The sequence below is a fragment of the Xenopus laevis genome, chromosome 1S, assembly GCF_017654675.1.
Source record: "Xenopus laevis strain J_2021 chromosome 1S, Xenopus_laevis_v10.1, whole genome shotgun sequence".
Lineage (NCBI taxonomy): Eukaryota > Metazoa > Chordata > Amphibia > Anura > Pipidae > Xenopus > Xenopus laevis.
This window is the reverse complement of record NC_054372.1, coordinates 198,514,587-198,654,828: the sequence shown is the minus strand read 5'-3', so window position 1 is coordinate 198,654,828 and position 140,242 is coordinate 198,514,587. Positions and strand designations below refer to the sequence as shown.

The following is a 140,242-nucleotide window of genomic DNA, read 5'->3' as shown; positions in this document are numbered from 1 at the left end:
GAAATCACTAACAGGCAGCAGCTCTCTCCCTACACTATCTCTTCAGCACACACAGGCAGAGTGAAAAAACGCTGCAGGGCTTCGGTTTTTATAGGGAAGGGGAGTGGTCCAGGGGAGAGCTTCCTGATTGGCTGCCATGTACCTGCTGGTCTGGGGTGAGAGGGCAAAAAAAAGCGCCAACAATGGCGAACCCAAAATGGCGAACGTCGCGCGACGTTCGCGAACTTCCGGCGAGCGCGAACACCCGATGTTCGCGCGAACAAGTTCGCCGGCGAACAGTTCGCGACATCTCTACTCACCTGCCCCCAGTCTGGAGCCCCAGTGCAGCAGAGAGAAGATTTCTTATTTCTTATGAGCAGAAGCCTCTCACAATCACAAAGCTGTTGCCTCTCAATAAAATCACATTATTTCTTTCTGACACATCAGGGACAAAAACATTGGGGAATAGGAGGAGGGTTTGTTCTGTGTGTTAGTGTTTTATTTGAGAGTGTGGGAAAGGTTTGTACAGTGGATTGAAACCAACACAAGGTCATTTTAATGCCGCAGTTTTTATTAGCACAGACAGATCCTCTGCAGGTCACAGTACCACATACAGGCAGTTTTCAGTAACCCAGACAGAAACTTGCCAGTTCTCGGTGCCACAGACTCAATAGTTATTAGTACCACAGGCAGTTCCTCCTAGATTGTTGGCAGCTCTCGGTACAACAGATGGCTCAGTTTATAGTTCTGAGGACCATAGAGAGCAGATGTTACAGTTTTAAGAACCACAGACAGCTCCTTGTCTTCCTCTCAGTAGCAGCAACTAGTGATGGGCGAATCTGTCCCTTTTTTGCTTCACTGAAAATTTGTGAAACAGTGAAAAAATTAGCAAAATGGAGAAAAATCTGCGAAAACCAATTGAAGTCAATGGGCATCAAAATAATATTGACACGCAACAATTTTGATGTGGGACAATTTTTTTTGTTGCAGCAAATTTCCTCCGCAGTTCTCAGTACCACAAACAAGTCCTTTGTAGTTCCCAGTTCCACAAACAGCTCTTTCTCAGTTACCAATACCCCAGAGAGCTCCTTGGCAGTTCTCCAGACCACAGACCGTTCCTTGAGGTAATCAGGACCCCAGACAGTTCCTTGAGGTAATCAGGACCACAGTCAGTTCATTGAGGTTATCAGGACCACAGAAAGTTCCTTGAGGTTATCAGGACCACAGTCAGTTCCTTGAGGTTATCGGGACCACAGATAGTTCCTTGAGGTTATCAGGACCACAGTCAGTTCCTTGAAGTTATCGGGACCACAGACAGTTCCTTGAGGTTATCGGGACCACAGATAGTTCCTTGAGGTTATCAGGACCACAGACAGTTCATTGAGGTTATCAGGACCACAGTCAGTTCCTTGAGGTTATCGGGACCACAGACAGTTCCTTGAGGTTACCAGGACCACAGACAGTTCATTGAGGTAATCAGGACCACAGACAGTTCATTGAGGTTATCAGGACCACAGACAGTTCCTTGAGGTTATCAGTAGATAGTTCCTTGAGGTTATCAGTACCATAGAGAGTTTCTTGTCAGTTCAGCAGTGCGGGCTGCCCACTGCTTATGAGCCAGTTGTCAGCACAACGCCCCTCTGATCCCCAGACATAGTTGTGACAAACCACCCCAGCTCCCCACCACTTCAGTAAAGTCCTGCATTAGGTTAGCTTCCAAGGGATAGATTAAAGGGTGGTTCACCTTCAAGTTTTAGTATGTTATATAATGGGCAATTCATTTTCAATTAGTCTTAATTAGTCTTTATTATTTTTATTGTATTTGAAATATTTGCCACTCTTACCAGCTTTACACCGACCCCATCTAAAAAAAACTAATGCTCTGTAAGGCTACAAATGTATTGTTATTGTTACTTTGTATCACTCCCCTTTCTATTCAGGCTTCTCCTATTACTATTCTAGCCTCTTATTTAAATCCAAGCATCAGTGCTTGGCCCTAACAACCAGATTGCTGAAATTGCAACATGAAGTGCTGCTTTTTAAAAAGCTAAAAAACTTGGGGGGGGGAATCACACAAATAATAAAACGTGAAAACCAATTGCAAATTCCTCTGCTGTTATCCAACAATATCTTTCTATAATTTAACTGAAGTCATGTCATTTCCATTATATTCTTAGTTGCATGTCAGGGGTGGGTAGGTAGGACAGCCGTTATTATTACCCCCTATGATCTCCAAAAACGATGTCAGCTAGGTAAGGTCGGCTGTAGTCAACTGGATGCCCAATCAGAGGAGCTGTATGGATTCAACCCAACATGTTAATCATATTGTCCAATGTATCCAAGCAACAAGCCATTAATGTCCAACTTATTGCATCCGCTTTGATGAATAAGCCTCATTTCCTTCTTCGGGTTATATTCTGTTACCTGTGAAAGAGAAAACAGCACTCGTTTCCATCTCAACAACGATTATTATGGTCTGTGAAATAGATGCCAGTGACTGATTTAGCACATGCAATACATTCCAGGCCATTACCTTTGTTATCGGGAAGGAGAGATTTAGCAACTCTGCTCCCCAGAGTGATACATTCATTGGCTCAAAAGAGACGCACACGGTTTTATTTGGTTTTTACCTAAGGCTCAGTGTAATCAGCAGGGCTAATGTTTAATACCCTGATCATTGCGTCTATAATACAGTCCTATGGCCCACCCACTGGTGCCCACACAACTAGCAGTCTACTTTACTCATGCCTGTAAACCCCATAGCAAGTCAATATGTATATATATATATATATATATTGCATTTCTTTAACAGACAGGACTATTATGATGCATGAATTTTAGAGAGCTCTTTTAAAAATGAGAAAAAACAAGACAGAGGTACAAAGAGAGACGTTCTGTCCTGAGGCTCACACTCTAATGTACACAGGAGGCACCGCTTACAGATGGATAGATGAGGAATTAAGACATCAAGCTTGACAGATGCTTCAGTTTTGTTCTCTCTGCAACCGCTGCGAGAGGGATATAAAAAACAATGAATGCCCGGACCATTTATACATTTTTGCTTGTAATTTAGAGACTTTCTGGGGTGAGATTCCTAGTTGACAACATTGGCTTTACACAGCTATTAAGACATATGCGGGGTGCTCGCAGTGTTAACATGAGTAAAGGGAAGAGAATAAATAAGAGATCCAAGATCTATCCAAGAGAAGGAGAAACTGTTGGGTGGCCATTGTTGTCCTTCTCCAGTAATATCCCACTATGACCTGTAAATGTGCAGTAAAGGGGAATATGAGTATAAGGGACAGTATTGTTTATTTATGAGATGGGCCCTAAGCTGCCGGTAGTACTTATGGCAAAGCTTCTATAGCCAGAAGCCAACCAATGGCTGAATGTTCCTTACAGAGAGCTGAGATTGCTCAGCCCCGTACCAAGAAGTAGAGCAGGTGGGGGGGAGGGGAAGCAGGTAAGTACTGCAGGCAGCTCTGTATCCTTTATCTACTAGGGTTTTATAAGGGGGCCTATTAAAAAAGCATTTTTATTTATTTGATAGATTATGCTTAACCCTTCCTATAGGATAGTCTTCATAGTCTATAAGCCTAAAGGGTTAGTGAATTTCCAAGGTCCATGTGCTGAGTCTGCACTAACTGCCTACCAGCCACTGTCAGACGGCACGGGCCATTTCAGTTTCCTTCCAGTCCATCTGGCAGAATAGATATGGCAGCTACGAGCAGCCGCATGAAAAGGGCACAACAGAGGGAACATTTCATACACATGCTGTTACTATGGTTATGAGGACACATATCTCTCGGCGTAAAGAAGAGAATTCCCTTCCCTGGGCTTTATTGGGATGAATAAAGAAATGGAACCATCCTCCTGCTCTATGTTTTATTCCTGACACTAACAGCCACTGGGAGAAGCTTGACATACCAATAGAGTTAGGGAAGAAGGGGCCCCTGGAAATTCAGGAAAGTGGGGCCCCATCTAACTTATTATTATGTAAGTCAAGGATCTGTAACCTGCAAACCTCCAGCTGTTGTTTAGTTGTGGCTCCCAGTGTGACAATAGAGAATAAGGTGTCCTCTATGTATTTAACACTTTTCTGTATATAGGGGCCTCTCAGACTCAACTGCTCTTTCTGTCCCAACCTTAAACAAGCCGTCTACAGTATATACAGCCTTATATCTATTGTTTGTCCACCAAATCTGCCCAAAGCCCCACCACCCTATAACTACCCTAATTCTTTCCAGTTCTGTCCTGCTTTGTTCATGAGCCTCAAAAAGCACCTTGGTGGAGGAAGAGGCTTCATTTTTATTTTGGTCAATAAAGGGACTTGATGTGTCATAAATGGGAAGGTTGTCTCTAGCAAGTTGCAATTCTGCAGACACTTTCCATTTTCTTGACACCACTCTGTAAGCCGGACTGGTTTCTGCATACAAGCAAGCATACAGGTCCCTCCATTTAGGATACTTCATGCATTCTGCAACATGTTCTGTCCTGCTGAATTCACAGACTTATGTGCCCTTGTTGTCCATCAGCAAAGGAGATTTATGGGTCCATTACCGTGAGCACAATGTCAAACTATTGCCGTTCTTGCTTTGCATCAGATGCAATAGACTGCTGGTCCTCCTGGCTTTTTGGAGCTTCCAAGCGATTTTGCGTTGTATTTGGAAAAAGTATCCTTATTGTTATGATAGAGTGCATTTATTCATTGGATTTATAGACACGCCATTCATCTGCATCCAGATCCTCTATCTGCTGCCGATACTAAATGTAGTATCTATAGTATATATCTGGATATAGGCATTATGCTCTCGGCAGTGTGACCTTCAGGAAGTAAAAACCACAGCCATGGCACAGTTTTCAGCACAGAAATGGAGACTGAGACCACCTTTATAGGAGAATTCAACCCTTAACTAAAAAAAAACCCTACACCCCTACCCTACGTAGACCCCCCCTCCTTCCTCCCCTCAGCCTGGCTGCTCCACGGGGAAATGCCCCTAACTTTTTACTTACCCCTCGTGCATATTCAGGGATCGCAGTTCACGGCAGCCATCTTCCGGGTCTTTGTGTCTTCTTCCGGCACTTTGTCAATTTCGGTCTATTTCGGCACATGCGCAGTTGTCGAAAAACCGAGAAATTGCTCCAACTGCCCATGCGTCGCTTGGCCGGTCTCAGTCTCAGGTTACCGAAGACCCGGAAGATGGCTGCCGTGAACTGAGATCCCTGAATAGGCACCAAGGGGTAAGTACAAAGTTAGGGGCATTTGCCTGGGGAGCAGCCAGGCTGGGGTGGAGGAGGGAGGGGGGTCTATGTAGGGTAGGGGGTAGGGGTTTTTTAGTTAAGGGTTGAATTCTCATTAAGGGTTCCAATGCAGCTTGGCTGGCTTTTATTTTACACAAAACAATCCTTCAGCGCACTTGCCTCACATATGGAATAACAGTCCCGCTTTAAGATCCTCACTGGTGTTCACACAACTCATGTTTTCCAGCCCTGACCGGCGTGGATTTACACAACTCCCACAATCCTCTCTGGGACTCACTCTAGACACTCTTCCTCTCTCCAGTCCTTTTGGAGCTCTCTCCAACACTTTGCATAGTGGGAATCACACTCTCTCTCTCAGCCACACACAACTCTTCCTACACATGGAGGTTTCCACTGGGCTCTCACCCTGCTCCATTCAATGAGGTCTCTAGGGGGAAGCACTGAGGTGTAGTCTCACGCCTTCTTTTAACTACAGCTTAATTACCCTACTGCCTCTAGCTTGCCTACTGGAGCAATGAATGGAGGCCCACCCTGCTCTCTTCCATTCACTCCAGGGACCCATTATCCTGCTATTCCTAAACCGGTACACAATTACTGCCATGCTTGCTGCAACAATACATATTTTCCCTGGAGTTTTATATTCACCAGCCTAACACTGGTGATATATACACAAGATTAGGGTTAGGTGCCCTTTTGAAACACATTTCTTGCAGCTTGTACTGGGTGCCCAGCCTGTGTCTGTAGTGGGGTCGGCACAAAGCAGTGGATCAGGGGGTCTGAAGGAAAAAGAAAGAGGCTGATGTTCTTCTGCTTAGGAATAAAATTAGAAACCTTTCTCACATCTTTCCTAAGCAGAAGAACATCAGCCTCTTTCTTTCTCCTGACAACTTCCTTGACTACTTGCTGGTCAGACTGGTGGGAAACTGACCAGCAGGTGGCGCTGTTGTAACAAAATTCATTCATATTAACAGTACATGTATCCCTTAATATCTTGGAATTAAAACAAAAGAAATAATGATTGTAAATTACAAAAGTGCTAAGAATAGCCTCATTATCAGTTTTACATTCAATTATTATAACGGTTGTGCAAAGATATGGTGGATTGCCCCTGTTGTTACACTTTGCACCCTGCCTTCCACATTGTAAATAAATCCTAGAAGGAAAAGTTCCCTAAACGATGAATAAGTGACCTAGTGGGAACCCAGGATCTGTCACTGTATGAATAGCTCCGTATATTTTGCATGGAGCCTGGGCATTCCCTAAGGAACAATTAGATAATAAAACTCTTTGTGTCATTAAGCAATAAGTCAAAGATCGAAAAACACGGGGTCATTCTGTTTAATGATAACAATGTCATTGTCAATGTCAGCACAGGGTTGCCTTGTCACATGAGTATTCCCAGTAATAAATTGGCCAGGATTCAGCACAGCTCATATAGAGGATCTTGTTCTGATGATTATTACAGGGGCCTGAGGATTCCCAGGAGATGTTTCTTTCAAATGTCATTCATTCCATTTGTGATCTGCCGCACTAGTTGGATGGTGGCGCTGTTCTATGGTAACCCTATGAGAAGACTAGGCCGCTGGTTGAAAGTGGTAAGAACTGGTACTGCAAGGGCACAGCTATCAAACCAACCTCTCTGCGGCTAAAATAAGTATTTCGGATCAATTTGCACTCATTGCACAGAGATATTGAAACCAGTAGTGGGTAGGGACTGAGCTCCATGTAGGAAAGACGCCGGAACATTAATAGACTGATCTCAGGCAGTTCAGCAACAGGGGGGCCATGATAGCTGTTGCCCATATACATACAATGTATTCCTGAGCCAAGACACAGTATAATGTTTATATCCTGGGGGAGCAGAGAGAGAGCAGCTCAGTGTGTGGCTGATAATGGCATCTAATTAGTGGCCGTGCCACGCTGGGTTTTATTGCTCGTGGCCCCTCTCTGCCGTTCAGCCCTTTGATCCCTTATCTCAAACTCTATGAATTTCAGCCTTGGATCAAGTCCCCCTGCAATTCCCCATCAAAGCTTATACCCCTGCTTTGCTGTACCCCTACTGTTCACTGACCCTCGGAATCTTCCCCTCCCCACTGCAGGAGGGACACACAGAGAGTGAGCACACAGCAGCCGCTTCATTAACTGTCACCCCACTATTATTTAGATTGCACCCTCCCCAGCAGCAGTCACAGAGATTAAGTACCTCCCAATAATATTAACATTTAGATGAGAAGGGGGAATTTAAATAAGGTGCAGTGATATGGGAAAGGTTTGCTGCACAAAAGGCCCTTATCCAGGTTCATGACTATTGTCACTGTTTCTTTATTCCCCAGGCCTTGATGATATTTCTCTCTTCTGAATTTCTGATGCTCATTTTTATAACCACCGACCCCCTACACTGCTGCTCCCAGGCCCAGAGACGGCTAATTACGTTACTGTTCATTTCTACAGTTTGTCTAAATATTCACTCATTTCTTCTCACCAAGTCAGTCACATTAAAGGGGTTGTTCACCTTAGAGTTAACTGTCAGTACGATGTACAGAGGGATATTCGGAGACAATTTTCAATTGGTCTTCATTTTTTATTATTTGTGGATTTCGAGTTATTTAGCTTTTTATTCAGAGCTCTCCAGTTTGTAATTTCAGCCATCTGGTTGCTAGGGTCCAAATTCCCCTAGCAACCATGCATTGATTTGAATAAGAGACTGGAATATGAATAGGAGAGGCCTGAATAGAAAGATGAGGAATAAAAAGTAGCAATAACAATACATTTGTAGCCTTACAGAGCATTTGTATTTTAGATGGGGTCAGTGACCCCCATATGAAAGCTGCAAAGAGTCAGAAGAAAAAAGGTGAATCATTCATAAAGTATAAAAAAGAAAAAATGAAGGCCAATTGAAAAGTTGTTTAAAATTAGCCGTTCTATAACATATGGCTTTAAATGGTGGGTTTTGGGAGAATAGAGCTCCCAGTGCCAATCAGTCTCTGCAAAAGCCATTAATGTATAGAGTTTTTATGTTTTTTATTGAAAACTTTACAAGAGAAAATTAACATAATTTAAACTAACATGTCAGCCAATAACATAACACTAATACAGAACCAAATTCCCCCTCCAAGTCTACTGGCCAAATGTGTTAGTGGATAAGGCAACGTTATTACCACGTTATTCCCCGGCACTGGGCGACATTCATTTAAATCATTTTTGGAAACAGTCTGGGATTTCTCTCTTGTTTAACCTGAATGGTTTTCTACTGATTCCTTATGTTCCATATATGATACCAATGACCATGTTATTTCCATGCAGCCTGTGAACAGACGACTCAGTCCTGAGGAAATAATTATTAATGATGTCCCCCCCCAGGCGTATGGCAGAATTGGCCGCTGTGATTAATGTAAAACAGTCAGTGGTTCATCCAACATTAAATGTTTCCCATGGATAACAAATCCCATTCCTTCTGTGGAATAAGAGAATCCAGTAGCGCTGACATAGGGGAGCTATAGGAGAAGTGTAATTATAAAGAGCAATATCTCTGCCCTGGTTGTAACTACAAGCCTGAGGGTAAATACCGGCTTTTCTTTAGTTACTCGTGCCTGGAACGAAATAAAATTCCTTTAAATCCCTTGTGTCTTGTATTTAGATTAAACTCTAATCCTTTGATTCCCCGAGTGCTCCAGTTCTGTGATTGGTTGATGTGTACCCCTAAAATCCCTCGATGTGCTTGTACATAATATGTGAGATTTAACTGTACTTAAGGAAATGACATTTTTGCTGCTGATCTACCATAGCCTGTATCTGTGGCATGCTGGGAGTTGTAGTTCATCAGTATTTAAAACTGTCTGTGGGAGGTAGGGCAACACTGAGTTAATCAGGCTCAGAATAATCTGCCAAATACAAATGCTAAGGGCACAGAACTTTCTGGCTGGTTCCCAAATCCCATGTTCTCATATAGAGAAGTGAGCGGCTTCTTTGGAAAGTCATAAGAATCACTAAGCCATTGGAATCAATTTTTTCTTGAGTTTCTCGTGATTCTCATGCGACCCACGATCCAGTTTCAAAGCACAGGAATCTAATATGTAAACTGGAAGTATTTGCTCAACTATATTCCCTGATGTAATTGGGACCCTCTGACTTACTGACCACCATTGTCCATATCAACTTGCAACTGGAAATGGGGGTTAGGGAGAAAAGGAAAGGAGAGGGGATGAGAGACAGAAGAAGAGAAGGGAAAGGGGTTTAGGGAGTAGAGAGACAAATGGGGGAGAGGAGAAATATAGAAGGGGAGAGAAGAGGGAGGGTGGGGGAGAGTAAGGTCAAACAGTTGGGGAGAAAAGGAAAGGAGAGGGGATGAGAGACAGAAGGAGAGAAGGAAAGGGGGTTAGGGAGTAGAGAGACAAATGGGGGAGAGGAGAAATATAGAAGGGGAGAGAAGAGGGAGAGGATGGGGGAGAGTAAGGCCAAACAGTTGGGGGAGAAAAGGAAAGGAGAGGGGATGAGAGACAGAAGGAGAGAAGGGAAAGGGGTTAGGGAGTAGAGAGACAAATGGGGGAGAGGAGAAATATAGAAGGGGAGAGAAGAGGGAGGATGGGGGAGGGTAAGGTCAAACAGTTGGGGAGAAAAGGAAAGGAGAGGGGATGAGAGACAGATGGAGAGAAGGGAAAGGGGGTTAGGGAGTAGAGAGGCGCAGGGGAGCGCAGGAATAGACGCATTACATTTTTTCCAATGGGGCTGTACTCACACAGGCGCATGTAGGCGCCGAACGCAGGTTGAGACGCAACATGCTGCATTTTTCCTGCGTTCGGCGCCAACACGCATTGGAAAAAATGTAATGCGTCTATTCCTGCGCGAAAAACGGAACGCAGGGGAGCGCAGGTAAAAAGGCTCGTCTGTAAGAGCCCTAAAGGAAAAGACTGGTCCCAATTAGCAGAGACAAATTAACAGAGTCTTTGTGTGAGTAAATGAAATCTCTAAATTGCAATTTAATCTCGGTTGTGTCTGAGCAAGTAAATGATTAATTACCATTAGGCACTCGACTGTAGGAAAACCCCGGGCCAGCCAGGGCATGTAGTGTTACTGCAACTCCCACCATCCATAGTAGAAGTGCAATGCCCAGAATTCTGGGGGTTCCCCTTTAAGGTGAAATTTTATGAATAATAGAAGAAAGAAAGAAATGAGGCCGCGCATTTAGAAGACTTGTATGTCACGTTGTTATTTAATGTCAAGGGGAACTTCCAGCTCAAGGGCAGTGCTAATGGGATTGTGGGAATTGGCAGAGAGACTGAGCAAGTGCCGGTGCCAGTGAAGGGGTTAATGAGCCGGTGAGAAGGAATAAGACGCTTTTCCTGCGGTTCTGGAGTGGCTCTTGTCCATAGCACAATCATTTTGCTCAGAGGATAATTAGATAAAGAGGTTAATGTGCCCTTTTCCGGCCACTTCAGGCCACTTGTGCTGGTCGCTGGGAGTGACTGTCACTCAGACATTAGGTTTAATGGCACAGAAGCTGCACGGGGAGCACAACTGCCACATCTGTTCTCTGCTACACAACCTGTTTCATACAATGTCCATTCCAGGAACAGCTTTGAGGCAAAACATTAGCTGCATCCCCCCCCCCCTCCACCGTGTCGCAGAAAACAATATTATAATAATAATAGTAATAATAGTAGTAGTAATAATAATAGTAATAATAATAATAATAACATATTGGACACATGGCACAAACAGCCAGTACAGGGCAGGTCTCGGTAGGAAATAAATGACTTAGTGAATGTAGAGCAACAACAGTAGCAAAGGCATTTAGTCTTGATGTGACCCCCTCCCCCAGAAGATTAAAGGAATGTGATACACTGATTGTATAAGGGAAGAACTACTGGACGATTTTCATCGCTGCATAAAAATGAAGGTGTCACGTTGGATGCGACAGAAATAAGGTACCGTAAGTAATGGCATTGTCTGATGGCGTAGCAGTGTTGATCCAACGTGATTGGATGCAGACACTGCTTGTTGCGTCTGCATCTGACAGTCGTGACGCGTCGGATCAACGCTGCAACACCATCTGACAATGCCATTACTTACCTTAACTCTGTTGCATCCGATTTGACGCCTGCGTTTTTGCGCAGCATGTCGGATCGCTCAAAAATGTAGCCCTACCTAATGATTAGGCCTTTATTCTTCATTTTATTAGATGGTAAAGGTGACTTCAATGGACGAGTCAACCCCAAAATAAAAATTTGCCTAATAAAAAAAAGCACGATTCTACGCAACTTTGCACTATACTGTACATTCATTACAATTTTCTGTTATTTTTCTGGCCACGTCATTCTGGCAGCATCAAAACAACGTGGCCAGATCATTTTAGGAGACTGACTCCTTTAAGGGCTCTTACTGACGAGCTGCGTTCCCCTGCGTTTCGTTTTTCTGCGTTCAGCCACAGGGGAGCGCAGGAATAGACGCATTACATTTTTTCCAATGGGGCTGTACTCACACAGGCACGTGTAGGCGCCGAACGCAGGTTGAGACGCAACATGCTGCATTTTTCCTGCGTTCGGCGCCTACACGCGCCTGTGTGAGTACAGCCCCATTGGAAAAAATGTAATGCGTCTATTCCTGCGCTCCCCTGTGGCTGAACGCAGAAAAACGGAACGCAGGGGAGCGCAGGTAAAAACACTCGTCAGTAAGAGCCCTAAGGCGAGTGATTGAGGTGTGAGTTCACTCCAGGAATGTAAGATAAGTCAGCGAGAAAGGACAGAATGGGTAGAGCCCCTGAGGCGTTTGTGTAGCAAGTAGGGAAATGAAGTGTTTAGGAGCAAGTTAGAGGAGAACGTACAGGAAAAAACTGGGGCACTGTATATTTGTGAGTAGAGGTCTCTGTATGCAGGACCACCATCAGAAATGGCAGGGCCCCATATGACAAAATTTCCTGTGTCCACCGCAAGCCCCACCTACAGGTCCGACCTCCCCACCACACAGTAAAAAAACAAAAAAAATATTGGTGGCTAGGGTTCCCACATGTTAATAAAAAATAAAAAGATATTGGTGGTCAGGGCCCCCGATTAAAAACATTTTTGGCCAGGGCCCCCCATTAAAAAATATTGGTGGCTAGGACCCCACATGAGAAAAAAAATTGGTGGCAAGCCCCCCCCCCCCACATTATAAGAAAATTGGTGGCCAGGGCCCCTTCAACGTCCATGCCTTCCCGAATTCAGCAGCTCTCAGAAAGATGGGGGGCCCAGCTAATCAAGTAAGTGTGGTGTGGTAGGGCCCCCCTTACCCTCGGGGCCCCCTACAACTCTCCCCCCTGTCCCCCTGTCCCCCTGATGGCTGCCCTGCCTGTATGTCTAATGGCACCCTGGCTATGCTTCCTACTTGATAGAGGTCCCGGAGGAGAGAAACACTGAGAGTGGGTGTAAGAAGAGAAGAAGATGGCGCCTGTGAACTCCGCTGGACAGAATCAGCATGGAGGGGTAAGTATAGAGTTAGGTGCATTTACCTGGGGGGCAGCTAGGCTGGGGGGTGGTCTATGTAGGGTAGGGTTTTTTTTTTATTAGAGGTTTGTTTCTCCTTTAAAGTTATGCCCCCTGCAGTTCTACCAGTGCCCAGTAGGCATTGTTCTAAAGTATAAAGTCCGGGGCAGCCATGTGCTCAAGTTCCATTTTTGTGTAATCCTTGGCCTAAGCAGGGAGGCAGGGCTCCAGTGGAAGCTAGGCAGGTGAGCTCTAGTGAGGATAGGCTACTCACCTTAAGGATCCTGTCATGGGAAAACAGGTTTTTTTCAAAAAACACCAGTTAATTCTGCAGAATTCTGCACTGAAATCCATTTCTCAAAAGAGCAAACAGATTTTTTTATATTCAATTTTAAAATCTGACATGGGTTAGACATTTTGTCAATTTCCCAGCTGCCCCTGGTCATGTGACTTGTGCCAGCACTTTAGGAGAGAAATGCTTTCTGGCAGGCTGCTGTTTTTCCTTCTCAATGTAACTGAATGTGTCTCAGTGGGACCTGGATTTTACTATTGAGTGTTGTTCTTAGATCTACCAGGCAGCTGTTATCTTGTGTTAGGGAGCTGCTATCTGGTTACCTTACCATTGTTCTTTTGTTAGGCTGCTGGGGGGGAAAGGGAGGGGGTGATATCACTCTAACTTGCAGTAAAGCAGTAAAGAGTGACTGAAGTTTATCAGAGCACAAGTCACATGACTGGGGGCAGCTGGGAGACTGACAACATGTCTAGCTCCATGTCAGATTTCAAAATGGAATTTAAAAAAATCTGTTTGCTCTTTTGAGAAATGGATTTCAGTGCAGAATTCTGCTGGAGCAGCACTATTAACTGATTCATTTTGAAAAAAAAAAAATTCCCCATGACAGTATCCCTTTAAGAGGTTACTCTAGGAGTGACAGGTAAAACTTAGTCCCTGTGTAAAATGTATAATGAAGCAATATAATTCTTAATGAATCAGATGAAAATTGAGCATAGGACTGGCCAGATATGGGATGACTTTGACGTAGTTGTTCAGCTTAAATATATTGCAATATATGGACAAACAATCCCTGTTTTGTTTAAAGGGGAAGGCATTTTTCAGTAGCAGTAGCACAAAATGTCTCTGTCTTAAATATATTGATAATGGGTTGAGTGCAGAGGACTCTTGTATTTTTAACTTTGTGAGTATGGCTGTTCCACAGTAAAGGCTGTGCTTATACGCCCCACAGTAATGGGTGCCCATCAGTCACGGGTGGCCCCTTTACACGTGTGCATAATAATGGGCTGACTACATCAAATTGGAAGCACTGGAATCAATAGGAAATGTACATTTGTATAAACCCGCATTGCTATGCTCTGATGCTATGGAGCTGCTCCCGGGTTGGGTTATCCGGATCTTACTGACACCAGCCCATCTCTCTCTCTGCCTTTGTGCTGCTTTGTGACTGATAATTGTGTCTCTGCTCAATTTGTGCAGCTACCAATTAACCGCAATTCACTCTCTCCTCCTTAATGCTGAGGCTGTCACCAGTGAGATAGTGGAGGATGCAGGCTGCAGTGCAGGAAATAATGTGCCATTCAGTTATCTCTAGCAATTAGTTACAAGAGCAGGAGTGAAGCGTTAGAGTTTGGGGGGCAATATCTGCTTGCACCATGGCTTTCCTTGCTAATAAAGGAATATTCTACTGTCTGACAGATGCCCAGATCAAAAGCAGAGTTGCAGGTGGGGGGGTACTGTTGTGGGTCCCACGCATTATAGGGCTTTACAGATTAGCAATCATTGGCGACAGTCAATGAGAAACCTACCCAAAATGTCTTATTGCCAGTGCAGAGGGTAACTATTGCACTTGAATATAGTTTATATGGTCCAAAGAGTAGTGACTGGTTTGGGCCCTAAACATAGAGGGGCCCCACATGGCAGATTGAAGTAACAGGAATAGTAGGTCAATATGGCACCCGTAGGCAAGATAGTGACAGTAGGCCAAGAAATGAGTGTAGGATGGTGACCTCAGGGAAATATGGAGACAGTAGAGCAAGGTTTGGGACAGTAGGACAATATTCTGACAGTTTGGGGGCAAGATGGAGACTGTAGGGCAAGTTGTGAAGATTAGGACACAATGGCAACACTAGGGTAAGATGGGGGCATTAGTACAAGGTGAAGACAGTTGTTTACCAGGCAAGATGGAAACAGAGGGGCAAAATGGGGCTACTTGTAAATCAAGACAATGACAGTAGTACAAGATTAAGTCTTTATGGCAGAGGTAGGACAAGATGGCGAGAGTCAGGTGAGAGACAGACTGCAACACAATAAATAGAGACAGAGCAGAGTAAAGATAGAAGACAAGATAGGGTAAGAGACAGCTGGGAAAGATGAGACATACTGATAAATAGTGTTGACTCAACATGCAATTATACAATGTTATACAATGTCAGTGAGCAAATTCTGTGCATGAGAAATATAAATATATAAATGTATAACAGTGATGGTGGGGTCATTAAAATGCAGAGCGTCACATTTGTCAATGAGGCAGACTCTCGGCATGTAGACAGACAATAGGGATGTAGCGAACTGCCGATTTGGTGTTCGCGAACGCCGTTCGCGAACACCAGCAAAAAATGCGAATGTTCGCGAAGTTTGAACACCCGCTAAAATCGAAATCGAAGGATTTTAATCGTTTGATCGAAGGATTTTCATTCGAATCGAACGATCGAAGCCATTCGATCGAATGCTTTTCATTGGATCGAATGCTTACAATCGTTCGAACGAATGGAAATCGTTCGATTTTTAGTGGTCGAAGGAATTCGAATGGTCGAATGGGCGAACGATCGAACGCGAACTCAAAATGCGAACGTCGCGCGACGTTCGCGAACATTCGGCGGACGCGAACGGTCGAAGTTCACGCGAACAAGTTCGCCGGCGAACAGTTCGCTACATCCCTAACAGACAATCTATCTGGCAGCCCCCGTCTCCAACGATTACATTATTGTAAGGATAAAAGCTCAGGAGTTTCTGCTTAATCTGTTGGGGCTGTGGGATTAGTGGAAGTGTTACAATTACTGATCTCACATCAACAACAACAAATTAATGCGAAGAACCTGTCAATGGGGATTTGTATTCACGTTAGGACTCCGAGCACCAAACTGGAGATGTCTGTGATGATTTCATGACTCCCACCAGCTAAACACCCACACCAGGGGCCACATGTCCTGTCTAACAACAATTCATTATAGAATATACTGTATATATATATATATATATATATATATATATATATATATATACAAATACAAAAAATGCAGCTCATCCATGTGTTGCAATAAAATCAGTCTGGTGCATGGGTGTGTGGCTTATATCATATACTGAACTAAACAAAGAAAATACCCTTTTTCATTTAGGTAGGACTGATGCATGGACACTGCCTTGGCGGGCGCATCATCTTATGCATACTTTGTACAAACCATGTAACCAAAAGTGTCTCTTTTTGCCAAATTCAGATAAATTCTCTTTAATCCAATTGTTCCTTAAAGTTGTATAATGATAGTGCTGGGTTAATTTGTTTAGTTCAGTATATATATATATACACACATATCGAGAGAGAGAGTAAAATATACGTATGCTTTGTAAAGCAGCTGCTGGATATTGAAGTTGTCATTATTTATTTTGTTTTGATTCCAAGATATTAAGGGATACATGTACTGTTAATATGAATGAATTTTGTTACAACAGCGCCACCTGCTGGTCAGTTTCCCACCAGTCTGACCAGCAAGTAGTCAAGGAAGTTGTCAGGAGAAAGAAAGAGGCTGATGTTCTTCTGCTTAGGAAAGATGTGAGAAAGGTTTCTAATTTTATTCCTAAGCAGAAGAACATCAGCCTCTTTCTTTCTCCTGACAACTTCCTTGACTACTTGCTGGTCAGACTGGTGGGAAACTGACCAGCAGGTGGCGCTGTTGTAACAAAATTCATTCATATTTATATCCCCCCCCCCCCCCCCCGGTACAAAGGCTTTAAGTAAAGTGAATCCCTAGAGATGCAACTGAAAGCAACATAGTTCCACGCAGTCGTTTTTGAGGCTGACCAAAGTCGCATCCATCAAGTTCAACTCTTCCACTTCTGAGTCAATCAATGGCTGATTCTGACACATTTACTTCTACGTCTGATTTATCTGCAGCAGGAATCGCTGGCATAAGCAGTGGGGCTAAGGGAAGTAGTTACAGTATGAAGCCCTTTCCTCTCGTGGGATTTGTGGGAAATCAAGGCTGCCATTAGAGGTATGGTGGGATTGTGGGTACAGCATAAAGGGGGCTGTACAGCTGCTCAGTTAAAGGAAAAGAAAAGCACCATTGGGAGAGAGAGCTTGAAAGGGTCTGGATCTCACATGGTGGAGACGTCTTTCGACTAACATAAATATGGGGCTTTATCTGATTTCCTATTATGACTTGGAAGCCTTTTGGCTATTGGTACAAGGGACAATCTCACAAAGGCTCTCATTGGCTTTCCAGAGTGGTGGTCCACTTGCCACAGCCAGGTGGCTTACGTAGAGAGCCCCCCACACATTTCAATGGGAAGCAGCATGGGTTTCCTGGAGGATCTGACCACCCCAGGAGGTGCAATTGGCCTTACTCCTGTTGTTTAATTGCCCCAGGAGGGAGGCTGAAAATGAAGTGTTTATTGAGGTCAACCTTTTGCAAACCCTCTCTAAGTTCTCCACAACAGAATCCTCATGCCTTCAGCCCACTAAATACCTTGTTGCCTTACACTCAGTTTCTTACATCTGAAGCCCAATTAGAGGCCAGTGTGGTTCCTCCAAACACTATGAGATGCATTGGGTGCTTGGTCGGGTCTTTCCACTCCAACAAAATCTGAATTGTTCTTCTCCCTGAATGATGAATGATCCTTTGCCTCCAGGTACAAATAAATGGCAAGGACAGGGCTATCAAAGCCAACCATGTGGCTCTCAAAGATTTGTTTCCTATCCCATTGTCGCCCACAAAAGACATACATGGTGATCATTATAGTAAATGCCTGAAGGAAAGGCAAGATTTTCCTTTGGGAGACTGTAATTAATGAGATTTCTCTATCCAATTTATTTCTCCTTATCTCCTGCCTACTGTGTTCCATGAAGATCAGTCTGGGCCCCAAGTCCTGCATGCTGGTGTTTCTCTTTCATTATCTGGGTTGAGCTGCGTCTGACAAAATATGCTGCCACAGCAATTTGTCCCCCGTTCTCTGGATATCAGCAATATCTATTCTTTAGGAGGACCTCAAATGATACTGCAGTACTTACCTGCATTCCATCCCTCCCTACCTGCTCCACTTCCTGGTTCTGCAATGAGCCAATCTCAGCTCTTGGGAAGGGCTCATCCTTCAGTGATTGGCGGAGCTATATTATGGCAGTGACATCACATGATGATATGTATGTATGTGTATATATATATATATATATATATATATATATATATATATATATATATATATATATATATATAAAATGACCAAGAATCACACACATCTACTGTATTAAAGGGGTTGTTCACCTTTAACTGTTAGTATGATGTAGAGAGTGATATTCTAAGACATTGGTTTTCATTTTTATTATTATCTGTGGTTTGTGAATTATTTAGTTTTATATTCAGCAGCTCTCCAGTTTGCAATTTCAGCAGTCTGGTTGCTAGGGTCCAAATTACCCTAGCAACCATGCACTGATATAAATAAGAGACTGGAATATAAATAGGCTGAATAGAAAGATGAGTAATAAAAAGTAGCAATAATGCATTTGTAGCCTTACAGAGCATTTGTTTTTTAGATGGGGTCAGTGACCCTCATTTGAAAGCTGGAAAGAGTCAGAAGAAGAAGAAGGCAAATAATTCAAAAAATACAAAAAAGAAAAAAATGAAGACCAATTGAAAAGTTGCTTACAATTAGCTTTTCTATAATATATTGAACGTTAACCTAAAGGTGAACTACCCCTTTAATGATTTCAGCTTGACAAACTAAATACACTCAGCCAAAGGCAACACTAAACTTCCATAAAGATCAGTGTGGGAAAAAGTATATCTACGAGAAACCTGAAAACGAGGAATAATGTAGTAATAAGTAGTTTATATAAACACTGAAAAGGAAGTCTCTCTGAACATGACATTTCATAGCCCATAATTCAGGCAGTTATTTTGTGTTACCCATCACTGTTTCCGCAGGGGGAAATAAAAGCTTTTTTCAAGCGTCGCTCAGTAGTATATAATGCCAACTGACACGGAGCATGTGTACAATATATATACAATATAACAGTCGCAATACAAGGCTGATTAGTAGTCTGTTCATGTTCTTCTCATTGCATGGTATCATAGAAATCAGGACAGTCTGCAGCAGAATTGATTCATAATCAGCCCAGTCATGTCAGCTTCTACGACAAATAAACCTCACTATCTACTGCAAGATTTCCCATGATCCCCAAGCTTAGCTTCTAACAACAGCCCAGAGCCCACTGAGCATGTGCAGTGCCAGTGACACACAGAAGAAGAATAACAGGATCACAAGATCTCACACTGGTCTAAGCACTGGAAACTGTTCTGCCTCGGGAGGGGGGGCACCAAGCAGCAGTTGTAGGTTGTGAGATCAGAGCCACCTTCAGAACTTGCGGGGCCCCGTCCAACAAAAATATCTGCCCCCCCACAAGTTAAAAAACATTGTTGGCCACCCCCTCCCCTAAGTTAAAAAAAACATCAGCAGCCAGGGCCCCCCAAGTTAAAAAACAAAACATTAGTGTTCAGTGCCCCCCCCAAGTTTAAAAATAAATTAGTGCCAAAAGGTTTAGAAAAAAAATTGATGTTGAACGTGGCTCAGCTCCTACTTCGGCTCAACTCAACTCCTTCTTCGGCTCAATTCGGCTCCTACTTCTGCAGTTCAAGGGGGGCCTGGCTAATTCAGGAAAAGCAGCCGGGCCCCCCTTAACATATAGAAGCTGTCGGGCCTGGGACAATTGTCCCCCTAGTGGCCCCCTGATGGCGGCCCCCAGTGAGAAGGTCAGAGCAAGTATATATATATATATATATATATATACTAAACAAGTTAGCCCCAGCAGTCTCAATATATAACCCCCTGAAAAGATATTCTTGCACAACTGAACTGTAACTTTCTTAAAAAAGACACTTTTAGTTACAAAGTTTGTACAAAGTCTGCATAAGCGGACGCGCCCCATGTCCAAGCATCAGTCCTATCTAAATGAAAAAAAGAAAGTGTTACCTTTGGGGGGAGACAGACCATACTGGCTTTTCTCTTTAGCATCATCTCTTACAAATACACCATTAGGTGGGGGTTGGGAGAGCGAGAATTTAAGGAGAGAGCCACCTCCCCAAAATATGAGAGAAAAGCAGGTATGGTCTGTCTCCCCCCAAAGATAACACTTTTTTCACTTAAATAGGACTTTTTAAGAAAGTTACAGTTCAGTTGTGCAAGAATATCTTTTCAGGGGGTTATATATTGAGACTGCTGGGGCTAACTTGTTTAGTATGTAAATTAAGCCTTGTCCACGTGCACCCAATAAAAAAGTTGATTAGCGGCATTTCAGATTGTTTGTTTAAATTTTTTATATATATGAAGAGAGAGACTCTACTTCGGAACTCGGCTTCTGCTTTGGCGCAACTTGGCTCCTAGTTCAGCTCATTTTGGCTCCTACTTTGGCGCAATTCGCTTCCTATTTTGGCGCAACTCGGCTCCTAGTTCGGCTCAATTTGGCTCCTACTTTGGTGCAACTCGGCTTCTACTTCGGCGCAACTCGGCTCCTAATTTGGCTCAATTCGGTTTACACTTTGGCGCAACTCAGCTTCTGCTTTGGTGCTACTCGGCTCCTAGTTCGGCTCAATTTGGCTCCTACTTTGGCACAACTTGGCTTCTACTTCGGTGTAACTCGGCTCCTAATTCACTAAATTTGGCTCCTACTTCGGCGCAACTCGGTTCCTACTTTGACACAACTCAACTCCTAATTTGGCTCAATTCGGCTCCTACTTTGGCAGTTCAAGGGGGGCCTGGCTAATCCAGAAAAAACAGCTGGGCCCCCCTTAACATATAGAAGCCGTCAGGTCTGAGACAATTCTCGGCTTCTGCTTTTGCGCAATTCGGCTCCTAGTTCGGCTCAATTTGGCTCCTACTTTGGCGCAACTCAGCTTCTACTTCGGCACAACTCGGCTCCTAATTCAGCTCGGTTCAGCTCTTACTTCAGCGCAACTCGGCTCCTACTTTGGCGCAACTCGGTTCCTACTTCGGCACAGCACGGCTTCTAATTCGGCAGGTCAAGGGGGGCCTGGCTAATCCAGGAAAAGCACTACGGCCGGGCTCCCCTTAACATATAGAAGCCATGGGGCCTGGGACAATTGTCCACCTAGTGGCCCCCTGACGGCAGCCCGAGTGAGATGGTCAGAGCAAGTATATACTGTATAGATATAAATATATATCTCAAATATATTTCTGTGTTGGCCTATAGAGCTATGGATCCCCCACTTGCCTGCCTGAGTCTCATTAAAAAGCTTCTTTATTGACTGTTACTAAGCTGCATTATTCTTTCTCTTGTACGGCAGCCGTCCCAGGTGCACTGCTGACTTCCTACAAAAGCTTTTGTGTTGGATGAGTGGCACAGCAGTGCAGGGTCGTTGGGTTCTCCCGGCAGCACATTTATTTCATCAGGAGAGTTGCATTGACAGACTTCTGCACAAAAGCTGCTCTGGGAGTCCTGTGCATGGGCTATTGTGCTGCCATTCTCCATAGAGAGGTTGGAAATGGAGCTGATTGATCTGAACATTACTATTCCAGCACAATTCAGTACAATTCAGTACAATTCAGTACAGAGCGACTACAAAGCAGCCAGCAGTCGTATCACAAGCACAAAGCTACAAATGCACAGTCGGAATCTGCAATGTACATCTGCTATTATGGACCTCAAAGCAATGTGAGAGGAGAGTTTTTGGAGATATTTACAGACTAAATGTGTAACCCTTCATTAAATGCCAGACTGGCTGCTAAGGCAATACTCCTAGAGGGTTACTGACAGTTGGGGAGATACACACTAGTGCTGAACAGGTCAGAAAAAACTCAACACACACCCAACCCTAACCCACAAAGTCTTTATCCGTACCCAACCCTAATCCAAAAAATGTTGCCATTGTATGACCAGCACCCAACTCATACATGTCTTCTCGCTCTACACTACGTCTGTTTGCTCCTCTGGTTCCATAACAGGGAACTTTGAGGGAAGTGGAAGAGGGCACTTCCTTAGTCTGACCAGCACCTAAACCGACAATGGTTGGGAACTTCAACCCAAACCTTTCCAACTGGTGGTCAGCCGTGCTATTCAGGTCCACCCAAACGCCCCTAATACACAGGTATGGGTACTGGGCCCATTGGGTACATTGAAAGTAAACAGTTCAAACATTATTTTTGCTTTTCAGTCCCCTGCTAGGGCACTTCAACTACAACCCAAGGTGACAGTTTGGACAACAAATAAAAAGTATCTCTCATTATTGTTGTACTGTCTCCATTTCCCTATTTTCCAGTCTTCTTGTCATGCTGTCTCCATCATGTACTACTGTCTTCTTTTTGTCCCATCTTGCTCTACTATCTTCATCGTCCCCACCCCCCTCCAGTGAGCGTAAGCAACATTGTACATCGGAGGCCACGGTGACAGATGGAAGGGAAGACTGCCAGTGGGGAGCAAACACAGACTAGGGGTGGACACCTCCCCCATCATTGCACCCTAGGCCGGTAACTCTTCTGCCTACCCCTAGTTCCAGCCCTGATCTTGCCCTACTGTCTTCATCTTGCCCTATTGTTGACATCTTGCCCTACTGTCTCCATCTTGCCTTACTGTCTCCATCTTGTCCTAATGTCACCATCTTGTCCTACTGTCTCCATCTTGTCCTACTGTCTCCATCTTGTCCTACTGTCTCAATCTTGCCTTACTGTCTCCATCTTTTCCTAACCTTACCATCTTGTCCTAACCTTACCATCTTGTCCGACTGTCTCCATCTTGCCTTACTGTCTCCATCTTGTCCTAATGTCTCCATCTTGTCCTACTGTCTTCATCTTGCCCTACTGTCTCCATCTTTGTCAGGGCCCAAAGGCACAGTTTGGAGTGCGGACCAAGGAGGAAGCAACTAGGCAAACACAGTTCTTGGTACAAAATGGTTTAGGCAGAAGAATCGTCAGTTCAGGCAAAGGTCGGTCCAGGCAGCAAGATAACGTGGTCGATATTCCAGGCAGAGGTCGGTCCAGGCAGCAAGATATCAAAGTCGAGGTTTCAGGCAAGGTCAAAGATCAAGGAATCAATAATAGTAAACACCCAGGAACTCAGGATAGAAGAACCTATACTCGGGCACTGAGAGAACCTTCTGGCGACTTTAAATAGGTGGATTTTCGCGCCAAAACACGCTAGATGACGTCACAGGATGTGTGTCAGAATATGCGCCAGAATATGCGCCAGCGTCTAAGGACGCACCAGCGTAAATACGCTGCGTGAAAACGCCAGCGCTACGCTAGCGTCTGACGGCCGCATGGCCACTTCTGGGCGCCGCCATCTTGGACGCGCCGAGGACGCCTTACAATCTTGTCCTAATGTTACCATCTTGTCCTACTGTCTCCATCTTGCTTTACTGTCTCCATCTTGTCCTACTGTCTCCATCTTGCCTTACTGTCTCCATCTTGTCCTTATGTCTCCATTTTGTCCTACTGTCTCCATCTTGTCCTACTGTCTCCATCTTGTCCTACTGTCTCCATCTTGTCCTACTGTCTCCATCTCACTCTACTGTCTCCATCTTACTCTAATGTCATCTATGCCAAAGGGTCAGTTGTCCTACATTATATAAACATTATACTACATTATATGATCCCATATTTTTTGTTTTTGTTGGGTACAAGCCTGTTACCAAATTCTACTGTCTCCATGTTTCTCTACTGTTGCCTTTTTGTGCCACTGTGTCCATATTTTAAGTCTCCATCTTGCCCTACTGATTTTGTTATGTTATACTGTCTCCATCTTGTCCTTCTATTACTATATTCTTTTCTCTTTCACCATCTTGTCCTAATGGCTTGAGGGGTATTGGTTATCCTACTTAATATTAATGATGGGGACTCACTGTATATTTGGTTTGCCCAGGGATTCTACCAGATATAAAGGTGGACATGTTTATAGAATGATATCCTGGATGGTCTGTGTTTAACTGGAGACCAGAGATAGAATGATGAGTAAGTGGGGCATATTTTGCCTTTGCTGTTCTACAGGTTTTACCTCTGTATCTTTAAATACACTAAGATAAAGACTTGAGATTCCAACTTCCTGACCAACATGTTAGACATTTGAAGGCCGGCATTATCTAAGGGCTTTAATGTTTCATATCTAATAGAACCCCTGGCTTCTACAAGAGGTTGCTTGTGGCTTGTTAAAAGGCTCCGTGAGCCAAATTAGTGACTTAAAATGCCTCTGTTTGATGCCTTGGGGTTAAAGTTGCACAATGCAGCAGAAAAGTAATGTAAAACGTCTGACGGATTTCTCTGGCTAAACAATACTCAGGCCGCCACTGCTGCAAGCAGACATTAGCCATGAGGTGAGCCAATCAAGAAAACAAATCTATCAGCCCCCCAGAAAATAAGTGCAGTAAGTGTCATTACCTAAAGTGCCCCAAGCTGTGTTTTATTGACAGTTGGTTGAGTTCTTACTGAGCTGGTTTAGAGGAGTGTATAATTATCTAATGAGCTTGTCATTAATAACACCATCCCTACTGTCAGCAATTGCACAATCCCCAACTAGACAATGAAAAAGTCTGTTTTCTCTTAATCTTACTTCCCTTTTGTTCCCTCTTAATATTTTCATACCGTCTCCATCTTGCTCTACTGCTTCCTTCTTGTCCTACTGTTTTCATTTTGTAATTCTCCCACCATTTTGCCTTACTGTTCTCAGTCCTACAGTCTCCATCTTTCTCTACTGTCTTCATCTTGTCCTATTGTCTCCATCTTTCTCTACTCTCTTCATCTTGCCCTACTGTCTCCACCTTGCTCTACAATCACTTCCTTTCCATGCACTCTCTATTTTACCCTACTGTCTCCATTTTGCTCTACAGTTTCCATCTTGCATTACTGTCTCTATCTTGCCTTACAGTCACTTCCTTTCCATACACTCTCGATCTTGCTCTACTCTCTCCATCTTATGCTGCTGTCTCCATCTTATCCTACTGTCTCCATCTTGCCCTTACTTTCTTCATATTGTCTTACAGTCACTTCCTTTGCATATACTTTCAATATTGCCCTGCTGTCTCCATCTTGCCCTGTCTCCATTTTTGCCGTACAATCTCCATTGTGCCCTACTGTCTCCATATTGCCCTACTGTCTCCATCTTACCCTACTGTCTCTATCTTGCCCTTCTATCTCCATCTTGTCCTACTGTCTCCATCTTGCCCTACTGTCTCCATCTTGTTCTACTGTCTCCATCTTGCCCTACTGTCTCCATCTTGTCCTACTGTCTCCATTTTGCTGTACAATATCCATCTTGCCCTACTGTCTCTACTGGTACTTTTCCACCTGGCGAGGCATTTTCAGGCGACTGTTGAAAAGCGCATCGCCTCGTGTGGTTAGCACAGGCGTTTTTACATAGGCGCCCATACAAAACTGTCGCCTGCGCCGGTCGCGGCGACTGTCGCGGCGCTTTGTCGCCGCGACCGCAAACGCGTCGCTATCTCCCCGTGTGGAATAGCCCTTAGTTTGTAGACTATTGTGAGTAGGTCCCTCTACTGCCATTGTATCTGTAAACCCTTGTATGTTATCACATCCACAATCTACCAAAACCCCTCAGCTAATTTCCAGTCTGGCAGCATTGCACATAATTATGATTCTTCCCCTGCCGACGAGCCCCCCTATACCCTGGTGGCAGATGTTAATGTCAAGCTGTTTGTTTTTTCTGTTGGACTCAGTGATCAAATTCCACAGGCACTGAAACATGGCTCCACTGTTTCTAAAAAGCTCACGGATTTGAGCAGGAAAATAAGGTGAAATCAGAATATTGGGGGGTATAAATGGTTAAACATGAGCAGGAGAAAGAGTGAGATTTGCATTTCTGCATTTTCTTTTATTTTTTTAACTCAAATTGTTATGAGAGATTTGATTGACGGAGCGCAGAGACACCAGCTGGTACCGACCCAATAAAGGCTGGTTATACTGTCAGCAGGGAATGGATGGGCAGTTATTTCGCAGCAATACACAGCACAGATGGGCACTGCCAATGAGCAGCACGGCAGGGGAAGGAAAAAGGCAGAACTCAGTGTTTATTTTTCAGTCGTTAATATAAAAACGCTGATTAAACAGCAGTAGCCATAAAACGTAGCTCAACCATATCAGAGCGGTAACCTCTCTAACAAGCTGTGCAGGCGCCATTGCCCTCAGTCATTGAGGTTGGCATCGCACTCGTACCCCATCTTGCCTTACTACACACTAGGGCTCTCTCCTTGCAAAGTTCAAATGCACAAATTACCATAAGACTCATCATTAACTGGTACAGGTCTCGGCCCTCTGCTTCCGCTGCTGCTGCTGCTGCTGGCCCTATGGATACAGTGTTACCTGCATTCAACAGCTCTGCATTCATGAGGGACAGGAGAAACTCATAGGGGTCTGTCCCAGAAGCATCCAAGCTCCGATGCTTCCCCCCCACTTACCTTTCTGGTATGTACAGCCCTAATGTTGGAACAGGTTTATGAGGGGCCACGTCACTAGTGCAGAGAGCACAGTTGTGGAATTTCAGCTCTTAAAGGTACCAGAGGCTCCTTATTTGCCCCCCTGCCCAATAACTTGCCACATATTAACACCGGAGGAAATTGTAAAAGTCAAAATGAAGTGCCACACTCACACTAATCCGCTGTTTGAATCGTCGGGTGCACGCTGTGATCCTCTCTGCAGAGGTTGAATCCACACGACAATAATTGTTGCAGCAGCAGCACTACGAACCTTGATTTAAACTTTTATTTGTGCAAAAAACATGGAGGAAAGGGTAACATCTTGCTTCATTGTGAGAGAGGCCCCTGCAAATAAATCTTCTGAGGGGCCCGGTACATGGCAGTCCCTACACTGCTACCCTGCCCGCCTCCTCTTCTCCATGTCCTTCACTAACCAGCTTACCCTGCTATGCCCGCCTTGTCCTACTGTTTCCATCTTGCCCTAGTCTCTTTCTTTTCTGCTCTACTGTCTCCATCTTATAGTACTATCTCTATCTTGACATCCATCTCCATCTTGCCTTTACTAATCTTTCCACTCTTCTAATTTAATTTTAGCTGTTCTGAGTGACCCATATGTGTGAGCTCTCTGCTTGGCCTTTCCCCAAAAATTCAGCTCTACTTAAGATACAATTTGCATTAAGCATGTCAGCCTTAAATGAGAAATAAACTGAATTTATAATGTTCCAGTCAGAAGTACAGCATCTATTTAACAGTAGTGATCCAGGCCCTCAAAGCTGTCACAGGAGTTTCCCATCTTGGATTAAGTCAGGAGTGTCAGTGGCACTGCACATGCTCAGTGTTCTCTGGGCTGCTGGTGTCAAACTTGGGGGCGCCACTAATTATTTAGGTTCATCTGTCATAGAAGCTGGTGCTACAGAAGATGGGGAGCTACTGGGGCATCTTCAGAGGCACCGATCTTCCCTGCTTAAGGGCTGTGGGGGGCTTGGGCTGATACAGAACCCCATAACATAATGTGTAGCATTTCTACCCTACTTCTTTGTTAAGTTTTAGTTCTCCTTTATGTGAAGAAGTATTGAATACTCATTGTTTAACTTGGTCTTCTAAACCTGCCAAGGGACCTGCTTAACTGTAGCTCCCACCAGCATCTAGAAACCAAAGTGTTATTGGCACAAACACGTGACCTAACTGCCGAGGATACTGGGAATAGTAGTTCATAATAAAGAGACTTTTTGATTTATACAATATAAGGGAGACTCATATAACCTGCAATGCACATTTTTTCTTTCAAAGCTTGGTGGGTGATTTAATCAAAATGGCGAGTATATATGTGATATGTAATATATGTATATCATCTGTTGTGAACTACCTCTCCCAGCATCCTCTACAAATCTCTCAACAGCTGCAGGGCTGCCAGTCAGATAGGGTTTTGGTTAAAGAGCTGACAGAATCTGGATGAATTGGTTCAGGGCAGAGAGTTTGGTGCAGGTTCCTGTGGTGCTAAATGGGATAAGAAACCAAATAGAATATAACTGACTGGGGTATCTGTATAACTAGTTGTTATCATATGACAGCCAACTGCATTGCATCACATGGTGTGTGAATTATTAATGAGCCAAGTAAGAGCAGTGCAGAGTCTACACACAAGGACCTTTATTATAGCGGCCACTGGAATGGGACATTTCTACAGCTCTCCTTTACTAGAGCCACAGCCACCCCTAGGGATTAAATATGGGTATTGCAGTCACTTATTCAAGATATACAAGAAATGTAAAAAACACAACATTTACGTAGACTATTTCAAAAATACCTTTATTTTTTCCAATACTGAATTTGCTCCAAATATCCATGCCTATATGCGATACATGGACGATACATTCTTCTTATGGTCCGGTACATTGGATAGGTTGAATGAGGTCCTGGTCTATTTGAGCAATGTCCACTCTATAATTAAGTTCACCCTTGAGGTCAGTCGCATGGAGTTGCATTTTTTAGAAGTAAACATTAAATACACAGGGCACAAATTTACAACCTCAGTTTACACCAAGTCCACGGATAGAAACAATCTATTGAAACCCACATCATACCATCCACCAGGTCTGTTCAAGGGTCTGCCCCGAAAGTCAGTTGTTACGTGTTAGTGTTAGGCATTGAGCATCTGCAGATGAATTGTAAGACACCAACTCTACACAGATGGTAGAAACATTTCTGGCAAAAGGATATGATGAGAGAAACCTCCAATGTCATAGGGAGGAGGTGCGGTCTATTCCCAGGCAATAATTGCTTGATAAATTATATATTCTGTATAATATGTCATTGTATTAATCTTCTTATTCTGTATACTATTTGTTATCATATTGATTTCTATGGTTTATTGTGAAAACCAAATAAAATATTTCAAACCCCTAAAAAAAAAAAAACAATTGCTTGGAAAAAGGGTTATGAACCCCAATAAGGAATAACTTTTATTTCTTCCTTTGATTCAATTTCTAAGGTTTGCAGAAAAATCATTCTGAAATATTGGGGTCTTTTGAGCACAGATATTAAGTATGACCAGGTTTTTCAAACTCCCCCACTTTTCTCTTACAGACGGGGAAAAAATGTCGGTGATCTAGTTAAAACTCGGCCAAAACACCAATTGGATAGTCAATTGCTCCCTAAATCACACGGCACTTTTCCATGCAGGAACTGCGGGCACAGCAACATCTCTGGTGAACCTGTTACACACCCACTACAAGGTCCGAATCATCCTAATAAAGGGTTTTTTACCTGTGACACTAGTAGGGTTGCCACCTGGCCTGGCCGGAAAAATCATGGTTGATCCCAATGTCATACCTCCCAACTGTCCCTTTTTTGGAGGGACAGTCCCTCTTTTGACAGCTCATTTGTACTGGAAAGTCCCTCTTTTCTCTGCACTGAACAGCCAGAAAAAGAAACAAAGTTTCTCACTTAATTGGCTTTTTGCCCAGAACAGCTAACAGGTGCAAATAAGATACTTTGTAACAATTTTGAGACACAAAAACACAGTTTAGATAAGGAGAAATATTTTCAAACTTTCATAACCTGCCAAATTTTGTAAAACGAACATGGTAATTAGGGGGTGTGGTCACAGAAAGGGGTGTGGTCAAAAATTGCTGTGCTACGTGTGGAAAAAAAATTTTTTGTCCCTCTTTTTACTTCCAAAATGTTGGGAGGTATGCAATGTTATTAAAGTGGACCCGTCACCCAGACATAAAAATCTGTATAATAAAAGTCCTTCTTAAATTAAACATGAAATCCAATTTCTATATTTTATTAAAGCATTCATAGCTGTTGTAAACTCATTTAAACATCTCAGCTGTCAATCAAATAGTGTCTGCCCCTCCTCTATGCCTTAGGCAATTACTTTCACTTTCCATTCAGCACTTCCTACAGTCACTGCTCTCCCCACATTCCCCCGTTCTCTTCACCATTTAATTGTGTAACCAGGACATGGGGATGGACATCAGGTCCCCCATTCTGGTGCACAAACAAGACTCTGAGATGATACAAGTCTTGTCTTAATAACAGTGTCCACAAAATGGCTCCTGCCTGCTTGTTATAATTATGAATTCCCAGACTGATGGAAACAAATCATTTATACAGTGTAATTAAAGTTAATTTTGCTTGACTAACATGATAAAATAGGATTTGGAATAATTTTGTTTGGGTGACGGGTCCCCTTTAATAGGCAATAAAGATAAATATATAGGAAGGCCAGTGTTTTTTTCCAAAAAAAGGTGGCAACCCTAGACACCAGTAATGTTATTTATTGTTTAAAATGTCCTTGAGGTCTGGCTTATGTAGGCCACCCAGGGCACCCAGGCCACCCATCTTCATCAGTGAGCGCAAACAATTGACAAATATGCATTGTTTATGTAACAGTGCCAAGAAGGCTGATCCTCTTCAGAGACGGACCTGGGGCTTTGCATCCAGAGTGAGCTTCGCTTTTTATTAGAAATCGTTAAATACTTAAATATTCAGATAGAGCCGCGGGTTTTTCTTCTTATTTGTGAAACACTTTTTCACACACAGCCACCGGGTGGCGCAACTCCGTTGGCAGGTTCTACAAAGAGTAGCAACCAAACAAGGACGAGATACTACAAGGTTACTTTTACTGAGGGAGTGTCTACTGGATCTGGTTACTACTAACCAGATCCCCCAAGGGTCTTAATGAGGAGAACAACATGTCCTGTTTTATATGAAACAATAGAATATACTAAGTATTTGCTCATTTTATTCCTCTTCTTTCAGATAATAAGCTTTGTCTGATTACCCTCAAGGGACAGGTAATGTTTCCCTTTTCCCTTCCCTTTATATTCAGGGTTATCACATGTCTAAGTACTTGATACCTTATTTTAACATTTATCTATTTAGGTTGATATGTTTTAATGCCAATTTGTTTCTTGGTATTTTGTTTATTTCCTTCCTTAGGTATTTTGTTTCAAATTTAAAATGATCACACTACACAAATCTACCACAATGGATATGTGACTGTTAAGTTAATCTGACTAATTTCAATTGGTCTTTATGGACTACAGTTTTGTCACTACAATTATTGTTAATGACATGCTAATTTTGGCTTCATTGAACACTCTATAAATCACGTCTGCACCATGTTTGCACTATGCTTGACAAAGGGGCGTGTCGGTGCAACGTTGCACCAGTGCATTAATAAAATTGCGAGACTCGCCCAGCTATTGCAGTTGCCGGTGAATCTCTTTGGATGTGAGGTGGCCGATTCCTCTATCACTGAGCACCAGGATAAGACTTCTGAGTGTGTGCGGTTTCTCTAACCTTCCTCGGAACACATCAGTTTTTACACACGAGTGGATCACAGAGCGATGGCTGATTTTTCGTCTTCGAGTGAATTATTAGCAGTGTAAACAGTGTTTTTTAGAAATAAAAAGGACACCATAAAAATCATGACAGAATCCCTTTAAATGAGTTGGAACTGATTTACAGACTTTCAATTTCAGTAACTACAAGGAATCTCTCCTAATACTCTGCTGCCCCCACTTGTACCCAAATATCCCAGGACAGTACAGGCTCTAATGAGTGAGTGCTGGGTGTTAGGAATACATGAGCTGCCAGGCGTTAGAGTCTGCACCGTGTGTGGTCAGTGACAAGGAGTCTTGCCCCCAACTGCCCATTACAGCCCAACTGTCAGTGCACAGAGCAGCAGCAGGCAGTTGTGTGAGTGGCAGTTGTGTGAGTGGCAGTTGTGTGAGTGGCAGTTGTGTGAGTGGCAGTTGTGTGAGTGGCACTTGTGTGAGTGGCACTTGTGTGAGTGGCAGTTGTGTGAGTGGCAGTTGGGTATCACAGCATAACTATGGAAGACAGATTATTGATTTAAACTGGGGTTTTGTTTCATATCTGGGCTCAGAGTCAGGGGAGATGCTTTGACAATAAACTTGAGTTGTTGAGTTTGCCCAGCTCACCTATAGACTGAGTGAACGTTGACTTATTAATCCCTGTGTGTGACCAGCCCTGAGCTCAGTCACTGATCCTTGTCACTGTCACGTGAGCTGACATCACTGAGCCCGAGGGAGAGCCCGGGAATAACAATCACATGAGAGGGACTCACAGTGGATCCCCCACCCCAAGTGTCTTTCTATAAATCTCACCTTTATTGTATTGGGACCCCCACACCAACACCGCTCACACGTAACAGGAATATTTCAGTGCGGCTCTTGTATTTGTAATGGGTGAGGGTTTGTCCATGATATTGAAAGACAAGAAATGAGCCTGACCTACCTACCTACTTACTTACCTACCTGCCTACCTACTTACTTACCTACCTACTTACTTACCTACCTAATTACCTTACTTACCTACCTACTTACCTACCTACCTACTTACCTACCTACTTACTTACCTACCTAATTACCTTACTTACCTACCTACCTACTTACCTACAGCCCATGCACCATTCTAATAATAATAAACATTTATTGCACATTCCAGGGATTTTAAAGCTACATGTAAGAAGCGTCTGTCAGGACCAGTCTGATCTTGCAACTGTCTGTTCTGACTTCTGAAGGAAACTGATTAACAGACCCGGAAGAGAACCGTCTTCTATTGCGTTTTGTGAAATGTCAGAACCAGGGACTTTACTGTAAGTGTTGAAGCCTCATAGCCGGACTAACACACTGGGGCTCATTTATCAACACTGGACAGTTACCTATAGCAACCAATCAGTGATTAGCTTTTTAAAGGCAGCTGCAAGTAGAACTATGAATGCAGCAATTTGATTGGTTGCCATGGGTTACTGCCCATGAGCAAATTTGCCCAGTGTTGATAAATGAGCCCCTGAGACTCTCCGGTGGTGCTGGCAGTTGTAGTTCCCAAGTGTCACCAGGAAGTGCAGAGAAATGGATGTGAATAGCAGTTGTAGAAGTGAATGTAGGTAGGGAAGTGGTGTCAGTGACATATTAAACATTATAAATCACTCCCATTGGCCCTGCACAAACTGTCACATTCATGATGGTCCTGTCTGTGTTTGGGGTGTGGGAGGAGCCCAGACTAACTGTCAGTTCAGTGTTTTTGTTTATTTTGCTTAATATTAATGTGACACTCTCCAATTCTGACTCTAAACTGGTCATTATTCCTTAGCAACCAGCTGAAATGCTGCCACAGAGCTGCTGAATGAAACAAATAAATATTCCAATGAAAACACCACATGATTCCACAACTGAAGTCACTGTGTGTCGGACTCTGTGGGAACATCTAAGTGAGAGGATTATTGGGGTAACAACACAGTGTATGTGACTGAGGCAATCACTTGCTGAAAGGATCTGACTGTGTCTGAGCTCACTGAACTTTCAGTCACAACTTTCACGTGATAAGCCCCACCCACATCCTCATGACTCACTAGCGTCCTGCGTCAGCTTGAGGTGGGCGGGGCCGGATACCCGGAAGTAAAGTGTTTCTAACTGGCGTCGTTCAGGGCGAAAACCCCCCGCCACCGGCGAACTGGAGGCAGACGCGGCACAGGGGGCTTCAGACAAGTTCTAACTCCACGTGAGTGACGTTCATTTATTCCTCTCACCCGCTGGAACGCGTTTACCCTCCCGCAGCAGTGAATGGTATGGCCCAGTGTGAAGGGTGGGCTTGAGCGGCTGCTGCTACTTCCTGTTTCCTCTGAGATAAGTTACCGGGGCTTCACTGTAAGTGCTGAAGCCTCAGAGCTGAGCAACTCTGTGACTCTCCTGGCAGTTCCCAAGTGTCACCAGGAAGTGGAGTATCGTGAATATTGTGAGGAGCTGAGAAGCACAACACTAACTGGGCTGCACCTTCCATAGCTCCTCATACAACTGCCCCCTGTGTGTCTTAGACTGTAAGCTCCTCGGGACAGGAACTGCTGGGAATGTCATAGGGACCTTAAATAGACAGCTCCTAATGATAGGGACCTTGGATTGTAAGCTCCCTGGGCCAGGGACTGATAGGAATATGATAGAGACCTTGGATTGTAAGCTCCCTGCGCAAGGAATTGATGGGAATGAGATAGGGACCTTAGATTGTAAACTATCTGGGCCAGGGACTGATAGGAATATGATAGAGACCTTGGATTGTAAGCTCCCTGCGCAAGGAATTGATGGGAATGAGATAGGGACCTTAGATTGTAAGCTACCTGGGCCAGGGACTGATAGGAATATGAGGGGGACCTTGGATTGTAAAGTTCCCGGAGCAGGGACTGATGGGAATAAGTTAAGGACCTTAGAAATAAAAAAGTAGAATAAATGGGCACTAGTTTATGTGGTGTGTGTCTGATTACGGCTTCTTCTTGTCATTTATCCACTGCCAGTGTGAGTTGTCTGTCTGTCTGTCTGTCTGTGCCAGGAGGTGAGTAGAGGATCTACTGATTCATTGTGCACTGACCAAGCGCAAGGCTGCCTTTATTCTTGCTCCTACTTCTTCCTGTGCTCTCAGTTATGGCTGCCACTCATCATAGGACTGATATACAGAGCCCAGGGGTGCCAGTCTGATTGTGCCCCTCAAACCTGCACAGATAACAGGGGGCTCTACTCCTTCTTTTGTAAGAAAAGCCCCTCCCCCAACGCCTGCTCAACTGAATGTAGATCTAATGAGCAGAGCTCTCAGCATTGTATAAAGGGGATCCTCGGGGGCCGTCCCCTGGGTGTAATGGGCACATTGGGGCATAGGGTGATGTAGACAGGGCTGATTATTAAATTCTGATGCTAATTGCACTGGTTTCTGTGCTGCCATGTAGTAATTATGTGTATTAATTACTAATCAGCCTTATATTGTGACATTTCTATTCTATGTGTACTGTATATTGTGAGTGGCTCCCTAAGCTCAGTAAGTGACAGCAGCACAGAGCATGTGAATCAGTGAATCAGCAGAAAAGAAGATGGGGAGCTACTGGGGCATCTTTGGAGACACAGATCTTTACTGCTAAAGGGCTGTGGTTGCCTTGGGCTGGTACAGAAGCACAAAACATCATGTACAACATTTCTACCTACTTCTTTAGTTAAGCTTTAGTTCTTTAAATTAACTTAGTATCAAGCAGGGAGGGATATGCTGAGACAATTTGCAATTGGTTTTCATTTTTTATTATATTTGGTTTTTGAGTTATTTAGCTTTTTATTCAGCAGCTCTCCAGTTTGTAATTTTAGAAATCCGGTTGCTAGGGTCCAAACTACCATAGCAACCATGCTCTGATTTGAATAGGAGAGGCCTGAATAGAAAGATGAGAAATAAAAAGTAACAATCACAGTAAATGTGTTGCTTTACTGAGCTTTTGTTTTCAGTGACCCCCTTATTTGAAAGCTGGAAAGAGTCAGAAGTAAATAATTAAAAATAGAATATAAAAATATAACTAAAATACTATATAAAATAATTAATGAAGACCAATTGAACATTTGCTTAGACCTAGCCATTCTATAACATAGTAAAAGTTAAATTAAAGGTGAATCAGCCCTTTAATGATGGGAAGGTTACGCTGGGGATAATGACTGGGTGATATAACTGCCAAACAGATGATCCCATAGTCAAAGTAACAGGGTTCAGAGCAAATGCAGATGCAGAACTACAAGCAGAGGTTACTGGGGTGATATAGGATTGCTTGGGTGGGTATTTCAGGGTGCAGAAGGGTGAGGGGTGTACAGGGGGAATCCTGGAGGGCATGTTATCTCTTGTGTTTAGTGCATACCAGTAAACCCCCGATTCTCTAAAGAATCGTTAATGAAAGAATGGTAACAACAGTGAGGCAGCAAAATGCGATGGGTGCTGATTCACTCTGCATCCCCAGGCAGCAACTGGCGACGCTAATTTGTGGGGATGTAGAGTGAATCTGTGCCTATTGCTTGTTATTACCTATCTGCTATTAGAATTCTTAAATTTTGAGTTTATTGGTAGTAAAGTGTTACTGAAAAATTTCTTTATAAACAACATTTTTTGTGAAAATGTTCTCCTGTCCTTGAATGAGTTCTCCCTGGTGAGCTGTACTTAAAATCTTGACTTTAACATCAGATGAACGCTGCACTCTTGAAAATGCAACATAAAGTTGACCATGACCAAACACAGGCTCAGATAGGTAAATGCCGACTTTATCCAATGTTTGTCCTTGTGATTTGTTGATTGTCATGGCAAATGCAGCCTTAATGGGGAATTGTCGTCGTTTAAGTTTAAAAGGTAATTCCTGGTCAGAACTGGTAAGGTCAATTCTGGGAATCAAAACAGTATCACCGCTATGGGATCCTGTAAGCACTTCTGCCTTGATAACATTTTGTCTCATGCTCTTCACAACCAACCGTGTACCGTTACATAAACCTTGCTTAGTGTTAAGGTTTCTTAACAGCATGACTATTGTTCCTACTTTGAGTATAAGATTGTGTTGTGGTAATCCAGCAGGGTTGATAGTGTTTAAATATTCTAATGGGAAATTAAGTTTCTCACTTTCGTCTTCAGAATCAATACAGTCAGTACTCAGAAAGACACAGCTTTGTCCAGGAAGTAATGCAATCACTTGGTTGTTTATCATGTCAACATCAATATTTTTTGGAGATAATATAGCCCGTTTTGCTAAAAATGGCCACCCACGCAGGTACGCAACCGGTTCCCCTCCTAGAGTGACGCTAGCGCCGCCATTAGACAAACTTGCAAAGGAGTAGCAAGATGGCCGACGCTTATACAGACTTTAGTGGGCGGATGACAAACTCGCAGAGGAGTAGCAAGATGGCCGACACTTATACAGACTTTAGTGGGCGGATGACAAAGTCGCAGAGGAGTAGCAAGATGGCCGACGCTTATACAGACTTTAGTGGGCGGATTTGGCAGTGGGCGGATGACAAAGTCGCAGAGGAGTAGCAAGATGGCCGACGCTTATACAGACTTTCGTGCAGGTACGCAACCGGTTCCCCTAGTGTGACGGTGAGCGCATCTGCCTCCCTAGATCCTAACCTTCCAGCGGTCGCCGCCTGAGTGAGCAGGAAAGAAGAGGCGGCGGGAGGCAGAAGGAGACGGTGAGCGCATCTGCCTCCCTAGATCCTAATCTTCCAGCGCATCTGCCTCCCCGATCCTAACCTGTTCTGATCCTAACCTTCCAGCACATCTGCTAATCGAAGGCCGCATCTATGTCTTTCGGCTGAAGTTGCGCGCGCATCTCATAGATCCTAACCGAAGTTGCGTGCGCATCTGCCTCCCCTCCACTCGGGACATAGATAGGCCTTCGATTAGTATATAGGATTCTTGGCTGGGCCCAAGAGACCTACAAACTGAAAGGAAAGGGATTTCTCCATAGAAAACTAAATCATGTTGTCTCTTTCATGTTCTCTTTTACTTGCCCTTAACGGGGTGATTCACCTTTAAATGAACAGTTCAGTGTAAAAATAACAACTAGGTAAATAGATTGTACAAAATAAAAAATGTATCTAATATAGTTAGTTAGGCAAAAATGTAATGTATAAAGGCTGGAGTGAGTGGATGTGTAACATAATAGCCAGAACACTACTTCCTGCTTTTCATCTCTTGCTTTCCACTGATTGGTTACCAGGCAGAACCAATCAGACACTTGAGGGGGCGCCACATGGGTCATATCTGTTGCTTTTGAATCTGAGCTGAATGCTGAGGATCAATTACAAACTCACTGAACAGTTATGTCCCATGTGGCCCCCCTTATAGTCACTGACTAACTCAGAGTTAGAGAGCTGAAAAGCAGGAAGTAGTGTTCTGGCTATTATGTTACACATCCACTCACTCCAGTCTTTATACATTACATTTTTGCCTAACTAACTATGTTAGAAATATTTTTTATTTTGCACAGCCTATTTATTTACCCAGTTTTTATTTTTATACTGAACTGTTCCTTTAAGTTGACTTTTAGTATATTATAGAATGACTAAAGCATAGACGATCTCATTGTACGAATCAAGGATTCGTATGATTTTCGGACCGTGTGTAGAGAGTCCCGACATTTCGTCCGGCGGAGATCAGTCGTTTGGTCGATGGGACAGGTTAAAAGATTTCTGTCGGCTGCTGATAATCTCTCTGCGTGTATTGCCGATCGTACAATTTTCAGTGGGAGACTGTCACCAGCTTTAACTATCGTACGATTACTGTCAGGGGCAGAACATTGTCTGATCTGTTCTTTTCTACTTTATTTCATCTGAATGGTTAGTGGCAGGTCGGGAGATGGGGAAGTCCGATCGTACGTTGATTCATACGATTGGATCTTTGTGTCTGTGGCCAACTTAATTCCAAGCAAGTTTTCAACCAGTCTTCATCAATCTTTCCAGCAAATGCTCTGTAAGGCTACAAATGTATTGTTTTTGCTACTTTTTATTCCTCATCTTTCTATTCAGGCCTCTCCTATTCATATCCCAGTCTCTTATTTAAATCAATGCTTGGTTGCTAAGCTAATTTGGACCCTAGCAACCAGATGGCTGAAACTGCAAACTGCAGAGCTGCTGAATAAAAACCCAAAATACTCAAACACCACAAATAATAAAAAATGAAAACCAATTGCAAATTGTATCAACATATCCCTCTCTGCTTCGTATTAACCGTTAATTTAAAGAACTAAAGCCTAACTAAAGAAGTAGGTAGAAATGTTGTACATGATGTTTTGTGCTTCTGTACCAGCCCAAGGCAACCACAGCCCTTTAGCAGTAAAGATCTGTGTCTCCAAAGATGCCCCAGTAGCTCCCCATCTTCTTTTCTGCTGATTCACTGCACATGCTCTGTGCTGCTGTCACTTACTGAGCTTAGGGAGCCACTCACAATATACAGTACACATAGAATAGAAATGTCACAATATAAGGCTGATTAGTAATTAATACACATAATTACTACATGGCAGCACAGAAACCAGTGCAATTAGCATCAGAATTGAATAATCAGCAAACCTGTAGCATCAGCTTATATTACAGCCAGGGAAGCTCATTTTCTGCTGGATAATTAGTGACGAGCCCTAAGCTTAGCTTCTCAACAGCCAATCAGAGCCCACTGAGCATGTGAGTGTCACAGACACTTTCCAAGATGGTGACCCCCTGTGACAAGTTTGAAGTCCTGGATCATTGCTGCTATTGACAAGCTCAAACTTTAGCCTCGTGCAATAAGTTCACTATAGAAAATAGGACATTTTTAGCCACATTCATTTCATTTCTAGGGTTTAGTTCTCCTTTAAGGGTGAACAACCCCTTTTAAGACAGACTTGGTGCATGGGCGGTGGCAGGGACTTTGTGGATATCACTGATAGAACTTCTGATAAGAAATGATTTAGTGAAATAGAAACTTGAGGCTCCAGAGCAGCTGATCCACGTGGGTCTCGCTTTGACTTCTCACCTGAAATGCTGCTAAATTCACACTGTTCTCTCCTTATCTGAGTGTCTGACAATGTGACTAATCATTAGCTAAATGCCATGTTCCCTGACAGCTCCAGACTGACATTCAGTTACACAGAGACCCAAACAGCCCCCCAATCGAACAAGAAATAGTGACTGTCTATGGCAATTTATAGCAGCCCCTCTGTCAGACCCTAGAGATTTCCCTCCTGGGCCTAAACCCTTCCACACTGAGCCCAGTGCTCTCAGCTCGGGACTTTCCTTTCAGTGAATAATCAATACAATACAATATAAGAGGTGTGTTTGTGCATCACGTGTTCTGTACCAGCCCATTACTCATATTTTCTCTTTCTTTCTTCCAGACTCTAAATGGCTTCTAGGAAGTCGACTTCAGACTTGCAAGGTACGTATGCCACTCTCTGTGCCAATAAACTTGCCCATAGGTTGGGCTAATGGCTACTGTTTGTCCATGGTCTGGAGACACCCAGAGACTCCTGTATCAGTGGAGGAGAGAGAGGGGGGTCCTTCCTATTCTTGTTACCCACATGGGCGAGTGAGACCAGGGAATGCTGATTATTACATTGAATATCCTGCACATACACTTTGGCCTTGTTACCCCAGGCATCTTGGCAAAGGAGATTTCATTGTAAAATAACAGCAGTGCCCTGTCACATCCAGACATTTTATTGGTTCATTTATAGGTAAATATTATTACAAATGCTGAACAAACACAATGTAGCGCCTCTAGTCTGAGAGATCTGGGGGTTCTATGCACTGGGGTGATTGGAAGAGCTGAACACAAATTACCTTTATAAAATAACCCCACGGGTTCCATGTGTCTCACAAACAACACACACCGGGGCATATTTCTTATCATTGGAGACAAACATGACCTGTGATGTCATCCATAGCAACCTATCAGATCTTGGCTTTTGTTCTGACCTGTAGATGAATTTTAAGATCTGATTGCTGACCAGTTGCTACGGCTCCAGTCATAAGAAACATGCCCCTGTGTGTTTGTTTAGTGTTTGTGATCCCGTGCGGTTATTTTCTTTATTACTATTTATTACCTGTATGAGAAGCTGATGACTTTCTTCTTGTTACTCTTTAAGGGCCCTTTAGCCATTTAGAAGACGTCCCATTTAAGATCGGAGACAAATTTCGGGTGCCAGATAAAGTTGGACTGCCGATTGGCTTCTGTGTGCCTGATATTTCCCAGCTTGTAAGGGAAGCTCAGGTGGGTATTGTTTCACTTCCAACAATAAAGATTGTACAGTATGATTTATATATATTTCTGTACCGGCCCAAGGCAACCACAACCCTTAAGCAGGAAGATCTGTGCCAATGAAGATGCCCCAGTAGCTCCCAATCTTTTCTTTCATGGATCAGTACAGGGACTTTCATAGGGGAAGTTTTGCTTTATTGCCTTGTTTTTACTCCTCATTCTGCACTTGTATCCTCTTGCTCATCACAGAGAGAGAGGCCGGCAATTGCGTAAAGAGAGAGAGGCCAGCCGTTGCATAAAGAGAGAGAGGACGGCCATTGCGTAAAGAGAGAGAAGGCGGCCATTGCGTAAAGAGAGAGAGGGGCCGGCCATTGCATAGAGGGAGATTGAGAGACTGGCCATTGTGTAGAGAGAGAATCCAGCCATTGCGTAGAGAGAGAGGCCGGCCATTTCGTAAAGAGAGTGAGAGAGGCCAGCCATTGCGGAGAGAGAGAGAGAGGCCAGCCATTGCGTAGAGAGAGAGAGAATCCAGTCATTGCATAGAGAAAGAAAGGCCAGCCATTGCGTAAAGAGAGAGGCTGGCCATTGTGTAGAGAGAGAGGCTGGCCATTGCATAGAAAGAGGCCGACCATTGCGTAGAGAGAGAGAGAGAGAATCCAGCCATTGCATAGAGAAAGAAAGGCCAGCCATTGCGTAGAGAGAGAGAGAGAATCCGGCCATTGCGTAGGGAGAGAGGCCGGCCATTGCGTAGGGAGAGAGGCCGGCCATTGCGTAGGGAGAGAGGCCGGCCATTGCGTAGGGAGAGAGGCCGGCCATTGCGTAGGGAGAGAGGCCGGCCATTGCGTAGGGAGAGAGGTGGCCCGTTGCGTAGTGTATAGAGAGAGGCTGACCATTGCGTAGAGCGAGAGAAAGAGGTCGGCCATTTAGTAGAGAGAGAGAGAGAGGCCGGCCATTGCGTAGAGAGAGAGGCCGGCCATTGCGTAGGGAGAGAGGCCGGCCATTGCGTAGGGAGAGAGGCCGGCCATTGCGTAGGGAGAGAGGCCGGCCATTGCGTAGGGAGAGAGGCCGGCCATTGCGTAGGGAGAGAGGCCGGCCATTGCGTAGGGAGAGAGGCCGGCCATTGCGTAGGGAGAGAGGCCGGCCATTGCGTAGAGAGAGAGGCCGGCCGTTGCGTAGAGAGAGACTGAGAGGCCGGCCGTTGCATAGAGAGAGAGGTGGCCCGTTGCGTAGTGTATAGAGAGAGGCTGACCATTGTGTAGAGCGAGAGAAAGAGGTCGGCCATTGAGTATAGAGAGAGAGAGGCCGACAGTGCAAAGTCGAGAGTGACCAAATGACCATGTTTCTATATTTCTATGTGTGTATAATATGTACCAGACCGCAGGATGATCAGACCCCCAACCTGTCATACACACCCAGAGAGTTGCAGGGTTTGGTAGGTAATGGCTCCTATACTTGTTCCCTTTAATATTAATGATTATTAGATTAATGATATTAATGCTGCACACTTTTGTTTCTCACTAATCTGTCCCGTTTCCCCTGTCCATGCGCAGTATGATTTCTTACTGGAGAAGAAGAGCATCGAGTGGGCAGAAGAAATGAAACAGATCAAAGCTGCACAGAAGGAGGCCGAGCTGAAGGCCAGAGCAGCCGGCGGCAAGAACAAAAGTGCCACTTCAGCAATTAACTCCTTCCTTGCCACCCTGCAGCACAATATTATCCTCACCCCGACTCCAGCCAGCGACAATGCCATCAAGTATCCAGTCACGAGCCCCCCTCATTTCAAAGCAGACTTCAACCCCGCAGACTTTGAATGTGAAGAGGATCCGTTTGATAAACTAGAGTTAAAAACCATCGACGACAGAGAGGAGCTAAAGAACATTCTCAATATTCACATCAGGCCCGTGCCAGCGAGTGATCTCTCTGAGGAAGGCAAGATCTTTAACTCCTCAGACAAAGAAGAGGAGATCTCTGCTCCCCTTAAAGCAGAAGACTTGGACCTTAAGCTCCTTCCCAAGCCCAATGGTTTGATCAATCTGCCACATTTAGAAAACTGTGAAATTATCCCCACGTCTTCCAAAGTGTCCCTCGCCCCTATCGGCACAGTCAGCAATATCAAGTCCCTCTTCTTCCCCAAATTAGACTGTGACGAGGGGGAGCAGAACAGAGCAAAATTCACAAGCACTTTTCATAGCACTTCTTGTCTACCCAACAGCACCTTCCTTGATTCCTTATCCGCTGGTTCTCCCCATAAACCCAGTGAAATCAATGGACACCATATGCCAGGCCTATCTTCTTCACAAGCTGACATTTTGGCACAAACTGCCATGTCTCCTCCCTCAGCCACACAAATACTTCCAATGGGCACTGTAGAAAAAGCAAGGACGTCTCCAAATACTGATGCCAAGGTAAGACCAATCGGCACATGTCGTTAGCATGATACGTCCCTCTCCAGAGGCCCAACTAAGTCCAAACATCTCACCTGAAACCATGACACCTGTAGTCTTAAAGGAGCAGTAAGAAATAAATTTTTTATGACCTATTATCACTTATTATATTGAAAATTAAATATATTGAATATTCTGCATTGTTTCTGAAACATTCCTCTCTCAGCATCTGTGTCTCTTCATTCTCTCTTCATGCAGCAGTTGGGTGTCAGATATTCACTGACAGTTACATCCAATATATCTTATAGGGGGGGCTATAAGAATTAGAGCTCACTGAAATAACGGATTCTTGTACAAACTAAATCAAACAAAATAACTGCCTTTTGCACAAATTCTGCATGTAGAGAGACATGATGTCTGGTGATTATCTGACACCCAACTGCTGCATGAAGAGAGAATGAAGAGAAACAGATGCTGAGAGAGAAATAGTAATAATACTATATACTATAATAATGCACTGAATCCACTATTGGGCCGAACCCCTGAATCCTTCGCAAAAGATTCGGCTAAATACTGAACCGGTATGCAAATTAGGAGTGGGAAGGGGAAAACATTTTTTACTTCCTTGTTTTGTGACAAAAAGTCACGCAATTTCACTCCCTGTCCCTAATTTGCTTATGCAGATTTGGATTCAGTTCGGACGGGCAGAAGGATTCCGCCGAAATTGAATCCTGCTGAATTCCGAATCGAATCCTGGTTTCGGTGCATCCCTAATTTCAGAAACAATGCAGAATATTTAATTGATTTAGAAAGTTTCTTTTTTCAGTGTGCTGAAGCTTATATTTAATTTTCGCGATAGTTCCCCTTTAAATCGTTTACAAGTTGATACGTGTGTCCAGTATCCATTGCTGATGTCATTGTGTCTCCTTTGCTACCAGATAACAACTCCGCATGTGACTGTATTAAAGGTGCCCAACAGCATGGCCTGCAGCGAGCGTGGGGGGGCGCCATCTTATGAGGAGCTGCTGCGGGCGCTTTCCAGCAGTGAGAGACAGTGTGTAGAGACCATTGTGGGTATGGGATACTCGTACGAGCAGGTGATGAGAGCGATGCAGAAACGTGGACAGAATGTGGAGCAGGTATGGATCAATCGTCAGGGTGGATTGTTAATCATTAGGACTCACACCAGTCCAGCACTTACTGTTTGTTTGGGGAAGATTAAATCAGGAAAAATGTTCTGTGGACGAAATATTCTTATGTGTAAATATGGGTGGAATCTGCCAGATTTATTTCATGTCCATTGTGGTTGAGGAATTCCTCCAAAATGTTGTTGCCGGTTCCAACAACAGTTGGAACAATATGTGATGAGGATTATGGGCCCCACATAGCAGTTGTATCATTAGTGTTGTACCTCTTGGGTTGGGAAGATACAGGGAGTTAATAAGTGGATACTAGTCTCGCATTGGTCAATGCCATAGTAACCGGAGTTCTCTACCTGTACAGGTGCTGGAGTATCTCTTCATCCAGGCACGGCTCTGTGAGAAGGGATTTTATCCGGCCCTGGTGGAAGAAGCAATGGAAATGTATCAGTGGTCTGAGGAGAAGGTGAGAATTCAACATGCCGTGTAAATTGCCCCAGTAGTAATAATAGTACTCTCCCTCGTTAGAGGTGCTGTAGCTTCAGCCTCTCTAAAAGCACAATTACAGAACACTATAAAGAGATGGAAAATAAAGGCCATACACGGGCTGGTGCTCATAGGGGAGCGGTGGTCGTAGGGGGGGACGGTGGTCATTGGAGGCAGGTGGTCGTAGGTATCCTAAAGGTCAGATACCATCTAGAGACTGCCTTGCTATTGTCCTAATCTTGGATACACACAGCCCAAACAAGTGGAATAAAAGGAAGTGAAATGGAAGCTCCATACAGATAATTCCCCAGCTGAATTCAGACCTAGGACCCCCCCAGCCATGTAAATATTCACTTTATCAGCTGCCCTATAAATGCCACTGAAGCAGGTTAGTCTGACTGACCCTAATAATTCTCTTCTCTTGCAGACGACGGAATTCCTCCAGTTAATGAGCAAGTTCAAAGAAATGGGGTTTGATCAGAAGGACATTAAAGAGGTTCTCCTGTTGCACAATAATGACCAGGACAAAGCCCTGGAGGAGTTAATGACTCGGGCCGGAGCCAGATGAATCCCCTCGGGCAGAACATTTGACATAAGGATATGAGCAACGCTGTTGGATATTTACCTGGAAACCAGGTGTCTCTGAGCAAATCCACAAGCCCTGACTATTGAGGAACATGAGATACATAAACCCCTCCCAATGAAGCTCCAGCTGGAAAATACATGGAAGAAGAGCCCTTTTGTCCCCAAACCCGTCAGGCGGGGCAGAGAGAGGGGGTTCATTTTCGGAACGTAATATGCACGACACAAGGTGCGGCGTCTCCTGTTTTGCTTTGCAGTGGATCATAGGAAACCACAAGCTGGAAGCCTCGAGGGCCTATTGAGTGAAGCTGCTTTTTGTGCCGGAACACTGGCTGTTGTGATGGGGCGGCCTTTAGTGCAATCGATTTGTATTCTTCTTTAGGTATTAGTGCAACACTGGTTATTAAAGTTATAGAGTCAAACAACTCTACCCTCCTCTTCATTTGCTTCCCAATACCCTGTTACTCAACAGTGGGGGGAGGGGGACTTTTGTGGAGCCTTTAAATATTTGCTAAGTTATTTGTTAAAGAGCTTTATCTGTTCACTACATTATTCCCCTTTATTTAAGGAGATATCCAAATAAATATGTATATCGGCCTTTTGCCTGAAACTGTCCGGCCAATCGTATTTCTCCAAACACTTTCTTTTTGCTTTACTATTTGACCCTATTCTGGGTTACTCCGAGGTGTCTCTATCTAGTATTACACTCAATGGTTGTTTGCACTAGTAGTAGAGAGTGTAATATGTTGTACATTGGTGCAAATCCCTTCAATGTACTAAATACTTTGATTTGCTTACGTTGGGTCCTAATAAACTGCTCGGACTTCCCTTCTCTTGTAATGCCCCCCCCCCCTTAATACTGTAACGCTCTCCTTGCCAGTGATAATAACTCAGTGTGATTCCCGATCAGCTGCTGGCAGATACGGGGTTAAAGGATAAGTAAACCTTTAAAATGAGTGAATGTAAAACTGATGAGGGGGCTATTCTAAGCACTTTTGTCATTTACATTCATTATTTATTTTGTTTTAATTCCAAGATATTAAGGGATACATGTACTGTTAATATGAATGAATTTTGTTACAACAGCGCCACCTGCTGGTCAGTTTCCCACCAGTCTGACCAGCAAGTAGTCAAGGAAGTTGTCAGGAGAAAAAAAGAGGCTGATGTTCTTCTGTTTAGGAAAGATGTGAGAAAGGTTTCTAATTTTATTCCTAATTCTAATTTTATTCCTAAGCAGAAGAACATCAGCCTCTTTCTTTCTCCTGACAAATAGCCTGAGGGTTTAATACAGGCCCATATTAGAAATGAGCATGGTAATTCTGGGAGTGGGCCCAGCTGGAGATACTCTAGTAGTCTAGTCTGACATTGGAGGTTTGTGACCTAATTCTAGTGATGGAAACAAAAGAGAAAAAAGCCAACAAATGAAGGCTCAGCAGAATGAGAAGGGAAAGGGTAAAAGAGGAGAGTGAATAGAGAGAGGACATGGATAGGTGGGGGATACAATGGAGCAGCAGGACAAGGAACAAGGAGAGAATGGTTGAAGGCAAAACCCACAGACAAGCTGTACGTATGAGATTGAACAATGAATGTAGTTACACAGCTATACACACTCATTATAGTCTCTCTTACTCACACACATGGTCTGTCAGACCTTCTTACACACAGTTGCCCTTACACACATTAACACTTCATTTCTCCACGTCAACTTGGGGGACACTGGGACCATGGGTATAGCTAGTACCACTAGTAGGCAGGACACGACCAAGAAAAAACTGACTCCTCCTCAACTGGCTATACCCCCAGCAGGCGGAGCTAAGGTCAGTTTGAGTTGTGTCCTCAGGAGGTCAGGACGTTTTTTATTTTTCTCTCTACATACTATGTCAGCTAAGCTGACACCAAGGGGAAAGGCAGGTCCTTTACACAGAGTAAGGGTCCATTTGCTATCCTCCACCGTGGGAGCCTGTCTCCGGGGTTATTCCTTGCATAAACCATCCAGCCCAAGTGACGTCTCCTTCCCTTACAGGAGGAGACGGAGCTGGCCGGCAGACAAGGGGAGAACTTTCCATTGGCAAAGGGTAAGTGAATGTTCCCACAGCCTGCGGATTCCCCTTGCACCTCTCCCTCACACAATTGCCATCATTTTGTTAATCAGGAGCGGCACCGCCGCAACACCGCCATTACTCCCTAGGTTCCTGCCGTAAACGTTTGACCGTAAATGTTCGCTCGGCAAACAGCGGTGGCCTAGATCAGCATGCACTTAACACAGAGAGGCATAGAGGCGGGGCACTACCTCAAGGCAGGGTGCACTGTATTTCCACCATTCGCCGATAAGCAGCTCTTACGCTGCACTCCCAATAGCACGGCAAGGAGGCGGGGCACGTACCTCCTTTCAGCGCGGCCGCCATTTGGTAACGTTTGGCACGCTTGTCCTTCACACACTTTCTCCCGTCTAATCGAGACTGCCGCAACAGACTCACTGTCAGTGCGTCAGGGGCTCAGGGATCGAGTGGGCTCCACATTGGCCACTATCGGGATCAGACTACTCCTCCTTCCCTGCCTATCAGCAGGTTAGTGTGTAGTTCACTACCCCATCTCTTGGTGGGTGAGGTCCATTCCCTATATTTGCGCACAGTCCATTTATGGCGCTTACTACCAGGCAACATGTCTTAGGGGCAAAGTGAGGGCCTTTTCACCAGGGCATCAGTCAAATATTTGGCCTGTGCCAAATGCCGTAAACGTTTGACCACTGGGCACAATGACCCTTTATGTCTCAAATGCAGACCGAACCCCCAGTACCTACTCCACCTCAGGTGAACCAGGCCTATCAGGGGGAACCTTCAGCTCACAGTAGACAAGCTTCCCCACCCACTGGGCACTCCCGAGTGGGCTTCCCAATTAGCCACTGGAATTCTGAAGTTGGCCATGTCATTAGACAAGCTGCATTCCGTTTAGACAACCCAAAAAAAAACCCCTCTAAACGCAGGGCTCCCTCGCCCTCACAGGAAGAGAGTGACACCCCTCCTAGGCACCATTCACCCATTCCACCAGATTCTGGGGAAGAGCATGACCGCTCTGAGGGTGAACTGTCATCGGGATCAGACCTTGATGAGGACGGGTCCCCCAGACTTGCTTCAGAATCAGTAGATTCCCTGATTTCCTCAGTACTGGAGACTCTCCACCTCCATGAACCGGAAGCCTCAGCTGAGTCTTCCAAATCGCTATTTAAACGGCACAGTAAGACCTCACCGATCATACAGCAAGAATGGGATAAACCAGAGAGACGGTTCCAAACAAACCGTCGATTTCTGAAACAATGCGCTCCTGTTTCTTGACTTTACAAAAATACAGCCTTACCAGTCCCTGATGCCTCTTCTTTCAAGGACTCTATGGACAAGAAATTGGAGAGCTTACTCCACTCTGTATTTGCAGCATCAGGCTCATCCCTTCGCCCTGTCATAGCCATGGCATGGGTTAGCCGAGCCATTCAATCCTGGGCTGACACTCTCATTAATGCCATTGAAGATGGAACAACTCATCTCGAATTTTCTCAATGGGCTTCTCAAATTAAAAAAGCCAATGACTATATATGTTAGATGCCACTCAAATCATCAGCAAGTGATCAGCCGGTCATCAGCCCTCGCAGTGGCGGCACGAAGGTCATTATGGATGAAGTTATGGTCAGCCGACCTTTACTAAAAGAAGTCACTCACTTACATACCCTTCAAGGGTAAGCTTCTCTTCGTCCCCGACCTTGAGAAAATCATAAGTCAGGCTACGGGAGGGAAGAGCCCCTTATTACCTCAGCCAAAGGCACGCTCCTCCTTTTGCAGGGGTGTTGATAATTTTATTGCTATGACCTCGTTATATGGAAGGCAAAACATCGAGATAAGGCTATTTCAAATAAAATGAGGTTTATTGAGTTTAACAAAGAATTTTTAATGGTTTTGCCTTGGGAAAATGATCATGTTACACCGAAGTGTCCCACGAGCATTTTGCCAGACACTCCACTTTTCACAAGCTTTTATAGATTAAAATGGGAGTACACATACACACGTTATATAACTTGAACCCTCCCAAAATGTTGGAAGAGGAATGATGTTCTTAGCTACAGATATTGCACTGAAAATAGTTTCCCGCTTACAACTGTCCCTCAGCCTTGCAGTTCTTTATCTGTTAAAAGCAGACACAGGGAGGAATCAGCAAATGAAGAAAACACTTCTGTAAAAAGGGGCCTCATCTAGTATCTGCTGACAAAGTAACTTACAAAGTGACCTCTCATCACTGGGTGTCATTAATAAGAGAATAAATAAATGGGGGAACATCACCCCTCCCTTCACCTTTCCTGCCTTGGGCATGTGGTTATTGCTGCGTCAGAATGATAGGGGCATTTGTTATTAGACTTTATTATTCTTACACTCTGACACATAACCATTTGTCCGTCATTGGAATAGGCTGTTCTCATATAAATGTGTTCATATAAAAAATATATTATCAGGGGCAAGTTTTTTTTGTGGCTCTCAAACTCCAGGTATCCATAGACAAGCTGCAAGAACTAGGCTGGGGTCGGTCCAAGTCCTCCCTAACCCCAGCCAATCTATGAACTTTCTAGGCATGAAGTTTGACACACAAACTCAATCTCTCTCCCTTCGAAGTAGATCCTCCATCTTCAAGCCCTTGTAAAGACTGCTTCAGAAGCCACGTCATACTGAGAGATTCTGCATGAAAGTGCTGGGAGTCATGGTATCCACTATAGAAGCAGTACCATTAGCCCAATTCCATCTCAGAGATCTCCAGTGGAACATACTTACCATTTGGAAATGGAAATCCCTACTACAGGAGATCTGTCTGTCCCAACAAACACGGACCTCTCTTCTTTGGTGGTTGAAAACCAATCACCTCTCCGGGGGGAAACCTCTCGGGGAACCTTGCTGGTGCATTCTCACAACAGATGCGAGTCTCTTCGGTTGGGGAGCAGTCCTTGAGGGAAAGTCAGCACAAGGAAGATGGCAGCAAAAGGAAAGACTGTTGCAGATAAACCTACTCGAGATCCGGGCAATCTGACTGGGGCTAATCCACTGGCAACAAGAACTCAAGGGTCAGGCTGTGAAGATCCAGTCTGATAACTCAACAGCGGTGGCTTACATCAACCACCAGGGAGGAACAAGAAGCAGAGGAGCACTAAACGAGATAAAGCTCATCTTCCAATGGGCCGAAGCTCAGCAAGTCCACCTGTCAGCCATCTACATTCCAGGCTTGCTAAACTGGGAAGCAGACTTCCTAAACCGCCAGTCCCTGGACCCAGGAGAGTGGTTATTGAAAGACGAAATCTTTCAAGAGATAACACTGCGGTGGGGTACCCCAGAAGTAGATCTCATGGCAACCAGGCACAACAGAAAGGTTCCTGCCTTCATAGCTCGCTACAGGGACCATCTGGCTCCTTGGCCCTTTTGTCTGGCCTACGCCTTTCCTCCTCTACCGCTCATCCCCAGAATCCGGAAGATGCAGCGAGAATAAACAGCTCTCATATTGATAGCACCAAGGTGTCCCCGACAAGCTTGGTTCATGGACATTCTAAATTGCTCAGTGGCAACACCATGGACCTTGCCTCTAGTTCCAGACCTTCTCACTCAGTGTCCCATTCAACATCCCAACCTAACCAACCTCAATTTAACGGCGTGGCTCTTGAGACCCAGATACTAACACAGAAGGGTTTCTTCAAGGCAGTGGCACACACAATGTGTGCAGCCCGAAAACCGGTTTCTCTGCCAGGGCTTATCACAGAGTTTGGTCCATCTGCTTAGAAAAAAAATTAGAAACATTTCTCACATCTTTCTTATGGTGGTCGGGCTGCGGGCTGCGGGCTGCTAGAAGTGTATTTATGACTTATTGTGAGAACCCTTTTAGGCGCCAGGCTTGGGTTTCAATAGCCAAGCAGTTAGATGCAAATTGTGAACGTCTGGGAACCACATTAATCATTGTGTAAAGAGGTCTGGTTGAAGTGGCAGAGTGATTGGGCCGTCTGCTGTCATGGTCCCAATGTCCGGAAACCATGTGCACCTGGGCCAAGCAGGCGCCACTAGGAAAGTGGGGACCTGTTCATTGCGGATCTTCATAAGAATTTTGGGTAACATGGGAATCGGTGGAAAGGCATAAGCCAGACTGCATGCACAGGGAGTAGTTAAGGAGTCAACAGCCCTGTCCTGGACCCTGGAGAAGAATCATGGAGTCTGTGCATTGGCTCTGGACAGGAATGTTCTTGGAGCGAATTATATCTGAGTCAGGAATCCTGCAGTTTCACAGGGCCTGCCCCTTTGGTGGTCTTAGGGTGAGATTGCCATGGTTTGGTCTTCTGTTGGAGGACTGGGAAGTCGATGGTCAATTTCTGAATCACGATCTCTGAGACGAGTTCCAGGATCTATGGTGACGGTTCCTCTTGTGGAACTCTGTTTTGGGTCAGTGTCCTTGAGGGCGGAAAGCTCCTTTCCAGTCAGTGATGTCTGATGTTATCTTTTTGAGTTCAGAGCCGAATAGGTAGGTTCCTTCAAATTTGAGAGAAGTGAGCTTCTGTTTAGAAGCTGTATCACTTGCCCATTATCTGAGCCAGAGTGACCATCTTGCCGTGACTGATGCGGAGGATGCTTTTGCTGCTAACTATGCTATTTCCAGAGATGCTTCGCTGAGGAAAGTAAAAGTGGTACTGAGCTTGTCCAACTCGTGTGCTTGGGGATATTTTTTCTTAATATCTTGGCACCGCAGTCTGGCTGTTTTAGCCATTGAAAGTGGCAAAACACCTACCAAGGCCAGTATTACTAAGGAGCACTCTGGTTGAGGGGCTCAACAAGGGAGCACACCATCTGCTGAATAGTCCTTCTAGATGTTGTATAACGTAATTTATTTATATTTGTGAGTAGGATAAAAAGTATGTCTGCTTTCAAGTAGGACAAACAAAACACTGAGGAAAGGAATGGAGAGGAGAAGAGGAGGAGCTCCTACTCAAGACACTGTTTGTCCAGCCTCCAGATGGGAGAACATTAACCCTAGACCTTCTAAATGAGTCCTTGTTTTGCCCCTTGTACAAGTAAAAAGATGTAAAGAATTCAACCCTAATGTTAAAAAAACCCTACCCTACATAGGCTGGGGGAGGAGGGTCTAAGTGTTAAACCAGGCAAATGCCCCTAACGTTATACTTACCCCTCGGTGCAGATTCAGGCATTGTGGTGCACGGGCGCCATCTTCTCTTCGGAATGAGACTGGTGTGGCGGGTCATGCGCAGTTGGAGCAACTTTTGTGACAACTGCGCATGCACCAAAACTTACAAAAATTGCAGAAGCGCCGCTCTCATTCCGAAGTGGCTGAAGATGGCGGCCGTGAACTCCGATGCCTGAATCTGCAACGGGGGGTAAGTAAAGAGTTAAGGGCATTTGCCCAGGGTAACCAGGGCCGGAACTAGGGGTAGGCAGAGTAGGCGCCCGCATAGGGCGCCATCATGGGGGGTGCACTTTTAAGGGAATTGTTTTGGTTTGCTTGACTTTTAATAGTTTTTAAATTTTATAAACTGCCTGTTCTTGCACGTGATTCATACTGTGGGCAGAAGCACTTCCCATCTCCCTCTTGGCAGCTGCTGGCACAGGTACATATTTGTGGGCAATTTTGTAGATATTTTGGCTGCTACTTGCACAGGTAAACAGATGATATGGGGCAATGTGATGGATTTTTGGCAGCTGATGGCTCAAGTACATATTTGTGGGTAAATTGTGTGGATATTTTGGCTGCTGCCAAGTACTGATCAGGGGCAATATGGGAAGGGATTGGATGTTGCTGGCTCAGGTATGTGGGGCAATATGGTGGCAAAAAAGTTGTTGCACATAGCGTGCTGAAATGTTTTTGACCACGCCCATTTATGTGGCCACACCCCCTAATTACTGTGTTCATTTTACAAAGTTTCGCAGGTTATAAAAGTTGAACATATTTCAGTTTTTTTTTCTGTTATAACAGTTTTGTTAATGAAGGTGAATTGCCCTTTAAGCTGTGAGTCTATAGACGTCCCCATAGATGCAAAGATTTTTCTTTGCCGAACGACCGATTTTAGCGAAATCCGACCAATCTGTCAAATTATCGTGAAGTTAGTGGGATTCGAACGATCGATTTTTCATCCGACATCTGTCAGAAAATTGATTGGCCAAGTTAAAACAAAATGTATAGGTCCCAGTGCAATCTATCTTTTTAGTTGATGGACACATCATACATTTAACCAGTGATCCCCAACCAGTAGCTCGTGAGTAACATGTTGCTCTCCAACCCCTTGGATGTTGCTCCCAGTGGCCTCAAAGCAGCTGCTTATTTTTGAATTCCAGACTTGGAGGCAAGTTTTGGTTGTATAAAACCAGTTGTACTGCCAAACAGAGTCTCAATGTAGGAGGTTGACAATCCACATAGGGGCTACTAAATGGCCAATCACAGCCCTTATTTGGCACCCCAAGAACATTTTTCATGCTAGTGTTGCTCCCCAACTCCTTTTACTTCTGAATGTTGCTCACTGGTTCTAAAGGCTGGGGATCCCTGATTTAAACAATCGTTTCGAGATAATCGTGGTCTCACTATAAAGAAAAGATCTTTTAAAGATCTTTACATCTATGACCAGCTTTACTTTTCCCAAGGGACCCGTTATCTTATATTGTTACAATTACTTATTTGCTTATCTCAAAATTGTTACAAAAGTATCTGATTTACAGCTATGGATGTTCTGGTCTCTCTGCCAAAAGCCAATTAAGTTAGAAACTTTGTTTCTTTTTCTGTCTCAGGGCCGGGCCGAGGGGTAGGCAGAGCAGGCGCGTGCCTAGGGCGCAAAACTTGGGGGGGCGCCAGGCATGTACCTCCTCTGTCGCCTACCCCCAGTCTGGTGCCCGACTCACTGTGGCTTTTACGTGTACTTGAGCGCGGACGCATGTTCTCGGCAATTCCCGCATGCGCACGTTCGAGGAGAAGCGCAAAAGAAGTAAAAAGCACCGCCTTTTTTGCGTCTCGGCCTAAGCCGGTGCAGTGTCCGCTGGTTTGCCTTGGGCACCTGTTCTGACTGTTCAGAGAAAAACGGGACTTTCCAGTACAAATGAGGGTCGAGCTGAAGAGGGACTGTCCCACTAACAACAGGACAGAGTTTGTGTAAAACAATTCTCTTTTTGTTTGTGAACTTGTGAGAAATGTCCGTGAGGAGACGCAGACAGTGGGTCTTTTATTCGGCTCTGGGCCACAACTGTCACCTCTGAGGTGAAATATTCAATGAGTTTGTTCTGAGGAAATATCTGCAGCTGAGGTGGCGGCAAACTGACATCAACCAACGCTTTTTGTTCTCCTCTCACAAACGTAAGAGCCGCGACCAGAGGTAAATGCGACCGCCGCTCCCACTTCAGAGCCAAGACTGTGGCCGTTACCCTCGCCGGGAAAGAAATAAGGACAAACAGGCGGCAAGTGACGTACGGGGTGGGGTTAACGTCTGTTGCGTGCTGTGACGTGTGGTTGTGCGCGTCATCGAGTGTGCGCCGCGTCATCATCAGGAAGTGAAGGGAGGCGGGACCGGGACGGACCGGGTTGTGAGAGCGGCGTGAAGCGGGTTGCCTGGGAGACGGCGGTGACTCCTGCGCTGGTTGAGTCGTATGTGCGGTCCGGCGGCCTCTCCATGCGGGACAGTGCGGGGGTTAGAGCATGACCCGGAGACCTGTGAGCCGGAAGCGGAGGGCGACTCATGGGACAGGCCCCGGGGAGCAGGTAAATATTAGGAGTTGTAACAGCACCGGGGCCTTTACATCTCCTCCCTCCCCCGCCTAAACCGAGTCTCCTACTGATCTGACTGACTCTGTTACTTCTCTGTATCTCCAGCTTCTGCCCCGCCTCCTCCACTCCCACAATCCCCTGCGCTCACTCCTCTATAAGTAATACTAATATTTCCCCTAATACTACTGCCCCTAATACTACTGCCCCTAATACTACTGCCCCTAATACTACTGCCCCTAATACTACTGCCCCTAATACTACTGCTCCTGATACTGCCCCTGATACTACTACTAATACTGCCCCAATACTACTCCTAATACTGCCCCTGATACTACTCCTAATACTGCCCCTAATACCACTTCTAGTATTGCCCCTAATACTTCTTCTAATACTGCCCCTAATACTGCCCCTAATACTACTCCTGATACTGCCCCTAATACCACTTCTAGTACTGCCCCTAATACTACTTCTAATACTACTCCTAATACTGCCCCTAATACTACTCCTGATACTGCTCCTGATACTGCCCCTGATACTACTTCTAATACTGCCCCAATACTACTCCTAATACTGCCCCTATACTACTCCTAATACTGCCCCTGATACTACTCCTAATACTGCCCCTAATACCACTTCTAGTATTGCCCCTAATACTTCTTCTAATACTGCCCCTAATACTGCCCCTAATACTACTCCTGATACTGCCCCTAATACCACTTCTAGTACTGCCCCTAATACTACTTCTAATACTACTCCTAATACTGCCCCTAATACTACTCCTAATACTGCCCCTAATACCACTTCTAGTATTGCCCCTAATACTTCTTCTAATACTGCCCCTAATACTTCTTCTAATACTACTCCTAATACTGCCCCTAATACCACTTCTAGTATTGCCCCTAATACTTCTTCTAATACTACTCCTGATACTGCCCCTAATACCACTTCTAGTACTGCCCCTAATACTACTTCTAATACTACTCCTAATACTGCCCCTAATACTACTCCTAATACTGCCCCTAATACCACTTCTAGTATTGCCCCTAATACTTCTTCTAATACTGCCCCTAATACTGCCCCTAATACTACTCCTGATACTGCCCCTAATACCACTTCTAGTACTGCCCCTAATACTACTTCTAATACTACTCCTAATACTGCCCCTAATACCACTTCTAGTATTGCCCCTAATACTTCTTCTAATACTGCCCCTAATATTGCCCCTAATACTTCTTCTAATACTACTCCTAATACTGCCCCTAATACCACTTCTAGTATTGCCCCTAATACTTCTTCTAATACTACTCCTGATACTGCCCCTAATACCACTTCTAGTACTGCCCCTAATACTACTCCTAATACTGCCCCTAATACTACTCCTAATACTGCCCCTAATACCACTTCTAGTACTGCCCCTAATACTTCTTCTAATACTGCCCCTAATACTGCCCCTAATACCACTTCTAGTACTGCCCCTAATACTACTTCTAATACTACTCCTAAAACTGCCCCTAATACTGCCCCTGATACTGCTCCTGATACTGCCCCTAATACCACTTCTAGTACTGCCCCTAGTACTGCCCCTAGTACTGCCCCTAGTACTGCCCCTAGTACTGCCCCTAGTACTGCCCCTAGTACTGCCCCTAATACTGCCCCTAATACTGCCCCTAATACTGCCCCTAATACTGCCCCTAATACTACTCCTAATACTACTTCTATTACTGCCCCTAATACTACTTCTATTACTGCTCCTAATACTGCCCCTAATACTGCCCCTAATACTACTTCTATTACTGCCCCTAATACTACTTCTAGTACTGCCCCTAATACTACTAATACTTTACTGCCCCTAATACTGCCCCTAGTGCTTCCCCTAATACCGCTCTCTGCCCCCCCCCTGCTCCTTTCACTCATTAAATCTTGGTTTCTGTCCCATTAGTCTGACTGGGATCACTCGGCCCATAAGCGCAAGAGGCTCCAACCTGAGAAGAAGTCGCTTGTGTTCTACCTGAAGTCCAGAGAGCTGAAGCCTCACAATGACTCCACTTACCTTCATCTGTTACGCGGCCACGCAGCTTGCACTCTACCCGGCATTCTCTCCGAGAGGGAGTTCCACCTGGGCAACCTCAACAAAGTCTTTGCCTCTCAGTGGTTAAACCACCGGCAAGTTGTGTGCGGCACCAAATGCAACACCGTGAGTTTGATTCTTGTTACATATACAAATATTGGGGTAACAGGCACACTATTACTATTACTATTAGGCACACTCTCCCCAAATCTCCCCCTAACTGACCTTCAGACTGGGCCCCCTTAGCTCATAACAAGGTTACAGATATATAGAAACATTGGGGTGTCACCCTGCTATAGTTCCAGGGGTACCCAGGGTACAAATAATCACTCACCCCAAATCTCCCCCTAACTGACCTTCAGACTGGGTCCCCTTAGCTCATAACAAGGTTACAGATATATAGAAACATTGGGGTGTCACCCTGCTATAGTTCCAGGGGTACCCAGGGTACAAATAATCACTCACCCCAAATCTCCCCCTAACTGACCTTCAGACTGGGTCCCCTTAGCTCATAACAAGGTTACAGATATATAGAAACATTGGGGTGTCACCCTGCTATAGTTCCAGGGGTACCCAGGGTACAAATAAGCACTCACCCCAAATCTCCCCCTAACTGACCTTCAGACTGGGCCCCCTTAGCTCATAACAAGGTTACAGATATATAGAAACATTGGGGTGTCACCCTGCTATAGTTGGGGGGTGCCAGGGCAGACTATACACATGATTAAGGCAAATAGTGGGTTCTCGTTGCAGTTGTTCGTGGTGGACATACAAACAGGACAAATAACAAAGATCCCCATATTGAAAGACCGGGAGCCAATCAGCGGGAGCCATCAGAGCTGTGGAATCCACGCCATTGAGATTAACCCTTCGAGGACGTTGCTGGCCACAGGAGGGGAGAACCCCAACAGTATTGCCGTGTATAGACTCCCGACACTGGACCCTGTGTGTGTGGGGGATGTAAGTGTCTCATTGGGGGTTTGTTCATTTCCTGCTGAATCCGATGACTTTTTATAAAGACCCTTGTGCTGTTTAGCTTTGGGGGGCAGCACAGACTGCTCAGACTGGCACAGCAGGGCGTAGGAATGTGGGGAACCCCCTGCAAGTTCATTACATCAACTCTAATATTTCAGGGGGTGTCAACATAAATCTGGCAAGGTCCCCTGTATCCTCACGCCCTGCTGCGCCCGTCTTCTTCCTACTTCATACGTCGACTTTTATTTGCCCGAGTGGCACCCCTAAAGCTCCAGCGCCCGGGCAACACATTATGGCTAATGACATTTCTGTGTTTGTGATCTTCTCAGGGGGGCCACAATGACTGGATCTTCTCTATTGCCTGGATCAGTGACACCATGGCAGTGTCGGGTAAGCTGGGCTGAGGTGGGAAACATTTAAAGGATAAGTAAACCTTTAAAATAAGTGAATGTAAAACTGATGAGGGGGCTATTCTAAGCACTTTTGTCATTTACATTCATTATTTATCGTGTTTTTATTCCAAGATATTAAGGGATACATGTACTGTTAATATGAATGAATTGTGTTACAACAGCGCCACCTGCTGGTCAGTTTCCCACCAGTCTGACCAACAAGTAGTCAAGGAAGTTGTCAGGAGAAAGAAAGAGGCTGATGTTCTTCTGCTTAGGAATAAAATTAGAAACCTTTCTCACATCTTTCCTATAGTCTAATGGAAACCCTCCCTTTATTTCTCTCACAATGTAAAGGAAAATACCAGTCCTGGCCAAAAGGGAGGACAATATCTCTTTAAATGGTCTCTCTGTGCCCCTGCTCTATATACATAGTAACATAGTAAGTTAGGTTGAAAAAAAAACACAGAAGTCCATCAAGTTCAACCTTAAGTCTATATATAACCTGCCTAACCGCCAGTTGATCCAGAGGAAGCAAAAAAACCCATCTGAAGCCTCTCCAATTTGCCTCAGAGGGGGAAAAATTCCTTCCTGACTCCAAAATGGCAATGGGACCAGTCCCTGGATCAACTTGTACTATGAGCTATCTCCCATATCCCTGTATTCCCTCACTTGCTAAACACCATCCAACCCCTTCTTATACCTATCTAATGTATCAGCCTGTACCCCTGATTCACTTCCCAGCTCTCCCTGTAACACCCCTTTCCCTCCTCTAATCTCATTGGCTCCCTCCTGTCTGCTGGGAGGAGCCACTGGTGAATAAAGCATCCGACCCTTCCTTGTACCTATCTAATGTATCAGCCTGTACCACTGATTCACTTCCCAGCTCTCCCTGTAACACCCCTTTCCCTCCTCTAATCTCATTGGCTCCCTCCTGTCTGCTGGGAGGAGCTACTGGTGAATAAAGCATCCGACCCTTCCTTGTACCTATCTAATGTATCAGCCTGTACCCCTGATTTACTTCCCAGCTCTCCCTGTAACACCCCTTTCCCTCCTCTAATCTCATTGGCTCCCTCCTTTCTGCTGGGAGGAGCTACTGGTGAATAAAGCATCCGACCCTTCCTTGTACCTATCTAATGTATCAGCCTGTACCACTGATTCACTTCCCAGCTCTCCCTGTAACACCCCTTTCCCTCCTCTAATCTCATTGGCTCCCTCCTTTCTGCTGGGAGGAGCTACTGGTGAATAAAGCATCCGAACCTTTCTTATACCTATCTAATGTATCAGCCTGTACCCCTGATTCACTTCCCAGCTCTCCCTGTAACACCCCTTTCCCTCCTCTAATCTCATTGGCTCCCTCCTGTCTGCTGGGAGGAGCTACTGGTGAATAAAGCATCCGACCCTTCCTTGTACCTATCTAATGTATCAGCCTGTACCCCTGATTCACTTCCCAGCTCTCCCTGTAACACCCCTTTCCCTCCTCTAATCTCATTGGCTCCCTCCTGTCTGCTGGGAGGAGCTACTGGTGAATAAAGCATCCGACCCTTCCTTGTACCTATCTAATGTATCAGCCTGTACCCCTGATTCACTTCCCAGCTCTCCCTGTAACACCCCTTTCCCTCCTCTAATCTCATTGGCTCCCTCCTGTCTGCTGGGAGGAGCCACTGGTGAATAAAGCATCCGACCCTTCCTTGTACCTATCTAATGTATCAGCCTGTACCCCTGATTCACTTCCCAGCTCTCCCTGTAACACCCCTTTCCCTCCTCTAATCTCATTGGCTCCCTCCTGTCTGCTGGGAGGAGCTACTGGTGAATAAAGCATCCGACCCTTCCTTGTACCTATCTAATGTATCAGCCTGTACCCCTGATTTACTTCCCAGCTCTCCCTGTAACACCCCTTTCCCTCCTCTAATCTCATTGGCTCCCTCCTTTCTGCTGGGAGGAGCTACTGGTGAATAAAGCATCCGACCCTTCCTTGTACCTATCTAATGTATCAGCCTGTACCACTGATTCACTTCCCAGCTCTCCCTGTAACACCCCTTTCCCTCCTCTAATCTCATTGGCTCCCTCCTTTCTGCTGGGAGGAGCTACTGGTGAATAAAGCATCCAAACCTTTCTTATACCTATCTAATGTATCAGCCTGTACCCCTGATTCACTTCCCAGCTCTCCCTGTAACACCCCTTTCCCTCCTCTAATCTCATTGGCTCCCTCCTGTCTGCTGGGAGGAGCTACTGGTGAATAAAGCATCCGACCCTTCCTTGTACCTATCTAATGTATCAGCCTGTACCCCTGATTCACTTCCCAGCTCTCCCTGTAACACCCCTTTCCCTCCTCTAATCTCATTGGCTCCCTCCTGTCTGCTGGGAGGAGCTACTGGTGAATAAAGCATCCGACCCTTCCTTGTACCTATCTAATGTATCAGCCTGTACCCCTGATTCACTTCCCAGCTCTCCCTGTAACACCCCTTTCCCTCCTCTAATCTCATTGGCTCCCTCCTGTCTGCTGGGAGGAGCTACTGGTGAATAAAGCATCCGACCCTTCCTTGTACCTATCTAATGTATCAGCCTGTACCCCTGATTCACTTCCCAGCTCTCCCTGTAACACCCCTTTCCCTCCTCTAATCTCATTGGCTCCCTCCTGTCTGCTGGGAGGAGCTACTGGTGAATAAAGCATCCGACCCTTCCTTGTACCTATCTAATGTATCAGCCTGTACCCCTGATTTACTTCCCAGCTCTCCCTGTAACACCCCTTTCCCTCCTCTAATCTCATTGGCTCCCTCCTTTCTGCTGGGAGGAGCTACTGGTGAATAAAGCATCCGACCCTTCCTTGTACCTATCTAATGTATCAGCCTGTACCACTGATTCACTTCCCAGCTCTCCCTGTAACACCCCTTTCCCTCCTCTAATCTCATTGGCTCCCTCCTTTCTGCTGGGAGGAGCTACTGGTGAATAAAGCATCCGAACCTTTCTTATACCTATCTAATGTATCAGCCTGTACCCCTGATTCACTTCCCAGCTCTCCCTGTAACACCCCTTTCCCTCCTCTAATCTCATTGGCTCCCTCCTGTCTGCTGGGAGGAGCTACTGGTGAATAAAGCATCCGACCCTTCCTTGTACCTATCTAATGTATCAGCCTGTACCCCTGATTCACTTCCCAGCTCTCCCTGTAACACCCCTTTCCCTCCTCTAATCTCATTGGCTCCCTCCTGTCTGCTGGGAGGAGCTACTGGTGAATAAAGCATCCGACCCTTCCTTGTACCTATCTAATGTATCAGCCTGTACCCCTGATTCACTTCCCAGCTCTCCCTGTAACACCCCTTTCCCTCCTCTAATCTCATTGGCTCCCTCCTGTCTGCTGGGAGGAGCTACTGGTGAATAAAGCATCCGACCCTTCCTTGTACCTATCTAATGTATCAGCCTGTACCCCTGATTCACTTCCCAGCTCTCCCTGTAACACCCCTTTCCCTCCTCTATTCTCATTGGCTCCCTTCTGTCTCCTGGGAGGAGCTACTGGTGAATAAAGCACCCGATCCTTCCTTACCAGCTTAGTTGCCCTTCTCTGTCCCCTCTCTAATACAATAATGTCCTGTTTGAGTGATGGAGACCAAAACTGTAGGGCATATTCTAGATGGGGCCTTACCAGTGCTCTATACAGTGGGACCCCCTCCTCCCGTGACTCTCTGCCCCATTTAATACAAGTCAAGACCTTATTTGCCCTTGATGCTGCTGACTGGCATTACTTGCTACAGACAAGTTTATTATCTACAAGGACTCCAAGCTCCGTCTCCATTATGGATTTGCCTAGTGCAGTCCCATTAAGGGTATAAGTGGATATTGTTACATCCCAGGTGCAGGACTTTACATTTATCAACATTGAATCTCATTTGCCACTTAGCTGCCCAGATTGCCAGTTAGTCAAGATCCTGTTGCAAGTGCCACATCCTGGATGGAATTAATTGGGCTGATAGTTTTGTCTCATCTACAAACACTGATACATTACTTACAACACCCTCCCCTAAGTCATTAATGAACAAGTTAAATAAAAGTGGCCCCAATACTGAGCCCTGAGGGACCCCACTAAGAACCTTACTCCAAGTAGAGAATGTCCCATTAACAACCACCCTCTGTACCCGATCCTGTAGCCAGTTTCCTATCCACGTGCAAACGCCTTCATTAAAGGAGAAGGAAAGCTACCGAGGCAGTTTATTGCCAATAGTTTAGCCACGATAGTACAAGCTATAACACTATTCTGCAGAATACTTTTCCATACCTGAGTAATCCGCTCTAGGAGCTCTCGGTTTGTTTAGAATAGCAGCTGCCGTATTAGCTTGGTGTGACATCACTTCCTGCCTGAGTCTCTCCCTGCTCACTCATAGCTCTGGGCTCAGATTACAGCAGGGAGGAGAGGAACAAACTGAGCATGCTCAAGCCCTAGCCCTGGAGGTTTAAGATGAAAACAGGAAGTCTGATACAGAAGCCCATGAGTACACAATAGAAGGAAAGAAATGTGCTGTTTCTTTTGACAGAGAACTCAGAGCAGCATTACTTTGAGGGGTTACTGGTGTATTTATATAGACCTTTCTAATAAAGCTTACTTACTTTTAGCCTTTCCTTGTCCTTTAAGCCCAACAGACCTCAGTTTAGAAAGCAGACAAATCTATCTGGCTACAGGTATGTCTGTGCTCCCTGCTCTATATACTCTGGTGACAGATGTGTCTGTGACTGTCAGGTTCTCGGGACGGCTTCATGGCTCTGTGGGAAATGACAGATGAAGTTGTGAATAAGAGGGATTTTCAGCATGGCCTCTCCCGCGTCCCTGTGTACTCGCACATCTCTCACAAAGCGCTGAAGGACATCCCCAAAGAGAGCAGCAACCCGGTGAACTGCAAGGTGCGAGCTCTGGCGTTCAACGGCAACAACAAGGTCAGTGATTGGCTGGGATCCCTCTCATGTCATTGGCACAATGGGTGGGAGACTCATATAGGGGCGGGGCCTTTAACTGACACTTTGTTTCCTCCAGGAACTGGGGGCTGTTTCTCTGGACGGCTTCTTCCATCTCTGGAAAGCAGAACAGACTCTGTCTAAGGTACAGTCCCTCCTCTTCCTCACCCGCAGCTACAAACTGCACTTCATCTTACACATTATCACTCTACTGCAACTCCCTGCTGATGCTTGTTGTAGTTCAGCTCTACAGCAGCGCTTGCATCACGTAGCAGGTCCGGGGCATCAGCATTTCTCATTGTTTCTTCTCAGTTGCTCTCCACGAAGCTGCCATTCTGCAGAGAGAATGTGTGTCTGGCCTATGGGCTGGAGTGGTCTCTTTATGCCGTGGGGTCTCAAGCTCACGTCTCTTTCTTGGATCCGAGAGAACCCCCCCAGTGTGCCAAGTCTGTGTATTGCAGGGAGCAGGGCAGCGGTGAGTGTCTCTATGTTGTAGTTCAGCAACAGCCGGAACGTTCCTTCGTGTGAATCACTTCTCATTGTTTTTGTCTCTCAGGAATTCGGTCGGTCAGTTTCTATGAACACATCGTCACAGTGGGGACCGGACAAGGGGCCCTTCTCTTTTATGACATTAGAGCGCAGAGATTTCTGGAAGATTTGACGGGAAGCTGCAGAGAAGGGGACCTGCTTAAACTCAACACAGGGAAAGGCTGGCTGGTAAGTCTGACACATTCCGGCAAATGGGACCCAGAAAATTGTTCCCTTTGTTTATCCTGCAACTTTATTATTTGATTCCCTTCTTTGTTTTATACCTTCCCAAATCTCTCTTTCCATCCTGCCTCTCTCTTTCTCTCTCTCTTTCTTTCTCGCTCTTTCTCTCTCTCTCTCTCTCTCTCTCTCTCTCTCTCTCTCTCTTGCTGTTTCTTTTGCTCTCTCTCTACCATCTTGCCTTTATCTCTCTTCTTTTCTGCCTTTTTCTCTCTAACTATTTCTCAGTTTCCATCTCACCTCTATTTCTTTCTCTCGCCTCTCTCTCTTGAATCTATTTCTTTCTCTTGCCTCTCTCTTGCCTTTATTTCTTTCTTTCGTCTCTCTCTCTCTTGCCTATTTCTTTCTCTAGCCTCTCTTGCCTCTATTTTTCTCTCTCTCTCTCGCCTCTATCTCTTTCTCTTGCCTTCCTTTGTCTTGTCCATCTCTCTCTCGTGTCGCTATTTCTTTCTCTCGCCTCTCTCTCTCGCCTTTCTTTGTCTTGTCTTTCTTTCTCTCTTGCCTTTCTCAGCCAGTAAGCTGCCAGCTGTCTCTGGAAGGGGCCCAATGATTCCCAATGTTTTTATAGTCACTTTCCTTATCCCTCCTGTTGTGCCGTCTCATATCTGGTGCGGCTGGAGAGAAGTTTGCTGTATTCAGAGGGCCGTTATTTTCTGTATTCAGAGGGCAGTTATTTTCTGTATTCAGAGGGCAGTTATTTTCTGTATTCAGAGGGCAGTTATTTTCTGTGTGGCTCTATAATAATACCTTGAGATGTAGAATTGTTGTTACCCTGAGGGGGTGGAGTTCTTGCAATGTATTTATCTGTAACTCTCCTTTCCAGAATCACAATGAGATGTGGATGAATTACTTCTCAGACATAGACTCCTGCCCCAATGCAGTTTACACCCACTGTTACGACTCCTCCGGAACCAAACTCTTTGTGGCGGGTGGGCCGCTACCCACAGGTCTCCATGGCAACTACGCCGGCCTATGGAGTTAAAGGAACCCGGTCCATCCCACTTCCTTTTCTCTCACCAGAATCAGAAGAGAAACTTCTCATTTATTCCCCATTTATGTCACGATGGTGTTTGTTGGCCAAATCGTAAAGTCTGAGCTTTTACTCCGTTGGCTTCTTGAAAGTAGTTTCATTTTTACTCTTCTTACCAACACTCTCCTGTTTTTTATGATTTTGAGAGCAAAACTTGCCATTTGTTTCGTTTCATTGCCAAATCCCCCTGCCTGGGAAACAATATACAGACATGTTCTCTTTGGATTTACAGCCATTCCACATACACTCACAGCTGTAGCCTCTTCATATCAAACTAAAAACCTTCTGATTTCTCTTTTTTAACTTGCCCTTTGATCCTTGTTCTTGTCGGGGAAGCGGGAGCCGGGTTGGAACCAATCCAACACCACGGAGGCTTCTCATTGGTGTCACTACACAGACGGCAGAGTCAAATCTTTTTTTCTCCACCAATCGGACAGCGCCAGATTTTCCGTGAAAGTCTGGGGGGAATATTGCGTGTATGTGCGTGTGAGTGACGAGTACGTGTTTGTGTGAAGTAACTCGTTTCAATTACTTGCAGTGGAAAACTGTCATTAACGTTATTTGCAAAAAAAAGAAAAACAAGCTCTTGACTCTTTGGGTTCGGCGCCTGGGACTGGTTTTAGCATTTTTTTTTAAATGTAAAGGATTCTAATGGGACTGTATATTAAATCTGCAATAAACCAGAAAAACTCGGGTTGTTTGTAACTTGCAGTTCTGGCCACTTACCCTCCTTGTAAATGTGACATGTGTAATGGCAACTGCCGGTTCAATGAGCAAGAAAATGGCACCAAACCAATTGGGGCGCCTGGAAGGACACGTGCTGCCATGTTGGATCAGCAGAGACCCAGGAACAAGGGACAGGGAAGAGGAGAAGGGCATCTTTGTTTTACAATTGTCCCAATTACATACCAATAGTACTGTCATTTACAGAGTGTTAGCCTCTAAGGTTCTTGGCTCCTCCCTCTGAATAAGTGGGCTGGTCCCTATTGGTGTCACTCATTTCTTTATAGAGTTGTATGTGGCAGGTAAAAGAGGTAATACGGCGAAAATACAAAGGAAGAAATTATAGCGAGAATAACCAGTCTATAGTACTATACTGCCTGTAGGAACTGCCTTACCAACAGCTATGCCATTCACTAAAGGATCACTTAAAGGATAACTAAACCGTTATAATAAGTGAATGTAAAACTGATAATGAGGCTATTCTAAGCACTTTTGTAATTTACAATCATTATTTCTTTTGTTTTTATTCCAAGATATTAAGGGATACATGTACTGTTAATATAATGAATTTAGTTACAACAGCGACACCTGCTGGTCAGTTTCCCACCAGTCTGACCAGCAAGTAGTCAAGGAAGTTGTCAGGAGAAAGAAAGAGGCTGATGTTCTTCTGCTTAGGAAAGATGTGAGAAAGGTTTCTAATTTTATTCCTTGAATAAGACGGCACTTGAATGGCTTGTTCTGTCCTTGTGTTGCCAGTGACTGAGCCCATCTCACCACCCATAGTTCTAGGATGTTTATGGGCAAGAAAGTCTCTGTCAGGACCAGGTTCCCTGTGCCGTCTGACCGGATCAATCAGTGTTTTTGGTAGAAATTATATTTTCACATGGCAAATAATTTACTAGTAGGTGTAGTAGAGTCATAGAAACCAACAGACGCAACAGTCATGTTATGTATACTGATTCTGTGTCATTGAATCATTAACTGAGGCTTGTTCCAAATAATCGCAGTGTGGGGTTCTATTAGTGAGCTCATTAAAGAACAAGGAAAGTGTAAAATAGAATAAGGCTAGAAATGCTGTATTTTGTATACTAAACATAAACATGAACTTACTGCACCACAAGTCTAATCAAACAAATGATTTATACTTTCAAAGTTGGCCACTGGGGGCACCATCTTGTAACTTTGTTATACATCTTTGCAAGACTAAGACTGTGCACATGCTCCGTGTGGTCTGGGCTGCTTAGGGATCGTCATAAACAAAGCTGCTTGAGTTCTGCATGGCTGGGAAGTAAGGCGGGGGCTCCCCCTGCTGTTCATAAGTATGATTGTTTCCCTGCAGAGCAGTTAGGGACCGTCTGACAATTCCTATCCACAGCAGTAAATGAAGGGAGAATTTCACTGCATACAGTCAGGTTTCTTATAAAAACGGTACACATTTTTTAATTAAAGTATATTGGAGAAAGGTTTCTTTTTCATTAAAGAAAGTAAAAATTGGATTTTATTTTTTGGCTTTACATGCCCTTTAATTCTGTGAAAAAACAGGAGTCAATTTGGGCCCTTATTTAAGGAACTAAAGTGCTGCTGGTTATAGTGTATTTCACTCTGAAACGCTCACTCAAACGGCTCTTTCCACACATTGTTCAGAAGAACAGATGACTTTCATTCAGAAGTTAATTGGAGAGGGGAAAACATATAAAGAAATGCACAAAATGAGAGAATATAAAATGCCTTTTTCTCTAGTTGGCTGCAGACGTATGGGAAGTCCAAAAGCCGTCCCTTAGTTGGATGGGTAGGTTGACCCTTACAGTAATCTCTTTTGCCAATTTATGTAACTGCACCTTGTAAAACTTTTTGGCCAAACACGGCTTAAGAGCAAGCGAAAACGTGTAACTGATAAAACTTGATAACGGTATTAGGAGAAGACAATTTGGCTGCTCTTCAGATCTGTTGAGGTGTAGCCAAGTTCTGAAGGGCCCAGCAAGCACTTTGCACCCTTGTAGAGTGAGCTGTAACTTGGAATGGCTGTTTGTTGAGTGTAGGCTTGATTAATTGTCTCTACAAGCCATCTTGCAATATCTCATGTGGATACCACTAAGCCTCTGTGTGATGGAGCGTAGAAAACTAGTAGCCCGTCTGAGCGACTGAAGGCCGGTGTCCTCTTTTTTGTAAATCTTGTTTGCCCTGACCACATCGAGAGTGTGTAGTTGCCTTTCCATGTCGTTGGATTTGGACAAGGAAGGAAGTAGGATTTCTTGGTTGATTTGGAATTGTGTCACTATTTTTGTTAAGAATCTGTAGGACTGCCTTATCGCTGTGAATTATAAGCCAGGGCTCCTTATGTGATCGAGCAGCCATTTTGGATGTCCTCTTGGCTGAAGTATTGGCAATAAGGAAGGTGACTTTCAAGGTTAACCATTTCAGGTCACAGGAGTGAAGGGTTCAAAAGGTGCTTTTTGTAACAAGGACAGCACCAATGTTAGTTCCCAAGACGGTGTGGGGTTGCAGAAGGGAGGTCTGACCCGTATCATCCCTTGAAGGAACTGCTGGATGGAATAGCACTGAGACTCGAGATTTAAGAGTACTGGGTGCTGGCCCTTTTTTCGAACCCTGTGGAGAGGAAATCAGTTTCCACCTGTGCTACTATACGAGTTTTCTGGCGGCGAACCGCTGCAGGAAGGTTCGCCAGACCTTGATAATGTGTGTGAATGTCTTCCTTGCCCTTAGCAGTATGTCTGTCACTGTCACAGAGAACCCTCTCTGGGCCCATGACTGGGTCTCAAAAGCCAGGCTGTCAGATGAAGCATGGCCAGGCTGGGACCTGGAGTAGTAGATCCTGTCGCAATGGCAGTCTCCATGGTTTGGATATGGACATGCTCACAAGATCTGTGTACCAGAGTCTGTTGGGCCAATCTGGGGCGATGAGTATTGTTGTTACTCTTTCCCGTTTGATCTTGGTAATAAACCTGGGAAGTATTGGCAGTGGGGGAAACACATAGACTCTTTTGAAGTTCCAGGGAATTACCAGTGAGTCTATGAACGCCACTTTGGATCCCTGGTGCTGGAGCAGTAACATGGAAACTTGAAATTGTGATCTATATCTGGTGTCCCCCATCTTCTGGTTATCTGGGGAAAGACCTTGTGATGAAGGCCCCATTCCCCCTGGTCTATTGTCTGTCGGCTGAGGAAACCTGCCTCCCAGTTTAAAACTCTGTGGATATAAACGGCCGAAATTGATAGTACATGGTGTTCTGCCCACGTTAGGACCTTTGACACCTTCTGCATGGCCATCATGCTGCGTGTGCCTCCTTGTTTGTTTACATAAGCCACCGCTGTGGCATTGTCTGATTGAACTCTGACCGGTTTTGTTAGAAGGAGGTTTTGACCAGCCTCGAAGGGCTAAAGGTGGCCACAGACGTAACAAAGATCTTTCCAGGAAAGATTGTTTCAACACACACGTGTAGAGCTGATATACAGGTAGAAACAATAGAATTCTACCTGTATCTGACGATTCAGCACTAACAATGGCCGATGGTTGGGTGCCTTCAAAAGCACCCGATTAAAATTTTCCGTCCAGCCCGATCAGCGAGCCGACCGATATCCAAGTCTTCTGCTGATATCGGTCGGCTCTTTTCCCACCATACATGCACCGAATATCGGACGAAAATTTCTTACGATATCTGTGCATCTATGGCCACCTTAAAGGGGAAGGAAACCTAGTCGGCGCAAAACCACCCCCCCTCCCCTGTGTTACCCCCCCTCCCTCCTCCCCCCTGGCCTACCCGTCCCGCAGGGCAAATGCCCCTAACTTGTTAGTTACCCTTCTGCGCAGGTCCAGTCCAGGGAGTTCACCGACGACATCTTCTTCCACGCGATCTTCCTGCTGTGAACGGCGTTTTGGCGCATGCGCAGTAGGTTCATTTCGCCGGTACGGATCTACTGCGCATGCGCCAAAAGTCACGCACATGCGCAGTAGATCGTACCGGCGAAATGATCCTACTGCGCATGCGCCGTTCAAAGCAGGAAGAAGATCGCGTGGAAGAAGATGTCGTCGGTGAACTCCCTGGACTGGACCTGCGCAGAAGGGTAAGTAACAAGTTAGGGGCATTTGCCCAGCGGGACGGGTAGGCCAGGGGGGAGGAGGGAGGGTGGACAACAAACGGGAGGGGGGGTGGGGGGTTTGCGCCGACTAGGTTTACTTCCCCTTTAACACTATGGCCCGAAGTTCTAGCACATTGATTGGTAAGCGAAACTCTTGGTTAGTCCACTGTCCTGATCTCCCAGGTCCGTGATGCCCAACTTCTGCCAGAAGTTAGGTGTGCCTAAGAGGCTGGCCTTGATTTGTGGAGCTATTGGAATGTTCTGCTGGAGGTCTTGATGATTTTTGTTCCAGCCCTGAAAAAAATTGCGCTGTAGTGGTCGCAAGTGAAATCGTAGGGGATCGCTTCTATCGCCGCCACCATGAACCCCAGTAACTGGAGGCAGTCTGCTGCCGTTACTTTGGTCTTGTCGAGAAGCTTCTTGTGCTGGAGATGATGGTGTTGACTTTGTCCCGTCAGTGGATTGGAGTCGAATAGTAGCCCCAGGAAGCATATTTGCTGATTGGGTAGTAGGGAACTTTTGCTGTGGTTTATCAGCCACCCATGCTGTGTTAGCAACTGTAGGGCTATCGTTCTATCCGTGGCTGCTTGCTCTCAGGGGGTTGCCTTGAGCAAGAGGTTGTTGAGGTAAGGTAACATGTATCTCCATGGTTCTCATGTGTGCGGCTATTGGTGCTAGTACTTTTGTGAATACTCGCAGAGCAGTGCAGAGTCCAAAGGGGAGAGCTACAGATTGGAAGTGCTGGTCTCTTACATCAAACCGGAAGAAGTCCTGTGAGCTTGGATGTATTGGAACATGGAGGTAATCGTCTTGAAGGTCAATTGAGGTCATAAAGCAGGGATCCCCAACCTTTACAACCCGTGAGCAACATTCAGAAGTAAAAGCAGTTGGGGAGCAACACAAGCATGAAATGGGCTGCCAAATAAGGGCTGTGATTGGCCATTTCGTAGCCCCTATGTGGATTGCAAACCTTCCTTGAGGCTCAGTTTGGCAGTGCACCTGGTTTGTATACAACTAAAACTTTCCTCAAAGCCAGGAATTCAAAAATAAGCACCTGCTTTGAGGCCACTGAGAGCAACATCCAAGGGGTTGGAGAGCAACATGTTGCTCACGAGCTACTGGTTGGGGATCACTGTCATAAAGCATCTGGGTTCCATGAAGGCTATTGCTGACCTGATTGATTCCATCTTGAACTACCAGGAAAATGTTGGAGTAAAATCCTTTGAATTTGTGTTTCCCACAGGAATATTATCGCTTGTTGAGTGTGCGTGAAACCACCAATGGTACAAATCGCCTTGGTGGAAGTGTAGTGAAGTTTATTTTGTAACTGTTTTGAATGATTTGTAATACCCAATTGTCTGTGACCGTGGTTTACCCAACAGGAGAAGAATTCGGTAAGCCGACCCCCTACCTTTGGATATGAGTTGTGGGGGGAAGACATGCTGAGGTAGGTTTTGTATTGGCCGGTTTCCTTTGCCTATTGGACTGCTGCTACTATTGCACCTTGTTCTGTACTGGAGCTACGAAAATTTGGTGCATGAAAGGAATGGGGATTATGGCTAGTTGTGGGCCATGTTTGCCTGGTAGGAAACCAGGTGGAAGGAAGGTGCTATTGTGACCTCCATGATAATCTGAGATCCGGTTCAAACACGGATTCCCATTACCCATGTATACCGCAGCCCTACTAGTTTGTTTTTGGAAGCGGTGTCCCCTGACCAGTGGCGTAGCCAAAGAGCTCTTCTGGCTACTACTGAGTTAGCAGTTGACTTGGCTGTGAGGTGATATTTTCCAAGGCTGAAGGAGAGAGTAGTATTTAATCTATTGATGTCTGCTGCCTATTCTTGAGATGACTCGGGTGGTTGCTGGTTAATTTCCAGTGCTTTGCAGTTCTAGCTAATCCTGCTATTGCTGCCGCTGGTCATATAATTGCAGTTGAGTGGTTGCATGCTCTTTTGAGTGATGGCTCCAACTTTTTATCCATGGGATCTTTGAAAGACGCCTCTTCTGTTGGCAGTGTATCTGGAAAGTGTAGCAATGGCAGAGTCCGCTTTGGGAGGTTTGTCCTATAGCTTACACTCTTCTTCGGGGTTTGGGCAAGTGTCATAGAATCGCTTTGTTAAGATAAACCGACGGTCTGGTTGCAGCCACTCCATGTAGATGGTTTGTGTAATGGAGTTAAACAGAGAAGAACCGCGTGCGTTATTGTTGGATTCCTAAAACCTTGTCGGCTTTAGAGACCGTAATAGTCTCATCTAATGTTTTTCATCATGTCTTTTAGTAACTTTTTTGACCTGTCTGGTGACTTGTTCTGTATCCAAGTCACTGTGTCTGTCTGAGTCTGCCTCATCTAAAACCGGAGGTTCTGAATCATGGAGTGAAAACAGGTCAATGTTGGATGATAGCCCTTCCTCAGCATCCGAAAGCTCAGTAGGGGACTCATGGGCTTTTCACTTAGTTGCCTGTGATTGAGTAGGGGCCTGAAATGTGGTCTTTATTCACTCTGAGGTGACATTTGTGGTACTTGCTCTGAGATAGCTCCTCTACAGGGAGTATGGTTGCTTGTCTAGAACAGAGGCTCCACTTTGGCTCTACTATCCCTGGACTTGTGTCCATTATGGTATTTTCTGAGCTTAAAGGTGGTTCACTATTTTTACAATCTGAATGAGTATAAAGTTTCAAACTTCCTTAAAGTAGGCCTGCACTTCTTACAATCTTGTGTCGTCGGGTTTTTTTCCCACTGCCTTTTTTGTAGACTTGGAGATCTGAAAATCCCCTTTAAGTAAACCTTTAAAATAAGTGAATGTAAAACTGATGAGGGGTCAATTCTAAGCACCTTTGTCATTTACATTCATTATTTATTTTGTTTTTATTCCAAGATATTAAGGGATACATGTACTGTTAATATGAATGAATTTTGTTACAACAGCGCCACCTGCTGGTCAGTTTCCCACCAGTCTGACCAGCAAGTAGTCAAGGAAGTTGTCAGGAGAAAGAAAGAGGCTGATGTTCTTCTGCTTAGGAATAAAATTAGAAACCTTTCTCACATCTTTCCTAAGCAGAAGAACATCAGCCTCTTTCTTTCTCCTGACAACTTCCTTGACTACTTGCTGGTCAGACTACAGACTCTCTCTATTTATATTTGTTGATGGGTTAAACCACTTGCTACTATTTGCAATGACTGATCCATACACCAAGGATATGTTGTTGGAGAGTCACTAGCAAGGGGCTGCTACTGGGGTAATTGGTAAATCAGCAGAGACCCAGGGGCAGATTGATTGGATATAACCGAGGGATTCCCTGCGGGAAATCAAATTGATTTTCAGATAGAAAAGTTTTATCTTCATAGATGAATGTAGGTTTTTTTAAATGTGTCCGTTTGCCTGGCAAACAATTTGTGTGTGTCTGGGGAGGCGTTAGAGCTCAACGGAAGGGCAGAGCTCTAACACCCCCCATTCATTAATCCCCAGAGGAAACAAAAACATTTCTTTATTTTTATGGGCCCCTTAAAAGTGGCTTAGTATAAAAGGAACATCTGAAGGGCCACAATACTTGATCTAATGAGAAGGCAACATATCGAGGCTGTGCTTCAGAATTCAGGCAGCGAATCACGGCAGCTTATTGATCTCAGGGAAATGGAGGAGCGAATGTGAACAAATTGAGATGACGGAGCGTGAACTCGTTAACTGCAGAAGTTACTTTGTTTTTATTTAAAATAAAAAAAGAAATGTGATGGATATGAGAGTGAGGCTGACAGAATGGCAAGGGGACCACCATATTTCTTTCATATAAACATTCGGTTCCAAATTAATCTCTTCTCGATGGCTAATGGGAGGGAAAAACAAAAAAACAAAAGGAAAAGCAAAATAAAGGCCAAACATGATTGATCCTTTGATTCCAAACAGGAACATTTTAAATAAGTGGGGCTTGAGCTTGTTTTTGTATTTATTTTCTTTTAAAATGGCACTTTCCTTATAAACCAAGGAGCTTAAAACAAAAATATTTTATATATATATATATTTGCACGGATGCGGATGTTACTTCAAATGCCCCCTACAAAGAAAAAAAGGCTGCAAAATGCAGAGAAACCACATTTAGGCTCTATTACATTTACAAATACATACATAAATATATTACATACAACAGCAAACCAAAAAGAAAGCGGGCCAATTCCACACTAGCGAGGCGCTCGCTGGCTCCTCCCCCCCCGCACAGACGTTTTGGCTCATCACAGTTGTGTTTTATTTCAAACAAATGGTGGTGTCCAGGAATGGGCTCTAGCGGACTCTTCCTTTAGCTGCATGGTTCACATGAAGGGGTTAATTTGTCCAGTACGGGGAACTGGCGTAGGCCGTCTTGTTGGCCTGAGACTTCTGCTGCATGGGGTTGGGCTGGTTGCGCTGTGCAGAGACACCCTGAGAGACATGAGACAGGTAGTGAGTGCTGGAGAGCGACCCAAGAGACCTAACTGGAGACACTACAAGTGTACAGAACAGTGACACTGAAAGCACTTCCTTCAAGTCTATATTCCTACTCCATGTTGTTTCTTAAAGGGATCCTGTCATGGGAAAATATGTTTTTTTTTCAAAACACATCAGTTAATAGTGCTGCTCCAGCAGAATTCTGCACTGAAATCCATTTCTCAAAAGAGCAAACAGATTTTTTTATATTCAATTTTGAAATCTGACATGGGGCTAGACATTTTGTCAATTTCCCAGCTGCCCCTGGTCATGTGCCTGCACTTTAGGAGAGAAATGCTTTCTGGCAGGCTGCTGTTTTTCCTTCTCAATGTAACTGAATGTGTCTCAGTGGGACCTGGTTTTCACTATTGAGTGTTGTTCTTAGATCTACCAGGCAGCTGTTATCTTGTGTTAGGGAGCTGCTATCTGGTTACCTTCCTATTGTTCTTTTGTTTGGCTGCTGGGGGGGGGGAAGAGAGGGGGTGATATCACTCCAACTTGCAGTACAGCAGTAAAGAGTGATTGAAGTTTATCAGAGCACAAGTCACATGACTGGGGGCAGCTGAGAAATGGACAATATGTCTAGCCCCATGTGATTTCAAAATTGAATATAAAAAAATCAGTTTGCTCTTTTGAGAAATGGATTTCAGTGCAGAATTCTGCTGGAGCAGCACTATTAACTGATTCATTTTGAAAACATTTTTCCCATGACAGTATCCCTTTAAGGGTAATCATGGGAAGAGGAAAAGGAGCAGGAGGGTAAAAGGTAAATCTAAAGAAAAGGAACAGGTAGAACAGCTTATGAAATATATATATATGTAGTTTGTGTATGAAGAGTGCTCAAGAGCTTACAATTTGCCAAAGAACACATTGACTGCCCTGAAGAGAAATGGCGCAACATTTTGTGGACTGATGAAACAAGACTTCTTTTTGGGTGTAGGGGTTGCAGACAGTTTGTCAGACACCCCCCCCAAACACTGAATTGAAGCCCCAGTACAGAGTGAAGCCGGGGGTACAAGTATCATGATATGGGGGTGTTTCTCATACAGGTGTTGGGCCTATTTATCCCTTTATACCAGGGATCATGGATCAGTTTCACTCCAAATACTTGTCATGTTGTCTTATGCCCAAAAGCAAATGCCCTTGAAATGGGGGTTCAACAAGACAACGAGCCCAAACAAACCAGTAACTGAGCAACATCTCGGTTCCACTCCAACAAGATTGATGTTATGGTTCCCCCCAATCCAATACAAAACTTGTAGAGGCAAAAGCAAGAAAAGTATTTGGAATTGTGGAAGAGGTTGTTGGAAGTTGGTGGAGTCCATACAACACAGATGTGCAACACACAAACACTGTTAAGGTGGCCATAGACTCAAAGATCCGCTCGTTTGGCGACATCGCCAAACGAGCGGATCTTTCCCCGATATGCCACTAACGGCATGGCTATATCGGGGGTAATTCGAACGTTTGGCCATATGGCCGAACGATCGAATTACGATGCGCCAAGGGGCTCCGATAGGTCAGTCAGTTAAAAATCCAACCTTCCCGATCGATATCGTGGCCAGATATCAATCGGGAAGACCCGTCGGAAGCCCCCATACACGGGCAGATAAGCTGTCAAATCGGTCCAAACAACTGATATCGGCAGCTTTATCTGCCCGTGTATGGCCACCTTTACACAACTCAATATTAGTTCCCTCATTCAACACAAACATCTTTCACTTGATCCAGTCAATGAGTTGGGAAAGAACAATGAGGGACTGATATTCACTTTCTCTAAAGGAATAACACACATTTCAGCCATTGTTCTTCATGTTTTGATTTGGAATAGAATGTGCAGTGTTCCCAATGCATTTGTATTGTATGGAAATAAAGATATTATAAGGAGATGTATTCACTTGATTAACACACTGCTATTATTCTGAACAGAACTGTATCTCCCAACCCTCTCCCTCGTTACCTGTCCGTCCTGCTGAAGGTGGTGGTGCAGCAGCTGAGAGTGAGGCTGCTGATGAGCCGGCAGAATATGGAGGAAAGGGGCTGGAGCGTATCCGGCAGCGGCTCCTGGATTTAGGGGCCCAGTAGATGCCAGTGCTGAAGGCAAGCTGAAGGGAGGTGGCGTAGCTGTATGGAATCCCTGTTTGTCAAAAGTCTAACAGCAGAGCAAAGGGGGATAAGTCACATGACTGTGCAAAGGCCAAACAAAATTCACATATAATGGTCCAGGGTCACTGAATGTGCTCAGAGTTTCAAACCACAGCTTTTATCTACACTCACTTGCAGTAAATTACAACTGCCCCCCCTGTAAGAGGTACTGGACTAAATTTGGGTCCCCACTTGTGAGCTTCTCAGCCCCCTTACTTTAGTGCAAGCACAGTGATTTGCTATTGGACTGAACTAGATGAAATGTTTCCCCTCTACTGGCATCACAAACAGACTAGAGAAGCCAATATACAGACACAGGGGAGATGAGCCCCACTGATCCCTACAGTTGAGAAGCTGCAATTGCTTTCATGGTATTTCTTTTAGAGCAACAAATAGAAGCTTGTCCTCAGTCACAGTCTTGGCTGTGTGGTGCCTCAACAGGTAGAAACCCCGTGTACGTCGCAGAAGATTCCAAATCAAGAAAAACTGAACCGGGAGAGCACAGTGTGTTTCAAAGCATCATTGTGTTTATTCCAGTGTTTATTCCAGTGTTTATTCCAGTGTTTATTCCAGTGTTTATTCCAGTGTTTATTCCAGTGCGCACCAGAGGAAGGCAGAGATGCCAAAACATGTTGTGTAAGACACTCCTGTTATAAACACACAATGATGCTTTAACACACACTGTGCTCTCCGGGTTACATTTTTCGTTCTTTTATAGAAGTCATTTTGACTTAACTCTCCAACCCCACGGAGCTACCCATGAAAGGCAATCTTACCTGAGTTTTATTGTAGACAGAGCCACTGATATCAGGCACTCCCATGTTACTGGAACTCACAGACACCCCTGAACAAAGAACAAAAAATGATGGTAAATGGAAAAAGTGGGCAGCACTAGACTAATGGCTAAAGACCCTGTGCGCTATATGTACTGCCATGGCAACCAGCAGCCCCCACCCTGGAATATGGCATCTGTGCAGATCATTGCTCTATGCTGCCCACTCTGACAGTTCTGGTGCAACACAATGGGATGAGTAAACAAGACCCTATTACAGTACAAGCAGTGTGGGATGATATTATATAATTTTAGGCAGTGGTGAGTGCAAGTCAATACCTTTCCCAGGTCCAGCTCCGGCTGACTTGCTTTGTGCTTGAGATGAGCCACCATAGCCTCCTTTACTGTAATCTCCAGCCGCTGTTCCTTGTGTCAGATCATCATAACCTACAACAGGAACAATGCCCATTAACACCCATGAGATAACTAGGGAGAGGGCCCAATTACACCCATGAGATAACTAGGGAGAGGGTCCAATTACACCCACGTGATAACTAGGGAGAGGGTCCAATTACACCCATGAGATAACTAAGGAGAGGGCCCAATTACACCCACGAGATAACTAGGGAGAGGGACCAATTACATCCATGAGATAACTAGGGAGAGAGCCCAATTACATCCATGAGATAACTAGGGAGAGAGCCCAATTACACCTATGAGATAACTAGGGAGAGGGCCCAATTACATCCATGAGATAACTAGGGAGAGGGCCCAATTACACCCATGAGATAACTAGGGAGAGGGCCCAATTACACCCATGAGATAACTAGGGAGAGGGCCCAATTACACCCATGAGATAACTAGGGAGAGGGACCAATTACATCCATGAGATAACTAGGGAGAGAGCCCAATTACATCCATGAGATAACTAGGGAGAGGGCCCAATTACATCCATGAGATAACTAGGGAGAGAGCCCAATTACACCCATGAGATAACTAGGGAGAGGGCCCAATTACACCCATGAGATAACTAGGGAGAGGGCCCAATTACACCCATGAGATAACTAGGGAGAGGGCCCAAATACACCCATGAGATAACTAGGGAGAGGGACCAATTACATCCATGAGATAACTAGGGAGAGGGACCAATTACATCCATGAGATAACTAGGGAGAGAGCCCAATTACACCCATGAGATAACTAGGGAGAGGGCCCAATTACACCCACGAGATAACTAGGGAGAGGGCCCAATTACATCCATGAGATAACTAGGAAAGTGTCCAATTACACCCAAGAGATTACTAGGGAGAGAGCCCAATTACACCCATGCTATAACTAGGGAGAGTGCCCAATAACACCCACGAGATAACTAGGGAGAGTGTCCAATTACACCCATGAGATAACGAAGGAGAAGGCCCAATTACACCCATGAGATAACTAGGGAGAGGGTCCAATTACACCCACGTGATAACTAGGGAGAGGGTCCAATTACACCCACGTGATAACTAGGGAGAGGGTCCAATTACACCCACGTGATAACTAGGGAGAGGGTCCAATTACACCCATGAGATAACTAGGGAGAGGGCCCAATTACACCCATGCGATAACTAGGGAGAGGGCCCAATAACATGCATATGATAATTAGCCATAAGCACAGGTTAACCTTACCTGCACCGTAGCCATGCTGCCCGTAGCCCCCAGCCTGTTGGAAGGGAGTGGAGGCTGTGTTAAGATTGACCCCATGCTGTTTGGCTGATGCTGGAGGTACCTGGGAAAAATAGGAATGGTATAATATATAGAGAACACTAGCCCAAATAGAATAGATGTAACACTGACTGCTGAATAAACACTTTACTTGCAACTAGATCCCTCCCAGTGCCTTTAATCCCCGCATGCCTGACTGTAGCAAGTTTCTGGGAACTCAACCACCGCAAGCAGCATCATATCAAACCAAGCAAATAGTCAGGGGTCTATTCATAAACTAAGGACAGAAATTGCAGACTTTTAAACCTATATCTAAACTAAACCTATACTGGCATACTAGTATCATTCTGTACCGATTATGAGCAAACTTCGGGACTGTTCCTGCTGAATTGTGCTTAGTACAGAGGAATACCTATGCTGCCATAGTTTTATGGGATCTCTCTGTACAGACTATGAGCAAACTTAGGGGACTGTTCCTGCTGAATTGTGCTTCGTACAGGGGAATACCTATGCCAATATAGTTTTATGGGATCTCTCTGTACAGACTATGAGCAAACTTAGGGGACTGTTCCTGCTGAATTGTGCTTAGTACAGGGAATACCTATACTGCCATAGTTTTATGGGATCTCTCTGTACAGACTATGAGCAAACTTCGGGACTGTTCCTGCTGAATTGTGCTTAGTACAGGGAATACCTATGCTGCCATAGTTCTATGGGATCTCTCTGTACAGACTATGAGCAAACTTAGGGACTGTTCCTGCTGAATTGTGCTTAGTACAGGGAATACCTATGCTGCCATAGTTTTATGGGATCTCTCTGTACAGACTATGAGCAAACTTAGGGACTGTTCCTGCTGAATTGTGCTTAGTACAGGGAATACCTATGCCAATATAGTTCTATGGGATCTCTCTGTACAGACTATGAGCAAACTTAGGGGGCCGTTTGTGTTTAATTACATATTACAGGTTGCCAGACCCCCTGACTATAACTGAAGGAAAGAAAGCGAACAGGATCCTTTTAGAAAAAGCAGCAGTACTTACAAACATGGTAGGCCCGTACTGGAACGCACTGGGTACCCCAGGAACACCAGCATAATAGGGCAGGCCTGTGTAGCTGTAACCTGGGGGCAGAGTTGGGTTTAAGAAAGGCTGCTGAGCTGTATGGTGGGTCTGAGTTTGGTTCTGCTGAGGTTGAGCCAATGTTGTGGCTGGTGCTGGTGACGCAGAATCACCACGTCCAAACTTTGCTACATCACCTGCAAGAATAAACACAGCATTAATACAAAACATTAATACAAAAGATTAATACAAAACATTAATACAAAACATTAATACAAAACATGAATACATGTAAGAGAAGTGCAGAATGATTATTCCTACTGCACATAATGGTGACCCACCTGAGTATGGGTTGCTTGCAAGGCCACCGTCTCTGCCTGTAAGAGTAGCTGGGGCTGGGAATGTAATTCCATAGTAATCCTGGAAAATACATTTGTAAAACTGAAGAAAGTAGAAAATACTTAGCAACCAATTGCAAGGTGCCATTACAGCAGGCAGCCATGTAATTAAGTACAGACGATTCATTTTACTCACCATAGGCAGCCTGGACTGTAGCATCTGGAGATCGTCATACCCGTAGATCTGCTTAAAAATAAGGAATGGGCAAAGATTAGAAAATCTGGGGAAACATACCATGCTAAAACCTATAAACCAATTAACAAAACACAAGAATTACAGCGAGACCTTAATTATACATACCCGGATTTTATATAAGGTTTATGTACAGGTTTTTTGTGGTTCCCACCAATATAAAATGCATAATGAATTTCCCTAATTTTACATTTGCCCAGATAAAATGTGACTGCTTACTGGGTACGCAGGTAGTAGCCCTCCAGGTCCTACAATGTACTGGTTATGTAATAGAGGGGGCACGCCTTGAGGAAGGTTTGGTGGAGCTTTTCCTGCAAGAAACAAGGACAAAGTTAAAAGCTGAATACTCAACAAGAAATGGAGGATATTGCAGCACTTGGATCTAACAGCAGCAGAGAGCATACAATACCCAGTGAGCAATAGGAACATTTTGCAGTGGGTTAGAGTGATGCCGAGGTGCAAGCACACACAGGGTTAAACAGGAACCCTAGTTTAAAGGAACAGTTCAGCTTACAAATAAAAACTGGATAATAGTAATAGTTTTTGCATAATTGAAAAAATTCTAATATAGTTATACAACAATGTAATGTATAAAGGCTGGAGTGAGTGGATGTGTAACATAATAGCCAGAACACTACTTCCTGCTTTTTAGCTCTCTAACTACGAGTTATGGTGGCCATTCAAAGGCCGATAAAAGCTGCCGACAGACCGTGTCGGCAGCTTATTGGCCCGTGTATGGGGCCCCCCGACGGACTTCACCGATCGAGATCTGGCCGAAAGCTGGCCAGATCTCGATCGGACGGGACAGAAAATCCCGTCGGATCGCGGCCGCATCTATTCGTTGATGCGGTCCCGCAATCCGACCGCCCGTTAAGGCATCGTTAGGCCCTAGGGCCCACGATCGGATCAGCCCGATATTGCCCACCTCAAGGTGGGCATATAGGAGGGAGATCCGCTCGTTTGGCGACATTGCCAAACGAGCGGATCTCTCAGTGTATGGGCACCTTTAGTCAGTGACTATAAGGGGGGCCACATGGGACATAACTATTCAGTGAGTTTGTAATTGATCCTCAGCATTCAGCTCAGATTCTAAAGCAACAGTAATGTCCAATATGACCCCCCCCTCAAGTCACTGATTGTTTACTGCCTGGTAACCAATCAGTGGAAACCAAGAGAGCTGAAAAGCAGGAAGTAGTGTTCTGGCTATTATGTTAGACATCCACTCACTCCAGCCTTTATACATTATATTTTTGCCTAACTAACTATATTAGATACATTTTTTTATTTTGAACAGACTATTTATTTACCCAGTTTTTATTTTTACACTAAACTGTTCCTTTAATACTTCTATCAATTATTGTTCTATTAAGATTTAGTATTAGGATGTACATGCTCTGTACATATTCAGCCAACTGTATCCATCCCATTAATGTATACAAATCTGAGGCAGCAGTATCTTGCAGTGGCTACAGTATTACTGACCTGATGTAACGAGGGGTGCAGTCCGTGTTGTTGCTGCGGGCATGCTGACACTGGGTGCACCGAGTCCCAGGGTGTTGCTAGAGTTCATGGTACTTGCAATGCTGATCCCGGAGGAGGTGGTGCTGGTAGCAGACGTTGAAGCAGTGGAGAAGGTTGTGGTGGGCTGCACCGTGTTCTCAACACTTGTGTGCTGCAAATTACACACTGAATTAGTCTGGTGATAAAATGACATCATGAAATGGTGCCGAGATGAGGATCATAGTAAACAGGCTGGTTAAAGGAAAACTATACCCCCTGAACTATGTAGGTCTCCATAAAAAAATATTGCATAAAAAAAAAGCAATCATATGTAAAACCCTGCTTAAAGGAAAACTATACCCCCAAAATTAATACTTAAGCAACAGATAGTTTATATCAAATTGAATGACATATTAAAGAATCTTACCAAACTGGAATATATATTTACATAAATATTGCCCTTTTACATCTCTTGCCTTGAACCACCATTTCGTGACTCTATCTGTGCTGCCTCAGAGATCACCTGACCAGAAATAATACAACACTAACTGTAACAGGAAGAAGTGAGGAAGCAAAAGGCAGAACTCTGTCTGTTAATTGGCTCATGTGACCTTACATGTGGTTTATGTGTGTGCACAGTGAATCTTACGATCTCAGGGGGCGGCCCTTATTTTTTAAAATGGCAATTTTCTATTTATGATTACCCAATGGCACATACTACTAAAAAAGTATATTATTATGATAATGGTTCATTTACATGAAGCAGGGTTTTACACATGAGCTGTTGTACTCAGTATCTTTTAATAGAGACCTACATTGTTTGGGGGGTATAGTTTTCCTTTAATGACAAAGCCTGCTTACTGCAGGCAAAACGCGTGTCAGGCACATTTTAGAATGGTTAGGCAGGGGGGTCGAGCAGGACTGATTATAAAGGCCGTTTCTTCACATGCTGAACCCGGAGGGGAGCTCTGTGGGTGAAGGGGTTGGTGATCAGCGGAGCCTTAAGGGGTAGAATTCTTAAATTTTGCTCATGTGTTTTGAGCCTTCTATGTAGAACCGCAATTCGGCCAGGCAGGCTTGATGTGTGTTCAGATGCACATGCCACTCAATTTACCTGTCTTTTTCCACGAAACTGGGAGGGGTGGACTGTGGGTGAAGGGGTGGTTGTTGAACTGTGGTTTGGAGGGGTATCGGCGACAAGCTGAATAGGCGGGTCTGAGACCCATCCTGAAGTTCCTAGATACCCATTACTTACCTCTAGTCTACTCCTTGGCAACGCTAGTAACCGGCTGCAAATTGATTAGGCGGGTCTGAGACCCATTCTGCAGCCTTTGTATACCGACGACCAGTCCATTCGTCTCCCTGTACTTTACCTCATTTTAATGTTTTTCCTGGGTTCATTATTTTTTTTTTTTTTTATTTATTATGTAAAAGTTACGTTTTAAGCTTGTTCACGGAGTAATCAGCTCATGTGATGGGGAGGTGCAATTACAAAGGTTAGTTCTTTCTCTTTTTCTACTCATTTACAATTCAGACCCTGCCCACCATCCACTGTTTCTCTAAATTGATGGAAGGTGCTCCCTAATCTATAACGGTGTATATTCATGTAAATAAACAACTTTCATAATATACGTTTTAGTAGTATGTGCCATTGGGTAATCCTAAATAGAAAATTGCCATTTTAAAAAATAAGGACCGCCCCCTGGGATTGTAGGATTCACAGTGCACACGAAAACCATACATATTAGGTCACATGAGCCAATTAACAGACAGAGTTGTGTCTTTTGCTTCTACACTTCTTCCTGTTACAGTTAGAGCTGCAGTATTTCTGGTCAGGTGATCTCTTCCTGTTACAGTTAGAGCTGCAGTATTTCTGGTCAGCTGATCTCTTCCTGTTACAGTTAGAGCTGCAGTATTTCTGGTCAGGTGATCTCTTCCTGTTACAGTTAGAGCTGCAGTATTTCTGGTCAGGTGATCTCTTCCTGTTACAGTTAGAGCTGCAGTATTTCTGGTCAGGTGATCTCTTCCTGTTACAGTTAGAGCTGCAGTATTTCTGGTCAGGTGATCTCTTCCTGTTACAGTTAGAGCTGCAGTATTTCTGGTCAGGTGATCTCTTCCTGTTACAGTTAGAGCTGCAGTATTTCTGGTCAGGTGATCTCTTCCTGTTACAGTTAGAGCTGCAGTATTTCTGGTCAGGTGATCTCTTCCGGTTACAGTTAGAGCTGCAGTATTTCTGGTCAGGTGATCTCTTCCTGTTACAGTTAGAGCTGCAGTATTTCTGGTCAGGTGATCTCTTTCTGTTACAGTTAGAGCTGCAGTGTTTCTGGTCAGGTGATCTCTGAGGCAGCACAGTGACCATCACAAAATGGTGGTTCAAGACAAGAGATGTAAAAGGGCAATATTTACTTGAATATATATACTATTAATTTAAAAAGAGAAAGGAAAAGTAAAACCCTGTATGTCTTTGTGTTCTAGAATCACTTAAAGGAGAAGGAAAGCTATGGAGGCATTTTATTGACAATAGATTAGCAGCAATAGTGCAAGCTAGAATGCTATATTTATTCTGTAGAATGTTTTACCATACCTGAGTAAAAAGCTCTAGAAACTCTCTGTTTGTTTAGAATAGAAGCTGCAGTATTAACATGGTGTGACATCACTTCCTGCCTGAGTCTCTCCCTGCTCTGGGCTCAGATTACAGTAGAGAAGGGAGGGGTGGGGGGAGAGGAGCAAACTGAGCATGCTCTTGCCCAGGGCAATGAGGTTTAAGCTGAAGGCAGGAAGTCTGATACAGAAGCCCATGAGTACACAATAGAACGAAAGAAATGCAGTGTTTCTTTTGACAGGGGACTCAGAGAAACATTACTTTGGGGGTTTACTGGTATATTTAGATGGACCTTTCTGATAAGGCTTACTTAGTTTTAACCTTTCCTTCTCCTTTAAAAGAGTTTACACTGCTGCCAACAATTAATTAAAAAGTGCTTGTGCTTATCTATTTGTAGAAATATAAACTCTTTTAATTGATTCTAGAACACAGGGTTTTACTTTTCCTTTCTCTTTTTAAATTAATAAAATATAGTAAATTGGGGATTGTACTCCGCTGTGTCTTTTTTAAGGTGATAAGTTGCTGAGAATATACAACCTTTTTGATACAGAATAAAAAACTGACATACAATGTAAGGGGAACACATGGGAAATTTGAGAAAATATGGGAACCCTGGTTGGATGCCAACTCTCATGTATCCCTTCCAGATGACTGAACTATAGGTTTGTTCTAATATATACAATGATAATCACTAAATGTGTTACATGCTCCTCTATGCTTTGAAACTGATACGGTACATATAAAATAATTGTAAACAGTAGTCAAGGAAGTGTTTAAAATTCAAAATAAAAACATTTAAAAAAAAAAGTTTGGTAAAATTCTTTAATATGCAACTTAATTTGATCTGTGGCTCAACTATTCATTTTGGGGGTATAATTTTTCTTTAATGTTTCTGTATATTATAAAGAGATATAATGTGCACACTTACCAAGTGGGAGGCTGAAGATGACAACACTGAGGCTGCAGGAAGGCTATTCTGGTGCCCAGACAAAGTGCTAAAAAGAACAGATAGGAAACGGCTTGTTGGTATAAAATGGCTTAACATTGGCTGCCGATTTGCATTACAGAAGCGAAGCATCCTGATTCCTGAATGAGAAACAGCAGCTTTGTATGTCACAATACTAGTCAGAAAAGACTCAGTGACAATATGTTTCAACACATTCATTTCAGATATGTGCTTGGAATTCTCACATCATTGTCTTTCAATGAACCTTTATAAGCAGTTGGGAATCTGGTAGTGATTAGTCTCCTAGAATCCAGTTAACTAGCAGTCACTCCCAGTGAGACCTCGGGGGAAAGAAGATCATATGATATTGCTCTGGGTATCAGTAAATCATATTTACAGTGACTGTAAGGGAGGTGTAAGGCTCAAGGCTTGGGGGCTGCTGTGCTTGTGATTGGTAGATATCCAGTAAATATAGATAAGGTGTGCTTCAAAAGCGGATTAAGCTCTTTGCAGCCCCGGGTGCACGCTGTACCCCCTGCCAGGGCAACGCATACATGTAGTGAATAAAGCAGCAGCACTCCGGTATTTTTGAAAATTTGTAAACCTTTACTTAAATGCCATAGGCAACGTTTCGGGCTACGCAGGCCTTGACAAAGGGCCTGCGTAGCCCGAAACGTTGCCTATGGCATTTAAGTAAAGGTTTACAAATTTTCAAAAATACCGGAGTGCTGCTGTTATTCACTACATGTGATTGGTAGATATGGGCTACTTACCTGTTGAGCTGTGAGAGAGGGGTGCTTGAGAGGTCACTTGGCTGTGGGAGGCTCGAGAGAGTCACAGATGCATGCTGGGACGTAGATGGAAGGAGAGAGGAGGTGGTGGGAACTGTATTGGGCAGGGACCCTACAGACGAGAGGCTTGGAGGAGAAATTTCAGGCTTCACAGGCTGGACTGAAGGTGTAGCTGCAAGAGATTCCATGTAGAAATTAACTTCATAGCCCCTGTGGGATAGAATCGCTGAGGCACTGAACTACACCTGCTAACAAAAGTTCCACTGAGGTTATCAGATGAGTAAAGCGGCCATTTTCTCTCAAATATAATGAGGATGCGAACAGGTGGGATTGAATACAAAACTTATGTAACTAATAAGTAAAAACTAATTGTTGAATCAGAAGGCTGCAGTTTCAAGCACCTTTAAAGGACATGTCAACCATTTTTATACTTTTTGTATGAATGTAAACGTTATCTCTGCCCAACCCGAACCGCATTGTTAGCGCACGGAAATTCCGCTCCTGTTCCCTGCACCATCACGTTCTATCTTCATAGATCTAAGCTTTTACCCCGCGGCCATTTTGTCCATGCTATTCACTTCCTTGATTTATTGCGCATGCGCCGAAAGTCCCCCCCGCCTGACTTCTTCATTGATGTTAACTTTTCAATAAAACTTTATTTAAAAAAATTACAATCCTCTGAAACGAACGCTGGTAAGAGTTTCTGTACACCAATAGATGTTTTATCCCTCTGAAGATCAGTGATCTTTTATCCCTCTGAAGCAGTAAAGTAGTTAAAGACTTTGGCTCTCTTCCAAGCTCCCTTCAGTCAGCAGCAGAAATATGAGCAAGGAGCTGCGGGAACAGAGTTAACGCTGACAATTCTAAAGTCGCCATAGCAACCACCAATGCTATTGCGAGATTGGTGGATAGCATGGATAGGCGTGTCATCAGAGCTCAGTGTTACTCCGGCACAAAGCTTTTTTCCGACGCTGATTCCCCTGCACTGTGCATGTGCTAAATTGTGCATGAGGAACTGCGCATGTTTAGAACGCCAAGCAAGAGCGCTGATTCTGAAGGGAGGGGGGAGAGTGGCAGATCATGGAGGAAACCTGCAGGACACTTAAATCAACAAAGCTCCTTTGTTGTTAACGTAAAAAGGACTGGAATGCTAGGTATGTGACTAATTCAATTAGGCTTTTTACTATCCGCACTAAGTTTTGTCCTCAGACCCTGGTGTGTTCCTTCTGTGTCCCCATCCGCTTACCTAGAAGGGAGGGAGGCAAAGATTTGTGTGTCTTTTTTCTGGAGCAGCACCTATCTACTGCTGTCTCCCAAGGTGGGCTACTAGCTCCGCGGAGCAGTACTTGTGCCAAATCTCTGAAGACTTGGTCCCAGTAACCTGTGGCATGCCTATGGACCCCTTCATAGACTTACTGTATATCTGTCAATTGCTTAGATAGTCTTCAGTCATTGTGACAAAAGAGGCCCTGACCTCCTGACAGGACAGAAGAAAAAACTGACACGGAAAGAGGAGCACTGACTGCATACAATTCCCACTAAATACAAAATATAGGGAGCATAACCTGTACGTATATTTTACGCAACTCTTAGGGTGGTGGCACATGTGGCGATTATTTGCCCAGCGACAAAACGCCTCATCTTCCGGCGACTAATCTCCCCTAAATGCCTTCCCGCCAGCTAGAATGTAAATCACCAGCGGGATGGCACACGGAACCCTTCATTTTTTTTCAAAGTCGCCTCACGAGGAAACTTCAGGCAATTTCGGAAAGCTGAAGCAATCCGAGTGCCATCCCGCAGGCAGGCAGGCAGTTAGGGAAGATTAGTCGCCGGAAGAAGAGGTGATTTGTCGCTAAGTAGCCACGTGTGCCACCACCCTTAGTAAAAATGTATCCCAGGAAAGACTCAGTGACAAGTGTTTTCAACACAAAGTTCAGATATGTGCTTGGAATTCTCACATCATTGTCTCTCCAACATTCTGCATCACCAGATATTCAGCTAAGAAAAAGAATTACATTTTAAGGCACCACAGCACCAGGATTAATGGCTACATGTTTCATACACCTGCATGGGGGGTACTGGCCTCTGGGCATCACAAAGACCTGACCCTGGGGCTGTACAGCTCCCACACAGTCATACAGTAACCCTTTACCGCTCTGCTCCGGCCACTTTATGCTACTGATGGGAAAAAAACTCTTAGGAGAGTTAATATGTATTCTTCTTAATGCCTGATCATCACATATTATACTGCAATACCTCACTCATAACATAGCAATACTCTGCTATGCTGCCAGGCTACATCACTGGAGTCACAGTAGAAGTAAACAATGCACTCAAACTCATAGACTTCAATATAATTTCACATTTGGGTAGATGAAACAGAACATTGCTTTTTTGGATCTGAAAGTTGGAAGCAGACAGCAGTCAGCTGAATAGTAAAATCATAACAAAAAACATAGTGCATACCCAGAAGGCACTGTTATCTATACTTACTGCTCAGAGCTGTTTGTGCACGAATTCCATTATGTCCATTCTGTAGGAAAAACAAAATGATTCATTTGTGTTGATGCACGTTTGTTTCTATGCAGTAGAAGTATTATTTAAAGTGTTTCTGTCATGATTTTTATGATGTAGTTTTTATTTCTAAATGACACTGTTTACACTGCAAATAATTTACTCTACAATATAAAATGTCATTCCTGAACCAGCAAGTGTATTTAGTTGTAATATTGGTGTGTAGGTGCATCTCAGGTCATTTTGCCTGGTCACGTGATTTCAGAAAGAGCCAGCACTTTAGGCTGTTGTTTCTCCTATTCAATGCAACTGAATGTGTCTCAGTGGGACCTGGATTTTACTATTAGATCTACTGGAAAGTCGTTGTCTTGTGTTAGGGAGCTGCTATCTGGTTACCTTCCCATTGTTGCTGGGGGGGGGGGTGATATCGCTCCAACTTGCAGTACAGGAGTAAAGAGTGAATGAAGTTTATCAGAGCACAAGTCACATGACTGGGGGCAGCTTGGAAACTGATAACATGTCTAGCCCCATGTTATATTTCAAAATTAAATATAAAAACAGATTTCAGTGCAGAATTCTGCTGGAGCAGCTCTATTAACTGATGTGTTTTGAAAAAAACATGTTTTCCCATGACAGTATCCCTTAAAAACAAAGGCGCTGGTTTTTACTTCAATATGGAATGTGTTCTGCTGTGGATTGCATTGTATAGACAACAAATAACTGCTCACTCAAGTATGTTCAATAGAACTGCCAATGGAACATGTAGCATTGTTTTATACTTATGGATAGCCTAAGACAGTCCTCATTATCAAGTGGCACAAAGCATTACCCATTGAAGTGAATGGGAAGCAACAAGAAACAAAATGACAATCCAGTTTGCTTCTAGGCTTTAGACAATACTCACAGTAACTAAACTCACAGCGACAGGCAGCACCTCTGCAGGAGGCACGGAGCTTTGGTATGCTATCCGGCTATGCACAGACGTCTGCTCATAGGAAGAGGAGGAAGAGGATGTTGTGGTCACAGGACTGGTGCTCTGCGAGGAGCTGCTGAGGTTGGAAGTGGCGATGACAGTTGGGGTGTAACTTGGCTCCTGCACTCCACTGGATATTGGCAGAGAGGCACTCAGGGAGTCACTACAAAACAAAGACACACTTTACTAAACAGACACTGCTCTTCTTCACAGCCTGTGCTGAACAGACAGGCCAAGGCAGCGCAGCAGTGCAATTACGACGACATACAGCAAGGAAGGAGAATCGCCTAAAAATGTTGCAGTTTGAAGCATTTTTCACACATAATGTTTTACGTACAAAGAAAAATCACCCTAAATATGGACGTCTGAGGTCTAACGAATAGTTTTATGCCCAATATGCATAGATTTACCAAAGTATGTGGTGTGTACGGACCCCAAATGAAAAACATGCATATGAATTTTCACACTAGCCAACTCAGCTGCTGAAAACAGTACCCCGACTTTGCGTTATGTGTTGTAAGACCCCCAAACTGTAAAAAGACCCCTAGAACACCATATATTTTTGGAAAGTATATATTCTGACGGATCAAACTAAGTAAAATATATCTTTCTATACCAAAGCACCAAACAGCAAAACTATACTAAAGATACATAAGGAAAAATAATGCAGGGATAAAATTACAATAAAACCACAACAATTCTGTAAATCAATGAAATAACAAAATGACTGATCCGACAGCATAATTAGTGGCCAAAATCGATTACCCAACAGTCATGCTGCTAAAACAAACAGTTTTTAGGGGTAAAAAAAAAACACAAATTAGTAAAATGAAAAAGTAAAAAAATAAAAAAAGCCCTCTTTGAGAGGTTTTTTTGTGTATACACTTCTAAAGTGGTGTGACAGTGTGTATATAAGTGTGAAATGAAGTGCAAATAAGTGTACATAACTTGACACAAAAAAAGAAAAAAAAAAGAATCTTTACTAAAATGAGTGTGTATAGCTGTGTATAGCTGTGTATAGCTGTGTATAGCTGTGTATAGCTGTGTACAGCTGTGTACAGCTGTGTACAGCTGTGTACAGCTGTGTACAAGTGTGTGTAGCTGCTTCTTCTTGCGACTTTAGGTCGGCCCTGCGACAATCCTGTTTGCAGGACCGACATGACGGCCCCCCAGCCTTGTTGCCCAGGGGGCTGTCAGCACTGCTAAGTCTCTGCAGAGGCGGCTAAAGCTGCTGATGCAGAGTTCAGCATGATTTCTGCCAGAACGTACAGCAGACGTGCTTGGCAGGCAAAGGGTTAAAGGGAATCTGTCATGATGTAGTTTTTTTTTCTAAATGACACTGTTTACACTGCAAATAATTGACTGTACAATATAAAATGTCATTCCTGAACCAGCAAGTGTATTAGTTGTAATATTGGTGTGTAGGTGCATCTCAGGTCATTTTGCCTGGTCATGTGATTTCAGAAAGAGCCAGCACTTTAGGATGGAACTGCTTTCTGGCAGGCTGTTGTTTGCTCTTTTGAGAAATGGATTTCAGTGCAGAATTCTGATGGAGCAGCACTATTAACTGATGTGTTTTGAAAAAAAAAACATTAAAATGAAACCATGTGAGAATCAGCCCTCTTACCCTATTGTTGTTGAATACAAGTGGTTAGATTTTTGACTTGTATGATCTGGACTTGAATTTGATCCAAACTCTGTCAATGATGGTTCTGATCCAAATTCCAGGGCTCCAAATTGCACATTTAACCCGGAGACATCGGCCGATCCTGGCATCTCCACGGCGGATGCAGGAATCTGAAGAAAACCGAAGACAGATGTAATAAAATACGTAGCTGTATCGTCACAGTAAATGGCAAAGCATTCCAGAACACTCAGAAACATCTTTCAACATATTGATATCAGCTATGTGCTTGGAAAATAAAGCATCATTGTATTCTGGAATATAAGAGAGCTCAATGTAGATTAAAAGAATGTGCAATTTTCCTTCCGAAATCAGGTAATAAAGAAAGAAAATAAATGCTGCTTACTTTCTGGATGCCCACCTTTGAGGTTGGAGGTATCCGCCGTTTCTGAGGTTTGAGCTGTTTTTGCTGCTGCGTTTGTTGCGTGGAGATTGTCAGAGGATCTAAGGACAGGTTGGGAAGTTGCAGCATTTTACCAACTGCATTGGAGATATCCACAGGGGAGGTCTCTCTGAGCTTGACCTGGGGAGAGAAGGATTCTAGACCTGGAGGTGGCTGATGCTGTGGACGTTGGGAAAGTTGACTCAATACTGGGGAAGGTTCAGGTTGGGTCTTGAAATCTGTACACAGATAAGTGAAAGTTACCAACAGCCTTTCAGCCTTTTCTTTTTGCAAAAAAAAACCCAAAAAAAACAAAAAAAAAAAACATAACAGCATTCTGGGAAGTATAAATCAGTGCCCACTGCTTACAGTCAGCTAAAAGCATTCTGTGCCAGTGGCTTTCTGGAAGATATTATTGTGTTAAATTCCAAAAATAAATATCTGTATACCTCAAAACCAGAGGTTTAAATCGAGGTATAAATCGATAACTTTTTGAATTTATCGTTTTGGAGGTGGAAGAGAGCCTGTCAAATTGCTGGACTGGGAACACATCAGATTTGGGATTAACTTTTTGTAATTTTTTAAAGTTATTATGTGCCAAATTGTTCACAGTGCGTTTAACAGAATATAAATTATTCACATTACTCCCTGCCCTCATGGAACTTTCAATCTGAGAACATTATCAATTCACATACACACACAAAAATGTGTTGGGAAAAAAGAATTGGTAGGGGGTAGTAGTACATACAAACTCCTTGAAGTTTCCTGGAATTGGACCTGCAATGTTTGAGCATTGAAATATGCAGACTAGAGTTGCACCAAATCAAAATATTTTTCAGCAGGATTTAGCCAAATTCAAGAATATTTTTTTGCTAAAGAAAACCCGTTTGAAAACCTAGGGAAAGGGTTCAGACAAATCCCGAAAAGTCTGGTTTGGCACATTTCTACTGCAGACTATTTGAGATATCATTGACTCAATACCACTGCCAGGGCTAAATGCAGTGTTTGTATCTGGTCTGTGCATAGACACTATTAGCTTGGCAGGAAAATTGAACGCGAGTAAAGTAAGGTGCGGGGTAAGTCATGAATATATTGCATTCCTTTTATAACTACAATTTATTATATAACTATTTAACAGTGTTGCCTGAGCACTGGTATGGCAAATCAAGCAGGTATGCTAACTATTTAAGGTTTGTTTCTGTCAGTCCACAAACACACCATGCTCACAGAGTACTTACCGAATTGACCTAGGACGGAGGACTGTGGGCCGGTGGGCTTAATATCCCAGGAAGAAGTCACTGCTGTACTAGTGCTGCTTTGTTGGGAGTTTGAATTTGTGAACTGTCCCAAGCCAGGACTTTTCAGCTGTTCAAGTATCTGCGACCCAGGAGAGTTTGCCAGTTTTGAAGAACCAAGCTCACCAAACCCAGAACCAAGGACAGATGACTTTAAAAAATAAAAATAAAATTATAATCTAATCAAAACAGTCAAAAAAGCTGCTTATAGAATTTCTAGGCACTGTTGAAAGTACTAAGCGATTATTGTAAGGAAGACTCATAGCAAACTCTTTAAGACATGAGAAAAAAGTATAAGTACTAGCCTATATACCCTCTGCTTATCCGCTGTGCCTGTTTTACTAACCATCAATGTTCGCTCCCTCATAAGATACAGGCCTCCCCAATGTTGCATTTCCCTCTAGAGAGGTTTGGGGGGGGATAGGAGTGAGTTAGCAAACAATACTGTTCTTGCACCACACACACAACTTACAAGGCTTTGCGGAGAGTAACTATTAACGGCATTGGAGGTGGTGGCAACAGAGGTGATCTGAGAGCTGTGCTGAGAGTTTGTGAAAACCAAGGCCTGACCGAAGTTCTTCTGCTGAGAGGCTTCAAATGTAACAGTATCTGTTTCTGTGCTGGACGGCTGCTTCTGAAGAAGGGCAACCAAGTCGGTACTGGCAAAGGGAAGAGAACAAGTCCATATGATTGAGATATTACACAGTAAAACTTTAAAAAAAAACACATTAAATAAGTAAACCTTTAAAATAAGTGAAAGTAAAATTGACGAGGGGGCTATTCTAAGCACTTTTGTCATTTACATTCATTTTGTTTTTATTCCAAGATAAGGAGATTTTGTGTACTCACCATTAAATCTCTCTCTCTTTAGTCGCTTGGGGGACACAGGGACAGTGGGGTATAGCTGGTACATCCACAACTAATAAAAAAAAAAAAAAAAAAAAAAAAAAAAAAAAAGGGAACTGGCTCCTCCCCCAGCAGACAGATCTTCACTCAGTTTGTAACAAAGTCAACAGGATTCAATAATCCTTTATAACATGTAATAGTAAATAGAAAAGGTAAAGAGAGCCTCAATCCATGGAGGGAAGCCCCGTGTCCCCCAATTATGAGAATGAGGGTTGTCTACGTTTAAGGCTAGAGGATCTCTGTATCGAGCTAGATAAACTTCTACTTTTCGATTGTGTCGAGTCGACAGGCGGTCCACCTCTGGACTGCCCCACTTCTGTGTCATCTTGTAGAATACTTCATCGATTAGAGACCACTCGCCTGGGTCTATGGACTGTCTGCTTAGATGTCTGCTTCCCAGTTGACGATGCCTAGGAATGTAAATGGCTGAAAGCATGGTCTGATGACTCTTTGCCCATTGGAAAATTAACCTGACCTCGTTTAAGGCCCCTCTGCTTCTCGTGCCCCCCTGGTGGCCGATGTAAGCCACCACTGTGGCATAGTCCGTCTGAATCTTCACAGCCTGATTTGTTAGCTCTCGTTGCCAATGAAGGAGGCCCTGACGAATCACTAGAAAATTTATATGTGAATTCCAGAGTCCCTGAGCTGGCTGCCCCTCAAGAACAGCTCCCCAACCTGAAAGGGTTGCGTCTTTAGTGAGAACTCGCCAGTGTGGGTCGCCTAGCTGTCTGCCTAATGTCAGGTGATTGGTCTTCAGCTACCAACGCAGGGATACCCTCGTCTGGTGAGGTAGATGGATCTCTTGTAGCAGGGACCGTCGCTTCCACAACGTCAAGATGTTCCATTGAGGCTCTCGAAGATGGAATTGAGCGAATGGCACTGCCTCTATGGTGGAGACCATCACTCCCAGCAGCTTCATACAAAACTTGACAGCGTGTTGTTGTTTCTGCAAAAGCGATCTTACTAGCAATCGGAGATGAAGTGCCTTCTTTTGAGCAAGAGATTTTCTGGGTCTGTGTGTTCAATTGCATGCCGAGAAACACCATCGATGGACTGGGCGTCAATGAGGATTTTGTTAGGCTTAGAACCCAACCTGGTTCCTGCAACATGTTCAGAGTGATTGCGAGGGAATGATGAGCCTCTGGAAGGAATGGAGCCTTGATCAACAGATCCTCCAGGTACGGTGTGATGGAGACACCAGCACTGCAGATCGCCGCTGTGGCAGCGGCCATAATATTGGTGGAGACTCGGGGGGCTAAAGTGAGCCAGAAAGGGAGACTAGTAAATTGGATCTGCGGACTGCAACTATCAATGCCGAAGATCTACTGAATACCTGGACAACGTCCAGGGAGGCCGCACAATAAGGTAATAAGCTTCCTTTGTCTGAGAGGCTCAATGATAAATTAGTTAAGGAGAGAATCAGACTAGGATTGAAAAACTCTGCTCCCCCCAGCCGTTGCTAAAAACGGGACGTAGAGAAGTGCCCGAGGCCGAAAGGAGAGAGTGGAGGAAGCTGTCTAGCCTCTTGTCCCTAGAGTCCTTGAAGGAGAAGGCATCAGGGACTGGTAGAGCAGTGTTCTTGGAAGCCAGGACACTGGAGCGTCCACAGGTGGCGTACTGACAATATTACTGTAGCCTCAATGGAAAAGGACAGAACTTCTGAAACCGGCGGTAAGTTTGAAAAACACCTTTCAGGTTGGTCCCACACCTGTTGAATAATCTCGTCAAGTAGTGAGTGGGAAAGGGATAAAACTGGATAGGTCTTACTGTGACTCTTGAAAAACCTTAGAGGAATCGGTAGAGGATTCAGCTTTGGTCACCTTTGTCCCCTAAAAATGAGGGTGGGCGGAATAAGCTGATGTGAAGGAGCTCTGTGTTCATGACAAAACAGTAGATGCCCAGATAAAAAGGGGTTGCTTTTACCCTCAGACTGTATTCAATTATACAGTTTCCCCAAAATAGAATGTATTTCAGCCTGGCAGCTAAGTAATCAGGGTTCTGTAATAAGGACTCCTGAGTGACCTTAGCAGCCCCTATAACAAAATCCCACACTAACCTGCAAGGGTAGAAGCAGGGAAGGGGGAAGAGCAGCTGTGTGTGTGCTGTTGAATTTGTGTGCATCTTGCCAGAAGCAGCCAGTAGTACCCCACTGTCTTCTGGAGCTGTAGGTAGAGCTGAGAGCAGTAGCGCTAATTAGCCACTTAATAGGGACTGCGTGCAGAGGACAACCGGCGTGACTGCCCTGTCAGAGAGCCAGGACAAAATGGCAGCCCGCTGAGGGAGATCGCGCGAGACGTGGCGTCATCAGAAGCGCCCGGTGCCTGCGAGGAAGGGAGCGCGGAAAGAAAGAGTGCTTCCAGGCTGACAGCACCGCTCCCTCCCCCCTCCCCTATGGACCCGAAGCAGGTCTGAGGAGACTGAAGGCAATTGAGGCCAAGGAAAGGGGAAATTGCCTTCTCTGGTAGCCAATGTGTGCGCACAGATGCACACCCTGTTAGGGAATCCCCAGGAGCGCACAGGAAAGATGTGAGAAAGGTTTCTAATTTTATTCCTAAGCAGAAGAACATCAGCCTCTTTCTTTCTCCTGACAACTTCCTTGACTACTTGCTGGTCAGACTGGTGGGAAACTGACCAGCAGGTGGAGCTGTTGTAACAAAATTCATTCAAACAGTAACGTCAAAAAATATAATGCAGTGTTGCCCTGCACTGGTAAAACTGTCGTGTTTGCTTAAGAAACACTACTATTGTTTATATAAATCAACTGCTGTGTAGCAATGGGGGCAGCCATTCAATGGAGAAAAGGCTCAGGTTACATATTAAGATAGCAAATAAGCTCTGTCTGTCTAATGGTGTTATCTGTTATCCATTAGTTAACCTGTGCCATATAGCCGTTTTTCAATTTCCGCCATTGCTCCACAGCAGCTTGTGTATGTATATGAACTATAGTAGTGTTTCTGAAGCAAACACATCAGCTTTACCAGTACATGATATTTTCAAGTACACTTAAATTATTTGCTGTTACTGTTCCTTTAACAATACATGTATCCCTTAATAACTTGGAATAAAAACAAAATAAATAATGAATGTAAATTAAACATTGCTTAGAATAGCCCCTTCATCAGTTTTACATTCACTTATTTTAAAGGTTTACTTATCCTTTAAAATAACATTCATTCCCGGAGGTATATGTACCTATGATTGCGAGTATTAGACGTTAATGATGTTTGTAAGCAAAGGAGACTTACCTTTGACCTGGGGTGATGTGATTTTCTGTGGGAACTGAAGATGCAGTGAAAACCTTTGTTTCAGAGAGCTGCAAGAAGCAATAATACAAGGATTAATAACATTATATGAGTTTTCTACATTTGGTTCAATGTTTCTATTTGTTTTGCTGCCACACTAGCTATCCAGTCTATGATGGACAGTACAGTTCACAAGTATGATTTAAGCACTGCAATGCCTCCTGCCTGTCAGTTATTCTGCCATCGTTATTTTGGCCCGCATGAATCATGACTAAATCTACACCAAACGTCCTATTAAAGGATAAATAAACCTTTAAAATAAGTGAATGTACTGACGAGGGGGCTATTCTAAGCAATTCTGTCATTTACATTCATTATTTATTTTGTTTTTATGCCAAGATATTAAGGGATACATGTACTGTTAATATGAATGAATTTTGTTACAACAGCGCCACCTGCTGGTCAGTTTCCCACCAGTCTGACCAGCAAGTAGTCAAGGAAGTTGTCAGGAGAAAGAGGCTGATGTTCTTCTGCTTAACTATAGTAGTGTTTCTTAAGCAAACACAGTAGTTTTACCAGTGCAGGGCAACACTGCATTATATTTTCATTACTTTAAAACACTTTTATTTTTTGATGTTACTGTTCCTTTAATATGAATGAATTTTGTCACAACAGCGCCACCTGCTGGTCAGTTTCCCACCAGTCTGACCAGCAAGCCTTAACTGGCGGGGGAGGATCTAGGCTCCAGAGTGAAACCAATGTTCCACAAACACTGAATACAGGTAATGCTATTATGCAGAGAATTGTCTTTTTATATTATGACCTGAGAATAAACAAGTTAGGGACCGCCATATGGGGTTTACCTTGACGTGGTATGGTGGCTTTTCAACTTTATGATCATAACTTTGTAACTAAAAACCCCTGTTTTGTAAACACATGCACTTGCATTTATATTGAATTACTTATGAGACAGGGGCCCAGGGAAGTGCATTGTAAGTAGCACTTCCATTATACTTAAATATACTTTGATTTAGCCTTAGGAGTGCTTCCACAACCCCCCAATTTTGTACATTGTATTAGCCTGAAGCTGTGGCTTAGCTTCATGTGGTTTTTTAATAGCACCCCATACCACCCCTATATACTAATGGTGGTCCTATGCTTTTAAATATGGGCGTTGGTTTGGGCAATCTCTCTCTCTTAAAAGCCTTAACTGGCGGGGGAGGATCTAGGCTCCAGAGTGAAACCAATGTTCCACAAACACTGAATACAGGTAATGCTATTATGCAGAGAATTGTCTTTTTATATTATGACCTGAGAATAAACAAGTTAGGGACCGCCATATGGGGTTTACCTTGACGTCCCTGTGGGACATGTTTGCAGGTCAATAACAAAACCTTAATGCATGGGAGCAACAGCTTCACAATGAAATGATATGGATTTCCATATACAATGAGAAAAGCTTCTAACTGTACATGTGTCTGTAGTTAAAAGCAACTTCAGTGACTGTAAGCTGACTTAAAACATATAACTAGGGATGCACCAAATCCAGGATTCGGCCGAATCGAATCCGACCCCTAATTTGCATATGCAAATTAGGGGCAGGAGGTAAATCACATGACTTTTTTGCCAGAAAACGAGGGAGTAAAAAAATGTTTTCCCCTTCCCACCCCTAATTTGCATATGAAAGTTACGGTTCGGTTTCAGTTCAGTATTCGGCCGAATCTTTCATGAAGGATTCGGGGGTTCAGCTAAATCCAAAATAGTGGATTCGGTGCATCCCTACATATAACAGCCTGCCTGCTGGCTCTAGATATATTTATTTATAGTTTACTATATTTATAGTTTGGTACAGTGCAGGCACTACAGTGGAACCAAAGACATGTGCAACAAGGAAGCAGCAGTGTATTTACTTACATCTTCATTCCAGTCTTCCGTTGTCCACTCCTCTAGGGAATTGCGCCAGGCACCTTTCACAGGAGGCACGAATGGACTGCTTGAAATCTCTGTCACAAAGCAATGGACTCGACAATCACTTACACAAATACAAACAATGGGAAGATGAATCATATTAAACAAAAACACACTCAAGCTTAAATTAAATAATACCTCTACATTATCAGACGCGACACCGATGCTAGAATATCATAAATGTTACAGTGATTAATTATAAAAGACCTAAGGGATCTGCAGGAATTGTATAGACTTCATAGTAATCTGAATTCTTATAGAAACAATTGCAGACTATTCCATTGGTTACCCCACAATATGCTCTTATTGGCTGCTTGATAATATAAGCAGCAAATGGAGTGGTAGTTAAATTGCACTGGCTGGTCCTTATAGTTCAACAGGGATAGCGTAACAGCTAAATATGGAGAGGATTTACTATTCACGCATCAACCTAAAGAAAAAAATTACCGGTTCCATCATATCCATCGTTCTGGCCAGTTTCCCAAACTTCTGTTTTCCCATCATTAGCAGCAGATTCTGTGTAATCAGCGGGGTTAAATGTTCTGAAACAAGAAACAAATCTTTGCTTAAAGGATAAGTAAACCTTTAAAATAAATGAATATAAAACTGATGATTCTAAGCACTTTTGTCATTTACATTCATTATTTATTTTGTTTTTATTCCAAGATATAAAATAGATAAAGGACCAGTAACAATTAATTTTTTTTTTTTAAATTCGTTAGACAATCGCATCAATCGTGCGGCACTCGATTTCTCCTCCCAGCCTTCCTTATAGGAGATAGCTAGGGAGGTGAAATCGAGCGCCGCACCATAGATCGTTGCCCTGTCACCTTTTCTGAAGAGGAGCGGAAGCGGAGTTTTGGTAAGTTATTTCTTAATAAAGGCATTGCGATTTTAAAGTTTAATTTGTCTTGGTGGGTTTTTTTTTTTCAATCTATACCAATGATTTTTTTTAAAAATTTGATGTTACTGGTCCTTTAAGGGATACATGTACTGTTAACCGCACAGAAGGAGCTATTACTTGCCGGCAAGAGGAGAAGAAGTCAGGGATTCCACCTGACTGAGTGACCATGATTACTGAAACAAATTATTAAATAAACGCTTGAAAAAAAAAAAAAAAAAACATTAAAAGTGCGCCCCTCAATGATGGCTAGACAGCCGCCTACTCTGCCTACCCCTAGTTCCGGCCCTGATCCCTGAAGTGAGAACCAACCATCTGTTTTTTTGGTGTGCTATTAATGTGGGCATGGTCTTGCGGTAACATGGGTGTGGTTAAAGTGGGTGTGGTCTAAAAATAGGGAGTGGCTAACACTGGCTTTCAATATCGGCCCTCCACCATGTAGATTAGAAAACTTCCGGCCCTCTGTACCATATAAATTGGACAACCCTGGTCTAGAGGAAACAAGGCCAGTCATTGCACAGTGTAGCAGACGGAACACTCCAGTCAGGGAGAGTATTACTTCACTGTGCAGAAAGCGCGGGTTGCTAGGCGACAAGATCGCCTTACAGTTTATCGCGCCAAAAGTCTGCGCTCTTTCCCGTGCGTGGTAGACGCAATGACGTCATTCCCGGCTGCCGACTGAGAAAGGGAGACATAGTTAACGGCGCAGTGCCTTATTCACACTAATTTAACGATCTCCTTCAAACAGCAGAGAACTCCGCTTGTGCAGGGGTCGCGGTTCCTGAGCAAACCGCACGACAAAAGTGAGTGTCTCACGATTATATTAATATCATTATGGAACAGACTGATTCCCTTAAGGAACTAAGGGACGAATTACAGTCCACTAAAAGGCCAAAGAAGCCTGACAAACAGGTTAAGAGCGCACCCACATGCAGAACATGTAGTAAACATTCCTTAAGAAAGGTAGAGAAAACATATTGGTCGGACTATAAAATTGCTAGGACAGAGGAGTCATTGGAGGCACCTGTACTGTCCCCTCAACCTGCTCTGGTCCAACTTATGGAAGGCCCCAGCTCAATTCCAAATACACCACCAGTAGCCATGCCTACTACATGCCTACTACATCTCAGACTAGGGTAGATAACTCTCCAAGAATGCCTTGGGAACAAAACCAAGTAGGGATACAGAACCCTCAAACTCTTCCATCTGCACCCCCACAGCTGGGGGAATTTTTACAGTGGATTATGAACACAGTTCGAACCCCACAAGTACCAGCAGCTGGGAGGGGTAAGAGGCATAAAACTCGGGCCCCTGAAGTCTCATCCTCAGAATCAGAGGAAGGTCTTGCCTCAGACTCAGGAGGATAGACCCCTTCTCCTAAAATCAGAATTATCCGAGCATGCTCACTCAACTACAAGTTCTGACTCAGACGACAACACTCCCTTCTACTGCAAACCCTGACATTTCCAATAAATTACTTACAGAAATGCTACAAACCTTAGAGATAAAGGATGAGAGAGTTACCCTATCAAAGGCTGACAAACTACTGGGCGTACAGAAAAAAAGCTAAACAAACATTCCCAATCTTTAACGCCATCACTCAAAACAATTGAAACAGAGTGGGCCCAACCTGAAAGGCGTATTGCACTAACTCAGAGATTCTTCAAGACATATCCGGTACCAGAGGACCATCAAAAGAGATGGGACAAAGCACCCAAAGTGGACTCTGCGGTTGCTCGGCTATCCAGACAAACGGCATTACCCGCAGAGGAGGCCGAGTTTAGAGATCCATTAGATCAGGGGTCCCCAACCTTTTTTTACCCGTGAGCCACATTCAAATGTAAAAAGAGATGGAGAGCAACACAAGCATAAAATAGTCCCATGGGGTGCCAAATAAGGGCTGTGATTGGCTATTTGGTAGCCCCTATGTGGACTGGAAGCCTACAAGAGGCTCTACTTGGTACTATGCTTAGTTTTTATGCAATTAAAACTTGCTTCCAAGCCTGGAATTCAAAAATAAGCATCTGCTCTGAGGACACAGAGAGCAACATTCAAGGGGTTGGAGAGCAACATGTTACTCACGAGCTACTGGTTGGGGATCACTGCATTAGATCAACGCATGGAATCTACACTAAAAGGAGCATATGTCCTGGAGGCATCAATACTCCGCCCAGCTGCGGCATCTGAAGGCCTGTCACGCACGGCTAGACACTGGGCACAGGAACTAGCACGACACCCACCCTCCTCCCAACAACAACTCCAGACGGAGGCGGCCAGGTTAGCCACAACATTGGGCTTTTTAGCTGATGCAGCTATGAAAGTAGTCAAGTTAGCAGCCAAAACAACAGAAAACATAGTCGTCGTGCACTATGGCTACTACATTGGCCAGGTGACACAGCTTCCAAATTGAGATTACTATCCCTAAAATTTACGGGAGACTCCTTGGTCGGCCCGGACCTCAAGCAAATTATTGCAAGGTGATAGGGGGTAAGAACACTTTCCTACCCACCGATAAACAACAAAAATTTGAAACACCTACCAGAGGCCAAACTCTGAGAAATTGGACATCTCAAAGTAGACCCTTTAGGTCCTTTCGATCCAACTTCAGAACCTTATCGTCAGAGCAGGGCAACAAATGTACCAGACCCCCCTGGCATCAGCAGGGTCGCACAAATAAAAAACCAAACAACCATAAACCCAGCTCCGCCTGACTTCAGGAGACGACAGGGGCCACAACACGTAGGGCGCTGACTACAAAGTTACCTGGGAGAGTGGCAGACATGTGTCAGACACTTGGGTGCCAAGTATAATTCAACAGGGATACAGAATCCCCTTCACTCCACATCTACCACAAAGGAGATTTCTTCCATCCTCCACTGCGCCTCGCAGGGAACAGATCTTTCAACACGCAGTTCTCACACTGCTACACACTGATTTGATAGAGACAGTACCAGAGACCCACAAATTCAAGGGGTTTTATCTCTTTCTTGTGCCCAAGAAGGACAGCAGCTTCAGACCAGTGCTCAATCTAAAACCATTAAACCCCTTGGTCGAAAATCAAAAATTCAAGATGGAATCTGTCCGAACAGTAATCTCAGCCATGGAACCAGGAGTCTTCATAACGTCAATAGATCTCCAGGATGCTTCCCTGCACATCCCCATCTATCAGAGTCTCGACGCTTCCTGCTTTTGCCCTCGCAGATGCACACTATCAGTTTATGGCATTGCCCTTTGGGCTTTGTACTGCTCCATGTTTTTTCACCAGTGTTCACCAGTGCTCTCACCAATAGTGGCCTATCTCAGATCAATCGGAATAAATATAATTCCATACCTAGACGACCTTCTGATCTTAGCATCGTCAGCCATGCAAGCAGAAAAGGACACATACACATGTCTGCACATGCTAAACCAGCATTGTTAGCTAGTCAACTACTGCAAGAGCAACCTCAAGCCAAGTCAGACCATTCTGTTCTTAGGGCTCCAGTTCGATTCAATAAATCTCCTACCAGACACAGTCAAGACATTGATCACTACCACTCGATCATTCCTGTCCAAGGTGACGGTTTCAGCAGAGGATTGCCTCCGCCTTCTAGGGTTCATGGTGTCTGCCCTAGAAGCAATATCATTTACCAGATTCCACATCAGGCCTCTCCACACAACTTTCTAAAGTATTGGAACAAAAATCACAAGGACCTGCAGCAACAAATACTTATAGACGCAGCCACCAGAGAGAGTCTACAATGGTGGACACTACCGATCAATCTACAACAGGTGTGGGGCTGGGCAACTGCCTCCTGGCAGATAGTAACCACAGACGCAGGGGCTGGGGAGCAGTGTACAAACATAACTGTGGACAGCAGAGGAAGCCTCCTTATCCATCAATGTTTTGGAGCTGCGGGCGATTGTCCTAGCCCTCCAAGGCTGATCACCAATACTTCAAGCTCAACCAATATGGATTCAATCCAACAATGCCACCGCGGTGTCATATATCAACAAGTAGGGCGGAACACGCAGCAGGATGGCAGGAGGTATCGCAGATCCTCACTTGGGCCGAAAGATCAGCACCCAGCATCTACGCAGTGTTCATTCCAGGTGTCCAAAATTGGGAGGCCGATTACCTCAGCAGAACGACAGTCGATCAAGAGGAATGGTCTTTAAACGACGAGGTGTTTGCCCAGCTGACATACAAATGGGGCACACTGGAGGTAGACATGTTAGCTTCCAGACACAACCACAAGGTTCCCCTGTATTGCTCCAGAACCAAGGATCCAGGAGCAGCATTCGTGGACGCACTAATCACTCCCTGGAACCTCAAACTAGTATACGCATTTCCACCACTAGCAATACTACCCAGGGTAATAAGAAAGATAAAGCTGAGCGATGCCACTGTGATTCTAATCCCACCAGACTGGCCAAACAGTGTTTGGTACACAGATTTAATTCAGTTGTCCATAACAAGACCTTGGAGACTACCCAATCAACCAGACTTGCTATCCCAGGGACCTCCCAAATCTGCCTCTACTCTGTTTAATGGCTTGGCTATTGAGACCACATGGTGGACCCAACAGGGGTTCTCTAGATCAGCAACTGAACTTTCAGGCCCGAACTTTCAGTGCAGTAAGTCCCATCCAGGCTGATTTTAGTATGGGCCACGGGACCTCTTTCTCGCTATCCTTTCTACCTATTGTCTCTTGGCCTTCTTTCTACCTGTCCTGTCTCCACCGACTGAGCTTTCCAAACGAACTGAGGATTACAGGTGGTGTTGACACATATAACCAGTGGGAGGGGCCAAGAGACATCAATTCTTCTGTCCTGCCTCCAGAGGTGATGGAGACAAAACCCTAAGTCTGCACTGACAGTTCAGGCCTACTAGAAAAGGATTTTTCGGTGAGTACAAAATTCCTTTTTTAAACTTCAATTTTGGAAAAATGAGAAGAAATAAAAAATTAAAGGCAATTGAAAAAAGTTATTTCTGGAGAGCAATCAAAAAACCACTGAAATGAAAAAAAGTGTTTGGAAGATGAACAACCCCTTTAATAATTTGTACCTACCCCATGCCTTGTGCGGAAAATCTTCCTGATCCCCTTCCTCTGCCCCTGCCTCCAAATCCTTTCAGAGAAAATAGAAACAGAACTTTTATTTTGCGGTTTAAATTGGAAATGAAAGTCACGTATAATGTTATAATGTTCATGTTGTACCTCTGCCACGACCTCGTCTGCCACGGTCAGAAGGTCTGTCACCAGGGCCAATGTCTACGCCATTTTCTTCTGATCTAACTGTAAAAGAATACACCTTTATAGGAACAGTAACACCAAAAAATGAAAGTGTTTTAAAGTAATGAAAATATAATGTAGTGTTGCCCTGCACTGCCCTACTGTGTATCATGTGCTTGAATGGCTGCCCCATGGCTACACAGCAGCTTGTTTATATAAACTATGGTAGTACTTATCTGTTATCTACTGTGTATCCTGTGCTTGAATGGCTGCCCCCATGGCTACACAGCAGCTTGTTTATATAAACTATAGTAGTACTTATCTGTTATCTACTGTGTATCCTGTGCTTGAATGGCTGCCCCCATGGCTACACAGCAGCTTGTTTATATAAACTATAGTAGTACTTATCTGTTATCTACTGTGTATCATGTGCTTGAATGGCTGCCCCATGGCTACACAGCAGCTTGTTTATATAAACTATGGTAGTACTTATCTGTTATCTACTGTGTATCCTGTGCTTGAATGGCTGCCCCCATGGCTACACAGCAGCTTGTTTATATAAACTATAGTAGTACTTATCTGTTATCTACTGTGTATCCTGTGCTTGAATGGCTGCCCCCATGGCTACACAGCAGCTTGTTTATATAAACTATAGTAGTACTTATCTGTTATCTACTGTGTATCATGTGCTTGAATGGCTGCCCCATGGCTACACAGCAGCTTGTTTATATAAACTATGGTAGTACTTATCTGTTATCTACTGTGTATCCTGTGCTTGAATGGCTGCCCCCATGGCTACACAGCAGCTTGTTTATATAAACTATAGTAGTGTTTCTGAAGCAAATACATCAGTTTTAAAAGTGCAGCACAAAATTACATTTAATTTTTTTGATGTTACTGTTCCTAAAAATATCTAAACCCAGTGTCCAGGGAATTCATGTCATCAATAAAAAAAAAAAAAAGACACAAAGAAAAAGACGACCTACACTCTCTACCACGGCTTCCTCCCCGCCCTCGCCTACTGGAGCTGCCACGGCCACGGCTCATTTCTCTGTCGCTTCTCCTTTCTCTGTTTTCTTTGTTTTCAGAGCTCTCTTTGCCAATGCTTTTCTTTTTCCCCCCAACGGTCTCCCAAGATGTCTATAATGAGTAGGAATGAAGAAATGATGGGCAGGAAGAACACATGAGAAGTTAATAACAGTAAAATGCACATTTTGAACCTCATCATGGTCACTATATCAGCTAAACAAGCTGGTATATCATGTATATGCTGCGGGATACTGTCGTGGGAAAAAAAATTTTTTTTGAAAATGCATCAGTTAATAGTACTGCTCCAGCAGCATTTTTTTTTTTTTTTTAAGAAGTGAATGTGCCCTGGGTAGGAAACAAACTGGTTCCTTAAAGGGGAACTAGCGCAGCAATGAAAATTTATACTGAAATAAGAAACTTTGTAAATACGGTCAATTAAAACTGCTGTACCGTTTCTGAAATCAAGTTTACATTCACTATTCCTCTCTCAGCATCTGTTTCTCTTCATTCTGTCTTCATGCAGCAGTTGGGTGTCAGATATTCACTGGCAGTTAGATCCAATATATCTTATGGGGGGACATCACGTCTCTCTACATGCAGGATTTGTGCAAAAGGCAGTTATTTTGTTAGATTTTGTTTGTACTGGAATCAGTTATTTGAGTGAGCTCTAATACATCTGCTAGGAAAGGAGCCCCCCTATAAGATATATTGGATCATTCATCTGACACCCAACAGCTGAATATATTGCCCGATATATTGAATCTGTCAATGATTATCTGACACCCAACTGCTGCATGAATACAGAATGAAGAGAAACAGATGCTGAGAGAGGGATAGCGAAGATAAACTTGATTATTTCCAAAAAAAATGCAATCGTTAATTGATTGTATTTAGAAAGTTTCTTACTTCAGTATGAGGAAGCTTATATTAAATTTTCATTTTCACGATAGTTCCCCTTTTCTTTTCTTTTTTTTTTTTTCTTTTTCTTTTTCTTTTCTAAAATAATTTTTGTTTTTTCTGACATCTGTCAGACCTCAACTAATAGTTGTGAATATAATTTCTTGGTATTTGAATAAAGGTTTCGTTTTTTAGGTTTACAAGTTCCCCTTGAAGGTAATGCAGATGAAATGCTTTTGGGGCTTCGGATTGCATTTCTAGGCCAAAAGCAGCCTAAATATCATAACTCACTTGCACTGTAATTGCCTGAAAGCATTTTTCAGGTGATGGTTGTCTAGAATCGCAAATTATTATTACCAGCACCTTTACCCTTATAACAGTTCGTATCTCGTTAATGAGTAGGGTTTACCTCTTCCCATAGTTCCCTCTGTGCGGATAATAGATGCTAAAATGAAAGACCAAATAAAACAAGCCGCAAACAGATGCCACACACAGAGGGCACTTTTATATGGAGATCCACAAGTCCTGTTTAAATGAAAGAAAGCGAAAGAACTTACTGTATCTGAATTGCCTTCCAGCAGAATGTTTATAGCTCTGTTAACATCTCCGTTACAGTCATGAAGTGCCACTATGCATTCGTCCTGGTTCTTTCCTGTGACTTCCATAAGCTGCACATCACAAAATGCTAAGTTTTACATACAAATAACAAATTCCTCCATTCACAATACATTAATAAAGGAGAACTAAAGCTTAACTAATGAAGTAGCTATAAATGTTGTACGTTATGTTTTGTGCTTCTGTACCAGCCCAAGGCAACCACAGCCCTTTAGCAGTAAAGATCTGTGTCTCCAAAGATGCCCCAGTAGCTCCCCATCTTCTTTTCTGCTGATTCACTGCACATGGTCTGTGCTGCTGTCACTTACTGAGCTTAGGGAGCCACTCACAATATACAGTACACATAGAATAGAAATGTCACAATATAAGGCTGATTAGTAATTAATACAGATACTTACTACATGGCAGCACAGAAACCAGTGCAATTAGCATCAGAATTTAATAATCAGCAAACCTGTAGCATCAGCTTATATTACAGCCAGGGAAGCTCATTTTCTGCTGGATAATTAGTGACGAGCCCTAAGCTTAGCTTCTCAACAGCCAATCAGAGCCCACTGAGCATGTGAGTGTCACAGACATTTTCCAAAATTGCCGCATTCATAGTTCTACTTACTGCTGGCTTCAAAAAGCTAATCACTGATTGGTTGCTATAGGTAACTGCATGTGCAGATTTGCTCAGTGTTGATCTTGTCTATTAATAAAGCCTTGGACTGGCCTAGTTCATGGAAATAAAAGAAGCAGAGAGGAAAAGCCTGCCTGAAAGCCAGGTACCCAGTTTTAATATATTAGTGTCTGTTCTTCAGGCTGAAATCCGTAGATTAAAAAGGGGGTCATTTTGTATAACTTTTGTATGATGTAGAAAATGATGTTCTGAGACAATTTGCAATTGGTTTTCTTGTTTTCCCTTTTTCTTTTTTATTAATTGTAGTTTTAAGTTATTCAGCAGTCCTCCAGTTTGCAATTTCAGCAATCTGGTTGTTAGGGTCCAAATTCCCATGGCAACCATCCATTGATTCGACCTGAAGATACGGCAGAGCAGTTTCATAAAAAGATGAAGAATACAAAGTAGCAATAATAATTTGGGATGCACCAAATGCAGGATTCGGTTCAGGATTCAGCCGAATCCTTGTGCCTGGCCAAACCGAACCCTAATTTGCATATGTAAATTAGGGGCAGATAGGGAAATCACGTGACTTTTAGTCACAAAAAAGATATTGACACTTCTTCCCCCTTTCCTGCCCTTAATTTGCATATGCAAATTAGGATCCGGATTCGGTATTTGGCAAACCGTAATACATTTTTAGCCTTACAGCACATTTGTTTTTTTTAGATCATCAATAATGCAACAGTGCATTTAACAACACTTGTGAATTAAATGGCAACAACCCCCATGGAAACAATTCTATTTTCTTTACCTGTTTCACTTTGTCCTCAAAATCTGCATCATTTTTGTCATAAATCATCTGTGCAAGGCGAATCTGCTCAGCTGTTGCCTTTAAAGAAAAACAATATGGAATAATGATGGTTTAGTTCAAGTAACAGCAGCTCAAATGTTTTAAGCTCACTGTTTGGCAATAACAAGCAATATGGCAGCTTCTGCAGTTGTGGGATCTGTTATCCAGAAAGCCCTGAATAACGGAAAGGGCATCCCCCATAGACTGCTTTTGATCCAAATATTTAAAAACAATTTCCCTTTACTGTGTAACAAAAAAACAATAGCTTGTACTTGATCCAAACTAAGATATAATAAATCCTTATTGGAAGCAAAACTAGTCTATTGGCTTTATTTAATGTTTACATGATTTTCTAGTTCACTTAGGTATGAAGATTCAAATTACAGAAAGATCTGTTATCCAGAAAACACCAGGTCCCGAGATTCTGGATAACAGGTCCTATACCTGTACGTTTATAAATGCAATGATAGAAGGTACTAAGCACATAATTAGCTATGCATGGGGAAAAGGGAAAAGCCAGCAATATTATTGATGTTTATACAGGTATGGGACCGGTTATCCAGAATGCTTGGGACCTGAGGTATTCCAGATAACAGATCTTTCTGTAATTTGGATACCTTAAGTCTACTAGAAAATCATATAAACATTAAATAAAGCCAATTGGCTGGTTTTGCTTTCAATAGGGATTAATTATATCTTAGTTGGGATCAAGTACAAGCGACTGTTTTATTATTACACAGAAAAAGGAAATCATTTTTAAAAATGTGGATTATTTGATTATAATGGAGTCTATGGGAGATGGTCTTTCCTTAATTCGCTTCTGAATAATGGATCCTATACTTGTATAGACATGGGGCACTTTCATGTTGATAGCCCCCTACTGCACGTGTGTATATAAGTTTGTCATCATACACCCAGGAAGAATATTCTACCATAAATCATATTCCTGATGCAGCAACATTAGGATCGAATGTCTAAGGAGAGTCCTTGTCAAAGGCTGAAGCAACAAACACTCCGTTTCCTTTGGTCTCTACAAATAAATCTCTGTGGACCGGCTGCTTAAGAGGTTATGTTAAAGGAGAAGGAAACCCCCAGGGCGCTAAACCCCTCCCCCCCCTCCCCTGTGCTGCCCCCCTCCCTCCTCCCCCCTGGCCTACCTGTCCCCCTGGGCAAATGCCTCTAACTTTTTACTCACCCCTCTGCGCAGGTCCTGTCCACGGAGTACGCAGTCGCCATCTTCTCCACGCGCGTCTTCTTCCTGCTCTGATCGGCGTTTTCTGGCGCATGCGCAGTAGGAACAGGTACCGGTACGGCTCTACTGCGCATGCGCCGAATGTCACGAAGTGAAATCGGAAAACTTTGTGACATTCGGCGCATGCGCAGTAGAGCCGTACCGGTACCTGTTCCTACTGCGCATGCGCCAGAAAACGCCGATCAGAGCAGGAAGAAGACGCGCGTGGGAGAAGATGGCGACTGCGTACTCCGTGGACAGGACCTGCGCAGAGGGGTGAGTAAAAAGTTAGGGGCATTTGCCCAGGGGACAGGTAGGCCAGGGGGGAGGAGGGAGGGGGGCAGCACAGGGGAGGGGGGAGGGGTTTAGCGCCCTGGGGGTTTCCTTCTCCTTTAAAGTTATTTTATCAGGAAAACCTTGAAGACAAAGGATTTCCTCCGTTCTGAACACAACTTTATTGTTGCTATCCTGAAATACAGAAACAAATGTGTGTATGGGAAAAGACCAGAAGACTGCTCCCCTGGAGAGAGAGAGAGGCATCAGATACTGATTAGCACCAGTTCAGGATCTGAAATATACATGCTTACAATTAGTCTGCTTATAGTAAACCTTGTAAAATAATTTTCAAACCCTATTACTGCACCACTTCCTCGCTAACATATGTTGCCCTTCATAAATGTCGCATCTAGGTTTATTCCGTTATCCCAGCCTCTGCCTCAATCTAGTTTTCCATGCTGACAGCAGAGCCTATGGACAAACTATAATAGTGGTCCCCAAATTGTAGCTTAACATCCCTAGTCTGTGATAATTTAAAGGTGACCTAGGAGTAAAACATATTTTAAGCCTTAAAGGGGTTGTTCACATTTAAATTAACCGTTAGCGTGAAAAAGAGAGTGATATTCTGAGACAATTTGCAATTGGTTTTAATTTTTTTTATCACTTGTGGTTTTTTATCTTTATTTAGCTTTTTATTCAGCAGCTCTCCAGTTTGCAGTTTCAGCCATCTGGTTGCTAGGGTCCAAATTACGTATAATTGAAAAAACAACATAATTAAAAAACAGTAACAATTAATCCTATTCACTCAAGTTTAAAAATAATTAGATTTTTATAATAAATTTCGAGTTCCTTGGAGTTTTAAAAAAAAAAAAAAAAACTCACATGAAATCGAAATTCGACCCTTGATAAATGTGCCTCTAAGGGCAGAGACCCACGTTGCGATTCAGGGAGATAAGTCTACCGGCGACAAATCTCCTCTTCTTCAGGGGGATGACGGATCTCCCTGAACTGCCTCCCCGCCGGCTAGAATGTAAATCGCCGACGGGATGGCACTCTGAGCGCTTCATTTTCCGAAGTCGACGAAAGGCAAATTCGGACGACTTCAGAAAACGAATCGCTCATAGTGCCAGTTCGGGGTAGATTAGTCGCCCCAAAGAAGAGGAGATTTGTCGCCGGGCAACTAATCCCCCCAAAACACAGTGTGTGTCTCTGCCCTAAAAGGTAATTTAAAGGTGAATCAACCCTTTTAAATGCTTGTGATATTATAGCAATGAGAGGGTGTTGAATAAAAAATAAATAAATAAAAGCTCCAGGGGGGTTATGTTTGCTTTCTGATAAAGAGATAAGAGTAGCTGAGCAGCCATTGCTTCGACCACATCTGGTAGGGAGATGTACACACGTACCTGTACTTGTACCTGTTTCTGGGTTTGTGTCTGTGGGGTTGAAATCGGTGGCTTCTCCCGAGTGACCCGGGTTCGTTCATTTCCCACCGAAGTCATCATATACAGTATATACAAAACAATGTATGTACAAAATAGAAAATCTGGAAAAAAAAAAAGAGACAGTCATCAGCACAATGAAAGGCTTGCATAACTCTGTCCTATGATCAAGAATCACCTACACTTTCTACCTGTTGCCTTTAAGTTATAAGGGTAGGGACACACTGGGCGATTTGGGGAGATTTAGTCGCCTGGCGACTAATCGCAGCGACTTTTCTCCCCGAATGCTTCCCCTCGCTCTGCGCCTGGCTAAAATGAAAAATCGCCTGCGCTAATCACACGCGGCGATTCGTTTTCCGAAGTCGCCCCACGAGGAAACTTCGGGTGACTTCGGAAAACGAATCGCCGCGTGTGATTAGCGCAGGCGATTTTTCATTTTAGCCAGGCGCAGAGCGAGGGGAAGCATTCGGGGAAGATTGGTCGTGGAAAGTCGCGGCGATTAGTCGCCAGGCGACTAAATCTCCCCAAATCGCCCAGTGTGTCCCTACCTTAAGAGGTAACACATGCCCACATGTAACCCGAAATCATAAATGGAGAAGCAACAAGCCAGGTCCCATACAGTGTTACTGTGAGAGCTGCTGTACATACTGAAGAACTCAACTGCCTTTCACCCAAATTCCCCTGGAACAGAGCAGCACTCCCAGCAATAACCCTTACACAGGCAGTTAGTAAAGGGTAAGTAAACTATTAAAATAAGTGAATGTAAAGCTGATGAGAGGGCTATACTAAGCACTTTTGTCATTTACATTCATTATTTTTTTTTTTTATTCCAATATATTAAAGGGTGGTTCACCTTTAAACATCTAGTTGTTTTCAGATAGATCACCAGAAATAATGACTTTCTATTTTCTATGTGTGACTGTTTTTCTAATATTGAAGTGTGAAGTGTAATTTTTCACTTCTGAAGCAGCCCTGGGGGGGGGGGTCGCCGACCTTTTAAACTGTTCTAAATGGATAGAGTTTGTTGATACATTTCTTATCTTTGTCCCTGCTGAGTAGAATATCTGGGTTTCATTAAAGGCAGCTGTTAGAATTGATACAATAGTTGCTAAAACTCCAGCTAAATGTTGCAAAATTGTAACAGTTCAGAGTCTGCACCTGAATTACTGAGCTGTCAGACAAACACCAGAGACACCAACATTCAACTTTACACTTAGATTTTGGAAAAACAGTAAAAAAAAAAATAGTGGAAAGTAATTGAAAAAAAAAAGTCTTTATTTCTGAGGAACAATCTAAAAACAACTGAATTAGAAAAAAAAAATTGGAAGGTGAACAACCCCTTTAAGCAAGTAGTCAAGGAAGTTGTCAGGAGAAAGAAAGAGGCTGATGTTCTTCTGCTTAGGAATAAAATTAGAAACCTTTCTCACAGCTCTCACAGTAACACTGTATGGGACCTGGCTTGTTGCTTCTCCATTTATGATTTCGGGTTACATGTGGGCATGTGTTACCTCTTAAGGTAGGGACAGACTGGTGGGAAACTGACCAGCAGGTGGCGCTGTTGTAACAAAATTCATTCATATTAACAGTACATGTATCCCTTAATATCTTGGAATAAAAACAAAATAAATAATGAATGTAAATGACAAAAGTGCTTAGAATAGCCCCCTCATCAGTTTTACATTCACTTATTTTAAAGGTTTACTTTAAAGAGCATGAGGCACAGGAGGCAGCCCAACAGCAGCCCCTGTGGCCACTTTGCAGCCATTTGGATTTCAGGCCTGACAGACCCTCCAGTTATGAATTGCATTACAGTTACCCCAATCCATAGAGATTTGGACTCTCTATGCAGATGCAACCACCAGATCAAATGTGAGGCACAGACTAAACCATACTAGGGAAAAGCACCACTAAATGCTGTGTATCATAAACCGGTTGGCACAATAAATTCCCTAGTCACTTAGATTAAACATCTTCTAGTCTAGTTCTGCTTTGTAACAATGCTAGCTAAAGACAAAGCAATCCCTAAACTTCTGCATGGACAATAAAATTGCAGACTGGATCCATTAGGGTTGAATGTGACTCCGCTGAAAGCCCACTGCTTAGCTATGTATAACTAAGGAACTAGTAACCTCATACGTTCTTATAGGAGTCACATTACAGGACAGAACAGTGTCTAATAAAGCCAGACACCCTACAGGGAAAAGTATTTTAAGCTCTACAGAAGACAACGTCATGTTGAATCGAAGATTCTGGGAGAGACAAGGGGCGGGAGGAGGAATCCCCAAATCAATCAGAGGGATTATCCTGTGCTGGGAAAACACAAACAGCACTCCTGGGGGGCAGGACAGATGCAGGCAGTATAGTTCCAAATATAACTGCATGTCATATATATATTTATATATACACCAGCAACTGCTGCACTCACATGTCCCCGACAATCAGCACATGCGCCCAGAGCTTCTACTCATGGCACCCAATGTTAGCCAACAATAAATCTACTACACAAACAGAACCTGCGTAACCCACAATGTCCATCAAGTCCAACCCTCTAAATGAAAACCCAGCCCCATACACACACCCCTCCCTACTGTCACATAAATGATATATCCCCATATCTATACTAACTATAGAGTTTAGTATCACAATAGCCTTTGTATTATGTCTGTCCAAGAAATCATCCAAGTCCCTCTTATAGTCATTAACTGAATCATCACCCGGCAGTGCATTCCCCAACCTCACTGTCCTCACTGTGATGAACCCCCTACTCTGTTCCTTTAAATGAAACTTCTTTTCCTCTAGTCTGAAGGGGAGGCCTCTGGTACGTGATTCTCTTTATGGGTAAAAAGGTCCCCTGCTATTTGTCTATAATGTCCTCTAATGTACTTGTAAAGTCTAATCATGTCCCCTCACAAGCGCCTTTTTTCCCCCAGAGAAAACAACCCCAAGCTTGTCAGTCTCCCCTCATAATTTAACTCTTCCCTCCCTCTAACCAGTTTAGTTGCACTTAGTCTCTGCACTCTCTCCAGCTCATTTATATCCCTCTTAAGGACTGGAGTCCAAAACTGCCCCCATACTGCAGATGAGGCCTCACCAGGGACCTATAAAGAGACACAATTATGTTTCATCCCTTGAGTTAATGCCCTTTTTTATACAAGAACTTTATTTGCTTTAGTAGCCACAGAATGACACTGCCCAGAATTAGACAACTTGTTATCTACAAAGACCCCAAGATCCTTCTCATTTAAGGAAACTCCCAACACACTGCCATTTAGTGCATAACCTGCATTTATCAGAATTGAACCTCATTTTCCAGTTTGCTGCCCAGTTTTCGAACTTAGACAAATCACTGTGCAAAGTGGCAGCATCCTGCATGGAACCTATAGTTCTGCACAATTTAGTATCATCTGCAAAAATAGAAACAGTACTTTCAATGGCCACCTCCAGGTCATTAATAAACAAGTTGAAAAGCAAGGGACCTAGTACAGAGCCCTGCGGTACTCCACTAACAACACTGGTCCAATTAGAAAATGTTCCATTTACCACCACTCTTTGTAGTCTATCTTTTAGCCAGTTCTCTATCCAGGTACAAATACTATGTTCCAACATTCCTTCATTTAACCAGTAACCTTCTGTGTGGCACTGTATCAAATGCTTTAGCAAAGTCTAAGTAAATCACATCCACTGCCATCCCAGAATCGAGGTCTCTACTTACCTTCTCATAAAAAGAAATTAAGTTAGTCTGGCAAGATCTATTACACATAAAACCATGCTGGCACAAACTCATAGTATTATGATTTGCTATAAAGTCCAGTGTCTTATCCTTTATTAACCCTTCGAAAAGCTTTCCTACCACTGACGTCAGACTAACTGGCCTATAGTTTTGAGGCTGAGAACGGGATCAGTGGTATAACTAAATATCACTGGGCCCCACAGGAAATAATTTTATAGGCCCCAAAAATGTCTAGAGATTTACCTGTTTTACCAAGTTGACCTGTTTTACCAAGTTGTTTTGAATTTGTATATGAATTAGAGCCTCGTGGGGCCCCTATACCTTCTGGGCCCCCCAGCAGAATTCTTCACTGAAATTCGTTTCTCAAAAGAGCAAACTGATTTTTTTTATATTTAATTTTGTCAGTTTCCCAGCTGCCCCCAGTCATGTGACTTGTGCACTGATAAACTTCAGTCACTCTTTACTGCTGTACTGCAAGTTGGAGTCATATCGACCCCCCCCCAGCAGCCTTACAATTAGGGATGCACAGAATCCACTATTTTGGATTTGGCCGCTAATTTGGCCGCTAATCCTTCGCAAAAGATTCGGCCCAATACTGAACCCTAATTTACATATGCAAATTAGGGGTGGGAACGGGAAAACATTTTTTTACTTCCTTGCTTTGTGAAAAAAGTCACGCAATTTCTCTTCCGCCCCTAAATATGCAAATTAGGATTCAGGTTCAGTTCAGACGGGCAGAAGGATTCAACCGAATCCTGCCGAATTCTGGATTTGGTGCATCCCTACTAACAACAGAACAATGGGAAGGTAACCAGATAGCAGCTCCCTAGCACAAGATAACAGCTGCCTGGTAGATCTAAGAACAACACTCAATAGTAAAATCCAGGTCCCACTGAGACACATTCAGTTACATTGAGTAGGAGAAACAACAGCCTGCCAGAAAGCAGTTCCATCCTAAAGTGCTGGCTCTTTCTGAAATCACATGACCAGGCAAAATGACCTGAGATGCACCTACACACCAATATTACAACTAAATACACTTGCTGCTTCAGGAATGACATTTTATATTGTACAGTGAATTATTTGCTGTGTAAACAGTGTCATTTAGAAATTAATAAACAACACCATAAAAATCATGACAGTGTCCCTTTAAGCAGCTACACTCGGTCTATAGAATATCCATCAGATCTGACACAAGCAAGCGGTTACTTTACAGTAATACAGAGTATCTTTATATGCAGAGCCTAATCTGGAGTTGGCATGGAGAGACACAAGCGAGGGGAAATGATTATTCTTCTATTTATACAGTGCCAGCATATTCGGCTGTGAGGTACAAGAGAATTAAAATAAAATGAGACTGATGAATTGAGAGTGCAGCCAAAGATGGATTGGTTGAGTATTTACAGCAATGCAAAGCGATCCTTCCTCATTCAATAATATAAATATATGTGCAGAGTGTGTTCTTTAAATAAGAACACACTGTATATCCATTAGCAAAATATCAACAGACGTTGCACTCGGATAAACTCTATATGAAAGTTGTTCTGATTTCCAGGAAAATCCTGGCTCTGGCTTCTTGGTGGCAACTAAAACTAAGGATACTGTGATGTGGTTTAGACCCATGACGGGTAGCAGATGCTAGCCTGCTGGGAGTTGTAGTTTAAAGGATAAAAAAAACCTTTAAAGGATAAGTAAACCTTTAAAATAAATGAATGTAAAACTGATGAGGGGTCTATTCTAAGCACTTTTCTAATTTACATTCATTATTTATTTATTTTTTTATTCCAAGATATTAAGGGATACATGTACTGTTAATATGAATGAATTTTGTTACAACAGCACCACCTGCTGGTCAGTTTCCCACCAGTCTGACCAGCAAGTAGTCAAGGAAGTTGTCAGGAGAAAGAAAGAGGCTGATGTTCTTCTGCTTAGGAAAGATGTGAGAAAGGTTTCTAATTTTATTTCTGCACGTGACAATTTACAACTCAGCAGAAATGTGTAATGAGACAGGAATGGACGTCACAATGAGGGAACAGACACTGGGGAATGAGGTTCCCGGGAGTTCAGATTCCCAGTAGCAGAGATTCAGGCTTTGTCACAAATATAAACATGGGGAGGGACAGCTGAGTATACCCCACAGATTGGCCGACAGGTCAGGTGAGTTCAGGCTAAATACAAATATGGAGGAAAAAACTGCTCTGATTGGTGAATGGGGAATATATATGCGCTGGTGTATTTGCAACTTTGTAGATATAATTAAATAAATGACAAGATCTCCAGGTATGACTGTAGCAGAGATGCACCCCTACATGCAGTATTCAGATGAGCCAGCCCGTGTGCATGGAGCACTGCTGGCCTTAACACTCCTCTCAGTGTAAACAAAGCCTAATGCACAGCTGTTAGGAATAAAGGGGAAGCAAACATAACATTGACAACAAAAACCCAGGCTGCGCTTGCAGGCATTACTTTAAAGGGGTTGTTTACCTTTCAGTTAACTTTTAGTATGATGTAGAGAGGGGTATTCTGAGACAATTTGCAATTGGTTTTCACTTTATTATTTGTGGGTTTTGACTTATTTAGCTTTTTATTCAGCAACTCTCCAGTTTGCAATTATAAGCACTCATTGCTAGGGTCCAAATAACCCTAGCGACCATGCATTGATTTGAATAAGAGACTGGAATATGAATAGGAGAGGCCTGAAAAAAATTATTAAAAAGTACCATTTTGGATTTGGCTGAACCCCTGAATCCTTTGCAAAAGATTCAGCCAAATACCAAACCAAATCATAATTTGCATATGCAAATAAGGGGTGGGATGGGGAAAACATTTACTTCATTGTTCTGTGACAAAAGACACGCAATTTCCCTTTCCACCCCTAATTTGCATATGCAAATTCGGATTCAGCCGGGCAGAAGGATTTCGCCAAATCCGAATCCTGCTGAAAAAGGCCGAATCTTGGATTCAGTGCATCCCTAATTGTTATTGCTACTTTTTATTACTTATGTTTCTATTCAGGCCTCTCCAATTCATATTTCAATCGTTTATTCAAATTTGGACCCTAGCAACCAGATGGCTGAAATTACAAACTGGAGAGCCGCTGAATAAAAAGCTAAATTACTCAAAAACTACAAATAATAAAAATTGAGAACCAATTGCAAATTAACTCAGAATATCACTCTCTGCATCATACTAACAGTTAATTTAAAGGTGAACAACCCCTTTAAGCCAAATACAGTGAAACCTCAATTTTACATCCCCTGATTTTGTTTTCCCTCATTTTACATTTTTGCTTTGTGGTCCGATTTACATATTATGAATAATAATTTACTCCATTTTCCTGGATTTTACACCATTTATTTCTGGTCCCCTGAAAAACGTAAAATGGGGGGTTCTACTGTACTGAACAGGCTCAGGCAGAGTCCTGTGCGGGTCCATTTTTTGCAACCCGTACCCGAAACGTGCAATCCGGAACCGCACTTAAGTACCTTATTTGCAACCCAGACCTACTGACCATCAAGAATCAGGAAGCACTGTCATTGTAAACTGGAAGTGACATCAGGAAGTAGGCGTGATCAGAAAAAAGGAGTAAAAATTGCTATTGAGAAGACCAGCGGCCCGACCCGCAAAACCGCCGACCCGCGTCTATACCCGCACCTGGAACTTTTATCTGCAACCCGCAGGGTACGGCAGGTTTTTGCGGGTTACCCACAGGTACCCAACCCGATGTAGGACTCTAGGCTGAGGCACTTGCCCTCTAACAGATAAGTTCTAACATAAAAAATGGAATGCTACCCCCAGTGCCCCCATAATCCTAGAGACACAAGGGATTCACATTCTTTTGCTCCAGAGACTTTGTTATCTAGTGAAGAGACTCCCACCACATTAGCCTGACAGTCTCCAGAAATAACACAGAATGGATGTCTGGCCCACAATCCACGTCACAGGAAACAAAGGGAAAGTAAAAAGATTCTTGGCTAAATGGCAACTTAAAAGTCTTCCATTCCATTTAGCTGTGCCAGAGATCAGTCCATCTGGGGTATTTGCTGCAAAAAGAACAGAACTGAGGCATTTGAAGTCCATTATTTGGTTCTCCAAGGGATCATTGATACAATTCACTTACAATTTCAGGGGCTGGGGAACCTCTACAAAAATGTAAACTATTGGCTTTGACTAAGACATTGGCTTTGGATAGGACAGGCCTGCTGAACAGTCAAATGCTTGTGTGCCTGTGTTCCTATGGGGACTTCTCCTGTACATAAACAGAAGTGAAGAAGCAGAAGGGATGGATACAAGTGAGAGGAGCCCCGCTGTATGTATAGGAGAAAGCTGCCATACTGATTGCTGTAAGGTGCCTTGTGTAGGGTTAGAGAAATGTGCCGCTCCTTAAATAGCCAAGCAGTAATCCCTCCTAGTATGCCCGAAACATGAGCATGTGTTTCATAAGTGGCTCTTAGCATATGTTTAAACGGAAAACTGCCTCTCAGATCCAATTTCTTCTCTGAAAGGAGCAGCTGCTCCCCCACCCACCCAGCCTGACCTCAATCCAACAGCAAGATACCCCCCCCCACCGCTTTTATTAGACTGCCCAATACAGGCCCCTATGTAACAATCTGACAGCAGCCAGACAAGATGGCTCCCACGCAAAGCCAGAAATGCATCTCTTTTAAAGGAGAACTAAAGCCTAACTAAAGAAGTAGGTAGAAATGTTGTACATGATGTTTTGTGCTTCTGTACCAGCCCAAGGCAACCACAGCCCTTTAGCAGTAAAGATCTGTGTCTCCAAAGATGCCCCAGTAGCTCCCCATCTTCTTTTCTGCTGATTCACTGCACATGCTCTGTGCTGCTGTCACTTACTGAGCTTAGGGAGCCACTCACAATATACAGTACACATAGAATAGAAATGTCACAATATAAGGCTGATTAGTAATTAATACACATAATTACTACATGGCAGCACAGAAACCAGTGCAATTAGCATCAGAATTGAATAATCAGCAAACCTGTAGCATCAGCTTATATTACAGCCAGGGAAGCTCATTTTCTGCTGGATAATTAGTGACGAGCCCTAAGCTTAGCTTCTCAACAGCCAATCAGAGCCCACTGAGCATGTGAGTGTCACAGACACTTTCCAAGATGGTGACCCCCTGTGACAAGTTTGAAGTCCTGGATCATTGCTGCTATTGACAAGCTCAAACTTTAGCCTCGTGCTATAAGATTGCTATATAAAATATGCCATTTTTAGGGTTTAGTTCTCCTTTAACTAAACGTACATATACATTATGGACATAGAGCGGCTACAGTATAAGCTCCAACGCCCTATGGGAGACACAGCCACACAGATTGCACATCTCCCAGCCACCATAAAGGGCAAATACAAACAAAATTAAACAATACAATGTCCTTAGATTACTTTAGTTAAAAAAAAAAAAAGTTTAGGATGTTAACTTCAGCTTTAATACTCTTTGAGGGCCCCTCTGATAATTATAATGGATCATTAATTCCCAAAATGTAAGGGATGTGTATTTATTTGCCCTGTTACCCTGCACCGCCAATTAATGTAGGATTGCATCAGAAATTCTAATATTTGTGTAACTAATAATATACAGTACAGATCAGTAAACTGTAACCTCAAGGGCTTCATAGTACAGTAGATAGTCCTTGATCCCATTTAAGATATAATTAATCCTTATTGGAAGCAAAACCAGTCTATTGGGTTTATTTAATATTTACATTATTTTCTACTAGACTTAAGATATGAAGATCCAAATTACAGAAAGATCCATGGTCCGGAAAACCCCTGAGCATTCTAGAAAATAGCTCCCATGCCTGTATAAATATTAGGATAGGGCAGTAGGGCCTACACAAGGCTGGTTTAGAATACAAAGATAAACAAAGCTGAAATGCCATGCACATTTATAGGAGGACACCCTCTCACATAGAAGAAGGTTTATGAGCAGGTGCTGGACATGCCGTTAGAGCCTTTAAGTGTAAATAAAACATTCTTCATTTTATGATGTTAATGGCACTTCAAGGTCTGCCACTGACATGTAAACAACAGATAAAGTGTGTCACGCTTGAGGACACAATTCAGACTGAAATTAAATGAAGAGTTGCAGGGGTACCACAAACTGCTCCCCCACACAAGCAGAAAGTCATGATACATATACACGAGACATTCCATCGGGACTCTTCTGAACCAACTTAGGGGAAAGGATCATTGGATAATTGTTCCCAATTAAACAAAAAAACAACCCATTTCTTTATAGATTTTTTTCCGTGATTACGGAGTCAGTTTGAAATTTCAGGATTGGAAAACAACTCCATTGTTCTCCATCTTAAGATGTGCCATAGAGGTGCAGATTTACCTTCATATCGGATGAACGATCGTTTGGTGCCATCTCACGACCTGTCACTAACCATTCAGATAAATATAAGTAGTAAAAGAACAGATCAGACCATGTTCTGCCCCTGACTGCAATCGTACGATAGTTATGTCCGACAGTCTCCCACAGCAATACATGCAGAGAAATTATCGGTAGCCAAAAGAAATCGTACGAAACGGAGATTCATACGATCAAATCTTTGGATCTATGGCCAGCTTAAGGCTTGGGCCAGATGGACCGAAATCAGCCTGGGGAATTTCACAGACCTATTCAGCCCCCGGCCTCTAGCAGAATCCTCTCCTCATCATGTTCTGTGATCATGTCCGGAAGCACTGTATCGGCTACAGAGCGAAAACATGGGCGGATTTTGGTGAACAAGAGGGAGACTTTGCATTTTGAGTTAAGCCTATGGCACACATGGGATTCTGAACACCACTGAAACAAGGGAAGAGGTTCTGCCCATCACCACCACAGCCTTAACGTTGACCATACACGGCAGTAGTGATGTGGGGGTCGGCCCGATACCTGCGGGTTTGGGCCAACCTTGCACCTCCGGTTGTGGGTGAAGGGCAGGCCCATAGTTGAGCTCTTGTGCCTGCTCTCCCTGCCCACCACCTTACACTGGCGGCTTCAGACTTCCACTTTTATAGATGACCGCCGCTTTTGTGACGTCATCGGAGGGGGCGTGTCTATAAAAGGAACACGGAAGTCGTGGGCAGGCGCGAGTGAAGGAAGGTCGGGTGAGGGTCGGGTAAATCCGCACATCACGAACGGCCAGATTAAAGCAGCCGATATCAGTCCGATTCAGCATCTTATTTGCCCATGTGTGGGGGCTTCCCAAAAACTGGCCTGATATCTATCGGCAGGTTTGACTTTGCCTTCGATCAAGGACCACCGTGGCAAGTTGATGAGGTCCTACAACCTGTCTGCGCCTATTTCCTTCGTTATAATCCAGCCATAGGGCCAAACAATCGGATTAACCCAATATCGTCCTGCCTTTGGTGGGTATATCGGGTTAAGTTCCGATTGTTTGGCAAACTCGCCAAAAGAGTGAATCTTATGTATGGCCAACTTAAAGGCTAGTGCAACACAGAGGCAAAATCAGTCTGTCTCCTCTTCCTTCCACATCCAGAGAAATTTTGTGGCACCAAAACCAGCAGTATTTGTGTCGGAGCAAACAATGGTTCCAGATGTGAAAGGAAGAGGAGGCTTATTGCCTATTGTAGGGAATGAAATTAGTCTGCATGTGTGAGGTGGCAATTGATGAACAGATAATTTTGTATGAAACAAATTTATGTACGATATTCGGTGAGTATATAGTGGGAGACGAGCTGCCGAAAATTGGCAGAAGAATCGGATATCGGTCGGCTCATCAGTTGGGCTGGTTGGAAAATTTTGATCGGGCGCCTTTGAAGGCACCAGAACATCATCCATTGTTGTGCTGAATCATAAGATACATGTATATTCTATTGTTTCTACCTGTATATCTGATGAATCATCTCTACACCTGTGTGTTGTAACTAATGATCTTTCCTGGAAATATCGTAATTGTAACGTCTATGGCCACCTTAAGTCATAGGCTAGGGCGAGTTGGATCTCAGACTGCAGAGAAAAACAGGATGACTCCACTGCTGCCACCTGAATACATTGCCTCAACTGTGGTGCAGGCTGATGGGACAGATTTTGTAAAATAGTTGGCTGAATACCGACCTGAATCCTAATTTGCATATGCAAATTAGGAAATCGTTTAACTCCTGGTTGTGTGATGAAAAGTCACATGGTTTTTAGGAGCTTGGATTCGGCAAATCACTGAATCCCAAACCAAATGCCGGATTCGGTTTGTTCATAGTGAAAAGCAAAATCGTTTGTTTCCGTGCCGAAATCCACGGCATCTCTCAGCACCTGAGCAGAGGCAATATATTCTTGGCCTGCATTTCTCCGCAGGCTGAGGTAACGCTTGCCTGACAGGTAGGGGAGTGTGAATCCATGTTTGCTGTCTAACTACAATGGTCAAAATGTCCTGTGTGCTTAAAGGGGTGGTTCACCTTCAAACAACTAGTTGGTTTCAGATAAATCAGCAGAAATAACGACTTTTTCCAATTACTTTCTATTTTCTCGTTTTTCTAATATTGAAGTGTAAAGTGTCATTTTTCACCTTCTAAAGCAGTTCTGGGAGGAGGGGGGTCGCCGACCCTGTAAACTGTTCTAAATTGATACATTTAGTTGATCCATTTCTTATCTTTGTCCCTGCTGAGCAGAATCCCTAGGTTTCATTACAGGCAGCTGTAAGAATTGATACAATAGTTACTGATACTCCAGAGATGCTGCTGAGAAATGGATCAACTAAATGTTGTAAAATTGTAACAGAATCTGCACCTGAATTACTGAGCTGTCAGACTCAAACACTCAGACAAGGACATTAAACTTAGATTTTGAAAAAACTGTAAAAGATAACTAACGGAAAGTAATTGAAAAAAGTCTTTATTTCTGTGGATCAATCTGAAAAAAAAAAAAAAAAAAAAAAAAGTGTTTGGAAGGTGAACAAGCCCTTTTAGCTGCCCATACACAAACATCCACTTGATTGGGGAAATGAGCAGATCTTTGTCGATTTTCCACCTACATGCAGAGCTGAATCGGGACTCATAGACCTGCCTGGGTATTGAGTTAAACGCTTTTATTGTGAGAAATTAATTATAGTCAGGACCAGACTGGACTGCCAAGGTATCAGGAAAACTCACTAGAGTGGACAGCGTTTGCTAGAGTATCAATACCGGCCATAAATACACAGATACAATTTAGCAGATTTTCCAAAGTTTGTGGCAGTCGGCTGCACCAATCTAACACGGATTAAAGGCCACCTGCCATGGATATTTTGTTTCAATACACGGTGTACTTGCCGATTTATTCTACAAAGCCAAAAACAACCTGCAAATAGTGAAAAGCAGAACCCGTATCGAATACTAAATAGTCTACTATTGAAGGGGAAGCTTTTAAGCCAAAACAGATCAGCCATGTTGACAGAAACACCTATCGCTTACAATGGAAAGACTGAATATTACAGAATAATGTGCAGGTCTAGATGCCAAAGAGACACTTCTAATTGTATCCAACAAGCTGACAAGCAAATATTCTCGTTAGTAATTGAATAAGGATTATATGTCATAATAACCTTTAGTGTTTCTCCCATTGTTAATGCTCAGTGCAGCAATATTAACATTAAAGCTGGCCATAGACGCAAAGATCCGATCGTACGAATCAAGGATTCGTACAATTTTCTGACCGTGTGCGGAGAGTCCTGACATTTTTTTGTCCCATGGAGATCGGTTGTTTAGTCGATTGGACAGGTTAAAAGATTTCTGTCGGCTGCTGATAATATCTCTGCGTGTATCGCCGATCGTACGATTTTCAGAGGGAGACAGTCACCAGCTTTGGTTGGACATAGATATCGTACGATTACTGTCAGGGGCAGAGCATCGGCTCATCTGTTCTTTTACTACTTTATTTCATCTGACTGGTAAGACTTTGATCTGAATGTTAGTGGAGGGTCGGGAGATGGGAAAGTCTGATCGTACGTTTGATTCGTACAATCGGATCTTTGCGTCTGTGACCAGCTTAAGGGGCAGAAAAATCCCCAATCACTTCTTTAAAATAAACTTATTTAATACTCACCTAAAAGTTGCCTGGCAGCTGCTGATAAGAAGATATAAAATAATTAGGGATACACCGAATCCAGGATTCGGTTGGGGATTCAGCCAGGATTGGGCCTTTCAGCAGGATTAGAGTTCAGCCGAATGCTTCTGCCCGGCCAAAACGAATCTGAATCCTAATGTCACAAAACAAGGAAGTAAAAAATGTTTTCCCCTTCCCACCCCTAATTTGCATATGCAAAATAAGATTCGGTCGAATCTTTTGTGAAGGATTCGGCTGAATCCAAAATAACGGATTCGGTGCGTCCCTAAAAATAACAAATGTTACATCTACGTTGGTTGGGATTCCCTTGCTGTGCTGAGCTTTCTAAGGGCAGAAACACACGTGAACTGCCTTCCCGCCTGCTAGAATCTAAATGGCCGGCGGGATGGCAATGAGAGCGCTTCGTTTTCCGAAGTCGTCTGAAGTTGCCTCGCGAGGAAACTTCGGACCACTTCGGAAAACGAAGCACTCCAAGTGCAATCCCGCCGACGATTCAGATTCTAGCTGGCGGGAAGGCAGTTTGGGGGGAGATTTTTCGCCCGAAGAGGAGATTCCACGTGTGTCTCTGCTAATAACACACAGTGATCAAGATTCCAAAGTACAACTGTCAGGGTGATTAACCTAAATTATCTTTTGTGATGCCACAGACAATAGGATTTTAGGATAATCCTCAATTTTCATTTTTACTTCTGCAGCACTCAAACAGCTATCTGATTGCTGGGGCTTAATTACCTTAGAAACCAGGCAGCTGTTTGGAGCCGAGACTTCAAGAGGAATAGAAAAAAAAAATGAAAAGCAGCTGATAAGTGGATTGGTTTAGTTACCTCTGTAATTGATTTAACATTATTTAAAATGACCATTTCCCTTTTAAAGGAACAGTAACACCAAAAAAGTAAAGTTTATTAAAATATAATGTCCGGTTGCCCTGCACTAGTAACTGGAGTGTTTGCTTCAGAAACTCTACTATAATTTATATAATAAAGCTCATGTGCAGCTATTCAAGCACAGGATACACAGTAGATAACAGATAAGTACTACTATAGTTTATATAAACAAGCTGCTGTGTAGCCATGGGGACAGCCATTCAAGCACAGGATACACAGTAGATAACAGATAAGTACTACTATAGTTTATATAAACAAGCTGCTGTGTAGCCATGGGGGCAGTCATTCAAGCACAGGATACACAGTAGATAACAGATAAGTACTACTATAGTTTATATAAACAAGCTGCTGTGTAGCCATGGGGGCAGCCATTCAAGCACAGGATACACAGTAGATAACAGATAAGTACTACTATAGTTTATATAAACAAGCTGCTGTGTAGCCATGGGGCAGCCATTCAAGCACAGGATACACAGTAGATAACAGATAAGTACTACTATAGTTTATATAAACAAGCTGCTGTGTAGCCATGGGGGCAGCCATTCAAGCACAGGATACACAGTAGATAACAGATAAGTACTACTATAGTTTATATAAACAAGCTGCTGTGTAGCCATGGGGGCAGCCATTCAAGCACAGGATACACAGTAGATAACAGATAAGTACTACTATAGTTTATATAAACAAACTGCTGTGTAGCCATGGGGGCAGCCATTCAAGCACAGGATACACAGTAGATAACAGATAAGTACTACTATAGTTTATATAAACAAGCTGCTGTGTAGCCATGGGGGCAGCCATTCAAGCACAGGATACACAGTAGATAACAGATAAGTACTACTATAGTTTATATAAACAAGCTGCTGTGTAGCCATGGGGCAGCCATTCAAGCACAGGATACACAGTAGATAACAGATAAGTACTACTATAGTTTATATAAACAAACTGCTGTGTAGCCATGGGGGCAGCCATTTAAAGCTTAAAAAGGGTAAAGGGCACAGGATACACAGCAGATAACAGAGTATCTATGTATTACACAAGGAGGCTTCTAGTGATACTGTGGAGCTTATCCAATAACAGCTTGAGGGCCACAGGCAAAGAGCCTATAGGATGTAAGTGGTGAGCTATTCCCGCCCCATTATTATTGTTACTCACAGAAATGCAGCAGAGAATGCTGGGAGTTGCAGTTAATGAGTAGAATGAGACAGGAGAGGGAGGGATCAGTTTGGAGACAGGCTAGCAGGGATTCCCAGGAGACACACAAGGATGTCAGGGGATGCTGGGAGTTGCACACATTCAATAGAAAGACACAGGATTGCACAATGGGGAGCAGAGGGTGTCGGGAGATGCAGGGAGTTGTGGCTAATGGTGTTCGGTTTAGGGATTGAGAGGGTGTCGGGAGTCGCAGGGAGTTGTAGCTAATGGTGTTCGGTTTAGGGATTGTGAGAGGGTGTCGGGAGTCGCAGGGAGTTGTAGCTAATGGTGTTCGGTTTAGGGATTGTGAGAGGGTGTCGGGAGTCGCAGGGAGTTGAGGCTATTGTTAGCAGTAAGACAGGAAGGCCTGAGACTGGACATGACGTGCGACTACAGACAGAGCTGTTATTAATGGCCACACAGCACTGCGACACACTGCGGCCTCCCTCTCCTCACACACTGCCCGCGCCTAACAACAACACCCGGCGCCATCCCCACACCCGTAACCATAGCAACGCCGTGAGGAACCTTCCCTGCCGGTGAGGGGCCCCCGCCGCTTTACCCCGCCGCCTCCCCAGGGCGCCAATTGTCCCCCAGCCATTTCCCGGCCGTGCCCGGCACAGTCTCGTCCCCCTCATTCTTACACTCACTGTCCCTCCCAGGCGCCTTTCCGCTCGCTGGAACTCCCGCCGGTCGCGGCCTCCCTCTTACCTGCAGCACAATGCGCCTCACAAAGCAGCAGCAGCGGCGGCAGTAGCAGTAGCGGGCGCCCGTCACGTGACCGCGCCCCCTCCCTCGGACTAATGCTCGTCACTCGGCCGCGCGGACTGCCTCCCAGACATGACGTCATTGCAGCGCGCCGCCGCGGGCCTCACACAGAGAAGAAAGGGCGGAAGCGAAACGCTGAGAATAGAGACAATAGGCTTCGCGTCTTCTGTCTGTGTCCTGCAGCGTCGCTCCATCCCCGGCCAACAAATCTCCCATATCATCCAGAACAACCGCTGGAAACCGAACTGTTACCTCTGCTCGCCTCGTTCTTCTTTCCGGCGGCGTCGGAGGAGGAGAGCTTGTAATGGCGGCCCGCTGGTTGTTAGGGGTGACGGCGCAAAGAGCCGGTTTGTGGGTGGAGCATCTTGTTGTTTCCTGACAGGTGGGGACACAATAGAGACTCGCTGATCTGACTTCTAGTAAACTCCCTGCAGCTTTTATTCATTGAGTCTCCTGAGAGATTTAGTTCAACAACGAACCTGGAATCTGCAGCGAACACAGACCTGACTCTCTGTGTCTTCTTTATCTTTCCTCTTGTGTCTTGTGTGTGACCTCTGACTGGTGGTATCTCACTCCCAACAACAGTAACACCAACAACTACTGACTACACAGCAGCTTGTTTATATCAACTATAGTAGTACTTATCTGTTATCTACTGTGTATCCTGTGCTTGAATGGCTGCCCCCATGGCTACACAGCAGCTTGTTTATATAAACTATAGTAGTACTTATCTGTTATCTACTGTGTATCCTGTGCTTGAATGGCTGCCCCCATGGCTACACAGCAGCTTGTTTCTATAAACTATAGTAGTACTTATCTGTTATCTACTATGTATCCTGTGCTTGAATGGCTGCCCCCATGACTACACAGCAGCTTGTTTATATAAACTATAGTAGTACTTATCTGTTATCTACTGTGTATCCTGTGCTTGAATGGCTGCCCCCATGGCTACACAGCAGCTTGTTTATATAAACTATAGTAGTACTTATCTGTTATCTACTGTGTATCCTGTGCTTGAATGGCTGCCCCCATGGCTACACAGCAGCTTGTTTATATAAACTATAGTAGTACTTATCTGTTATCTACTGTGTATCCTGTGCTTGAATGGCTGCCCCCATGGCTACACAGCAGCTTGTTTATATAAACTATAGTAGTACTTATCTGTTATCTACTGTGTATCCTGTGCTTGAATGGCTGCCCCCATGGCTACACAGCAGCTTGTTTATATAAACTATAGTAGTACTTATCTGTTATCTACTGTGTATCCTGTGCTTGAATGGCTGCCCCCATGGCTACACAGCAGCTTGTTTATATAAACTATAGTAGTACTTATCTGTTATCTACTGTGTATCCTGTGCTTGAATGGCTGCCCCCACGGCTAAACAACAGCTTGTTTATATAAACTATAGTAGTACTTATCTGTTATCTACTGTGTATCCTGTGCTTGAATGGCTGCCCCCACGGCTACACAGCAGCTTGTTTATATAAACTATAGTAGTACTTATCTGTTATCTACTGTGTATCCTGTGCTTGAATGGCTGTCCCCATGGCTACACAGCAGCTTGTTTATATAAACTATAGTAGTACTTATCTGTTATCTACTGTGTATCCTGTGCTTGAATGGCTGCCCCCATGGCTACACAGTAGCTTGTTTATATAAACTATAGTATTACTTATCTGTTATCTGCTGTGTATCCTGTGCTTGAATGGCTGCCCCCATGGCTACACAGCAGCTTGTTTATATAAACTATAGTAGTACTTATCTGTTATCTACTGTGTATCCTGTGCTTGAATGGCTGCCCCCATGGCTACACAGCAGCTTGTTTATATAAACTATAGTAGTACTTATCTGTTATCTACTGTGTATCCTGTGCTTGAATGGCTGCCCCCACGGCTAAACAACAGCTTGTTTATATAAACTATAGTAGTACTTATCTGTTATCTACTGTGTATCCTGTGCTTGAATGGCTGCCCCCATGGCTACACAGCAGCTTGTTTATATAAACTATAGTAGTACTTATCTGTTATCTACTGTGTATCCTGTGCTTGAATGGCTGTCCCCATGGCTACACAGCAGCTTGTTTATATAAACTATAGTAGTACTTATCTGTTATCTACTGTGTATCTGTGCTTGAATGGTGCCCCCATGGCTACACAGCAGCTTGTTTATATAAACTATAGTAGTACTTATCTGTTATTCTACTGTGTATCCTGTGCTTGAATGGCTGCCCCACGGCTAAACAACAGCTTGTTTATATAAACTATAGTAGTACTTATCTGTTATCTACTGTGTATCCTGTGCTTGAATGGCTGCCCATGGCTACACAGCAGCTTGTTTATATTAAACTATAGTAGTACTTATCTGTTATCTACTGTTATCCTGTGCTTGAATGGCTGTCCCCATGGCTACACAGCAGCTTGTTTATATAAACTATAGTAGTACTTATCTGTTATCTACTGTGTATCCTGTGCTTGAATGGCTGCCCCCATGGCTACACAGCAGCTTGTTTATATAAACTATAGTAGTACTTATCTGTTATCTACTGTGTATCCTGTGCTTTAATGGCTGCCCCATGGCTACACAGCAGCTTGTTTATATAAACTATAGTAGTACTTATCTGTTATCTACTGTGTATCCTGTGCTTGAATGGCTGCCCCAGGCTACACAGCAGCTTGTTTATATAAACTATAGTAACTTATCTGTTATCTCTGTGTATCCTGTGCTTGAATGCTGCCCCAGGCTACACAGCAGCTTGTTTATATAAACTATAGTAGTACTTATCTGTTATCTACTGTGTATCCTGTGCTTGAATGGCTGCCCCATGGCTACACAGCAGCTGTTTATATAAACTATAGTAGTACTTATCTGTTATCTACTGTGTATCCTGTGCTTGAATGGCTGCCCCACGGCTAAACAACAGCTTGTTTATATAAACTATAGTATACTTATCTGTTATCTACTGTGTATCCTGTGCTTGAATGGCTGCCCCATGGCTACACAGCAGCTGTTTATATAAACTATAGTAGTACTTATCTGTTATCTACTGTGTATCCTGTGCTTGAATGGCTGTCCCATGGCTACACAGCAGCTTGTTTATAATAAACTATAGTAGTACTTATCTGTTATCTACTGTGTATCCTGTGCTTGAATGGCTGCCCCCATGCTACACAGAGCTTGTTTATATAAACTAAGTATTACTTATCTTTATTCTGTGTATCCTGTGCTTGAATGGCTGCCCCCATGGCTACACAGCAGCTTGTTATATAAACTATAGTAGTACTTATCTGTTATTACTGTGTATCCTGTGCTTGAATGGCTGCCCCATGGCTACACAGCAGCTTGTTATAAAACTATAGTAGTACTTATCTGTTATCTACTGTGTATCCTGTGCTTGAATGGCTGCCCCCAGGCTAACAACAGCTTGTTTATATAAACTATAGTAGTACTTATCTGTTATCTACTGTGTATCCTGTGCTTGAATGGCTGCCCCATGGCTACACAGCAGCTTGTTTATATAAACTATAGTAGACTTATCTGTTATCTACTGTGTATCCTGTGCTTGAATGGCTGCCCCCAGGCTACACAGCAGCTTGTTTATATAAACTATAGTAGTATTATCTGTTATCTACTGTGTATCCTGTGCTTGAATGGCTGCCCCATGGCTACACAGCAGCTTGTTTATATAAACTAAGTAGTACTTATCTGTTATTTACTGTGTATCCTGTGCTTGAATGGCTGCCCCCAGGCTAACACAGCTTGTTTATATAAACTATAGTAGTACTTATCTGTTATTACTGTGTATCCTGTGCTTGAAGCTGCCCCATGGCTACACAGCAGCTTGTTTATATAAACTATAGTAGTACTTATCTGTTATCTACTGTGTATCCTGTGCTTGAATGGCTGCCCCATGGCTACACAGCAGCTTGTTTATATAAACATAGTATACTTATCTGTTATCTACTGTGTATCTGTGCTTGAATGGCTGCCCCATGGCTACACAGCAGCTTGTTTATATAAACTATAGTAGACTTATCTGTTATCTACTGTGTATCCTGTGCTTGAATGGCTGCCCCCGGCTACACAGCAGCTTGTTTATATAAACTATAGTAGTACTTATCTGTTATCTACTGTGTATCCTGTGCTTGAATGGTGCCCCCAGGCTACACAGCAGCTTGTTATATAAACTATAGTAGACTTATCTGTTATCTACTGTGTATCTGTGCTTGAATGGCTGCCCCACGGCTAACACAGCTTGTTTATATAAACTATAGTAGTACTTATCTGTTATCTACTGTGTATCCTGTGCTTGAATGGCTGCCCCATGGCTACACAGCAGCTTGTTTATATAAACTATAGTAGTACTTATCTGTTATCTACTGTGTATCCTGTGCTTGAATGGCTCCCAGGCTAACACAGCTTGTTTATATAAACTATAGTAGTACTTATTGTTATCTACTGTGTATCTGTGCTTGAATGGCTGCCCCCATGGCTACACAGAGCTTGTTTATATAAACTATAGTATTACTTATCTGTTATCTCTGTGTATCCTGTGCTTGAATGGCTGCCCCATGGCTACACAGCAGCTTGTTTATATAAACTATAGTAGTATTATCTGTTATCTACTGTGTACTGTGCTTTAATGGCTGCCCCCATGGCTACACAGCAGCTTGTTTATATAAACTATAGTAGTACTTATCTGTTATCTACTGTGTATCCTGTGCTTGAATGGCTGCCCCCATGGCTACACAGCAGCTTGTTTATATAAACTATAGTAGTACTTATCTGTTATCTACTGTGTATCCTGTGCTTGAATGGCTGCCCCATGGCTACACAGCAGCTTGTTTATATAAACTATAGTAGTACTTATCTGTTATCTACTGTGTATCCTGTGCTTGAATGGCTGCCCCCACGGCTAAACAACAGCTTGTTTATAATAAACTATAGTAGTACTTATCTGTTATCTACTGTTATAAACTATAGTATACTTATCTGTTATCTACTGTGTATCCTGTGCTTGAATGGCTGCCCCATGGCTACACAGCAGCTGTTTATATAAACTATAGTAGTACTTATCTGTTATCTACTGTGTATCCTGTGCTTGAATGGCTGTCCCATGGCTACACAGCAGCTTGTTTATAATAAACTATAGTAGTACTTATCTGTTATCTACTGTGTATCCTGTGCTTGAATGGCTGCCCCCATGCTACACAGAGCTTGTTTATATAAACTAAGTATTACTTATCTTTATTCTGTGTATCCTGTGCTTGAATGGCTGCCCCCATGGCTACACAGCAGCTTGTTATATAAACTATAGTAGTACTTATCTGTTATTACTGTGTATCCTGTGCTTGAATGGCTGCCCCATGGCTACACAGCAGCTTGTTATAAAACTATAGTAGTACTTATCTGTTATCTACTGTGTATCCTGTGCTTGAATGGCTGCCCCCAGGCTAACAACAGCTTGTTTATATAAACTATAGTAGTACTTATCTGTTATCTACTGTGTATCCTGTGCTTGAATGGCTGCCCCATGGCTACACAGCAGCTTGTTTATATAAACTATAGTAGACTTATCTGTTATCTACTGTGTATCCTGTGCTTGAATGGCTGCCCCCAGGCTACACAGCAGCTTGTTTATATAAACTATAGTAGTATTATCTGTTATCTACTGTGTATCCTGTGCTTGAATGGCTGCCCCATGGCTACACAGCAGCTTGTTTATATAAACTAAGTAGTACTTATCTGTTATTTACTGTGTATCCTGTGCTTGAATGGCTGCCCCCAGGCTAACACAGCTTGTTTATATAAACTATAGTAGTACTTATCTGTTATTACTGTGTATCCTGTGCTTGAAGCTGCCCCATGGCTACACAGCAGCTTGTTTATATAAACTATAGTAGTACTTATCTGTTATCTACTGTGTATCCTGTGCTTGAATGGCTGCCCCATGGCTACACAGCAGCTTGTTTATATAAACATAGTATACTTATCTGTTATCTACTGTGTATCTGTGCTTGAATGGCTGCCCCATGGCTACACAGCAGCTTGTTTATATAAACTATAGTAGACTTATCTGTTATCTACTGTGTATCCTGTGCTTGAATGGCTGCCCCCGGCTACACAGCAGCTTGTTTATATAAACTATAGTAGTACTTATCTGTTATCTACTGTGTATCCTGTGCTTGAATGGTGCCCCCAGGCTACACAGCAGCTTGTTATATAAACTATAGTAGACTTATCTGTTATCTACTGTGTATCTGTGCTTGAATGGCTGCCCCACGGCTAACACAGCTTGTTTATATAAACTATAGTAGTACTTATCTGTTATCTACTGTGTATCCTGTGCTTGAATGGCTGCCCCATGGCTACACAGCAGCTTGTTTATATAAACTATAGTAGTACTTATCTGTTATCTACTGTGTATCCTGTGCTTGAATGGCTCCCAGGCTAACACAGCTTGTTTATATAAACTATAGTAGTACTTATTGTTATCTACTGTGTATCTGTGCTTGAATGGCTGCCCCCATGGCTACACAGAGCTTGTTTATATAAACTATAGTATTACTTATCTGTTATCTCTGTGTATCCTGTGCTTGAATGGCTGCCCCATGGCTACACAGCAGCTTGTTTATATAAACTATAGTAGTATTATCTGTTATCTACTGTGTACTGTGCTTTAATGGCTGCCCCCATGGCTACACAGCAGCTTGTTTATATAAACTATAGTAGTACTTATCTGTTATCTACTGTGTATCCTGTGCTTGAATGGCTGCCCCCATGGCTACACAGCAGCTTGTTTATATAAACTATAGTAGTACTTATCTGTTATCTACTGTGTATCCTGTGCTTGAATGGCTGCCCCATGGCTACACAGCAGCTTGTTTATATAAACTATAGTAGTACTTATCTGTTATCTACTGTGTATCCTGTGCTTGAATGGCTGCCCCCACGGCTAAACAACAGCTTGTTTATAATAAACTATAGTAGTACTTATCTGTTATCTACTGTGTATCCTGTGCTTGAATGGCTGCCCCATGGCTACACAGCAGCTTGTTTATATAAACTATAGTATACTTATCTGTTATCTACTGTGTATCCTGTGCTTGAATGGCTGTCCCCCATGGCTACACAGCAGCTTTTTATATAAACTATAGTAGTACTTATCTGTTATCTACTGTGTATCCTGTGCTTGAATGGCTGCCCCCATGGCTACACAGCAGCTTGTTTATATAAACTACAGTAGTACTTATCTGTTATTTACTGTGTATCCTGTGCTTGAATGGCTGCCCCCATGGCTACACAGCAGCTTGTTTATATAAACTATAGTATACTTATCTGTTATTACTGTGTATCCTGTGCTTGAATAGCTGCCCCCATGGCTACACAGCAGCTTGTTTATATAAACTATAGTAGTACTTATCTGTTATCTACTGTGTATCCTGTGCTTGAATGGCTGCCCCCATGGCTACACAGCAGCTTGTTTATATAAACTATAGTAGTACTTATCTGTTATCTACTGTGTATCCTGTGCTTGAATGGCTGTCCCCATGGCTACACAGCAGCTTGTTTATATAAACTATAGTAGTACTTATCTGTTATCTACTGTGTATCCTGTGCTTGAATGGCTGCCCCATGGCTACACAGTAGCTTGTTTATATAAACTATAGTATTACTTATCTGTTATCTGCTGTGTATCCTGTGCTTGAATGGCTGCCCCCATGCTACACAGCAGCTTGTTTATATAAACTATAGTAGTACTTATCTGTTATCTACTGTGTATCCTGGTGCTTGAATGGCTGCCCCCATGGCTACACAGCAGCTTGTTTATATAAACTATAGTAGTACTTATCTGTTATCGTACTGTGTATCCTGTGCTTGAATGGCTGCCCCCATGGCTACACAGCAGCTTGTTAATATAAACTATAGTAGTACTTATCTGTTATCTACTGTGTATCCTGTGCTTGAATGGCTGCCCCCATGGCTACACAGCAGCTTGTTTATATAAACTATAGTAGAGTTTCTGAAGCAAACACACCAGTTTTACCAGTGAAGGGCAACACTACATTATATTGTCATTCCCTTAAATTGCTTTAATTTTTTGGTGTTACTGTTCCTTTAATCTTACTTCTCCTTTGCTGTTTTCACTTCTCTTTCAGATTAACCCATTCAGTTTAATTTGCATACAGCTGTTTACAGATTTACAGTATTGGGGTTCCACCCGTCCCCACCCTTTGTCTTGTTCTCACACCTCTTTGAGACAAATCCTAAAAATCACATGAGCTTTCATCACACAAACAAGGAAGTTAAGGGTTTTTTTTAGTGTTTTCTCTATAACTCTTCCTTGTTCTAATTTGCATATGTGAATTAGGATTCCAATTTGGTACTGGATTCATAAGGAGTCAAAACCACATGAAAGATTCAGGATTTCACCATATCCCAAAACAGTAGATTTGATGCATCCCTGGTGCCTTTGGTCATTTTCACATTTCTCTTTAGTTTTTTTCAGCCAGTCTCTCTTTTGTTTTCAGCTGCACTCCCTTCTCAAGCTGTCACTGCTCTCTCCCTGTCATTTGCTCTCCAGTAGAGTCCTGCTCCGAGTTGAGTACCCTGGATAGGGGTTTCCAGATTATGGATCCCATACCTGTATATATTGGCTAATGTGGGAGTTAGATTCTCTCGTATCACAATATTGTCCTGGCAGCTACATCTTCAGGAATCAAACAAGGACAATTTTAGTTAATTCCTTTATTTGTGCTGCCTATAGTAATTCTGGATGATTTGATTCTCTTATGTATTTCCCAAGAGTCTGCCTGATTCAGAAGGGACTGCCCGGTGCTGGAGGGATTGCCATGACTCACGTGCATAGAACAGCGACAGATGGGCCACACAAGCGTAGGGGTTTTATAGAAAGAGGACACTTTTCATATAATTTAATTAAAAATAGTCAGAGGCTGATGGGGGAATTTGGGCCGCCATTGTTTTGTAGCAGATGGCCCACTGAGATGGAGAGGGAGGGGGTTTGATAAGAAAATAGGTTGTAAGCTAAGGTTTTGTGTTTATTTGAATACATATGGTGATAGTGGACAGCCTTGCCTGGTGCCATGTTTAATACTCAATCTGATGATCTATTGTTTATCACAATTGTGGGGGGTATTATTGGAACATATCTATTGGATCATATTCCATTGTGTGCCAGCGTGTTTGAGGCATTCAGGAGGTTTAAAGGGGAATTAAAGCCATAAATGCATTTTGCCAAAGGAAGCTGTCACTCTAAGCAACTTTCAAATATATCTTCATTCAAAACTTTCAACGGTCAATTAATGGTTTCTTGTTCTACAATAACAACCATTAATAAACTTATTTTCAAGATATATAAAATGTTTGTTTTACGTTCGTAGGGTAAATTCATTTTTTCTCATGGTACGGCCAATGTTAGGATGTCTAAAACATTCCGATTTATAATGGTAGGATTAAAGTAGGAAAAAGAACAAATCTGATGAGGTTCTGGCCATGAACTGACAGACCATAATCGTAAGAAAGTTACATCCCAGAAATACTAGTGACAGTCACCCATGGATATGGTCCGATAGGCACCACAGGCCTAGATATCATTACCCAATAGGGTTGCCACCCGGCTGGTGAGCTGGTATTGTAAATTTACTGGCAATTTACTTACTGGTAAATATGTACTAACTTGTCCTCTGCCTCTGATCTGCCCCAGCTCCCCCTCTAGCCCAGTCTACTCAATGTTTCCCCTTGTATGTGGAGCAGGACGTTATGCCTCCGCCCCATTTATATCATGACCCGCCCCAATGTCATGGATCCACCCACTCATGGACCCACCAAAAGGTGGCAGCCCTATTACCCGACAGAAGTGTTCTAGCTTGTTGGGATCCATTTTCTGAGTCCACATGTGAACCGTCTTAAACTTTGTTTTGTATGATTATATCTACACATGAATAGCCAGCTTTAGACCTAGAATTGGTAATGGCACCACTTTATTAAAGGGGAAGTATATAATGTAATATAAGCTTCCTCATACTGAAGTAAGAAACTTTATAAATAGAATCAATTAAATATTCTGCATTGTTTCCGAAATAATCAAGATTATCTTCACTATTCCCCTCTCAGCATCTGCACAGGGCATAGTGAATGTGTGTGTAATACATTGGGTGAGGGTAAGTATTAGGGCAGTTCAATAGGCCCCGCCCCAGCAGGTTAGTAGGCATCACTGTCTTCCCCAAAATATGAAATTCCTCATAGCCAGGGTCGGTACGGACATCAGACTGTCTCCTCTGAAGTGGGTGGGAGACAGAAGGGACAGTTTTGGGCATTTTTCCTGGATGATTTACAGCAGAGAAACTGCCCCATTGTTACTGGTCTCAGTCACTCAGTGGAGAGAACAGGCAGTTACATTTTCAGCAGCAGACTTCATACTCACAGGCACCCGCAAGCTTTGGTACTGGCTGTTCTGACCAGAATGGAGCTTGCTCGTCCCTCTCCTCTACATAGTTACATAGGGTTGAAAAAAGTCCATCAAGTCCAACCCCTCCAAATGAAAACCCAGCCCCCTCCCTACTGTCACATAAATGATATATCCCCATATCTATACTAACTATAGAGTTTAGTATCACAATAGCCTTTGTATTATGTCTGTCCAAGAAATCATCCAAGTCCCTCTTATAGTCATTAACTGAATCATCACCCGGCAGTGCATTCCCCAACCTCACTGTCCTCACTGTGATGAGCCCCCTACTCTGTTCCTTTAAATGAAACTTCTTTTCCTCTAGTCTGAAGGGGAGGCCTCTGGTACGTGATTCTCTTTATGGGTAAAAAGGTCCCCTGCTATTTGTCTATAATGTCCTCTAATGTACTTGTAAAGTCTAATCATGTCCCCTCACAAGCGCCTTTTTTCCCCCAGAGAAAACAACCCCAACCTTGTCAGTCTCCCCTCATAATTTAACTCTTCCCTCCCTCTAACCAGTTTAGTTGCACTTAGTCTCTGCACTCTCTCCAGCTCATTTATATCCCTCTTAAGGACTGGAGTCCAAAACTGCCCCCATACTCCAGATGAGGCCTCACCAGGGACCTATAAAGAGACACAATTAGGTTTCATCCCTTGAGTTAATGCCCTTTTTTATACAAGACAGGATGGTGTCTGGTGTTCCCTCATGTTGGGGAGCCAAGACAGGACAG

At 43.6% G+C, this 140,242-nt stretch overlaps 3 protein-coding genes and 3 non-coding genes across 21 annotated transcripts; 2 read left to right on the top strand and 4 right to left on the bottom strand.

The window, feature by feature from the left end:
• Positions 1-33,309: 33,309 nt before the first annotated feature.
• ubap1.S (ubiquitin associated protein 1 S homeolog) lies at positions 33,310-45,661 on the top strand. 2 transcript variants are annotated; one of them, XM_018237815.2, is made up of 7 exons: positions 33,310-33,517; positions 39,598-39,638; positions 40,348-40,472; positions 42,011-42,865; positions 43,783-43,983; positions 44,348-44,449; positions 44,897-45,661. In XM_018237815.2, exons 2-7 carry the CDS (start codon positions 39,605-39,607, stop codon positions 45,035-45,037), a joined length of 1,458 nt encoding a protein of 485 aa, XP_018093304.1. In that variant the 5' UTR covers positions 33,310-33,517; positions 39,598-39,604; the 3' UTR covers positions 45,038-45,661.
• Positions 45,662-54,634: 8,973 nt separating this feature from the next.
• dcaf12.S (DDB1 and CUL4 associated factor 12 S homeolog) lies at positions 54,635-65,684 on the top strand. The gene is given in 9 exon segments (NM_001093926.1): positions 54,635-54,813; positions 56,759-57,013; positions 57,641-57,847; positions 58,192-58,252; positions 62,981-63,174; positions 63,272-63,337; positions 63,505-63,667; positions 63,749-63,909; positions 64,784-65,684. Coding segments are annotated over 9 exon segments (1,329 nt in total). The 5' UTR covers positions 54,635-54,750; the 3' UTR covers positions 64,943-65,684.
• A 7,811-nt stretch (positions 65,685-73,495) lies between these two features.
• Positions 73,496-129,470, bottom strand: ubap2.S (ubiquitin associated protein 2 S homeolog). Of its 15 annotated transcripts, none has more exons than XM_018244636.2 (28): positions 129,298-129,470; positions 112,361-112,500; positions 109,412-109,489; positions 107,939-108,049; positions 106,442-106,595; positions 105,441-105,518; positions 105,294-105,351; positions 99,789-99,883; positions 99,288-99,376; positions 97,377-97,444; positions 93,698-93,884; positions 93,169-93,376; positions 91,895-92,169; positions 91,492-91,661; positions 89,796-90,027; positions 88,871-88,910; positions 86,360-86,549; positions 85,569-85,635; positions 82,021-82,234; positions 80,758-80,849; positions 80,482-80,532; positions 80,289-80,367; positions 79,930-80,144; positions 78,854-78,953; positions 77,525-77,632; positions 77,190-77,257; positions 76,229-76,420; positions 73,496-74,223 (listed from the first exon to the last, which is right to left on the bottom strand). In XM_018244636.2, exons 2-28 carry the CDS (start codon positions 112,457-112,459, stop codon positions 74,128-74,130), a joined length of 3,414 nt encoding a protein of 1,137 aa, XP_018100125.1. In that variant the 5' UTR covers positions 112,460-112,500; positions 129,298-129,470; the 3' UTR covers positions 73,496-74,127. The 15 variants fall into 15 exon arrangements, with proteins under 15 accessions (XP_018100125.1, XP_018100115.1, XP_018100118.1 ...); XM_018244626.2 differs by lacking the exon at positions 129,298-129,470 and adding an exon at positions 128,989-129,266 and having other exon boundaries at positions 80,482-80,529; XM_018244629.2 differs by lacking the exon at positions 129,298-129,470 and adding an exon at positions 128,989-129,266 and having other exon boundaries at positions 89,811-90,027.
• Positions 85,766-85,847, bottom strand: LOC121399598. The gene has a single exon (XR_005965172.1). It is a non-coding gene; the product is annotated as a small nucleolar RNA SNORD121A (small nucleolar RNA).
• LOC121399597 lies at positions 88,272-88,352 on the bottom strand. Its single transcript, XR_005965171.1, has one exon. It is a non-coding gene; the product is annotated as a small nucleolar RNA SNORD121A (small nucleolar RNA).
• On the bottom strand, positions 91,728-91,808 carry LOC121399596. The gene has a single exon (XR_005965170.1). It is a non-coding gene; the product is annotated as a small nucleolar RNA SNORD121A (small nucleolar RNA).
• Positions 129,471-140,242: the final 10,772 nt, after the last annotated feature.

What these genes read in the sequence shown, in the direction of transcription:
- ubap1.S (XM_018237815.2), top strand. Translation starts at nt 39,605, where the DNA reads ATGGCTTCTAGGAAGTCGACTTCAGACTTGCAAG. An exon ending in GTCGACTTCAGACTTGCAAG is followed by an intron (nt 39,639 to 40,347) that starts GTACGTATGCCA and finishes TTACTCTTTAAG; the next exon opens with GGCCCTTTAGCCATTTAGAA. An exon ending in CTCCAAATACTGATGCCAAG is followed by an intron (nt 42,866 to 43,782) that starts GTAAGACCAATC and finishes CTTTGCTACCAG; the next exon opens with ATAACAACTCCGCATGTGAC.
- ubap2.S (XM_018244625.2), bottom strand. Translation starts at nt 129,127, where the DNA reads ATGACGTCATGTCTGGGAGGCAGTCCGCGCGGCCGAGTGACGAGCATT. An exon ending in CGGAAGACTGGAATGAAGAT is followed by an intron (nt 97,445 to 99,287) that starts GTAAGTAAATAC and finishes TGCTTCTTGCAG; the next exon opens with CTCTCTGAAACAAAGGTTTT. An exon ending in GGCTACTACCTGCGTACCCA is followed by an intron (nt 80,533 to 80,757) that starts GTAAGCAGTCAC and finishes CTTATTTTTAAG; the next exon opens with CAGATCTACGGGTATGACGA.